The sequence below is a fragment of the Ovis aries genome, chromosome 25, assembly GCF_016772045.2.
Source record: "Ovis aries strain OAR_USU_Benz2616 breed Rambouillet chromosome 25, ARS-UI_Ramb_v3.0, whole genome shotgun sequence".
Classification (NCBI taxonomy): Eukaryota; Metazoa; Chordata; class Mammalia; order Artiodactyla; family Bovidae; genus Ovis; species Ovis aries.
Genome location: NC_056078.1, coordinates 34,444,252 through 34,588,430, shown reverse-complemented (window position 1 = coordinate 34,588,430; position 144,179 = coordinate 34,444,252). Strand labels below are relative to the sequence as shown.

At 43.3% G+C, this 144,179-nt stretch overlaps 3 protein-coding genes and 1 pseudogene across 11 annotated transcripts; 1 reads left to right on the top strand and 3 right to left on the bottom strand.

Annotated features, from left to right (window-relative positions):
* Window positions 1–10,128, bottom strand: part of LOC106990762 (collectin-43-like) — a 20,862-nt pseudogene extending 10,734 nt beyond the window's left edge.
* A 40,830-nt stretch (window positions 10,129–50,958) lies between these two features.
* On the bottom strand, window positions 50,959–62,432 carry LOC101108297 (collectin-46). 2 transcript variants are annotated; one of them, XM_060406578.1, is made up of 9 exons: window positions 62,312–62,432; window positions 61,449–61,519; window positions 60,828–61,054; window positions 55,865–55,981; window positions 55,478–55,585; window positions 55,071–55,169; window positions 54,595–54,711; window positions 53,897–53,980; window positions 50,959–51,528 (listed from the first exon to the last, which is right to left on the bottom strand). In XM_060406578.1, the coding sequence occupies exons 3-9, from the start codon at window positions 61,024–61,026 to the stop codon at window positions 51,146–51,148; spliced, it is 1,107 nt and encodes a 368-aa protein (XP_060262561.1). In that variant the 5' UTR covers window positions 61,027–61,054; window positions 61,449–61,519; window positions 62,312–62,432; the 3' UTR covers window positions 50,959–51,145. The 2 variants fall into 2 exon arrangements, with proteins under 2 accessions (XP_060262561.1, XP_027817954.1); XM_027962153.3 differs by having other exon boundaries at window positions 60,828–61,029; window positions 62,312–62,431.
* A 10,804-nt stretch (window positions 62,433–73,236) lies between these two features.
* Window positions 73,237–131,044, bottom strand: LOC101113398 (collectin-43). 7 transcript variants are annotated; one of them, XM_060406582.1, is made up of 10 exons: window positions 130,783–131,044; window positions 130,000–130,125; window positions 104,154–104,202; window positions 90,447–90,696; window positions 87,749–87,987; window positions 81,375–81,576; window positions 77,504–77,611; window positions 77,088–77,195; window positions 76,613–76,729; window positions 73,237–76,510 (listed from the first exon to the last, which is right to left on the bottom strand). In XM_060406582.1, exons 5-10 carry the CDS (start codon window positions 87,872–87,874, stop codon window positions 76,491–76,493), a joined length of 681 nt encoding a protein of 226 aa, XP_060262565.1. In that variant the 5' UTR covers window positions 87,875–87,987; window positions 90,447–90,696; window positions 104,154–104,202; window positions 130,000–130,125; window positions 130,783–131,044; the 3' UTR covers window positions 73,237–76,490. The 7 variants fall into 7 exon arrangements, with proteins under 7 accessions (XP_060262565.1, XP_060262564.1, XP_060262563.1 ...); XM_060406581.1 differs by lacking the exons at window positions 87,749–87,987; window positions 90,447–90,696; window positions 104,154–104,202; window positions 130,000–130,125; window positions 130,783–131,044 and adding an exon at window positions 82,870–82,946 and having other exon boundaries at window positions 73,237–76,005; window positions 76,346–76,429; window positions 81,375–82,484; XM_060406580.1 differs by lacking the exons at window positions 87,749–87,987; window positions 90,447–90,696; window positions 104,154–104,202; window positions 130,000–130,125; window positions 130,783–131,044 and adding an exon at window positions 82,870–82,946 and having other exon boundaries at window positions 73,237–76,005; window positions 76,346–76,429.
* Window positions 113,883–142,715, top strand: LOC105605755 (collectin-46). 2 transcript variants are annotated; one of them, XM_060406577.1, is made up of 9 exons: window positions 113,883–114,091; window positions 132,068–132,135; window positions 132,553–132,754; window positions 137,693–137,809; window positions 138,092–138,199; window positions 138,473–138,580; window positions 138,957–139,073; window positions 139,687–139,770; window positions 142,158–142,715. In XM_060406577.1, exons 3-9 carry the CDS (start codon window positions 132,556–132,558, stop codon window positions 142,538–142,540), a joined length of 1,116 nt encoding a protein of 371 aa, XP_060262560.1. In that variant the 5' UTR covers window positions 113,883–114,091; window positions 132,068–132,135; window positions 132,553–132,555; the 3' UTR covers window positions 142,541–142,715. The 2 variants fall into 2 exon arrangements, with proteins under 2 accessions (XP_060262560.1, XP_027817951.1); XM_027962150.3 differs by lacking the exon at window positions 113,883–114,091 and adding an exon at window positions 131,236–131,315.
* The last annotated feature ends 1,464 nt before the right edge of the window (window positions 142,716–144,179 follow it).

Genomic DNA, 144,179 nt, shown 5'->3' with positions numbered 1-144,179 from the left:
TCATGGCTGTGGTCACCACCTGCAGTGATTTTGGAGCCCAGAAAAATGAAGTCTCTCACTGTTTCTGTTGTTTCCCCATCTATTTGCCATGAAGTGATGGGACCAGATGCCATGATCTTAGTTTTCTGAATGTTGAGTTTTAAGCCAATTTTTTCACTCTCCTCTTTCACTTTCATCAAGAGGGTCTTTAGTTCCTCTACACTTTCTGCCATTAGGGTGGTATATCTGAGGTTGTTGCATATCTGAGGTTGTTGATATTTCTCCTGGCAATCATTTTCCTGCTTGTGCTTCATCCAGCCTAGATTTCACATGCTGTCCTCTGCATAAGTTAAATAAGCAGGGTGACAATATATAGCCCTGATGTACACTTTTCCTGATTTAGAACCAGACTGTCGTTCCATGTCTGGTTCTAGCTGTTGCTTCTTGACCTGCATACAGATTTCTCAGGAGGCAGGTCAGGTGGCCTGGTATTCCCACCTCTTTAAGAATTTTTCACAGTTGTTGTGATCCACAGAGTCAAAGGCTTTGTCATAATCAGTAAAGCAGAAGTAGATGCTTTTCTGGAACTTGTACTTTTTTGATGATCCAACAGATATTGGCAATTTGATCTCTGATTCCTCTGCCTTTTCTAAATCCAGCTTGGACATCTGGAAGTTCATGGTTCATGTACTGTTGAAGTCTGGCTTGGAAAATTTTGAGCATTACTTTACTAGCGTGTGAGATGAGTGCAATTGTGCGGTAGTTTGAGCTTTCTCTGGCATTGCCTTTCTTTGGGACTGGAATGAAAACTGACATTTTCCAGGCCTGTGGCCACTGCTGAGTTTTCTGAATTTGCTGGCATATTGAGTGCAACACTCTCACAGCATCATCTTTCAGGATTTGAAATAGCTCAACTGGAATTCCATCACTTCCATTAGCTTTATTCATAGTGATGCTTCCTAAGGCCTGCTTGACTTCACATTCCAGGATGTCTGGCTCTAGGTGGGTGATCACACCAAGGTGGTTATCTGGGTCATGGAGATCATTGTGTATCATTATTCTGTGTATTCTTGCCACCTCTTCTTGATATCTTCTGCTTCTGTTAGGTCCATACCATTTCTGTTGTTTATCATGCCCATCTTTGTGTGAAATGTTCCCTTGGTATCTCTAATTTTCTTGAAGAGATCTCTAGTCTTTCCCATACTACTGTTTTCCTCTATTTCTTTGCATTGATCACTGAGGAAGGCTTTCTTATCTCTCCTTGCTATTCTTTGGAACTCTGAATTCATATGCGTATATCTTTCCTTTTCTCCTTTGCCTTTTGCTTCTCTTCTTTTCTCCGCTATTTGTAAGGCCTTCTCAGACAACCATTTTGCCATTTTGCACTTATTTTTCTTGGGGATGGTCTTGATCACTGTCTCCTGTACAACGTCACGAACCTCCCTCCATAGTTCTTCAGGCACTCTATCAGATCTAATCCCTTGACTCTATTTGTCACTTCCACTATATGATCATAAGGTATTTGATTTAGGTCATACCTGAATTGTCTAGTGGTTTTCCCTACTTTCTTCAACTTCAGTCTAAGAGCTTAATTAAATATGAAAAATCTTTAACAACCTGCAGAGGTACCAGTTACTCTAAATGGACAACAGTTAAGTTCTGGAGCACAGAAGTCCAAGTTCCACTCTTTTACTCACTATTTGAGCATTTCTTGGGTAGTTGGAGTCAGAAGATTCTAGGGGAGAAATCGGGACAGCTGCTGATGGAGCCAGAGGCTTGGGACAGCCAATCTTCGCCAACCAATAAATCCGTGTTTTAGGTGGGCTCAAAATCTGGGTGAAACCCACCCATTTAGGAAGACCATCTATAAGGCTTCCACAGTAAAAGACTGAGAGTTTCTGGGTTGGTTACAACTCCAGTGCCCACCCCTTCCCACCAGGACAAGCCCATGGTCTCAGCTCTACCTGGATCCCCCTTCTTCCCCTGGGGGCCTGTTTTCCCATCTTGTCCATCACAACCACAAAAGCTATCCACTGTCAGGGGACACAGCCACGGTGCAGGGATCAGTCAGTACTTCTCAGAATAGACATCCATTTCTTCTCCCTGGGAATTCTGGGACTGTGTGAGCAGGAGCAGCATGCAGAGAGGGAGAAGAAGCCTGTCATAGACAGATGAACAGAAAGAGGGTGTGCTCTTGATCTGAGGATGTGGATTAAGGCTGGCCCAGCCTCTTGAGGTCAGGAGAAGCCCTTCCCCCATCTCTTCTCCCATCCTCTGGGGAAAAGAGCAGCAGGGCTCCAAACGCAGTTTAGAGAAAGATGGGATTCAGTCTGGCCAGGGAGGACATGAGCAGACCAGCTGGACCTCTGACCTGGTCTGCCAGCAGCATGAATCTACTCTCAGATGCTCTGTGTCATCCCTCTTTGGGCTGGTCATCCTTGCCAGGGGAAATGTGACCAAGATGTAGAATTCCTCACCAAGGCCAAATGTCACATCTGGAAGGACTCCCTGAGTGCCCTTGGGAGGGAACCTTCCCTCCGTGGACTTCCTTCTCCCTTTCTGTACCAGTAAGGTGATTGGCTTAGCTCTGACAATGCAGACTGGCTTCCTCTTACTTGCTGTTCCAGACTGACTAGTACTGGGCTCTGCAGTGCTGTCTGTCCAAAAGAAGCCCTGGTCCTGAATGTTTTGTGATGTCTGTCCTGAGCAAAGGATGGGGATATGACTATGTTTACCAGGATTTGTCATTCCTAGGCTCCATGAGGAAAGTCCCTGGCATACCTAGAGTCCTGTCCAAACCTCCTGTGAGGAGTTGGGACAGGGGCCTCTTGGAGGAAGGGACATGATAGATAGGTGCAGTTAGCAGAAGGCTGGTTTTAGGGAAGTAAAGAACAGATGTCCAATAGAGCTTCCGGTTACCATCAGAAAGGGACTCAAGAGATAAGTGAGATCAGGGGTGGGTATAGGACATAGGTCACTCCTACTGTTGGGATTTTTTTCTTCCCTCAGCTAGAAACTGTAAAGTTTTGACCATGGAAGGTGCTCATGGGCTTTGCAGAGGCTCTAAGAAAGCCTGAGGGACCTGTGCAGAGAATAGAGGGTCGCCAGGCAGGCTGAGGTAGTGGGGTGGAAAAGTTTAATAGGTCAGAGAAGTCTTCCTTCCAAGAGGACAATGAATTGCATTTTCCACAGGGACTTCTAGACAATGGCATCAGAGATCTGGTGGATGTCATATCCAACTCACCTCCCCCGCCTGCCCCACCCCCAGTCCAGGAAACACATCTTCCACCAAACAAAGGGAACAGAGTGAAGAGCATCCCCTATTACCCCATTTGCTCCCACCACTAGCATTGACCCTTCTAGACTGGAACAGCTACACAGACCCTGCTTTCCTCAACACCAGTAGGATAAACCAGCCACATAGGCAGGGAGATATTCACTGGATACTGGAAAACAAATTGAGAGGCAATAATAGAGACACTTACAGTTGCTCTCTCTAGGGCTCAGAAGGTCCAGGCAAATTAGAGTTCCTGGGCCACCATTGGTTCTTTATACCTGCCCTGTAACCTGAAGTCCTAGTGCCAGTTTCCAGAGAAAAGAAAGATAAATTTTTGCCCTGTGGACTCAGTCGATTTTACCTCCACCTGGGTTCTGGACACCTGCCACTGATGTTCATGGCAATAAACACACATTAGAGCACCCTCAGCCCAAGATCCTATCAGGACCTCACTGAAGCCCTGTGAGTAAAGTGGCAGCATCAGTGTCCGTGTTTCACAGATGTCCAGGAATCCAAGGTCCAGAGAAGACCAGCAAGTTGACAATGACCTATAGCTCTTGCAAAAGCAGACTGCCTCTTCTGAGTCCAAGAGCAAGCACCTGCTGTGCCCACTTCTCTTCCTCCTCATCTCAACATTAATGCTCGACACTAGGAAAGCTAGGAAAGAGCTGGGAGCTGCTTGGCAGATCTACAGTGCTTTGCAACAGGTGGAAGCTTATAGAGCAGGCCTATACAAATTGTTGAACAATGCAAAAAAACCCACTTGTGCAGTTATGAAGTTTAGGAATGGGCCAATAAAAATGCCACAGACTGGAGTTCCACCTGCCCTACAGCCCTGCTGCTGCCGGGCTAATAGAAGGATGAGTGGACTACTTAACTGAAACAAGAAACCCACTTTCTCAACCTGTGGACCAGGAGGCTAACTTGAGCCACATGAATTTGTAACTAAATATTCCAGGAGCAATCATCCCTGGCTTTTGCCAAGTTAACCAAGAGGCAAACTAGTTGACATCATCACAGCTCAACTGTTGACCACCCAAGGTCATTGCCAACTACTTGTCAGGAGAATAATTCATCTTGGCCTTGTCACAGGGTGTACCCCCAGGGGAACACATTGTAAATGGCTCTAGGACTGGCAGGGAAGTCCCCAGTGCTTTGGATTTGCAGCCCTATGGGGATTAAAACTAGAAAGGGACTTGCAAGTTTCATCTGGGCCTATGTAAGATGCCTACAAAATTAGTCTAGGCCTCTTACTAGAGAAAGGCACCATTATATTAACCCTGTGATCTGTTACACCCCCTCTCCAGTGTTTGACACTGGCTGTGTGGACTGAGGTTGGACAAGCTTAATGGTAATGTGGCCCAGAACAATAATCATAGTCAAGGGTGTTATTATGTCAGAATGATGTTACTATTTGTATTTTACTTAATGGTCATGATCTTCCCTGCATCGAGCCTGTTAGACATCTTATATTTCATGTCTAGTCTAAGTGGAGGGAGCCTGTTTGCAGATAGATAGGGCAACAATGGGCATGTGTGCAGATAGTGCAACATGAGTCTGATGCCTGTGTCTAGAGCGATATGCTGTTGTTGTCCTCAGGAATTCCATGAAAAATTGACCTGATAAATGCCTGTCTCCAAAGGTTACCTACCTTTTGGACTCTCAGTATTCACTAGCTGTGGTTGTCTGTGTTGCATTTGTGGTATCTGATTGTGGTGTACCCATATATACCTGAGGCCAGGAATACTGTGGAAGAGGGGTGGACCAAGAGAGTAAGGGTCATTCAGGCTGTGTAAGGATGGACTGTATAGTCAGCCCATTCAAGATGGCGGTTCTCTTGCTCTTTCTACCCCTCCTGCTCAACTAGTCCTTGCTCCACTCACAGGACTATCCAGTCCTCTTAAATATAAGGCTTAATTAGTAACCACCTACATGCTGGCTGCTGCCCTAGCTGCAGGTTTCTCTGGTAACAGATAAGCCCAACTGACATCAGATCCTCCTATAAATGGTAGGCTGATACTTTGACACTTCTCCCCCAAAGTCAAAAATTGCTGCCATTTCCTACCTGCTGTAAACGGTGGCAAATTGCTCTAGGACATTCTGTTTCGGACATGTAAGATGCCCTGTCCAATAACCATTGATGTCTTTGTTGCTGTCTTTCACTTTTTTTCCACTCTTAAAGCAGGTCATCTACAAGGCATGAAGGCCTGTGAAGTCCAGCACAACAGCAATAGGCAGGTTCCTTTGGTTTTGGTCTCAGGGAACTGTTAGTGGAGGTCTGGCATTGGGGCCTTCTGCCAGAGCATTGAGAGACCCACTCCTGCTCTGTTCTGGGTGTTGAGCTCTTTGCTTCCAAAACCATGACACAGGCAGGAAAAAGGAGAATGAACATCAGAAGAAGTAAGATTCCAGCTCTGTTTCCCGCCCTGACCTGTCAGGCACAGGACAATGTCTCTGAGGCCAAATCTTGGGGGTTCGATTTATACCTACCATCTGGTCCTTGCAAACTGGGTGCAAATTCAGAGCAACTGTCCACACGAGGCTAGGAGTGGCTTCTCCATTGGTCGGCTAGAATTTGAGTGCACCTCATATACATTTACTTTGCTTGCCCATTAGTTTCCTTAAAATTGACATCCTATTATCTCCCACTTTTCTGAGTCTTAGGGAAAATAGTGATTCGCCTCCTCTTCACTACCCAGAGTACTCAAGTCCTCAGGAATACAGGCATTCCTTGAAACTTTCCCCCTGTCTGCTGAGAGCTGAGATCCAAAGGAAAAATCACCTTCTCTGGCTCAGATGGATTTCCTGGTTTAGTCATTAATGCCTTCAGCGTATGTGCCACTTGATTTAACCAGAAGTGCATCTCTTATGGACAGATGCTCATACATCAGCAGCCACCAAGTCCAGATGAAAAGCACCCGAGCCTAGAATCAGAACTCTTCTTTCAGGCTGTATCAGGAAAGGTGCCCTTCTAATGAGGATGAATTTCCTTTCCCTTCATGCAGAAGAACGCAGGGTCTTGCAAGCCAGCTGAAGCAGAATCATAGTTTTTTGGATACAAATGACTCTTCCAGAGACTCAGATATACCCCCAAACCACTATCTTCCTATTTTTGGAAAACATCAGTTCTCTACCAGGTATAATTGTGTCTCAACTGCAACCAAGCAGAAGGTCAAAGACCTGAGATGATTAGGTTATCCCAAGGGGTAGGAGAGGGTGGATTTGGGGCAGGGTCTGTATGGGCCCGTAGACTCCTCAAGCCTAAGATCCTGGCAACCAATGTTACCTTGTTACCTCTGTTTCATAATCACATACTTCAGAACTCACCAGAGTGGTGGTCTTCAGCACAAGTATACCTTGGAGATAAGAAATAAAAGAATAAACCACATGCCCAACCAGCCTAATCCCTCATTATTTTATTCATTTTCCTTCTTGACCATCCATTCAAAAGAGCCTGTACCACTCCTCCACCTCTGGCCACATGTGTTCCCAAGGGATGAACATTAATTACAAGAATTTGAGTAAATGCTGTCTCAGACATCCTGAGGGCAAACAAGAGAAAAACATCTTTGGGGGAGTTCACTGGTAGCCCAGTGGTTAGGATTCCTGGGTTTCATAGCTGTGGCCTGGGTTCAATTCCTGATCAGGGAACTGAGATTCCATAAGCCACGTGGTATAGCTGAAAAAAAGAAAAATCTTCTCCTCACTGTATCCTCAGTTTGAAGTCCCCGTAACCTATAGCTTATTGGTTTCCTTCTTTTGTTTTTGGCCATGGAATGAGGTGTGGTAGGATCCTAGTTCCTAACCAAGAATGGAACCAGTATAGTATCTGTTGCATTGCAAGTGTGGAATCTTAACCACTGGACCACCAAGGAAGCTTCCCCATAGCTTACTGGGAACTATAACATTTGTAAAAAACTTGATCTCTAATAGGTTGCTTTAATTTAGTTGTTGGTATTTGGAATATGGCTTCTCCTAGATTAACCATTTTCTTTCTAGCTGTCTCTTTGATCATAGAGGCATTAAATTTTTTCCCCTTTTTTATAGTGAGTATTCCATTCAAAAATTATTCTAGCAGTCCGTAAGCTGTCCTGTATCACATCTATCAGAAACAGGAGTGCAAAAAAGGAATCCTGGTCTCAAAACTAGGAGCATGGGTATTATATTATCCAGAGTCCCCATAGTATATATTGTTCATTATTCTCTAGTGTTGACTATAGTCATCAAGGACAACATCCCATTATCAAATTCACCCTGTTGCTTACATTCTATACAATGTCCTCATGTGACTTCATTCTCTACTGTGAGATGAATATCCAGTCCAGGTCCCCATCAGGGAATGCACCAAACCAAGCTTTCCTCCACTGGTAGAAGATACAAACAAATTTATTTTTATTTAATCCCTCACATTGTGTGATATAACATGCAAAAAATGTTTAGCAAAATAACTGATATAACATATTGAGTCAGAATTGCTAGCCCAGATTGTCTCTTCACCTTGATCCTGAGAGATAATGAAAGAAATTCAAGCATACTTGGATTCTGGTTCCTGGAATGCAAACATTTCTTTTTTTTTAATTAAATAATACTTGACATACAGGATTGTATATATTTAAGATGTACAGCATATTGTGCTGTACTTAGTTGCTCAGTCATGTGTGATTCTTTGTGACTTCATGGACTGTAACCCGCCAGGCTCCTCTGTCCTTGTGGATTCTCCAGGCTTTTATACTGGTGTGGGTCGCCATGCCCTCCTACAGGGGGATTTCCCAGCCCAGGGACTGAACACTGGTATCCCACACTTCAGGCAGATTCTTTACCCTCTGAGTCACCAGGGAAGCCCAAGATGTGGCACCTATTAATTTGATGTATTTACAGATTGTAATATGACTAGAACCAGACATCTTGAATGTGAAGTCAAGAGGGCCTTAGAAAGCATCACTATGAACAAAGCTAGTGGAGGTGATGGAATTCCAGTTGAGCTGTTTCAGATCCTGAAAGATGATGCTGTGAAAGTGCTGCACTCAATATGCCAGCAAATTTGGAAAACTCAGCAGTGGCCACAGGACTGGAAGAGGTCAGTTTTCATTCCAATTCCAAAGAAAGGCAATGCAAAAGAATGCTCAAACTACCGCACAATTGCACTCATCTCACATGCTAGTTGAGTAATGCTCAAAATTCTCCAAGCCAGGTTTCAGCAATACGTGAACCATGAACTCCCTGATGTTCAAGCTGGTTTTAGAAAAGGCAGAGGAACTGGAGATCAAATTGCCAACATCCATTGGATCATGGTAAAAGCAAAAGAGTTCCAGGAAAACATCTATTTCTGCTTTATTGACTATGCCAAAGCCTTTGACTGTGTGGATCACAATAAACTGTGGAAAATTCTGAAAGAGATGGGAATACCAGACCACCTAACCTGCCTCTTGAGAAATCTGTATGCAGGTCAGGAAGCAACAGTTAGAACTGGACATGGAACAACAGACTGGTTCCCAATAGGAAAAGGAGTACGTCATGGCTGTATATTGTCACCCTGCTTATTTAACTTCTATGCAGAGTACATCAGGAGAAACGCTGGGCTGGAAGAAGCACAAGCTGGAATCAAGATTGCCAGGAGAAATATCAATCACCTCAGAAATGCAGATGACACCACCCTTATGGCAGAAAGTGAAGAGGAACTAAAAAGCCTCTTGATGAAAGTGAAAGTGGAGAGTGAAAAAGTTGGCTTAAAGCTCAACATTCAGAAAACGAAGATCATGGCATCCAGTCCCATCAGTTCATGGGAAATAGATGGGAAACAATAGAAACAGTGTCAGACTTTATTTTGGGGGGCTCCAAAATCACTGCAGATGGTGACTGCATCCATGAAATTAAAAGACGCTTACTCCTTGGAAGAAAAGTTATGACCAACCTAGATAGTATATTCAAAAGCAGAGACATTACTTTGCCAACTAAGGTCCGTCTCATCAAGGCTATGGTTTTTCCTGTGGTCATGTATGGATGTGAGAGTTGGACTGTGAAGAAGCCTGAGCGCCCAAGAATTGAACTGTGGCTTTTGAACTGTGGTGTTGGAGAAGACTCTTGAGAGTCCCTTGGACTGCAAAGAGATCCAACCAGTCCATTCTGAAGGAGATCAGCCCTGGGATTTCTTTGGAAGGAATGATGCTAAAGCTGAAGCTCCAGTACTTTGGCCACCTCATGCAAAGAGTTGACTCACTGGAAAAGACTGATGTTGGGAGGGATTGGGGGCAGGAGGAGAAGGGGACGACAGAGGAGGAGATGGCTGGATGGCATCACTGACTCGATGGACGTGAGTCTGAGTGAACTCTGGGAGTTGGTGATGGACAGGGAGGCCTGGCGTGCTGCGATTCATGGGGTCGCAAAGAGTTGGACACGACTGAGCGACTGAACTGAACTGATTTGACTTCTATTGTAGTGGTAATTAGCACCTCCATGATAAAACTTAATTATAATTTCTTTTAAACTGTAGAACAATTATACCAAGGAAGTTCTCACACTGTTGCCAAAGTTCTAGGCCCTACAACAGACTTCTAACCTAGGGATCTGGCAAAGCAACTGAGTATCCCCAGGGAATCTGACTTTGATAGTAAGCAGAATTTGATTACAGAACTTCTACAGGACTGGGAAACAGACTCTTGGAGGATACAAACAAAAGCATCTGCATACCAAGAATCAGGAGAAAGGAGCACTGACCGCATAAGAGACTGAGCCAGACTTGCCTGTGAGTGTTTGGGAATTCCTGGCAGAGGCATGGGTTGACAGAGGCCTTTCACGAGGTCAGGGGCACTTGTCTCCAACAGTGCTGGGAGGCACAGTGTGCTGGCATAAATCCTTTTGGAGGAGGTCACCATTACCCCTACCATAGAATGGCCTCAGACCAAACTACAGGGAGGGAACACAGTGACCCATCAGCAGAAAATTAGATTACAGACTTATTAAGCATGGCTTCTTACCCTACTGCTCTCCACCGGGTGCCCTTTGCCAATAAAATCTCTTGCTTTGTCAGCGCATGTGTCTCCTTGGACAATTCATTTCTGAGTGTTAGACAAGAGCCCAGTTTCAGGCCCTGGAAGGGGTCTGCCTTCCTGCAACAAATGGCGACCCTGGCAGAGACTCTTCTTCGCCGAGACTGACATCCTGACCACTTGGGGTACTCAGGGGCCAGCTTGCTTGCCAGTGGACCAGACCCAGCAGCCGCAACTGGGAACCTTTTGTCCCTGGTCTCCTCCTGACACGGACAACTGGCCAGAGTGCCCCGACCGGTAAGGAGCAAGAGACTGTATTTACCTCTCTCCCCTTCCCTCTCTCTTTCCTCTCCTTAACCCTTCCTATTCTTCCTTGTTTTTTTAGTCCCCCAGTCCTGGATGCAGGGATCTGGTCGAAAGGCCCTCAGTCTGAGCTGAGAATTGGAGATTGATCATCTCCTCTTGGCAGAGAACCTGAATTCTGGTTCTGGTCTGGTCTGATTTCTGGTAGAGCCGAGTTCCAGTCCTCCCTTCTCTGGAGGCCCAGGGAAAAGTCCCAGAACACCTGGGTATCTGTAGGTGGCAGAAGTCGTCTGAAGGCCACCCCTTTCACCCCTCCTCTCCCGCCTCCTCCCCCTTCTTCTTTCAACCTGGCTTCCTTTCCTCCCTTGAAATCTTTGATGTTAGTACTTGCATCTGAAGTTCTGTGTCTCTATAGGAGGTTTTGCTTCCCTGGTGGTGCAGAGATTAAAGCATCTGCCTGCAATGTGGGAGACCTGGGTTCGATCCCTGGGTCGGGAAGATCCCCTGGAGAAGGAAATGGCAACCCACTCCAGTATTCTTGCCTGGAGAATCCCATGGACAGAGGAGCTTGGTGGACTACAGTCCACGGGTCGCAAAGAGTCAGACACGATTGAACGACTTCACTTTCACTTTCACTTTGCCCACCAGAACAAGACTGAGTTTTCCCCATAGTCAGTCCCTCCCATCAAAAAGCTTGCACAAACCTCTTATACTCATTCATCAGAGGGCAGACAGAATGAAATCCACAGTCACAGAAAACTAACCAAACTGATCATATGGATCACAACCTCATCTAACTCAATGAAACTATAAGTCATGCCAGGTAGGGCCAACCAAGATGGACAGGTCATGGTGGAGAGTTTTGACTAAATGTGGTCCACTGGAGAAGGGAATGGCAAACCACTTTAGTATTTTTGCCTTGAGAACCCCATGAGCAGTGTCAAAAAGCAAAAACATTACATTGAAAGATGAACATCCTAGGTTGGTAGATGTCCAATATGCTACTGGAGAAGAGCAGATAAATAGCTTCAGAAGGAATGAAAAGGCTGAGCCAAAGCACAAACAGTGCCCAGTTGCGAATGTGTCTGCTGTTGAAAGTAAAGTCTGATGCTGTAAAAAACAGTATTGTATAGGAACCTGGAATGTTAGGTCCATGAATCAACATAAATTGGAAGTGGTCAAATAAGAGATGTTAAGAGTGAGGAAGCAGTAAACTAAAGTGGAAGGGAATGGTCAAATTTAATTCAGATGACCATTGTATCTACTACTGTGGGCAAGAATCCCTTATAGGAAATGGAGTATTCCTCATAGTCAACATGATTCCAAAATGCAGCACTTGGGTGCAGCCTCAAAAATGACAGAATGATTTTGGTTTCTTTCTAAGGCAAACCATTCAATATCACAGTAATTATGTCTATGCCCTAACCACTAATGCCAAAGAAGCTGAAGTTGAACAGTTCTATGAAGACCTACAAGACCTTGTAGAACTCACACCAAAAGAAGAAGAAGATTTCCTTTTCATCATAGGGACCTGGAATGCAAAAGTAGGAAGTCAAGAGATACCTGGAGTAACAGGCAGATTTGGCCGTGGAATGCAAACTGAAGCAGGGCAAAGGCTAACAGAGTTTTGCCAGGAGAACGCACTGGTCATAGCAAACACCCTCTTCCAACAACACAAGAGATGACTTTACTTATGGACATCACCAGATGGCCAATACCAAAATCAGGCTGATTATACTCTTTGCACCAAAAACAAGACCAGAAGCTGACTGTGGCTCAGATCATGAACCCCTTATTCAAAATTCAAACTTAAATTGAAGAAAGTAGGGAAAACCACTAGACCATTCAGGTATGACCTAAATCAAATCCCTAACGATTATACAGTGGTAATGACAAATAGCTTCAAGGGAATAGATATGATAGAGAGAATACCTGAAGAACTATGGAGGGAGGTTCGTAACATTGCACAGGAGGCAGTAATCAGAACCATCCCCAAGAAAAAGAAAATGCAAAAAGGCAAAATGGTTGTCTCAGAAGGACTTATATACTGCTCAGAGAAGAAGGAAAGCAAAGGGCGAAGGAGAAAAAGAAATATATACACATCTTTGAATGCAGAATTCCAAAGAATGGTGAGGAGAAATAAGGAAGCCTTCCTAAATGAACAATGCAAAGAAATAGAGGAAAACAATGGAATGGGAAAGACTAGAGATCTCTTCAAGAAAATTGGAGATACTAAGGGAACATTTCAAGCAAAGATGGGCACAATAAAGGACAGAAACAGTATGGACCTAACAGAAGCAGAAGAGATTAAGAAGAGATGGCAAGAATACACAGAAGAATTGTATGAAAAAATCTTTGTGACCCGGATAACCACGATGGTTTGATCACTCACCTAGAGCCAAACATCCTGGAGTGTGAATTCAAATGGGCATTAGGAAACATCACTATGAACAAAGCTAGTGGAGGTGATGGAATTCCAGCTGAGCTATTTCAAACCCTAAAAGATGATGCTGTGAAAGTGCTGCACTCAATATGCCAGCAAATTTGGAAAACTCAGCAATGGCCACAGGACTGGAAAAGGTTAACTTTCTTTCCAATTCCTTCAAGCTAGGTTTCAAGAGTATGCGAACCAAGAACTTCTAGATGTCCACGCTGGATTTAGAAAAGGCAGAGGAACCAGTGATTAAATTGCCAACATTTGTTGGATCATTGAAAAAGCATGAAAGTTCCAGAAAAATATCTACTTCTGCTTCATCGACTATGCTAAAGCCTTTGACTGTGTGGATCACAACAAACTATGGAACATTCTTAAAGAGATGGGAATACTGGATCACCTTACCTGCCTCCAGAGAAACTGTATGCAGGTCAAGAAGCAACAGTTAGAACCAGATGTGGAACAACAGACTGGTTCCAAATCAGGAAAGGAGTACATCAAGGCTATATATTGTCACACTCCTTATTTAACTTATATACAGAGTAGGTCATGTGAAATGCTGTGCTGGATGAAACACAAACTGAAATCAAGATTGCTGAGAGAAATATTAATAAACGCAGATATGCAGATGACACCACTCTTATGGCAGAAAGCGAAGAGAAACTAAAAAGCCTCTTAGAGAAGGTGAGAGAGGAGAGTGATAAAGCTGTTTAAAACTCAACATTAAAAAAACTAAGACCGTGGCATCTGGTCCCATCATTTCATGGCAAATAGATGGGGAAACAATGGAAACAGTAACAGACTTTTTTTCTTGGGCTCCAAAATCACTGTGGATGATTACTGCAGCCATGAAATTAAAAGACACTTGCTCCTTAGAAGAAAAGCTATGACACCCTGGACAGTGAATTAAAAGCAGAGACATTACTTTGCTGACAAAGGTCCACGTAGTCAAAGCTATGGTTTTCCCAGTAGTCATGTATGGATGTGATATTTGGACCATTAAAAAGATTGAGCACCAAATAACTGATACCTTTGAACTGTGATGCTGGAGAAGACTCTTGAGAGTTCCTTGGAAAGCAAGGAGAACAAACCAGTCAATCTTAAAGGAAATCAACCTTGAATTTTCACTGGAAGTACTGATGCTGAAGCTGAAGCTCCAATACTTTGGCCACCTGATGCAAAGAGCTGACTCTTTGGAGAGGACCCTGATGCTGGGAAAGATTGAAGGCTGGAGGAAAAGGAGAAGACAGAGGATGAGATGACTGCATGGTATAACTGCCTCAATGGAAATGAATTTGAGCATAAAGTGAAGTCACTCAGTCATGTCCGACTCTTTGCAATCTCATGGACTGTAGTTTACCAGGCTTCTCCGTCCATGGAATTTTCCAAGCAAGAGTATTGGAGTGGGTTGCCATTTCCTTCTCCAGGGGATCTTCCTGACCCAGGGATTGAACCCAGGTCTCCTGCATTGCAGGCAGATGCTTTACCCTCTGAGCCACCATGGGGTGGTCATACTTCGATTAATAGTGAAGGACAGGGAAGCCTGGCATGCTACAGTCCGTGGGCTCAAAGAGAGTCAGACATGACAGAGAGACTAAATAAAAACAACAGCAGCAACCCTTTGCCGCATCATCCCCTAGTAATCATTTACTCTGTTTTTATGAATTCAGCTTTTTCTAGATTCCATGGGTAAGTGATATCTTAGAGTATTTGTTTTTCTCAGTCTGACATCTCAATTAGCATAATGTCCTCAAGATCCATCCATGTTGTTGCAAATGGCAGGATATACTCTTTTATCATGGTTGAATAATATTTATTTGCATATTTGTGTATATCTCATCTTTTTATCCATTTGTTGATGGGCTCCTAGTTTGTTTCTATGTATGAGCTATTAAGAAAAATGCTGTAAAAAGACATGAGAGTGCATATATCTCTTTAAAAATCTGTTTTTATTTCCTTTTAGTGCATACCCAGAAATGGGATTGCTTCATCACTGGGTACATCTCTTTTTTTTTTTTTTTTTTTTGAGGAACCTCCATCAGGATTTCCATAGTAGTTGAACCGACTTGCATTCCCATGAATAGTTTACACAACAAGTTCACTTTTCTTTTCATCCTTGCCAAAACTTATCATAACTTTTCTTGGTGATAGCCATTCTTAAAGGTGTGAGGTGATAGCTTATTGTGGTTTTGATGTATATTTCTCTGGTTAAGTTTCTTGAACATCTTTTCATATATCTATATGCATTTCTGTGTTTCGTTTGGGAAAATGTCTGTTTCTTCCCTTTGCCTATTTTAAAATCAGATTATTAATGACTTGTATGAGTTCTTCATATGTTTTGTATGTTATCTGCTATTCATGATTTGCAAATTTTCTCCCAATGTATAGGCTGTCTTTTCATGTAATTGTTTCCTTTGCTGTGTAGAAACTTTTGAATTTTATATAGTCACCTCATTTTGTTTGTTTGTTTGTTTGTTTGTTTTTTGCCTTTGTTGTTTGTGCTTTTGGTGTCATATCTAAAATATGATTACCAAGACTTGATGTTGAGGACCTGCTACCCTATGCTTTCTTCCAGAAGTTTTATGGTATCAGGTCTAATGTCTATGATTGATGTCAGTTAATGCGTTGTGTGTGTGTTATAAGATAGTGGTCCAAGTTCATTGTCCTGCTTGTGCTGATCCAGTTTTCTCAATATCACTGTTTGAAAAGACCATCCTTTCCCCACTGGGTGTTCTTGGCTTTCTTGTCAAATATTTTGACCATATTTGGACAGTTTCTTTCTAGGCTCTCTATTCTGCTCTATTGGTCTGTGTCTATTTTTATTCTAGAACTATACTGTTTTTATTTCTATGCTTTTGGGTAGTGTATTTTGTATTGAGGAGGTGTGATACCTTCAACTTTGTTCTTCTTTATCAGGATTACTTTGGCTATTCAAGGTCCTTTGTGGTTCCATACAAATTTTGGGACTTTTCTCTATATCTATGAAGAATGCCATTAGAATTTTGATAGGGATAGAATTGAATCTATAGATGGCAACCTATATCTATAAATTTATTTATCTTTCTCTAAATCTATGAGCATTTTAACAATATTAATTCTTTCATTCCATGAACATCATAATCTTTCCTTTTGTTTGTGCTTTTGATTTCTTTCAACAAAGTTGTATGCTTTTCATTGTATAGATATTTAGATATTTCACTTAAGTGGTTAAATTTTTGTCTAGGCATTTTATTGTTTTAAACTATTAAAATGGGTTAATTTGCTTTATTTTTCAGATATTTCATTATTGTAGAAATGCTTATTTTGGTATCTTGGTATTTTTGATGGTTCAACGTTACTGACTTTGTTGTTTCCAACAGTTCTGGGTTTCCCTTTGGATTTTCTATATATAAAACTATTTGCAAATGGGGGCAATTTACTTCTTTTTGATTTGGATGACTTTCATGTCTTTGTCTTGCCTAATTACTCTAGCTAGGACTTCCAGTGCTATGTTGAATAAGAATGATGAGACTGGGTATCCTTCTCTTGACAATGATCTTAGAGAAAAATCTTTCACTTTTTCACCACTGAGTGGAATGTTAGCTGTGGGTTTGTCCTATGTGGACTTTGTTATGTTGAGATGTGTTTCTTCTATACACAATAGGTTGAGGTGTTTTATTAGGAAAGGTGGTATTCTGGCAAATGCTTTTCCTGCATCTATTGAGGTAATCATGTAACTTTTATCTTTCATTCTACTAACATGAAGTATCATACTTACTGATTGCATATGTTGAACCATCTTTGCATTCTAGGGATAAATCCAATTTGTCATTATGTATAATCCTTTTCATGTGTTCTTGAATTTGGCTTACTATGATTCTTTGCATCTGTATTCATCAGAGATATCGGTCCATAGCTTTCTTTCCTTGTACTATCCTTATCTGTCTTTGGTATCAGAGTAATGCTGATCTTCTAGAATGAGTTTGAAGGTATTCTCTTCTCTTTAATTGTTCAGATGTGTTTAAGAATTGGCATTAATACTTTAAATGTTTAGTGGAATTCACCAGTGAAGTCAACCACTTTTGGAGTTTTCTGTGTTGGGCTGTTTAAATTACCATTTCAATTTCTTTACTTGTTCTTGATCTATTAAATTTTATATTTCTTCCTGATTGAGGTTTTCAGGTTGTTGTTTCTAGGACTTATTCATTTCTTATAGGTTATCTAACTTTGTGGTATATAATTGTTCACATACTCTTATGATCGTAAGTATTTCTAGAGTATAAAGTTGTAATGTCTTCTCTTTCATTTAAAACTTCATTTATTTGTATTTTTTGTATAGCTAAATATTTATCAATTTTTGAAAATACTTTGAACAACCAAGTCTTTTTTTCACTGACCTTTTGTATTACTTTTCTTGTCTTTATTTTCTTTACTTCTGTTCTGATCTTTATTACTTCATTCCTTCTGCTAAATTTGAGCTTAATTTGTCTTTTTCTCATTCCTTGAGGTATAAAGTTAGGTTGTTTATTTGAGATCTTTTAATTTCTTAATATTTTAATTTATCTCTAAAACTTCCCTTTCAGAATTGATTTTGCAACAGCCTCTAGGATTCAAATGTGTGTTTCCATTTTCCTTTGTTTGGAGATAATTTTTTAAAATAAATTTATTTATTTTAATTGGAGGCTAATTAGTTTACAGTATTGTATTGTTTTGCCATACATTGACATGAATCCACCACGGGTGTACATATGTTCCCCATTCTGAATCCGCCTCTCACCTCCCTCCCAACCCCCTCCCTCTGGGTCATCCCAGTTCACCAGTCCCGAGCATCCTGTATTATGCATTGAACCTGGACTAGTGATTCATTTCACATATAATAATATACATGTTTCAATGCCATTCTCCCAAATCATCCCAGCTCGCCCTCTCCCACAGAGTCCAAAAGACTGTTCTACACATCTGTGTCTCTTTTGCTGTCTCACATACAGGGTTTACTGTTACCATCTTTGTAAATACCATATATATGCATTAGTATACTGTACTGGTGTTTTTCTTTCTGGCTTACTTCACTCTGTATAATAGGCTCCAGTTTCATCTACTTCATTAGAACTGACTCAAATGTTTTCTTTTTAATGGCTGAGTAATACTCCATTGTGTATATGTACCACTGCTTTCTTATCCATTCATCTGCTGATGGACATCTAGGTTGCTTCCATGTCCTGGCTGTTCTAAACAGTGCTGTGATGAACATTGGAGTACACGTGTCTCTTTCAATTCTGGTTTCCTCGGTGTGTATGCCCAGTAGTGGGATTGCTGGGTCACAGGGCAGCTCTATTTCCAGTTTTTTAAGTAATCTCCAGACTGTTCTCCATAGTGGCTGTACTAGTTTGCATTCCCACCAACAGTGTAAGAGGGTTCCCTTTTCTCCACACCCTCTCCAGCATTTATTGCTTATAGACTTTTGGATAGCAGCCATTCTGACTGGCATGAAATGGTGCCTTATTGTGGTTTTGATTTGCATTTCGCTGATAATGAGTGATGTTGAGCATCTTTTCATGTGTTTGTTAGCCATCTCTTTGTCTTCTTTGGAGAAATGTCTATTTACTTCTTTGGCCCAGTTTTTGATTGGGTCGTTTATTTTCCTGGAGTTGAGCTGCTGGAGTTGCTTTTGTATTTTTGAGATTAATTCTTAGTCAGTTGCTTCGTTTGCTATTCCCTTCTCCCATCCTGAAGGCTGTCTTTTCACCTTGCTTATAGTTTCCTTTGTTGTGCAGAAGCTTTCAGTTTTAGTTAGGTCCCATTTGTTTATTTTTCCTTTTATTTCCAATATTCTGGGAGGTGGGTCATAAAGGATCCTGCTGTGATTTATGTCAGAAAGTGTTTTGCCTATGTTCTCCTCTAGGAGTTTTATAGTTTCTGGTCTTACATTTAGATCTTGAATCCACTTTGGGTTCATTTTTGTGTATGGTGTTAGAAAGTGTTCGGTTCAGTTCAGTTCAGTGGCTCAGTTGTGTCCGACTCCTTGCGACCCCATGAATCACAACACACCAGGCCTCCCTGTCCATCACCATCTCCCGGAGTTCAGTCAGACTCACGTCCATCGAGTCCGTGATGCCATCCAGCCATCTCATCCTTGGTCGTCCCCTTCTCCTCCTGCCCCCAATATCTCCCAGCATCAGTCTTTTCCAATGAGTCAACTCTTGCATGAGGTGGCCAAAGTACTGGAGTTTCAGCTTTAGCATCATTCCTTCCAAAGAAATCCCAGGGTTAATCTCCTTCAGAATGGACTGGTTGGATCTCGTTGCAGTCAAAGGGACCCTCAAGAGTCTTCTCCAACACCACAGTTCAAACGCATCAGTTCTTTGGTGCTCAGCTTTCTTCAAAGTCCAACTCTCACATCCATACATGACCACAGGAAAAACCGTAGCCTTGACTAGACGGACATTAGTCGGTAAAGTAATGTCTCTGCTTTTGAATATGCTATCTAGGTTGGTCATAATTTTCTTCCAAGGAGTAAGCGTCTTTTAATTTCATGGTTGCAGTCACCATCTGCAGTGATTTTGGAGCCCCCCAAAATAAAGTCTGACACTGTTTCTACTGTTTCCGCATCTATTTCCCACGAACTGATGGGACCAGATGCTATGATCTTCGTTTTCTGAATGTTGAGCTTTAAGCCAACTTTTTCACTCTCCTCTTTCACTTTCATCAAGAGGCTTTTTAGCGCCTCTTCACTTTCTGCCATAAGGGTGGTGTCATCTGCATATGAGGTTATTGATATTTCTCCCCGAAATCATGATTCCAGCTTGTGTTTCTTCCAGTCCAGGTTTCTCACGATGTACACTGCACAGAAGTTAAATAAGTAGGGTGACAATATACAGCCATGACATACTCCTTTTCCTATTTGGAACCAGTCTGTTGTTCCATGTCCAGTTCTAACTGTTGCTTCCTGACCTGCATACAGATTTCTCAAGAGGCAGGTTAGGTGGTCTGGTATTCCCATCTCTTTCAGAATTTTCCACAGTTTATTGTGGTCCACACAGTCAAAGGCTTTGGCATAGTCAATAAAGCAGAAATAGATGTTTTTCTGGAACTCTCTTGCTTTTTCCATGATCCAGCAGATGTTGGCAATTTGATCTCGCGTTCCTCTGCCTTTTCTGAAACCAGCTTGAATATCAGGGAGTTCACAGTTCACGTATTGCTGAAGTCTGGCTTGGAGAATTTTGAGCATTACTTTACTAGTATGTGAGATGAGTGCAATTGTGCGGTAGTTTGAGCATTCTTTGGCATTGCCTTTCTTTGGGATTGGAATGAAAACTGACCTTTTCCAGTCCTGTGGCCACTGCTGAGTTTTCCACATTTGCTGGCATATTGAGTGCAGCACTTTCACAGCATCATCTTTCAGGATTTGAAACAGCCCAACTGGAATTCCATCACCTCCACTAGCTTTGTTCACAGTGATGCTTTCTAAGGCCCACTTGACTTCACATTCCAAGATGTCTGGCTCTAGATAAGTAATCACATCATCATGATTATCTGGGTCGTGAAGATCTTTTTTGTACAGTTCTTCCGTGTATTCTTGCCACCTCTTCTTAATATCTTCTGCTTCCGTTAGGTCCAGACCATTTCTGTCCTTTATCAAGCCCATCTTTGCATGAAATGTTCCCTTGGTATCTCTAATTTTCTTGAAGAGATCTCTAGTCTTTCCCATTCTGTTGTTTTCCTCTATTTCTTTGCATTGATCACTGAAGAAGGCTTTCTTATCTCTTCTTGCTATTCTTTGACACTCTGCATTCAGATGCTTATATCTTTCCTTTTCTCCTTTGTTTTTCACCTCTCTTCTTTTCAGAGCTATTTGTAAGGCCTCCCCAGACAGCCATTTTGCTTTTTTTCCTTTTTTTCCATGGGGATGGTCTTGATCCCTGTCTCCTGTACAATGTCATGAACCTCATTCCATAGTTCATCAGGCACTCTATCTATCAGATCTAGACCCTTAAATCTATTTCTCACTTCCACTGTATAATCATAAGTGATTTGGTTTAGGTAATACCTGAGTGGTCTAGCGGATTTCCCTACTTTCTTCAATTTAAGTCTGAATTTGGCAGTAAGGAGTTTATGATCTGAGCCACAGTCAGCTCCTGGTCTTGTTTTTCTTGACTGTATAGAGCTTCTCCCTCTTTGGCTGCAAAGAACATAATCAAACTGATTTCGGTGTTGACCATCTGGTGATGTCCATGTGTAGAGTTTTCTCTTGTGTGGGTTAGTTTCATTCTTTTACAAGTGGTTGGCTAGTTTTCCCAGCACCACTTTTTAAAGAGATTGTCTTTTCTCCATTGTATATTCTTGCCTCTTTTGTCAAAGATAAGGTGTCCATAGGTGTGTGGATTTATCTCTGGGCTTTCTATTTTGTTCCATTGATCTATATTTCTGTCTTTGTTCCAGTGCCATACTGCGAACTTGTAGTATGTAGTATGATGACTGCGGCTTTGTAGTAGAGCCTGAAGTCAGCAGGTAGATTCCTCCAGTTCCATTCTTCTTTCTCAATATTGCTTTGGCTATTCGAGGTTTTATGTATTTCCATACAAACTGTGAAAAAGTTTGTTCTAGCTCTGTGAAAAATACCATTGGTAGCTTGATAAGGATTGCATTGAATCTATAGATTGCTTTGGGAAGTATACTCATTTTCACTGTATTGATTCTTCCGATCCATGAACATGGTATATTTCTCCACCTATTAGTATCCACCTATTGGTGTCTTTCACCAGTATTTTATAGTTTTCTATATATAGGTCTTTTGTTTCTTTAGGTAGATATATTCCTAAGTATTTTATTCTTTTCATGGCAATGGTGAATGGAATTGTTTCCTTAATTTCTCTTTCTATTTTCTCATTATTAGTGTATAGGAATGCAAGGGAGTTCTGTGTATTGATTTTATAGCCTGCAACTTTGCTATATTCATTAATTAGCTCTAGTAATTTTCTGGTGGAGTCTTTAGGGTTTTCTATGTAAAGGATCATGCCATCTGAAAACAATGAGAGTTTTTACCTCTTCTTTTCCAATCTCTATTCCATTTATGTCTTTTTCTGCTCTGATTGCTGTGGCCCAAACGTCCAAAATTATGTTGAATAGTAGTGGTGAGAGTGGGCACCCTTGTCTGGTTCCTGACTTTAGGGGAAATGCTATCAATTTTTCACCATTGAGGATAATGTTTGCTGTGGGTTTGTCATATATAGCTTTTATTATGTTGAGGTATGTTCCTTCTATTCCTGCTTTCTCCAGAAAGCAGGTTTTTATCATAAATGGATGTTGAATTTTGTCTCTGCATCTATTGAGATAATCATATGGCCTTTATTTTTCAATTTGTTAATGTGGTGTATTACATTGATTGATTTGTGGATATTGAAGAATCCTTGCATCCCTGGGATAAAGCCCACTTGGTCATGACATATGATCTTTTTATTGTGTTATTGGATTCTGATTGCTAGAATTTTGTTAAGGATTTTTGCATCTATGTTCATCAGTGATATTGGCCTGTAGTTTTCTTTTTTGTGGCATCTTTGTCAGGTTTTGGTATTAGGCTGATGGTGGCCTCATAGAAGAAGTTTGAAAGTTTACCTTCCTCTGCAGTTTTCTGGAAGAGTTTGAGTAGGATAGGTGTTAGCTCTTCTCTAAATTTTTGGTAGAATTCAGCTATGAAGCCATCTGGACCTGCGCTTTTGTTTGCTGGAAGATTTCTGATTACAGTTTCAATTTCCGTGCTTGTGATGAGTCTGTTAAGATTTTCTATTTCTTCCTGGTTCAGTTTTGGAAAATTATACTTTTCTAAGAATTTGTCCATTTCTTCCAAGTTGTCCATTTTATTGGCATATAGTTACTGACAGTAGTCTCTTATGATCCTTTGTATTTCTGTGTTGTCTGCTGTGATCTCTCCATTTTCAATTCTAATTTTATTGATTTGATTTTTCTCCCTTTGTTTCTTGATGAGCCTGGCTAATGCTTTGTTGATTTTATTTATCCTCTCAAAGAACCAGCTTTTGGCTTTGTTGATTTTTGCTATGGTCTCTTTTGTTTCTTTTGCATTTATTTCTGCCCTAATTTTTAAGATTTCTTTCCTTCCACTAACCATGGGGTTCTTCATTTCTTCCTTTTCTAGTTGCTTTAGGTGTAGAGTTAGGTGATTTATTTGACTTTTGCCTTGTTTCTTGAGGTATGCTCTTATTGCTATGAACCTTCCCCTTAGCACTGCTTGTACAGTGTCCCACAGGCTTTGTGTTGTGGTGTGTTCATTTTCATTCATTTCTATGCATATTTTGATTTCTTTTTTGATTTCTTCTGTGATTTGTTGGTTATTCAGAAGCATGTTGTTCAGCCTCCATATGTTGGAATTTTTAATAGTTTTTCTCCTGTAATTGAGATCTAGTCTTACTGCATTGTGGTCAGAAAAGATGCTTGGAATGATTTCAAATTTTTTTGCATTTACCAAGGCTAGTTTCATGGCTCAGGATATGATCTAACCTGGAGAAGGTTCCCTGTGCGCTTGAGAAAAAGGTGAAATTCATTGTATTGGGGTGAAATGTCCTATAGATATCAGTTAGGTCTAACTGGTCTATTGTATCATTGTAAAGTTTGTTTTTCCTTGTTAATTTTATGTTTAGTTGATCTATCCATACGTGTGAGTGGGGTATTAAAGTCTCCCGCTATTATTGTGTTATTGTTAATTTCCCCTTTCATACTTGTTAGCATTTGTCTTACATATTGCGGTACTCCTATGTTGGGTGCATAGATATTTATAATTGTTATATCTTCTTCTTGGATTGATCCTTTGATCATTATGTAGTGTCCTTCTTTGTCTCTTTTCACAGCCTTTGTTTTAAAGTCTATTTTATCTGATATGAGTGTTGCTACTCCTGCTTTCTTTTGATCTCTATTTGCATGGAATATCTTTTTCCAGCCCTTCACTTTCAGCCTGTATGTGTCCCTTGCTTCCAGGTGGGTCTCTTGTAGACAACATATATAGGGGTCTTGTTTTTGTATCCATTCAGCCAGTCTTTGTCTTTTGGTTGGGGCATTCAACCCATTTACATTTAAGGTAATTATTGATAAGTATGATCCCGTTGCCATTTACTTTGTTGTTTTGGGTTCGAGTTTATACACCCTTTCTGTGTTTCCGGTCTAGAGAAGATCCTCTAGCATTTGTTGGAGAGCTGGTTTGGTGGTGCTGAATTCTCTCAGCTTTTGCTTGTCTGGAAAGCTTTTGATTTCTCCTTCATATTTGAATGAGATCCTTGCTGGGTACAGTAATCTGGGCTGTAGGTTATTTTCTTTCATCACTTTCAGTATGTCCTGCCATTCCCTCCTGGCCTGAAGAGTTTCTATTGAAAGATCAATTGTTATCCTTATGGGAATCCTTATTCTTGATCTCATTTATTGCATTATTCATTATATATTGACTCTTTTCTATTTCTTCTAGGTCCTTGTTAAACCTTTCTTGCATCTTCTCGATCCTTGTCTCCAGACTATTTATCTGTAACTCCATTTTGTTTTCAAGATTTTGGATCATTGTCAGGGTCATTATTCAGAATTCTTTATCAGGTAGCTTCCCTATCTCTTCTTCTTTTGTTTGGTTTGTTGGGCATTTATCCTGTTCCCTTACCTTCAGGGTACTTCTCTGCCTTTTCATCTCGTTTATATTGCTGTGTTTGGGGTGGCCTTTCCGTTTCCTGGCAGCTGTGTCACAGAACCTGGCAGCCCCTCGCTGTGGGTGGGGTTGGACAGGTGGCTTGTCAAGGTTTTCTGGTTAGGGAAGCTTGTGTCTGTGTTCTGGTGGGTGGATCTGGATTTCTTCTCTCTGGAGTGCAATGAAGTGTCCAGTAATGCGTTATGAGATGTCAATGGGTTTGGAGTGACTTTGGGCAGCCTGTATGTTGAAGCTCAGGGCTGTGTTCCTGTGTTGCTGGAGAATTTGCGTGGTATGTCTTGCTCTGAAACTTGTTGGCCCTTGAGCGGTGCTTGGTTTCAGTGTAGGTATGGAGGCGTTTGATGAGCTCCTATCGATTAATGTTCCCTGGAGTCAGGAGTTCTCTGGTGTTCTCAGGATTTGGACTTATGCCTCCTGCCAGTAGCCTCAAGACTTCTCCATCTATACAGCACCAATGATAAAACATCTAGGTTAAAGATTAAAACTTTCTCCAAGTGATGGACACCCAGTGAGGTATACAAAGTTACATGGAGAAACGAAGAGGGAGGAGGGAGACAGAGGTGACCAGGAGGAGAAGAGTGGGAGTCAAAAGAGGAGAGAGCAAGCCAGTAATCACTAGCCAGTAATCACTTCCCTATGTGCTCTCCACAATCTGGATCCCTCAGAGATGTTCACGAAGTTACACAGAGAAGAAGAGAGGGGGGAAGGGACAGAGGTGGCCAGGAGGATAAAAGGGGAATCAAAAGGAGCGAGACAGATCTAGCCAGTAATCAGTTCCCTAAGTGTTCTTCACAGCCCGGAACACACAAAGAGATTCACAGAGTTGGGTAGAGAAGAGAAGGAGAAGGAGGAGATAGAGATGACCTGGTAGAGAAAAAGTTGAGTCCAAAGTGGGAGAGAGCAGTCAAGCCAGTAATCTCGTTCCCAAGTAAAACTGGATACTGAAGATAGGGTTCTTAAAGGTACAAAATTGATAACAAATAGCAAAAAGCAAAGATCAAAAAATCTAGGGTAGAGGTTAGATTCTCAAAAATATAACATTAAAGAAAAAGACAAAATCATAAAAAAATATATATGAAGTTTGCTTTAAAAAATAGTGTCTTCTTTTTGCAAAGTAATAGTAGGTTATAAAAATGAAAATTAAAGGAGTAATAGAGGACTTAAAATTTTTAAAATAAATAAAATAAAATAAGAATATTTTTTAATTAAAAAAATGATAATAGTAAAAATATATCTAGGACTTTCTCTGATGTTGCTGTGGACAGTGTGGGGTCAGTTCATTTTCAGATAGTTCCTTCATCCAGCTTATACTTCTCAAGATCTATAGGCCCCTTGCTATGTAGTCGGTGCTAACTACAGGGTTTTAATCTATCGCACCTGTCACTTCCAAGGAGGTTCCCCGTTTTAGCTTCTGTTTGCTAGTCTCCTCAGCGTCTAATTTCTACCCAGACACAAGGGGGCGGTGGTGGACACTTTTTTAGGCTCACTTGCTCAGTCGTGCTGTTTGGAGGGAGGAATACTGCAAACAAGTATCACTGGCATGTGCTCACAGTGTCTTGGCCACACTGGCTGTGCCCCCACTCACGGTGTGTGTGCTTTTCCAGTCTGCACAGCTTAGGCTCTAGGTTGCTCTGCGGGGAACTGTCTGAGGCAAGCCCTGAGTTGTATGCACTTCCCAGGTCTAAGCCACTTAGGTTCAGGTTCTCAGGTACTCCACAGAGGCGCAGACTTGGTTGGGCCTGCGTTTTAAGCCCTTCCCAGGTCCAAGCAACTCAGGTGACCAGGTGCTTGGTGAGCTCAGTCGTCCCCAGGTGGAGGCTGAGACTTATTGCCTTCCTCATCCTTGCCACTCAGTTTTCTGAGTGTACAACCGGAGCACCTTCTCAGGTGTGCCGTGTGTCTCTTCTGGGGAGCTGACCTCTGGCTGAGAAGCACACCTTCTCAGTTGGATGTCAACCGTCCAGAATCCTAAGAAGTCTTGGTTAGCAATGAAGCCTTCTTGCAATTTGGTAGATGATACCTCTCTGGGTCCGCAATTGCCCCCTTCCAGCTCTGGCTGCCCCCACCTGCCTGTCTCCGGTGGGGGATGGGCCGGTCCACAGCCAGCTAGCTCTGTTCAGTCCTTTGTTCTGTGAGCAGGCCTGGTGGTGTCTTAGGTTAGGGCTTTTCACAGGATAGCTATCCCACAGCCTGGGTTGCTATCTCAAGCAGGTTCCCTTGGATTGTCCTTGGGGCATTCAGGTATGATCCTTATTCTAAGCAACGCAGCCCGTGCCTCCCTGTCTGGCCCCTGCTTGCTAGTGGTGGATGCAAGTGAATGCACTGCTTCTCTGCTAGGCACGTAATCTGTGGGCTTTAATTATTTATTTTTTTTCCTCCTAGTTATGTTGCCCTCTGAGGTTCCAGTGCTTGCCACAGACTCACCAGTGAGAGCGTTTCCTGGTGTTTGGAAACCTCTGTTTTTAAGACTCCCTTTCTTGGGATGGATCTCTGTCTCTCCCTCTTTTGTCTCTCTTTTTATCTTTTATATTTTTTCCTACCTCCTCTCGAAGACAATCGGCTGCCTTTCTGGGTGTCTGATGTCCTCTGCCAGCATTCAGAAGTTGTTTTGTGGAATTTACCCAGTGTTCAAATGTTCTTTCGATAATTTGTTGGGGAGAAAGTGGTCTCCCTGTCCTATCCCTCTGCCATCTTAGGACCTCCCTGGAGAAAATTTTTTTATTTCCTCTGTTTAGCTTCCATATTGTTGTGGTTGTTCTGTCACTAAGTTGTGACCAGCTCCTTGCAACCCCATGGACTGCAGCATGCCAGGCTTCCCTGTGTTCACTACCTCTCTGAGTGCATTCACACTTGTGTCCACTGAGTCGGTCATGCCATCCAACCATCTCATCCTCTGTCGCCCCCTTCTCCTCCTGCCTTCAATCTTTCCCAGCATCAGGGTCTTTTCTAATGAATTGGCTGTTTGCATTGGGTAGCCAAAGTATTGGAGCTTCAGCTTCAGCATCAGTCCTTCCAGGGAAAATTCAGGGTTGATTTCCCTTAGGATTGACTGATTTGATCTCCTTGCTATCCAAGGGACTCTCAAGAGTCTTATCCAGCACCACAATTCAAATGCATCAATTCTTCTGTGCTCAGCCTTGTTTATGGTCCAACTCTCACATCCATACATGGCTACTGGGAAAATCATAGCTTTGACAATATGGACCTTTGCAAAATGATGTCTCTGATTTTTTATGTGCTGCTTTCCAGGTTTGTCATAGCTTTTCTTCCAAAGAGCAAGTGGGTTTTTGTTTGTGTGTGTGTGTGTGTGTGTGTGTGTGTGTGTGTGTGTGTGTTTACCATGAGGGTTATTTACAACACCATGAGGATTAATTAAAGCATCTAGATAAAACAATATATATTATGCTGATAGCAATTTATCTTTATTCACCCACAAAGGCGCCATCCATTTACTCCTATCTATTATGTATTTAATGTCAAAATTTGCCTCTCTTTATGTTGTATATCTGTTATTTTACAGGAACTGGATTTGTTAATACTCTTTTTAAATTTTATATTATATACTTCAGATATCATTCTAATATGCAATGATAATTTTCCATTTCTGTTTATATTTTACCAATTCCATAAATTCTGTCTATATTTGACAAATTTTCCAATTCTGTCTATATTTTACTGTCTATATTAGAGTGTTGTGAGCTTTCATATGTTTTCATGTCATTAACTAGCATCTTTCTATTTCAGCTCAAAGAATTTTCAGTATTTCTTGCATGGCATATCTAAAGGTGAACTCCTTTAGCTATTGCTTCAGTTCAGTTCAGTTCAGTCGCTCAGTCATGACTCTTTGTGACCCCATGAACGGCAGCATGCCAGGTTTCCCAGTCCATCACCAACTCCCAGAGCCTGCTCAAACTCATGTCCATTGAATCGATGATGCCATCCAACCATCTTATCCTCTGTCGTCCCCTTCTCCTCCTGCTCTCATTCTTTCCCAGCATCAGGGTCTTTTCAAATGAGTCAGGTCTTTGCATCAGGTGGCCAAAATATTGGAGATTCATCTTCAGCATCAGTCCTTCCAATGAATATTCAGGGTTGATTTCCTTTAGGATTGACTGGTATAATCTCTTTGAAGTCCAAGGGCTCTCAAGTGTCTTCTCCAGCACCACAGTTCAAAAGCATCAATTCTTCGGCCTTCAGCCTTCTTTATGGTCCAACTCACATCCATACACGACTACTGGAAAAACCATAGCTTTGACTATATAGACCTTTGTTGGCAAGGAAATGTCTATGCTTTTTAACATGCTGTCTAGGTTGGTCATAGCTTTTCTTCCAAGAAGCAAGTGTCTTTTAATCTCATGGCTGCAGTCACCATCTGCACTGTTTCCATTGTTTCCCCATCTATTTGTCATGAAGTGAAGGGACCAGCTGCCAGGAAAGCCTTTATTTTTCCATATATTGAGACAAATTTTCCAGATAAAGTATTCTTGGCTGAAAATGCTCATTTTCAGCACCCTGAATATATTATTCCACTCTCCCCTGGTTTGTAGAATTTCTGCTGAGAAATCCACTGATAGTCTAGTGGAGTTTCCTTTGTAGGTTACATTCTTTTTTTTTTTTTTTTCTGGCTACTGGTGTGCAGGGGTAAGGCACGTTTGACAGCTCCTTTGGGTCCACAGCCCTCTCTGAAGTCTTATTTATTTTTCAATGCACAGGTAGAATAGAAACCCCCAGGATCCCTTGGTGTAATATGAAGAGGTATTTTTTTTTGATATGAATGTTTAATATTTTTTTTCTTTTGCTATTGTTAAAAAGGCAGAGAGAAAGCAGAAATCATTTATGCCACTTGATGCTGACCTTAGTCCTTTGGAATGCCAATTTCTTTGGCCAGCCATTCGTTGGTTGTTTGCCCAGGGTAGGGGTCCTGTGAAATAATGCTGCAGAGTGCACTTTGATTATGTTTCAGAACAGTCTTCCTTCATCAGGATCATCTCGGTGGTGAGGTTGACTTAGACACAAGGGTAAAAGTATTAGAAAGACTTCACTTGATCTTTATTCAAATTCTAGGTGTGAGCCCATACCTTCTGTTTATACTATGCAGAAACCTTCGAACTCTAATGGAATCTATTTTTACTTTATGGATACCCCTAATGTCATGCTGAATTGCACACAGGGTGCATATATGTATATTACAAAGGGTATCTATCAATGAACTAGATAATCATACCAACTACTAACAGACCATAGTGTAACATGGGAAGAAAAACAGAAGCAAAAAGAAAGCCATCAGAAAGGAAAATGTAACAAGTTTAAATTTTTAAGAAAATATAATATATGGGGCGGTCCTAAAATGGAGAGGGAATAGGATGGGGAGACCACTTTCTCCCCCACAAATTCATCAAAAGAATATCTGAACGCTGAGTAAATTCCACAAAACAACTTCTGAAGGCTGGCAGAAGACATCAGGCACCGAGAAAAGCAGCCATTGTCTTTGAAAGGAGGTAGGAAAAAAATATAAAAGATAAAAAGAAAGACAAAACAGGTAGGGACAGAGATCCATCACAGGAAGGGAATCTTAAAAGGAGAGAGAAGTTTTCAAACACCAGGAAACACTCTCACTGGCGAGTCTGTGGCGAGCCTTGGAACTTCAGAAGGCAACATAACTGGGAGGAAAAATAAATAAAAATTAAAACACACAGATTTACCACAATGGTAAATCCCAGCAGAGAAGCAGTGCAGATGCCTGCATCCGCCACTAACAAGCGAGGGCCGGACAAGGAGGCGCAGGCTGCATTTCTTAGAGTAAGGACCAGACCTGAATGCCCTGAGGAAAATTTGAGGGAACTAACTTGAGATAGCAAACCAGACTGTGGGATAGCTACCCCACAAAAAGCCCTAACCTAAGACACCACCAGGCCCGCTCACAGAACAAAGGACTGAGCAGAACCAGCTGGCAGTGGACTGGCCCATCCACGACAGGAGACAGGCAGGCAAGGGCAGCCAGAGCCAGAAGGGGGCATCGTGGCCCCAGAGAGGCATCATCTACCAACTTCAACCAGACTTCATTGCTAACCAAGACTTCTTGTTTTCTGGATGGTTGACATCCAACTGAGAAGGTGTGCTGGTTGTACACCCAACAAACTGAGCAGCAGGTATGGGGAGGTGATAGGTCACAGCTACTGTGCTCACCAAACACCTGGTCACCTGAGCTGCTCGGACCTGGGAAGGGCACAAAATGCAGGCCCAACCAAGTCTGTGCCTTTGTGGAGTACCCCAGTACCTGAACCTGAACGGTTTAGACCTGGGAAGTGCATACAACCCACGGCTGGCCTCAGACAGTTCCCGGCAGAGCAACCTAGAGTCTAAGCAGTGTAAACAGGAAAAGCACACACGCCGTGATTGGGGGCAAACCCAGGGTGGCCGAGTCACTGCAAGGACTCCCCACAGATGCCAGTGATATCTATTTAGAGCGTTCCTCCATCCCCACAGCACAACTGAACACGGGAGTCTAAAAAAGTGTCCACCACCACCCACTTGTGTCAGGGCAGAAATTAGACACCAAAGAAACCAGCAAACAGAAGTGAAAACAGAGGGAACCTCCTTGGAAGTGAGAGGCGCAATAGACTAAAACCCTGTCGTTAGTACCGACTACATAGGAAGGGGCCTATAGATCTTGAGAAGTGTAAGCCGATCAGGGAACTACCTGAAAGTGAAGTATAGATGGATAAGACTTGAGGCTACTGTAAGAATAAGACTGAAAACCAGAGGCAGGAGGCATAAGTCCGAATCCTGAGAACACCAGAGAACTCCTGACTCCAGGGAACATTAATCGATAGGAGCTCATCAAACGCCTCCATACCTACACTGAAACCAAGCACCACTCAAGGGCCAACAAGTTCCAGAGCCAGACGTACCATGCAAATTCTCCAGCAACACAGGGACACAGCCCTGAGCTTCAACATACAGGCTGCCCAAAGTCACTCCAACCCACTGACATCTCATAACGCATTACTGAACACTTCATTGCACTCCAGAGAGAAGAAATCCAGATCCACCCACCAGAACACAGACACAAGCATCCCTAACCAGAAAACCTTGACAAGCCACCTGTCCAACCCCACCCACAGCGAGGAAACTCCACAATAAAGAGAACTCCACAACCGCCAGGAAACGGAAAGGCCACCCCAAACACAGCAATATAAACGAGATGAAAAGGCAGAGAAGTACCCTGAAGGTAAGGGAACAGGATAAATGCCCAACAAACCAAACAAAAGAAGAAGAGATAGGGAAGCTACCTGATAAAGAATTCTGAATAATGACCCTGACAATGATCCAAAATCTTGAAAACAAAATGGAGTTACAGATAAATAGTCTGGAGACAAGGATCGAGAAGATGCAAGAAAGGTTTAACAAGGACCTAGAAGAAATAGAAAAGAGTCAATATATAATGAATAATGCAATAAATGAGATCAAGAATAAGGATTCCCATAAGGATAACAACTGATCTTTCAATAGAAACTCTTCAGGCCAGGAGGGAATGGCAGGACATACTGAAAGTGATGAAAGAAAATAACCTACAGCCCAGATTACTGTACCCAGCAAGGATCTCATTCAAATATGAAGGAGAAATCAAAAGCTTTCCAGACAAGCAAAAGCTGAGAGAATTCAGCACCACCAAACCAGCTCTCCAACAAATGCTAGAGGATCTTCTCTAGACCGGAAACACAGAAAGGGTGTATAAACTCGAACCCAAAACAACAAAGTAAATGGCAACGGGATCATACTTATCAATAATTACCTTAAATGTAAATGGGTTGAGTGCCCCAACCAAAAGACAAAGACTGGCTGAATGGATACAAAACAAGACCCCTACATATGTGGCCTACAAGAGACCCACCTGGAAGCAAGGGACACATACAGGCTGAAAGTGAAGGGCTGGAAAAAGATATTCCATGCAAATAGAGATCAAAAGAAAGCAGGAGTAGCAATGCTCATATCAGATAAAATAGACTTTCAAGCACCGCAATATGTAAGACAAATGCTAACAAGTATGAAAGGGGAAATTAACAATAACACAATAATAGTGGGAGACTTCAATACCCCACTCACACCTATGGATAGATCAACTAAACAGAAAATTAACAAGGAAAAAAAGAACTTTAAATGATACAATAGACCGGTTAGACCTAATTGATATCTATAGGACATTTCACCCCAATACAATGAATTTCACCTTTTTCTCAAGCGCACAGGGAACCTTCTCCAGGTTAGATCACATCCTGAGCCATAAATCTAGCCTTGGTAAGTTAAAAAAAAAACTGAAATCATTCCAAGCATCTTTTCTGACCACAATGCAGTAAGATTAGATCTCAATTACAGGAGAAAAACTATTAAAAATTCCAACATATGGAGGTTGAACAACACGCTTCTGAATAACCAACAAATCACAGAAGAAATTAAAAAGAAATCAAAATATGCATAGAAATGAATGAAAATGAACACACCACAACACAAAGCCTGTGGGACACTGTACAAGCAGTACTAAGGGGAAGGTTCATAGCAATAAGAGCATACCTCAAGAAACAAGGCAAAAGTCAAATAAATAACCTAACTCTACACCTAAAGTGACTAGAAAAGGAAGAAATGAAGAACCCCACGGTTAGTAGAAGGAAAGAAATCTTTAAAATCAGGGCAGAAATAAATGCAAACGAAACAAAAGAGACCATAGCAAAAATCAACAAAACCAAAAGCTGGTTCTTTGAGAGGATAAATAAAATTGACAAACCATTAGCCAGATTCATCAAGAAACAAAGGGAGAAAAATCAAATCAATAAAATTAGAATTGAAAATGGAGAGATCACAGCAGACAATACAGAAATACAAAGGATCATAAGAGACAGCTATCAGTAACTATATGCCAATAAAATGGACAACTTGGAAGAAATGGACAAATTCTTAGAAAAGTACAACTTTCCAAAACTGACCCAGGAAGAAATAGAAAATCTTTTTTTTTTTTTTTTTTTTTTTTTATTTTTTTTTTATTTTTAAATTTTAAAATCTTTAATCTTTACGCATTCCCAAACATGAACCCCTCCCACCTCCCTCCCCATAACATCTTTCTGGGTCATCCCCATGCACCATGCTGCATCAGACATAGACTGGCGATTCAATTCACATGATAGTATACATGTTAGAATGTCATTCTCCCAAATCATCCCACCTCTCCCTCTCCTCTGAGTCCAAAAGTCCGTTATACACACATCTTCCTAAATTCCATATATATGTGTTAGTATACTGTATTGGTGTTTTTCTTTCTGGCTTACTTCACTCTGTATAATCGGCTCCAGTTTCATCCATCTCATCAGAACTGATTCAAATGAATTCTTTTAACGGCTGAGTAATACAGACCCATCACAGGCACAGAAATTGAAACTGTAATCAGAAATCTTCCAGCAAACAAAAGCCCAGGTCCAGACGGCTTCACAGCTGAATTCTACCAAAAATTTAGAGAAGAGCTAACACCTATCCTACTCAAACTCTTCCAGGAAACTGCAGAGGAAGGTAAACTTTCAAACTTCTTCTATGAGGCCACCATCACCCTAATACCACAACCTGACAAAGATGCCACAGAAAAAGAAAACTACAGGCCAATATCACTGATGAACATAGATGCAAAAATCCTTAACAAAATTCTAGCAATCAGAATCCAACAACACATTAAAAAGATCTTATGTCATGACCAAGTGGGCTTTATCCCAGGGATGTAAGGATTGTTCAATATCCACAAATCAATCAATGTAATACACCACACTAACAAATTGAAAAATAAAAGCCATATCATTATCTCAATAGATGCAGAGAAACCCTTTGACAAAATTCAACATCCATTTATGATAAAAACCCTCCAGAAAGCAGTCATAGAAGGAACATACCTCAACATAATAAAAGCTATATATGACAAACCCACAGCAAACATTATCCTCAATGGTGACAAATTGAAAGCATTTCCCCTAAAGTCAGGAATAAGACAAGGGTGCCCACTCTCACCACTACTATTCAACATAGTTTTGGAAGTTTTGGCCACAGCAATCAGAGCAGAAAAAGACATAAATGGAATAGAGATTGGAAAAGAAGAGGTAAAAACTCTCACTGTTTTCAGATGACATGATCCTTTATATACAAAACCCTAAAGACTCCACCAGAAAATTACTAGAGCTAATCAATGAATATAGCAAAGTTGCAGGCTATAAAATCAATACACAGAAATCCCTTGCATTCCTATACACTAATAATGAGAAAAAAGAAAGAGAAATTAAGGAAACAATTCCATTCACCATTGCAATGAAAAGAATAAAATACTTAGGAATATATCTACCTAAAGAAACAAAAGACCTATATATAGGAAACTATAAAACACTGGTGAAAGAAATCAAACAGGACACTAATAGATGGAGAAATATACCATGTTCATGAATCAGAAGAATCAGTACAGTGAAAATGAGTATACTTCCCACAGCAATCTATAGATTCAATGCAATCCTTATCAAGCTACCAACGGTATTTTTCACAGAGCTAGAACAAACTTTTTCACAGTTTGTATGGAAATACAAAAAACCTAGAATAGCCAAAGCAATATTGAGAAAGAAGAATGGAACTGGAGGAACCTACCTGCCTGACTTCAGGCTCTACTACAAAGCCGCACTCATCATACTACATACTACAATTTCGCAGTATGGTACTGGAACAAAGACAGAAATATAGATCGATGGAACAAAATAGAAAGCCCAGAGATAAATCCACGCACCTATGGACACCTTATGTTTGACAAAGGAGGCAAGAATATACAATGGAGTAAAGACAATCTCTTTAACAAGTGGTGCTGGGAAAACTGGCCAACCACTTGTAAAAGAATGAAACTAGATCACTTCTTAACACCATACACAAAATAAACCCAAAGTGGATTCAAGATCTAAATGTAAGACCAAAAACTACAAAACTCCTAGAGGAGAACAAAGGCAAAACACTCTCTGACATAAATCACAGCAGGATCCTCTGTGACCCACCGCCCAGAATATTGGAAATAAAAGCAAAAATAAACAAATGGGACCTAATTAAAATTGAAAACTTCTGCACAACAAAGGAAACTCTAAGCAAGGTGAAAAGACAGCCTTCAGGATGGGAGAAAGTAATAACAAACGAAGCAACTGACAAAGAATTAATCTCAAAAATACAAAAGCAACACCTGCAGCTCAATTCTGGAAAAATAAACGACCCAGTCGATAAATGGGCCAAAGAACTAAATAGACATTTCTCCTAAGAAGACATACAGATGGCTAACAAACACATGAAAAGATTCTCAACATCACTCATTATCAGAGAAATGCAAATCAAAACCACAATGAGGTACCATTTCACGCCAGTCAGAATGGCTGCGATCCAAAAGTCTACAGGCAATAAATGCTGGAGAGGGTGTGGAGAAAAGGGAACCCTCTTACACTGTTGGTGGGAATGCAAACTAGTACAGCCACTATGGAGAACAGTGTGGAGATTTCTTTAAAAACTGGAAATAGAACTGCCATATGACCCAGCAATCCCATTGCTGGGCCTAAACACTGAGGAAACCAGAACTGAAGGAGACACGTGTACCCCAATGTTCATCACAGCACTTTAGAACAGCCAGGACATGGAAGCAACCTAGATGTCCATCAGCAGGTGAATGGATAAGAAAGCAGTGGTACATATACACAAGGGAGTATTCAGTTCAGTTCAGTTCATCTGCTCACTCGTGTCCGACTCTTTGTGACCCCATGAATCGCAGCACACCAGGCCTCCCTGTCCATCACCAACTCCCAGAGTTCACTCAGACCTACATCCATCGAGTCAGTGATGCCATCCAGCCATCTCATTCTCGGTTGTCCCCTTGTCCTCCTGCCTTCAATCCCTCCCAGCATCAGGGTCTTTCCCAATGAGTCAGCTCTTTGCATGAGGTGGCCAAGGTACTGGAGTTTCAGCTTCAGCATCATTCCTTCCAAAGAAATCCCAGGGTTGATCTCCTTCAGAATGGACTGGTTGGATCTCCTTGCAGTCCAGGGGACTCTCAAGAGTCTTTTCCAACAACACAGTTCAAAAGCATGAATTCTTTGGCACTCACTATTCTTCACAGTCCAACTCTCGCATCCATATAATGGAGTATTACTCAGCCACTAAAAAGAATACATTTGAATCAGTTCTAATGAGGTGGATCAAACTGGAGCCTATTATACAGAGTGAAGTAAGCCAGAAAGAAGAACACCAGTACAGTATACTAATGCATATATATGGAATTTATAAAGATGGTAATGATAACCCTGTATGCGAGACAGCAAAAGAGACACAGATATATAGAACCGTCTTTTGGACTCTGTGAGGGCAAGAGTGGGATGATTTGGGAGAATGGCATTGAAACATGTATATTATCATATGTGAAACGAATCACTAGTCCAGGTTCGATGCATGATACAAGATGCTCGGGACTGGCGAACTGGGATGACCCAGAGGGAGGGGATGGGGAGGGAGGTGAGAGGGGGGATTCAGGATGGGGAACATATGTACACCCGTGGCAGATTCATGTCAATGTATGGCAAAACGATACAATATTGTAAAGTAATTAGCCTCTAATTAAAATAAATAAATATATTTTTAAAAAATTTCCAAACAAAGGAAAATGGAAACAGACATTTGAATCCTAGGGGCTGTTGCAAAATCAATTCTGAAAGGGAAGTTTTGGAGAGAAATTAAAATATTAAGAAATTAAAAGATCTCAAATAAACAACCTAAATTTACACATCAAGGAATGAGAAAAATACAAATTAAGCTCAAATTTAGCAGAAGGAATGAAGTAATAAAGATCAGAGTAGAAGTAAAGAAAATAAAGACAAGAACAATAATACAGAAGGTCAGTGAAAAAAAAGACCTGGTGTTTCAAAGTATTTTCAAAAATTGATAAATGTTTAGCTATACGAAAAATACAAACAAATGAAGTTTTAAATGAAAGAGAAGACATTACAACTTTATACTCTAGAAATAGTTATGATCATAAGAGGATCTGAACAATTATATACCACAAAGTTAGATAACCTATAAGAAATGAGTAAGTGCCTAGAAGCACAACCTGAAAACCTCAATCAGGAAGAAATATAAAATTTAGATAGATCAAGAACAAGTAAAGAAATTGAAACAGTAATTTTAAACAGCCCAACACAGAAAACTCCAAAAGTGGAAGGCCTCACTGGTGAATTCCACCAAACATTTAAAGTATTAATGCGAATTCTTCTTAAACACTTCTGAACAATTAAAGAGAAGAGAATACCTTCGAACTCATTCTACAGGGCCAACAATACTCTGATACCAAAGACAGATAAGGATAGTACAAGGAAAGAAAACTATGGACCGATATCCCTGATGAATACAGATGCAAATAATCATAGTAAGTCAAATTCAAGGACACATTAAAAGAATTATACATAATGACAAATTGGATTTATCCCTAGAATGCAAAGATGGGACTCAGCAATCCCACTTCTGGACATACACACTGAGGAAACCAGAATCAAAAAAGACATGTGTAACCCAATGTTCATAGCAGTTCTGTTTACAATAGTCAAGACATGGAAGCAACATAGATGTCCATCAGCAGATGAATGGATAAGAAAGCAGTGGTACATATATGCGATGGAGTATTACTCAGCCATTAAAAAGAAAACATTTGAATCAGTTCTAATGAGGTGGATGAAACTGGAGCCGATTATACAGAGTGAAGTAAGCCAGAAAGAAAAACAACAATATAGTATAATAGCGTATATATATGGAATTTAGAAGGATGGTAATGATAACCCTGTATGTGAGACAGCAAAAGAGACACAGAGGTATAGAACAGTGTTTTGGAGTGTCTGGGAGAGGGCGAGGGTGGGATGATTTGGGAGAATGGTATTGAAACATGTATATTATCACATGTGAAACAAATTGCCAGTCCAGGTTCGATGCATGATACAGGATGCTTGGGGCTGGTGCACTGGGATGACCCAGAGGGATGGGATGGGGAGGGAGGTGGGAGTAGGTTTCAGGATGGGAAACACATGTACACCCATGGCGGATTCATGTCAATGTATGGGAAAACCAATACAATATTATAAAGTAATTAGCCTCCAATTAAAATAAATAAATTTATATTTTAAAAAAGAAAATGTAATATATGGCTTATTGAAATTGAACTTATATTTTTACACTTTTTAAAATATTGATGGGCTTCCCTGACAGCTCAGTTGGTAGAGAATCTGCCTACAATGCAAGAGACTCCAGTTCAATTCCTGGGTCAGGAAGATCCACTGGAGAAGGGATAGGCAACCCACTCCAGCATTCTTGGGCTTCCCTTGTGGCTCAGCTGGTAAAGAATCCGCTTGCAATGTGGGAGACCTGGGTTTGATCCCTGGGTTGGGAAGATCCCCTGGAGAAGGGAAAGGCTACCTACTCCAGTATTCTGGCCTGGAGAATTCCAAGGACTGTATAGTCCATGGGTCGCAAGGAGTCAAATATGACTGAGGGACTTTCACTTTCACTTTAAAATGTTGATAACCATGCACTGTTCTCTGTACCTAGAATACCAACTTTAAGACTTGGCATCCATGATTCCCATTAGTGAGAAAGCTAAACTTCATTTTTCATCCACGTGTTCAATGTCAAAGCTTCCCTCAATTTTATGACCAAACATCACTGAAAACAGCCCTGTAACAATCTGTCCTTGCAATCACAATTATAATTTAAACTTTCATAGGCCCAGGAAAAGATGATCACAGATATATATTACAGCTTCATAAGCCCAGGAAAAGAAATGACATTTGGATTCTGAAAGAAAAAGGCACAGAATTTGATGGGAAATCACCACTTGAAATGCTGATCAAATCCATATTGGGAGAGTTGCCTGGATTCCAGAGACTGCTGACCTACTGGACAGCTCCCAGAAGCAAAGAACTCATCAAGGCCCAAGATGGCCCACCCATTTCTTAAGTCTTTCCTATTTAAACCCTTTATTGACTATAGGTAAGACTTTGAAAAAATAAAGTGACACAAGTGGAAGCAGAATTTGAAGTGTTAGTAGGGTCGCCACCAGGTACTTTTGCAACTGTTGTACTTCTTTTCCTAGCATGACTTTGATTCAGGGCTCCCAATAGAGCTGGGCCGTAAAGAAGGTGGAGCACCGAAGAATTGATGCCTTCAAACTGTGGTGCTGGAGAAGACTTCTGAGAGTTCCTTGGACAGCAAGGAGCCCAAACCAGTCAATCTTAAGGGAAATCAACCTTAAATATTCATTTGAAGGACTGATGCTGAAGCTGAAACTCCAGTATTTTGATCATCTGATGTGAACTGCTGACTTACTGGAAAATTCTCTGCTGCTGGGAAAGATTGAGGGCAGAAGGAGAAGAAAGCATCAGAAGATGAGATGGCTGGATGGCATCACCAGCACAATGGACATGAACTTGGGCCATCTTTGGGAAATGGAGAGGGACAGAGAGGCCTGGCGTGCTGCAGTCCGTGGGGTCACAAAGAGTCACACACAACTGGACAACTGAACAAGAACAGTTTTCACATACAGAATACTGTGCTCTCTATTATGTTCCATTACTGTGGATTCATCATTATAGATGGTCGTATTATTTATAATTTCAAATATAAAAAGCCTTAAGTTGCTTGTATGCGTTGCACGTGTCTCTGGCATCTCCTGGAATACACTGATTCCATCCACAAATCAAATTGTTTATTTTAGGATGATGACAAGACCAAAACATTTCTGTAGATGGATTTTTATTGGGTGTCTAGCCATGGGTGATACCAAACTGCATGGATTCTGGGTCTGGTGTAACCTGTCATGCCAATAAAAACTATGGTACATCTTTGCACCCTGACAAACCCAGGAGGCAAGAACCATATAATCCTTTTTTTTTTTTAATTTTTGAAAAGGAGAAATGGACATTTGTAGCTGGGTTCTCCTTTTTTGACTTATACAAGAAATAGGAGTTAAGAACACTTGTGCTAAGAAAAAGCTTGAGCTGATTAACAAGATGGTGGAAGAGGAAGACAATTACCTGTGGGATGTATAATGTAAGTTGCACATCATTAAATTTTTTTTTTCATACGAAGTGAAAATAAAACAGAAGCCTGAAGTGTCACTTAATTTGCCTACCATCTGAGCTACGAGGGAAGCCCCTTGGCATTTTTTAAAAGGTATTTAAAAATCTGCTTAGATGCAGCAGTAAATGATTTCAATTGAGAATGGACTTCAGACAATTAGAAAAATCGCATTATGTGTACTTTTGCTCCAGAGAGCTGAGAAACTCAGGTTATTTATGTGTATAAGAGGAATACAGGAAACATAACTGGAATCAATGGGGGATGGAACTAATTACACCAGGTACTAAATGTAATCAATTAGATTAAAATAATGCTAGGGGTGTGTCTCTGTGTGTGTAAGTTCCAGAATTAGCCTGTGCTTTATCGAAAGGAAACATTCAGTTCAGTTCAGTTCTGTTCAGTTCAGTCACTCAGTCGCGTCCCACTCTTTGTGACCCCATGGAAAGGAAACATCATGGGTTTAAATAAAAACAATGTCCTTTGAAACCAGTAGGTCGTGCTCCAAACTTCGTTTCCAGCTGGGGCTTGTTTAAATGATGCTTTACAGTGCAGCAAGTCCCGTGAGTGGGAGGCCTCTGAGCGGGTTGTAATAAGTGAAAATTTGAGGCTCCTGTATTAAGATAAGAGAGATTGTGTAGTGGAGTACGTTGAAGAGCTGCATGATGGAACATTTTGTCATTGTTCACTTTCTGCCAGCGTTTTTTGGTCAATTGTAAGTTTATTGAGCTTTGTTTACCAACTAAAATGTGTGGGTTTATATATTTAATGTATTTAGCGCAATAAGATTGGTGATAAGTATACAGCCATGAAACTGTCACCACCACCAAGTACATCAACACCCATCACCTCCCAAAGTTTCCTCCCCACCCTTTTTTTTAGAGTAAGAACACTTCATAAACTCTACTTTTCAGTAAGTTTGAAGTATGCAATACAGTATTGTTAGCTTAAACACTGTTGTGTAATAGATGTTCAGAACTTACATTAGTGAAACTTTATACCTTTTAACCATCATGTTACCTCCTCATTTCTCACTACCACTACCCTGGCAACTACCATTCAAGTCTGTTTCTTTTGAGTTTGACTATTTTAGATTCCACTTACACTAAGATCATGCAGCATTTGTCTTCCTGTGTTTGGCTCATTTTCACCTAACATCATGCCCTACGGATCCATTCAATTTGTTGCAAAAGGCAAGATTCTCTTGTTTTTTAAGACTTGATAAGCTATTTTATGTATATACCACTTTCTTTTATCCACTTATTGATCAGGATTTAGGTGGTTTCTATCTTGGCTATTGTGAACAATGCTGCAATGAACATATGTCTTCAGATCCTGACTTCTTTTAAATACCCAAAAGTGATATTGATACATATTTTTTCTATGATTTGAATGAATTGTTTCTTCCTAAAGCTCTCAGTAATTTACATTTCCACAAACAGTATACAAAGTTTCCCTGTCCCCCATCATCATTATCTTTTGTAGTTTTGGTAATAGCTATTTTAACATGTGTGAGTTTTTCTGTGTGTGTATTCCTGTTGAGTAGCGATGTTTGGTATCTTTTCATAGATCAGTTATCCACTTATATGTCTCCTTTGAGAAATACCTATTCAGATCTTTTACCCATTTTTAAACATGGTTAAATGTTTTATTTCTTTTTGCTGTTGAATTGTATAACACAGGTAATCCAAAAAGGTCCAGCACACCATTAAACTTGAATTAAGGACATCTGGAAGGTTAGAGTGATTGCAAATGCTCTGAAAGTAAGCAACTCAAATGCCAATGTTGTACATCAGGAGAATTCAGAAGCTAGGGTCCTAGGTAAGGGAACATCAAAGGGTTTCCCATAGGCTGTTCTGTATAGGGTGTGGGCTGGTCTGGTGACAGAAAGGTTGAGAGCCAGGAGGCAACTAGAGAATATCCTATAAAACAGGGCCTTCCTTTGTTGCCGACAAAGGTCTGTATAGTGAAAGCTGTGGTTTTTCAGTAGTCATGTATGGATGTGAGAGTTGGACTATAAAGAAGGCTGAGTGCCAGAGAACTGATGCTTTCAACCTGTGGTATTGGAGGTGACTCTCGAGAGTCCCTTGGACTCCAAGGAGATCAAACCAGTCAATTCTAAAGGAAATAAATCCTGAATATACATTGGAAGAATTGATGCTGAAGCTGAAGCTCCAATACTTTGGTCACCTGCTGTGAAGAACCAACTCATTGGAAAAGTCCCTGATGCTGGGAGAGATTGAGGGCAGGAAGAGAAGGGGACGACAGAGGATGCCATCATTGACTCATGGACATGAGTTTGAGCAGGCTCTGAGAGATAGTGAAGGACAGGGAAGCCTGGATGCTGCAGTCCATGGGGTCACAAAGAGGCAGACATGGCTGAGCAACTAAACAACAACCAGACTTTCAGACATGGAAGGATCCCAATTGATCCCATGACATCAGCTGGCATTGTGAGTGTCATAACATCTCTTGACAATAAGAGGCCCACAGCTCTGGCTTCACTCAGCACCTAGGCTACTAAACTAGGGTCATGCCTAGTGTGTTTGGGGTGGGGCTGATGTGATTGGAAATCCATGTTCACATTTGCTCCTGACTGACAGTGTAGGAGGGAGAGACCTCTGTGATCCACAATGGTTAAAAACCTGCATTTTCTGAAATACATGCCTCATTCCTCAGCTTTAATCAGACTGTGTCTGCAAAGCCCAAATGACTCTCTTTACTTATTCTCTGTGCTGGAGAGAGGCAAACCAGACTCCTGTGGCCCATGGTACAGGTTGATCTGAAGCTTCTTCCTAGGCTTTGGGGTCTCAGCATTTGCAGACTTCAGCAACACAGGAGTATTTTTGCTTCCTATAGAGTCACAAAGTTCCCCCTTGTCAAGAATTAGGCATGGCTTACATATTGGGAGGAGTAGTGATCACCCACAGAGCACCTTTCCAGACCAGAATGACCTCCCATGCATCCCATGGCCATGTTGGACTATGCTGTTCCAGAGTGAGTTGACTGGATGAGCGGTGGGCGTCTGAGATAGATAGATGCATTTCCACAGGTGTGAGATTCATGTCAGCAAGAGAGCAAGAGTTTCTGATCTCTCTCATCTTGAGACCTGGATGCAGAGGAAGTTGGTGTGTAAAGAAGGGACAGAGGTGAGGATGGGCAGAGAGAGGCAGAAGCCAGAGAGGTAGCACAGGGTTGCCTGTGCCCGCCAGTCCTTCTAAAGGCAATTCAGAATTCTCTGTTCTCAGAAAAAAATGCCTCCCTTGGGCTGAACTAGATCCAGTTGTTTGTCTTCAGTTCAGTTCATTTCAGTTGCTCAGTCGTGTCCGACTCTTTGCGACCCCATGAACCACAGCACGCCAGGCCTCCCTGTCCATCAGCAACTCCCGGAGTTCACCCAAACCCATGTCCATCGAGGCGGTGATGCCATCCAACCCTCTCATCCTCTGTCGTCCCCTGTTCTCTTGCCCGCAATCTTTCCCAGCATCAGGGTCTTTTCAAATGAGTCAGCTCTTCACATCAGGTGGCCAAAGTATTGGAGTTTCGGCTTCAACATCATTCCGTCCAAAGAAATCCCAGGGTTGATCTCCTTCAGAATGGACTGGTTGGATCTCCTTGCAGTCCAAGGGACTCTCAAGAGTCTTCTCCAACACCACAGTTCAAAAGCATCAATTCTTCAGCACTCACCTTTCTTCACAGTCCAACTCTCACATCCATACATGACCACTGGAAAAACCTTAGCCTTGACTATACGGGCCTTTAGTTGGCAAAATAATCTCTCTGCTTTTTAATATGCTGTCTAATTTGGTCATAACTTTCCTTCCAAGGAGTAAGCATCTTTCATGGCTGCAATCACCATCTGCAGTGAATTTGGAGCCCAGAAAAATAAAGTCTGACACTGTTTCCACTGTTTCCCCATCTATTTCCCATGAAGTGATGGGACCAGATGTCATGATCTTCGTTTTCTGAATGTTGAGCTTTAAGCCAACTTTTTCACTCTCCTCTTTCACTTTCATCAAGAGGCTCGTTCTTCTTCGCTTTCTGCCATAAGGGTGGTGTCATCTGCATATCTGAGGTTATTGATATTTCTCCTAGCAATCTTGATTCCAGCTTGTGCTTCCTCCAGCCCAGCTTTTCTCATGATGTACTCTGCATATAAGTTAATATGCGATAAAAACAGGCTACTCTAAACTCCCTTGATGAGAATAACCAGGCATGGCCTTGGTGTGAAGAGCTGTTACTGAAGAGCTGTTTGCTCATTACTATTCATATTCCAAATACCATCAGGAATTGAGGATGTTTTCAGTAACAGGAGAAAGATCTTAGCAGAAGACTGAGCTGCATGCATGCTGTTGAGAGGTGTGGCTTTTTTTCAGACGTGCTGTCCCATATACATAGTGTGGCTGCAAGTGTGTTGGAAGGGCGGGTGGGGCTTGGGGGTTCTATTCCGAAAGGACCAGAGAGGTCAGTCCTCCTGGTCCCTGGGAACAAAGGAAAGAGTGGCTGGTTTTCTGTCTGGAGGAGGGGTATTCACCACCGCTTTCCATGAACCTGTGGTTCCTTCAGGCCTCACTCCAATTTCTGAAGTACAGATGTCATTTTAATTTTTCTTTGCAGTGTGTTCAGTCACCCACTTGGGTCTGACTCTTTGCAACCCCATGACCTGCAGCACACCAGGCCTCCCTGTCCCTCACTATCTCCCAAAATTTGTCCAAGTTCAAGTCCATTGCATTGGTGATGCCATCACATCCTCTGAAGCCCTTGTCTCCTTCTGCCCTCAATCTTTGCCAGCATCAGGGACTTTTCCATAGAGTTGGCCATTTTTATCAGATGACCAAAGTACTGGGGATTCATCATCAGTCCCTCCAATGAGTATTTAGAGTTGATTTCCCTTAAGATTGACTGGTTTGATTTCCTTGCTGTCCAAGGGACTTTCAGAAGTCTTCTCTAGCACCGCAGTTTGAAGGCATCAGTTCTTGGCATTCTGCTTCTTTCTGGTCCAGCTTTCACAACTGTTCATGATCACTGGGACAACCATAGCCTTGACTATATGGACCTTGTTGGCAGAGTAATGTCTCTGCTTTTCAGCACACCATCTAGGTTTGTCATAGCTTTCCTGCTAAGAAGAAAACGTTTTCTGATTTCATGGTTGCAGTCATCATCTGCAGTGATCTTAGAGCCCCAGAAGAGGAAATATGTTACTACTTCCACCTTTTCCCCTTATTTGCCATGAAGAAAGTGCTGCACTCAATATGCCAGCAAATGTGGAAAACTCAGCAGTGGCCACAGGACTGGAAAAGGTCAGTTTTCATTCCAATCCCAAAGAAAGGCAATGCCAAAGAACGCTCAAACTACCACACAATTGCACTCATCTCACATGCTAGTAAAGTAATGCTCAAAATTCTCCAAGCTAGGCTTCAGCAATACGTGAACTGTGAACTTCCTGATGTTCAAGCTGGTTTTAGAAAAGGCAGAGGAACCAGAGATCAAATTGCCAACATCTGCTAGATCATGGAAAAAGCGAGAGAGCGCCAGAAAAACATCTATTTCTGCTTTATTGACTATGCTAAAGCCTTTGACTGTGTGGATCACAATAAACTGTGGAAGATTCTGAAAGAGATGGAATACTAGACCACCTGACCTGCCTCCTGAGAAACCTATATGCAGGTCGGGAAGCAACAGTTAGAACTGGACATGGAACAACAGACTGGTTCCAAATAGGAAAAGGAGTACGTCAAGGTCTATATTGTCACCCTGCTTATTTAACTTCTATGCAGAGTACATCATGAGAAACGCTGGAATGGAAGAAACACAAGCTGGAATCAAGATTGCCGGGAGAAATATCAAGAATCTCAGATATGCAGATGACACCACCCTTATGGCAGAAAGTGAAGAGGAGCTAAAAAGCCTCTTTGCCAGGGTCCAGCCTCAGCAGAGTCCAGGGATATCCTCAGGATGGACTACGTCGGTGAATGAAGAAAGATAGAGAAAGAGATAAGGAAAGAATGACACGGGGTGACCAAGCTTCAGTGAGCAAGGCCCATTTTACTTTATTTTCCTCGGGGCTCTTATACCCTGAGTTGTACATACAGCAAGGTGAAAAATGCAGAGTCAACTCGACATTCTATTAGTAATAACTTTTATCGATAGCAGGTTCCTTCTTGTAAGAGTCTTATTTTTTGTATATCATCTTCTGTCCTGGAGGCCTGTTGATATTCCATGACCTCTTTTTGATAAATGTTGGTCAGCCAGAACAATAATCTTCCCTTAAAGTGTTTCTTCTTAAATTCTTAGCCTGCATCACCCTTAAGTACAGAGTTACATTTTTATGGAGCAAAGATTCAGTGGGTTACAGCAAAGAAAGAACTTATTAACTCAACGTCTAATGTTGCTAATGCTAAAGCTACTGCTTGTTATTTCTATATCTTAACTATATGCAGTCCCAGGAACACAAGGATAAGGGATGTGAGAATTTGGCAGCAAGCATAGGCTCAACAATGTTGCAAGAGTCTGGATAAACCTGCTAGAATGCTAACAGAGGGTTTGAAACACTCCTTTCATGCCCAGGAGATTTATTAACTAAAGCCCTAAGTTAACTCTTACCAGAGAAAGGTGGTCGGGGGACAGCCCCCTGCTAATGTCAGAAGAGCTGGTGAAAGACATAAAATAGTAAGACAGACAGATTTTGTTTGGGGGTAGATGCTCAAGCAGGTCCAGGGGATCTGTCGAGTCCTGAGGCCTTGCTTATCAGGACTCATCCACATGAGCTTGTCATGGGTAGTATGGCCCAGGGAGTCCCTTGAGTCCTGCATGACCTTGTCATGGGTGGGATCTCCCGTGCTGGCTCCCAGCACCTCTTGATGAAAGTGAAAGTGGAGAGTGAAAAAGTTGGCTTAAAGCTCAGCATTCAGAAAACGAAGATCATGGCATCTGGTCTCATCACCTCATGGGAAATAGATGGGGAAACAGTGTCAGACTTCATTTTTTTGGGCTCCAAAATCACTGCAGATGGTGACTGTAGCCATGAAATTAAAAGACGCTTACTCCTTGGAAGAAAAGTTATGACCAACCTAGATAGTATATTCAAAAGCAGAGACAAACTTTGCCGACTAAGGTCCATCTAGTCAAGGCTATGGTTTTTCCTGTGGTCACGTATGGATGTGAGAGTTGGACTGTGAAGAAGCCTGAGCGCCCAAGAATTGATGTTTTTGAACTGTGGTGTTGGAGAAGGCTCCTGAGAGTCCCTTGGACTGCAAGGAGATCCAACCAGTCCATTCTGAAGGAGATCAGCCCTGGGATTTCCTTGGAAGGAATGATGCTAAAGTTGAAACTCCAATACTTTGGCCACCTCATGCGAAGAGTTGACTCATTGGAAAAGATTCTGATGCTGGGAGGGATTGGGGGCAGGAGGAGAAGGGGATGACAGAGGATGAGATGGCTAGATGGCATCACCAACTCGATGGACGTGAGTTTGAGTGAACTACAAGAGCTGGTGATGGGCAGGGAGGCCTGGCGTGCTGCAATTCATGGGGTCGCAAAGAGTCGGACACGACTGAGCGACTGAACTGAACTGAACTGAATGGGGTTGAATGCCATGATTTTAGTTTTAGGTTTTTTTTTAACATTTAGTTTTAAGCTGGCTCTTTCACTCTCTTCCTTCACTCTCATCAAGAAACTCTTTAGTTCCTCTTTGCTTTCTGCCAATAGAGTGGTATCATCCGCATATCTGATGTAGCGATGTTTCTCCCACCTATCTTGAATCCGGCTAGTAACTCATCCAGCCCAGTATTTCTCATGGAGTGGTCAGTGTGCAGGTTAAACAAACAAGGGAACAGCAGTTCTCCCTGTTGTATACCTTTTTCAATCTTGAACCAATCAGTTGTTCCACACAGGGTTCTGACTTGCTTCTTGACCAACATACAGGTTTCTCACAAGACAGGTAAGATGATCTGGTATGCTCCTCTCTCTAAGAGCTTTGCATCATTTGTTATGATCCACATAGTCAGAGGCTTTAGCATAGTCAATGAAATAGAGGTAGATGTCTTTCTGGAATTCCCTTGCTTTATGTATGATCCACCAAAAGTTGGCAATGTGATCTCTGGTTCCTCTTCCTTTTCTAAACTCTGCTTGGGCATCTGGAGTCTCTCGGTTCACACAGTGCTAAAGACTGGCATGCAAAATTTTAACCATGATCTTACTAGCATGGGAGATGAGTGCAATTGTCCAACAGTTAGTACATTCTTTACTACTAGTTTTCATGGGTATTCGGCTGAGGATTGACTTTTTCCAGTTCTGTGGCTATTGCTGGGTCTTCTGGATTTGCTAACATGTTGAATGCAGCACCTTGAAGGCATGATCCTTAATGGTTTTGAATAGCTCTACTGGAATTCTTTGCAGTAATGTGTCAATAAAATCAAGTAAATATACAGAGACCTATGGTCAAAAACTTACAAGCCAAAAGGGTAAGTTCTGGGATCTGATGGCCTTTCACAAGATGGAGTTGTAGCAACAATGCTCCTGATCTCAGAGGGAGAGCAGTGAGTGCTCCTGAAGAGATATCTTAGTTCTCTGCCCAAGGATGGAACCTGGGTAGATTGGATGAAACCCCAGGAATCCTAGTCAACACACCACCAGGAACTAGAGGCTAGAAGCAAAGTGATTCTGGCTCTATCCCCCATTTGAAAGCAAGAATGTCTCAAGGAGGCAAAAACTATAATGAGGTACAAAGTTTATTGTTAGAGACACAGCACAATGCATGGCAGAGCACACAGAGAAGCAGGTTGTTTATTTAAGACAGAAGGAAGGCAGAAATACGCGCCCAGAGAGAAAGGGTATGGGCATCCTCTCTGAGGAGGAGGAGGAGTGCAGTAGGCAGAGCTAAGCAGAGACACACACCCGTGGTGGAGTGAAGGCATCCTGGATGAGAGGGAGCCCAGTCAAGATGTGACATAAATTAACTGATATAGGACAGTCCTTCCAGATCATTGTTTACCTTTGGCCAATTACCTTGTTAATTTCTTCACACCTGACTGGCCCATAGACCCTCAAAAGGTGCATGTGAAACTCTTTTGTAAGATAGATGCACCCACAGAGACCTATGGGTGCGTGTCCACTCATTATGGGGTGGGGCCTCTCCCTTTTCGACCCCCAAGAACTCTTCCTGTGCACGTGTAAACAGGGAAGTCTTTGTTGAACTCAGCAGTGGGCTCCATATCTCTTTGCTTGTGCATAGCTCAGCTTTTGCCACTAGCTTTGTCCTTGGAGTGTCTGGGTGTGAACAAAGCTTGATTTTACTCGACTTTACAAACACCAGCGGTTCAACCAGGGGCACCCTGTCTCCTATATTACTACCCATGCAAGTTCCCTTCCTCTCGGTGTCTTGGATTGCATGTCTGTAAAATGAGAAGGGGTTGCCTAGACTATCTCTGAGGCAGAGAGGAGACAAACATTCCTTGAACTTCAAGGCAGGAAGAGGTTGAGGGATGAATCTGAACATGGCTGGACACCCTCTCTGCTTGAAACTTTAGAAGGGATTAGGACTGTGCAGATGGTACATTCTCTGATGAGGCATCCATAGTCACACTGTCATGGGAAGAAAGAAATCCTGGATGGTCAAGGGTGAGGGGAGTCTACTGGATATAAGCCCACTCAACCTGGCCAGAGAAATTGGTGCTTCACAGTCAGCCAGAGGCAGCCACGATGACCTCCAAGCCCCAAGGCTACAGCTTGCCTTGATGAGAGGAGTCTGGGGTTTGAGGAGAGGTCTGAACAGGGCTCTACCTGGGGGAGGCATCAGTAGAAAGAATTTGAAACCATGGGAGAAAATGAGGCCAACTCTAGAGTGAATACAAGGAGAGAAGAGAGCCAGAGCTGAGGCGCTGGTCCTCTCTGTGGATGTCCAGGAGAGGAGAGACGAGTGAAAGAGACTGAAGGATAAAAAGATTGAAGGCCACAGAGCAAAGGGAAGGAGGTAACAGTGACCAGTGGGGTCAAATGCAGCCCATGTTTGGCAGAGGTGGAGGGCTAGACACCTGTCTTGTTGAAAAGGAGACACTGGATTTTGCACAGGGGCATCTTGGAGACCTCCTTTTAGCCCTTGCCCTGAGTCACAGGCTGCCCCCCTTTTTTGTGACAAATCTTCCAGATGTGAAGCCAGTTTCAACCTTTATTCTGAGGGAGGAGTTACATAGGAGGCCTGCCTTGTGGCCTTATCCCGTGGCTCAGTGAGGAAGCCGTGAGCAGCAGACGGTCACCTTTTTGTTGGGATGTTGGCAGCTCACAGCTCTGGGCATTGCCACCTTCCCTGGGGCGGGGGGGGGGGGGGGGGGCGGAGCTCAAAACTCGCAGATCACGAGGCGTTGCTCACTGCAGGGTATGTCATTCCACTTGCCCTCAGGATAGATTTCCACACAGTGCTCTGGTTGTCCATCATTGCTGTTGTTGGGCTCCCCACTGGCCCAGTTGGAATAGACCAGTATTTCCCCAGTGGGGTAGGTGAACCTCCCCTCCGTGGAGATGTCATTCATGCTCAGGTAAGCATTCTCTTTGTGGGCTCTGGCCAGCTGTGTCACGGCCTCATTCTCGGCTGCAGAGCGTGGGGAGGCCAGCTGTCCCTTAGCCTCTGTGCAGAGCTGCTGGGCATCTGAATATGATTTGACCACACCTGCCATCTTGAAAATCTTCTCCCCGACAGCCTGGCCATCAGGGAAGAGCACCACTAGGGGAAGAGGAGAGTCAGGCTGGGGATGTGGCAGCACCTAGACCTATGCTTCAGCTGGAGTCCCCAGCACCCACGAGGGCACCAGGGCACCAGATAGAACAAAAGCAAGGCACTTGGCCCCCAAGCATCCATCATGCAAGAGGTGAGGACCCTGGAACTCAGGAGCTTATGCAGAAGCCCAAAGTCGCCCAACTGTCAAATGTAGATGAGAATCAGACCTTGTTGGAGGTGACACTAAAGCTCCCACACGCACTTTCTGTTCTTCCCCATGCTGTTCACAAGAATCCAGCATTTCAATTACTGTGTAAATAGGAAGGACTTTGGCAGGGAAATGACAGTGTAGAGTCCAGGGCCGTTCCTAAGAGTGTGGAAATCACCAACCAAGTGGCTCACTCTCACCCTTGCATGATGACTAGGCATGTGGAGTTTTCAGAGCATTCTGTGCTGTGTGAAGGGGTGAGGAGAAAGGGGAGGACAGGGATGCATCTGAGAGCAGCCAAGTGCTAGCCTCTGCACCAGGGCAGTCCAGTGTTGGCTTCTGTATGCTCACAGGTGATCCTATGGCCAGTCAGCCTCCCTGGACCACTGAGCAGGGGATGACGGCATCTGAGAGCTCTATGTGGGGGCGGGAGGGCAGGGTGGGATCAGCTTTGAAGAGAGCCCTGTCTGGGCTTCAGAAAGTCATGTGTTCAGCCCTACCCTGGCAATGACAGCCCAGGTGACAAGGGAAAGTCACTTCTCTTTTCAGAGTCTAATCTCATATTTCTAAGGAAAAGGTACACTGAAAAACAGTATCCCCTATGTGACGTGTTAAGTATCTCTTCTTATTCCATCCCATCCACACCGCTCTGACTCCAGGGTCTGCATGGAAATCTTCAGGGCTCCTAAGAGGGCTCACTGGACTGGTTCTGAACCCAGGCTTCACCCTGACCCACTGCCCTTTTCCTCTGATTATCTTCAACAAGCAATCAGAGACCAGATTTTCCACGTAGTCAGGATGGCACCCAGACAGCCCTGGACAAGGTCAGTGCAAGCTTGTGTGCCATGATTGGTTTACATCCCATGCATCTGGGTGGGTATGTGTGTGCATGCGTGAATACATCCATGTGTCCATCTGCAGGTACATGGGCTGACTCAAGGTCCATCAGGATGGGTGTGCCTATGTCTGCATGTGTGTTCATGTATGTAGGTGGTGTGGACTGAGTGATGGTGTTTAGGTACACACATGTGGCCAGCACATATGCCCAAGTTCACCTTTGTTTATAGCAGTCTGCGTGAAGGGTTAGTTTTTAAGTTGTGCTCAACTCTTTTTGACCCCCATTGACTGAAGCCCACCAGGGACTTCTGTTCATGACATTTTCCAGGCAAGGATATTTGAGTGGTTTGCCATTTTCATTCCAGGGGATCTTCCTGACCCAGAGATCAAACCCCGGTCTCCTGCAATGCAGGCCTATTCTTTACCAGCTGAGTTACCAGGGAATGAAATAGTAAGTAGATATGTAAATATGATTGTGCACGAAGGAAGATATAAACTTCTGAGAATTCTCATCCAACTACTTCAGTACTTAGTTGGCTTGAGTTCCTAGGAGCCAACCCTATATCTCACCCAATCAGGTCCCTTTATGCTCTGCTCCTTCAGAAACTGCTGAGAAGTCTCATCCCACTACTTTAGTACTTAGTTGGCTTGAGTTCTTAGGAGCCAACCCTATGTCTCACCCAATCAGGCCCTTTATGTATGCTCCAAGAGGCCTCTGCCTACTTAGGATCCAGGCTTAGGGAAGAATCTCTGCTTTAAACTCCACAAGAGGTACAGGGGAGTCCAGCACAGGCCAGAGACTGGAGGTAGCCTATTCCTTCCAGACCCAGGGACATCTTTAGAGTAAGATACTTGGTGGCCACACACCAAGGATAGGTCCCCAGCAGCCTTAAACCACACAAGCAGCATCCCACCCCGGCTCTCAGGATCATGTCTGGATTCTCTGCTGCTATGGACTGTGCAGCTTCTTCTCTGGGCATTTGCACACCTGGCCCCACAGAGGGAAGAAATGCATCATGGGTTGGGTGACCCCTCATCTGTCATAGGAACCTGCCCAGGGTAGGCTGTGGTGAAGGTCTGCTGAACTGGTGACATGGACCGCATCCTCCTCCTTGTCTAGTGCGTCTACTTGAGCTTCTGGAGCATGTGGGACATGGCTCTGTCCCAGCCCTGTCCTTAGCCCCGCTCCTGCCCCAGGTCTAGGTCCAGTCCCAGTCATGGTCCCAGCAAGTCCAATTTAGACCCAGCCAAGTGAACTACAAGCCAAGCCTAGACTAAGTCTGGGGCTCATGATCAGGGGCAGGCTCAGGGTCAGGTCCAGGAACTCACCTTTCTTATACTGAGAGAAAGCATTCTGGAAGCGTCGCAGATGTCCCTCTAAGATTGTCACCCGCTGCCTGAGAGCATTGACCTCTGCAGGAGAGAGAGGCCAAGTGAAGACAGATCCAGAACAGCCTGGGGTCACTCAGAGCCCAGGTCTCAAGGTAAGAGTGTCCAGGTGGAGACACAAGTTGAGGGTGGGATAAGAAGTTGGAACAGAGGCCTAGAAAGCCCACCTCTGCTGACCTAGCTGGCCTCTGCATCCACGGGATTTCCTGTGGTTCTCTTCTGAACAGTATCCCATGAATAGGTCCCTGTGCCTCACTGACAGTCAACCAGATGTCATTTTAATTCCAAATTCTAGGAATCTGATAGCACTTCCTTTTGCATTGCAGGGGGTGATATGGTTGTAGGAGAGGAATACACAGAGCTTGAGTATTTCCCATCCATTGAGTTATTTGATGTTCAAGGTTATCTGATGAACTGGAGAGGGAGGTTGTCTTGTCATAAAGATCAGATAGAAAATCTGCTCAGGTTGTCCTCCAGCAAGTCATAGAGGCTAAGCCCAGAGTCCACCTCGCCATACACCCTGTCAACTTTTCCTGCTTGGACCCCCACCTGTAAATGGGTTACCTGAGAGGAGAGCTGAGCTGAATAAGGCCTCCTCCCTGCCCCACACCCTAATGGGGCCCCCAGGGCTTCCTTACCTGCAAGCCCACTCTCACCCTTTGCTCCTTTTTCTCCAGGACTACCTCTATCCCCCTTCAGTCCTGGGGGGCCCCTGGCACCTGAAGGCCCCTGTGGACCTATGGCTCCAGCAGGCCCTGGGATAAGAGAAGTAGAAATGGGTGAGTGCTGAACGTATATTCTAGCATTTTCGCGCTCCCCTCCCCAACCTCCACACATGGAGTGTCATATCCCCAGCCATACACCCTCCAACATGCAAATGTCGCTCTGTGCCTAGATCCTCCTCTTGCATCCTCTCTGTACACCAACTGTCCCATAGCCTAACAACCAGCCTTCTCTGAATACAGACAGTCCCTGCTGCTCACAACACCCTCTCCCTGGAGACAAACAGTTCCCAAAACCCAACACTGGCTCTCCCTGGAATGCTAGCTCTGACCTAGTGGCTGGTGGTGGTGGCACATGGGAATATGAGCCCAGCCCCATATCCATTGCTTACCTGCTGCCCCAGCACGTCCAGGGGCTCCAATCTCCCCGGGTGCACCTCTCTCTCCTTTGAGACCTGGGGAGCCCTGCATGCCTGGGGCACCCACTCCTCCTGAGGAAGGAACACATTAGAGAAACATGGCTCAGAGTGTGCTCAGCAGGTACCATTTCCTCAGCAGTGCAGCTTGTCACCCACAGGTCCAGGTGAGAGAGTGACCCGGGAGACTGCTCCTGCCCGCTTAGTCTCCTCTAGGAAATTCAGTCAGTGTGGGAATGTGGGGGGAGAGGCCCAGGCCAGGCCTACCAGGCACGAAGGTTCCAGGCTTTCCAGGCACTGTGCACATACCCTGGTCCCCACCAGGGCTGCCAGTGTCACCCCTCCCTTCTCCCTCCCTCACCCACCACATACCACCCTCCTACCTTTGGGCCCAGGTTCTCCTTTGGGGCCTGGTGTGCCTGGAGGTCCCGTGCTCCCCTGCCTCCCTGAGGGGCCCTCTCTTCCAGCTGGACCAGGCTTACCTGGAGTCCCTGGGAAAAAGGACCAGCCCGGTTAGTGACACCGAATCACCCTGGGAGTGGGAGTGCATAAAAGATGGGGCTGTATGAAGTCAGACAGGCAGCCTCCTCCCAAAGATGTTGCCCTCACTCTCCGCCCTCCCCAGGAGCTCCAGTCTTCCCTGAAATAACCCCGAGCCACCTTGAGAATGACCTTCCTCTTCCTGGGGCAGAATCTGTGCATGCCTACTGCCGTGGCCTAGCGGCAGCACGCCATCTGCAAACACCTGCATTCCATGCCCAGCTGCTCACCAGGTGGTCCAGCGTCTCCCTTTGGTCCAGGTTCCCCAGCAGAGCCACTGTCTCCTTTCGGCCCAGCGGGACCAGCTGGTCCAGGCCTCCCTGCTCGTCCTGCAGGTCCTGGTGAACCTGTGGCAGCAGAAGAGATGGACATAAAGCTGATCCCGGCCCAGGAGGAGCCACCTGCCTGCAGAGTCAGGGCCCTGGCATTCCTTCAGGGTTCTTAGGGTGTAGGCACTCCCCCTCCAGGTGACTGGTCCAGTGGCGATGTAGGAAATGCGTGTTCACATCTCCATTTTACAAGGGAAGAAATAGACTTGCTGAATTGGAAGCAGATCCAAACAAGATTCAGATGGCTTTGCATACAATGCACCTGCCCCTGCCCCAAGGCCACAGTATTTGTGGCAGGTAAGTCTGTCAGCTTTACCCTTGACCGTGGACTCCCTACCGTCCCCCTTCCCAGAACCAAAGTTTATATCAGAAATGACACCTGACACTTACCACCAGAGAAATAGAAATCAAAAGCACAAAGAGCTATCACTTCACACCTGTCAGAATGGCTATTATCAGACAGCAAATAGAAGTGCTGGAGAAGTAGAGAAAAGGAAAACTGTGCAGTAGGGATGCAAACTGGAACAGCCACTATGGAGACTGTATGGAGGTTTCTCAGACAGTTAAAACTAGAGCTACCGTATAATTCATCAATTCCACTTCTGAGCATTCTACTAAAGAAAATGAAATGAAAACACTAACCTGGAAAGATAACACTAACCTGAAGCCCCAAGTTGGGCTTCCCTGGCGGCTTAGATGGTAAAGCATCTGCCTGCAATGCAGGAGACCCGGGTTCAATCTTAGAGTTGGAAAGATCCCCTGGAGAAGGCAATGGCACCCCACTCCAGTACTCTTGCCTGGAAAATCCCATGGATGGAAAAGCCTGGTAGGCTACAGTCCATGGGGTTTCAGAAAGTCGGACATGACTGAGCAGCTTCACTGTCACCACCAAGTTAATTGCAGCGTCATTCATGGTGGCCCAGACATGGATGCAGCCTAGAGCCCAAGTATCTGTGGATGGATGAACAGGTGTAGAAAGTGCAGGGTGCACATACAATGGAACACTATTTAGGCATAAAAGGGAACGAAATCCTGCTATTTACAGCAACACTGGTGAACCTTGAAGGCACTATGTTTAGTGGAATAAGTCACAGAGAAGGGCACTACTATAGGATCTCACTTATATGTGAAATCTAAGAAAACAAATGAACAAAAATGACATACTCACAGATACAGAGAACAGATTTGTGTTTGCTAGAGGTGGGGTTGAGAAGTGGGCAGAATGGATAGAAATCTTCAAAAGGTACAAGGGTCCAGTTAAAAAACAATTGAGTCCCAGGAATACAATGTACAGTGAAGTTACTATAGTTAGTAATCCTGGGTTGCATGCTTGAACATTGCTGAGCAAGCAGATCTTAAAAGTTCTCATCACACACAAATCGTAACTATATGTGTTGATGATTTATTGTGACAATCATTTCACAATATATGCAAATATGAATTCATTATGATGTACTGCTGCTGCTGCTAAGTCGCTTCAGTCATGTCCGACTCTGTGCGACCTCATAGACGGCAGCCCACCAGGCTCCCCGATCCCTGGGATTCTCCAGGCAAGAACACTGGAGTGGGTTGCCATTTCCCTCTCCAATGCATGAAAGTGAAAAGTGAAAGTGAAGTCGCTCAGTCATGTCCGACTCCTAGAGACCCCATGGACTGCAGCCTACCAGGCTCCTCCGCCCATGGGATTTGCCAGGCAAGAGTACTGGAGTGGGGTGCCATTGCCTTCTCCATCTGAATCTAATATATTATAGATCAATTCTATTTTAATATAAAGAAGAGAAAAAACCAACATGCTTTTAAAATTATGGAAGATAAAATAAAAATAAAAAATAAAATAAAATTATGGAAGATAGATGAAATTATTGTGCATTATTTAAGTGATAAAAGTAAGTTATAAATACTCTATTTAATATGATTCGGTTTCTTCAACATGTCCACGTCTGTGTCAGGCGTGTGCACATGTAACACACATTGAAAAAGCCACAAGAAGAGCACACACACGTGTTAACAGTTGTTCTTTCTAAGGGGCACAATTCAGGCAATTTTAATTTTCTTCTTTTTGTATTTAGTGACCACATACTAATTTGCTTTGGAAAAATGACCAAACATTTTAAAAAATCACATTACCTTAAGAAGGCTGCCTAAGTCTGAAATTATAAGAGATTTGCATTCAAAGACTAAAGGGAGAAATGCCTGTTGATTCAAGAATTATACACTCAATTCTGTGAGTTTGGTTATACTTTTTTTCATTGAGATGAAATTCACATAATATAAAAATAACCTTTTTTTTTTTTTACTGTGATGTGTAGCTTACAGGATCTAGGTACCCCAATCAGGGATTGAACCTGAGGCCTGACAGTGAGAACACCAAATCTTAACCACTGGACCTCCAGGAATTACCTGTAATTAATCATTTAAAGTATACAATTCAGTGGCATTTAGAACATTGACATAATTGTACAACTACCGCTACTCTTTAGTTCAAGACTATTTCATTAATCCCAAAGTAAACCTCATACCCATTTATCATTCCATCCCTGCTTCCTCCCAGGCCCTGGCTACCTCTAGGCAGCTGCCTGTCTCTGTTACCTATTCTGGATATTTTATATAAATACATACAATGTATGACCCTTTGTGTCTGCCTTTTTAAACTAGGAGTGACATTCTTGAGGCTCATCCAATTTGCAGCACATCTCAGTACTTCATTCCTCTCTATGGCTGAGAAATGTTCTATAGTATGAGTACAATACATTTTCTTTATTCATTCACCATGGATAAATCTTGATAGACACTTGGGTTGTTTCCATCTTTTGACTGTTGTGAGCAAAGCATTCACGTGCAAAAAGACAACAAAAGAAATCTGTCAGTTACTACTAACTTGTTCAATCACTTATTTGTTCATTTCCTCATTTCATCTCTCTGTGCACTGAGAATCTCTCTGTGGAACATGGCTTTCTGCCTAGCACTGAGCAGGAAGTAAATGTCAGCACCAGGTCTTGGTCTGCAAGGAAGTTGTCACTGAGTTTTAAACTGTGAGGTACAGGTAATAAGTGAAGAAAACAGCTTATGAGATGTCCCTCATCCCATCCCAGCACCCACAACCCTTGGACACACATGTACTCATAAGAAACAGGACTTCATTGCTGAAGAGGATTCAGAGACCTGGAGAGGAGAGATGACATTTCAGATCTGGAAACCATTCCCCCAGGGTAAGAAGGCCCAGGCTTGCCTGGGCCAAGACTGTGCAGGTGGTGGGAGACTGGGGTATTTGATGGGTGGTGAGTGCCTCTGTGCTGGACATTGTGTCTTGCTCTTAGTTCCAATTCTCACTAGGCAATCAATGGGAGCGGGAGGATGGATCCCACATCCCAGACCCTCTGGTGCACTGTACTGTGTCAGAGACACCTGGCCCCTGCCTGAGCCCCTCCAGGGCTTCTCCCTGGCTGGGGAGGGCAGCAGGAACCTTGGAAGCAAGTCACTCCTTAGAAGGGAGCATGAGAGGTTGCCCATCCTTTGCACAACCATGGAGGCCGTGAGAGCAGGGAGGGAGAAGAAGGGATACTTTTCATTTCAGGGCCTCTGGGGGAGCTAGAGAGAGCTGGCACCCTGAATATCACCCCTCCTCTGAGATCACTTCTAGAGGCCTTCTCTAGCCCCAGCCCATTCATGTTGGGAGCTAATTTCTTTCTGAAAGACAGACAGATACTTGCCTCTTACCCTACAAAACCTGGGGATGTTATGTATTCTTTTCAGCTTTAATGCCGTTCATTTCTTTCCTCTCCAATCAAAACACAAACTCCAGAAAGATAAAAGACCTCATTGATCCCCCATAGCCCTGGCCTAGGGCCATGGTGGTCCCCTCATCCTTGTCACTGGTTCATCAAATTCTCACTTCTTGCCAGTAAAAACCAGGTCTTCTCCTGTGAGGCAGCGTTTCCAGAAAATACCCTAATAATCAATACATTTGGAAACCTCAGGAGAATTTGGTGGAAGACCCACCAAAAAATGAAGCCTTGGCTCAATTCTTTGTCACTGTGTGGTCGATATTATTCTCATCTACAGATGATTAAACTGAAACTTACAACACTGTCATCAGTTTAAAAATATTTAACATTCTTCAGAGGCAACATTTAATACGAATGAAGAACAGTTAAGTTTTGGAGTGTGCGTACTCAGTCGCATCTGACTCTGTGTGTTGTAACCTGACAGATTGTGGCCTGTGGATTGCAGCTGTCCATGATATTCTCCAGGCAATAACAGAGTGAGTTGCCATTTTCTATTCAAGCGATTGTCCCAACCGTGGGATCAAACCCATATCTCCTAAGTCTCCTACATGAGTGTACTAAGTCACTTCAGACGTGTGCAACCCAGTGGCCCAAAGCCTGCCAGATTCCTCTGTCTGTGGGATTCTCCAAGCAAGAATACAGGGGAGGGTTGCTATGCCCTCCTCCAGGGGACCTTTCTGACCCAGGGATCGAACCTGCATCTCTTACATCCCCTTCACTGGCAGTCAGGTTTTTTTTTTTTTTGCCACTAGCACCACTTGGTAAGCCCAGTGAGTTCTGGAGCAGGGAACTCCAAATACTAGTCATTCGCTCATTGTTTGTACATTCTTGGGGTGGTTGGGGTCAGAAAATCCTAGGGAAGGAATCAGCACAGGTGGTTATGGAGCTGGGAACTTGGGCAAGCCAGTCTTTGCCAATCAGTAAAGCCATGTTTTAGGTGGACTGAAGATCTGGGGGAAACCTCCCCTCTTGGGAAGACCATCTTCAAGGTTTCCACAAAAGATTCAGAGTTTTGGGGTTGGTTACAATTCCAGTGCCCACCCCTTCCCACCAGGACAAGTCCATGGTCCCAGCTCTACCTGGATCCCCCTTCTCTCCCCGGGGGCCTTCTCTCCCATCTTTTCCATCACGACCAGGCAAGCCATTCTCCGGAGGGCTACACACAACCAGGGTACAGCCGTTGGCCAGTGTTTTCTGGGAATGGATCGTCATTTCTGCTCCCAGGGATCTCCAGGGCTGTGTGAGCAGGAGCAGCACGGAGAGAGGGAGGAGAAGCATGTCCTAGGCAGAGGAACAGAGAGAGGGGCTGCTCTTGGTCTAAGGACAAGGATTAGGGCTGGCCCAGCTCCTGGAGGGCAGGAAAAGCCCTTCCCCGATCTCCTCTCCCATCCTTTGGGGCCAAGAGTAGTAGGGCTCCGAAAGCAGTTTAGGGAAAGTTAGGATAAGGTCTGGCCAGGGAGGACATGAGCGGACCAGCCGGGCCTCTGACCTGGTCTGCCAGCACATGAATCTACTCTCAGACACTCTGTGTCATCCCTCTTTGGGCTTGTCATCCCTGCCAGGGGCACTGTGACCAGGATGTAGAATTTCTCACTGAGGCCATTGTCACCCCAGGAGGGACTCACTGAGGGCCCTCGGGTGGGACCCTTCCCTCTCTGGACCTCTTATCCCTTTTTATACCAGTAAGTCCATTGCTTTACCTCTTACAATGCTGGCTTGTTTCCTCTCACTTGCTGCTCTGGACACGCTAGGCCTGAGTCTGCAGTGCGATCTGAAAAAAAAGCCAGAGTGCTAATGCTTGGTAAGGTCTGTCCCGAGCACAGAATGGGGCATGGCTGCTTATTTTCCAGGATTTGTCATTCCTGGGCTCCGCCAGGAAAGTTCCTGGCACACCTCGAGTCCTGCCCAGGCCTCCTGAGAGGACTTGGGACAGGGGCCTCTTGGTAGAGAGGACGTGTAAGATGGGCGCCATCATGGGGAGGCTGGCTTCAGAGGAGGATAGCCCATGTCCAATAGAGCTTCTGGTTACCATCAGAAGGGGACTCAGGAGCTAAGTGAGATCAGGGTGCAGGACATGGGTCACTGCCAGCGTTGGGCTTCTTTCCTCTCTCAGAGAGAAAGTGTAATGTTTAGAGCATGGAAAAGAATCGTGGGAGTTGCAGAGACCTGGAAGAAAGCCCAAGGGACCTGTGCAAAGGACCGAGCATTGCCAAGCAGGCTGAGGTAGTGGGAGGGAAGGGGTTTCCTGGCCAGAGAAGTGCCTCCTTTCAAGAGGATGATGAATTGCATTTGCCCTGGGAACTTCCAGACAATGGCATCAGAGATCTGGTTGTATGTCACATCCAACTCTCCCCCTCTCCCTGTCCTAGAAACATCTCCCAACAAACAGAGGGAGCAGAGTGAAGAGCACCCCTTATTGCCTCATTTGCTCCCACCACCAGCACTGAACCACCTAGAGTGGAAGATCTACACACACCCTGCCTTCTTCAACCACCCACATAGGCAGGGAGATACTCACTGGATATCGGAAAACAAAGTAAGACGCAAGGACAGAGATACTCACAATTGCTTCCTGTAAGGGTCCAGAATGTCCAGGCAAGTTAAGAGGTCCTGGGTAAGCACTGGCTTTTTATATCTGCCTTGTAACTTGACCCTCAGCCCCAGTTTCCTGAGAATTCACTTCAGGAAGTAGGGTGATTTCCTTATTATTGACTCACTCAATTTCATCCCCACCTGAACCCAGGTGTCCACCTGGCTTCTGGACATCTGCCACTAATGTTGATAGGACTACACACACCTTAGAGTTCAAAGAGCACCCTCAGCTCAGGACCTCACCAGGGCCTCACTGCAGCCCTGTGAGCAAAGTGGCAGCATCTGTGTCTGTGTTTCGCGGATGTCCAGGGATCCAAGGTTCAGAGAAGACCAGCAAGCTGCACAATGGCCCAGAGCTCTTGTGAGTGCAGCCTGCCTCTGCAGAGTCCAAGATACAGCACCTGCTGCGCCCACTTCTCTTCCACCTTCATCTCAACATTACCGCTCAGACGCTAGGAAAGAGCTGGGAGCTGCTTGGCCAACCTGAGCAAAGTGGGGCAGGTGAAGGGCTGCTGAGGCAACAGCCTGTGGGAGACAGCGTCTGGGGGAGCTGCCATCTGGCAGGGGTCACTCTTCTGCTTTCTGCTGAAGATCTAGGACCACGCTCCACTTGCCTCAAGATGGCTTTCCATGCTCTCTGTTCATCCCCTGCCCAGCCCTCCTTCTCTCACCTGACTATCCAATTCTCTTAATTACAGGGTTTAACGGTAATCGCCTGCATACTTGCTGCCCCAGACACTGCATTCCCTGGTACCTGATAAACAAACTGATGTCAACTCTCTGTTAGACTGGGGGGTTCCTCCCTCAAGCGGTGAAGATTGCCTCCATGTCCTTCCTGCTCTCTGCTGAACATGGTATGCTGTTGCGCTAGGATCCTTCTTTTCACGACACATAAGATTCCTTATCTAGTAAGCCATGGACGTCTTTGTCCCTGTCTCCCAGCTCTTGCTTCGGTCTCAAGGCTGGGCATCAACAAGCATGCATACCTGCAGGGTGAAGCCCAACAATTGGTGAGTCAGCCAGAAAGTTACAGAAAACCGCATGAGTGCCGAGATGTTGGAGAATGAGGACAGGGAAGGGAAAGTTGTGGGGATAATCCCAGGGTGTCATTCCCCTAGCACGTGGGTTCCTGGGAGAGATGTCTTTCTCTTCCATTAAACTGATGACATCCTATTAACCTCAGTTTCTTTCCAGTTTAAAAGTAGCAGCCTGGGCTTGTGCTTCACCTGACTGCCTGGGAGGGCTTGTGATACTGGAAAAACACAAGAGCCTTTCTGGTTTTATTGTTTTCTACAAAGTACAAACGTACTGCTGACTCACCACCCCTAAACAATTACAGGCTTTAGGGACACTAACTGGGGCAGGCTTGTCAATTGGCCATGGTCGGTTACCCTGAAGGGTTTGGTTGGGACCTGTGGCAATGGTGAAATAAAGAGAGTACCCTCTGGGCTTCTGGTCCCAGGTGTAGGAGGGGGCAGAGTAGGGATATGGTGTCAAGGAACAAAGCTCTATGCAGCCTACATGCTTTACTGGAAGCTGTTACAGTGGGCCTACTCAAGTTGCTGAGCAATGCAGAAAAACACCACTTAGTGGCCATGAGATTCAGGAATGGGCTGATTAAAATGCCGTAACCTGGCATTTCCGCCTGTCCTACAGCCCTACTGCTGCCGGGCTAATAGAAGGATGAGTGGACTGAGTAAGCAACAACTGATACAGGAAACCCAATGTCTCAACCTGTGAACCAAGAGGCTAGCTTAAGTCACAGAGCTTGTCATTAAATATTCCAGGAGCAGTCACCAATGGGTGTACCTACATCGTGTTAACCCACAGCAAACTATTCAACATCATTGGAGTTCAACTGTTGACCACCCAAGTATCATTGCCAGCTAATGATCAGGAGAATAACTAACTTTTGCCCTTGCCACAGGTTTTACCTCCAAGGGAACATATTGTAAGTGGCCCTGGGACTGAAACTGGTATGGATGTCCCAGGTGTTTTGGGTTTGCAGCCCTGTGGGGATTAGGAATAAGGGACTTAAAGATTTCATCTGGGCACACATAAAATAACTAAGAGATTAATCTCGGGCCCCTACTAGAGAAAGGCACCATTATATTAACCTGGTGTTCTGTTATGCCCCGTCCAGTGTTTGTTGACATTGGCTGAAGTGGACTGAGGTTGGACAGAGTAATGGTACTGCAGCCAGGACAAAAAACGTAGTCAAGGGTGTTATTATGTTGGAATGCTGTGACTGCTTGTACTTTGCTTAATGGTCATGATCTTCCCTGCATTGAGTCTGTTAGACATCTTCATTTCATGTCTAGTCTGAGCGGTAAGGAATCTATTTGCAGACAGGGCAACAATGGTGACCTCACTCCAGAATGAATCTGATGGTGGGTCTACAGTGATGCTGTTGTTGCCCTCAGGAATTCCATGAAAAATTGACCTGATAAATGCCTGTCCCCAAAGACTGCCTGCTCTTTGCACTCTCAATATTCACAGCTGTGGTTGTCTGTATTGCATTTGTGGTATCTGACTGCAGTGCATCTTTATATACCTGAAGCTGGGAATACTGTGGAAGAGGGGTGGACCTAGATAGTAAGGGTCATAGGTCATACAGGTTATGTAGGGATGGAGTGTATGGTCAGCCCATTTGAGATGGCTGTTCTCTTGCTTTTTCTACACCTCCTTGCTCGACCAGTCCCTGCTCCACTCACAGGACTACTCAATCCTATTTTATGCATTGCTTAGTTAGTAACCACCTACATGCTGGCTGCTGCCCTAGCTGCTGGTTTCCCTGGTAACAGATAAGCTCTACTCACATCAATTCCCCCTGTAAACGGTAGGGGGACACTTTGACACTTCTCCCCAGTGCCAAAAATTGCTGCCATTTCCTAGCTGCTATAAACATTGGCACATCACTCTAGGATAATGTGTTCTGAACATGTAAGATGCCCTGTCCAATAACCATTGATGTCTTTGATGCTGTCTCTCCCTCTTGCTTCAGTCTTAAGGCAGGGCATCTGCAAGGCACGAAGGCCTGTGAGGTCCAGCCCAACAGCAGTGGGCAGGTTGGTTTGGTTTTGGTCTCTGGGAACTGTCAGGGGAGGTCTGGCAGTGGTGCCTTCCACCAGAGCATTTACAGACCCAGCATTCTGTCCTGGGTGCTGAGCTCTTTGCTTCTGAAACCATAACCAGGGCAGGAAAAAGGAGACATGGCCATCAGAAGTAAGATTCCAGCTCTGTTTCCCCCCTGACCCATCAGGCAGAGGGCAACGTCTTTGAGGTCAAATCTTGGGGGTTCGATTTATACCTTTCATCTGATCATTGTATACTAGGTGCAAATTCAGAGCAACTGTCCACACCTGGCTAGGAGTGGCTTCTCCATTGGTTGGCTGGAATGGAGGGCTCTTCATGCACTATTGGCTTTATTGTCCTTTCATTTCCTTAAAGTTGACGTCTTAGTAGTTGCCATTTGTTGATTCTTAGGTCAAATAGTGATCTGCCTTCCATGCACTTCCCAGAGTGCTCAAGTCCTCAGGTATACAGGCATTCCTTAAAACATTTACCCCTCTGCTAAGAGCTGGGACCCAAATGAAAAATCAGCTTCTATGGCTCAGATGCCTTTCTTGGTTTAGGCATGGATTGAAATTCATGCCTTCAGTGCATGTGCCCACTTATATGACTATAAGCTCATCTCTTACGGACAGATGTTCAGACATAAGCAGCCACCAAGTCCAGATGAAAAGCACCTGAGTTAGACTCAACACTCTTCCTGCAGGCTATATCAGGAGAAACACTTTTCTGGTGAGACTGAATTTCCTTTCCCTCCATGCAGAGCAGAAGGGTCTTGCAAGCCAGCTGAAGCAGGATCATAGGTTTCTGGATACAAAATGACTCTCATTTGTATCCAAAGAGACTAACTGCTAAGTCTGCTAAGTCGCTTCAGTCGTGTCTGACTCTGCAACCCCATAGATGGCAGCCCTGGAGAATCCCTGGGATTCTCCAGGCAAGAAAACGGGAGTGGGTTGCCATTTCCTTCTCCAATGAATAAAAGAGAAAAGTGAAAGTGAAGTTGCTCAGTAATGTCTGACTCTTAGTGACTCCATGGACTAGCCTATCAGGCTCCTCCATCCATGGGATTTTCCAGGCACGACTACTGGAGTGGGTTGCCATTGCCTTCTCCAAAAGAGACTAAGATATATCCCCAAATCACTATCTTCCTACCTTTTGGAGAAGAGTTCTCATCTAGGTATAATTGTGACTCAATCCCCACCAAGGATAAGGTCAAACACCTGAGATGATTAGGTTATCCCAAGGGGTAGGAGAGGGTGGATTTGGGGCCCTAGGGCCCTCAAGCACAAGATCCTGGTTACCTCTGTTTCATAATCACTTACTTCAGAACTTACGAGAGAGGTGGTTCGGCATAGGTGTATCTTGGAGATAAGGAATAAAGGAATAAATCACATGCCCACCCAGCCCAATCCCTAATTATTTTACGGACTTTCCTTCTTGACCATCCATTCAAACGAGCCTGTACCATTCAACCACTTAAGGCCACATGTATTCCCAAGGGATGATAATTAACTACTAGGATGTGAGTAAATGCTGTCTCGTACATCCCAAAGGGAAGCAGGAGAATCATGTCTTCTTGAGAGTTTAAGAAGGGGTTGGTATAAAGGTACAAAGAACCCCCAACAACTGGTGGCCCAGTGGTTAGGATTCCTAGGTTTCACAGTTGTGGCCTGGGTTCAATTCCTGGTCAGGGAACTGAGATCCCATAAGCAACATGGTAAAGCCAAAAGAAGAAAAACAAGTTTTCTCCCCAGTGTACCCTCAGTTTGAAGTCCCTGTAACCCATGGCTTATTGGTTTCTTTCTTTTGTTTTTGGCCATGGAGCAAGGTATGGGGGATCCTAGATCCTGACCAGCAATGGAACTCATATCTCCTGCATTGCAAGCAGGAAGTCTTAACCACTGGACCACCAGGGAAGCTCCCCCAAAGCTTATTGGGTACTATCTGTTCAGTTCAGTTGTCACTCAGTTGTGTCTGACTCTTCAAGACCCCTTGGACTGCAGCACTCCAGGCTGCCCTGTCCCTCACCAACTCCCAGAGTCTACTCAACCTCATGCCCATTGATTTTGTGATGCCATCCAACCATCTCATCTCTGTCATTCCCTTCTCAACCAGCCTTCAGTCTTTCCCAACATCAGGGTCTTTTCTAATGAGTCAGTTCTTCACATCAGGTGGCCTAAGTATTAGAGTTTCAGCTTCAGCATCAGTCCTTCCAAAGAACACCCAGGACTGATCTCCTTTAGGATGGACTGGTTGGATCTCCTTGCAGTCCAAGGGACTCTCAAGAATCTTCTCCAACACCACAGTTCAAAAGCATCAATTCTTCAGCGCTCAGATTTCTTTATAGTCCAACTCTTGCATCCATCATGACTACTGGAAAAACCACAGCTTTGACTAGATGGACCTTTGTTGGCAAAGCTATGTCTCTGCTTTTTAATATGCTGTCTAGGTGGGTCATAACTTTTCTTCCAAGCAGCAAGCATCTTTTAATTTCATAGCTGCAGTCACCATCTGCAGTGGTTTTGGAGCCCATAAATATAAAGTCATCTATTTGCCATGAAGTGATGGGGCCACATCTTAGTTTTCTGAATGTTGAGTTTTAAGCCAAATTTTTCACTCTCTTCTTTCACTTTCATCAAGAGGCTTTTAACTTCTTTGCTTTCAGCCATAAGGGTGGTGTCATCTGCATACCTGAGGTTATTGATATTTCTCCTGGCAGTCTTGATCCAGCTTGTGCTTCTTCCAGCCTAGTGTTTCTCATGAGGTACTCTGCATATAATTTAAGTAAGCAGGGTAACAATATACAGCCTTGACAAAATCCCTTCCCAATCTGGAACCAGTCTGTTTTTCCATGTCCAGTTCTAACTGTTGTTTCTTGACTTACATACCGATTTCTCAGGAGGCAGGTCAGGTGGTCTGGGATTCCCATCTCTTTTAGAATTGGGTACTATAACATTTGTTAAAAACCTGATCTCTAATATGTTGCTTTACTTTATTTGTTAGTAGTCTGAATATGGCTTCCTCTAGATTAACTATTTTCTTTCTAGCTGTCTCTTTGATCACTAGATACATTATTTTTTCCCTTTTTTATATGAAGCATTCCATTCAAAATTATTCTTCTAGTCTGTAAGCTGTCCTGTGTCAAAGCCACCTGAAACAATAGTGCAGAAAAGGAATCCTGGTCTGAAACTGGCAATTTGGATATTACTTTATCCAGAGTCCACATAGTATATACTGTTCATTATTCTCTAGTGTTGACTATAATCATCAAGGACAACACCCATAATCAAATTGACCCTGTTGCTTACATTCTCTGCAATGTCCTCATGTGACTTCATTTTCTACTCTGAGATGAATATACAGTACACATCCTTTTCCCATCAGTGAATGCACCAAATCAAGTTTCCCTCCATTGGTAGAAGATATAAACATATTTATTTTTATTTAATCTTTCACATTGTATTAACATGCAAAAATTGTTTGGCAAAATATTTGATATAAAATATTGATTCAAAATTGCTAGCCCAGATTATCTCTTCACCTTGATCCTGAGAGATAATGAAAGAGAAATTGAAGCATACTTGGATTCTAGTTTCTGGAATGCAAAAATTTCTTTTTTTGTTTTCTAAACTGAAGTATACTTGACATACAGTATCCTGTATATTTCAAATGTACAACATATTAGTTTGATATATTTATATATTGTAATATGATTGCCATTGTAGTGATAATTAGCACCTCTGTCCTAAAACAGTTCTAATTTCTTTTTAGTGGATGGAATATTAGGTTCTAGTCTCTCAGTTTCATTACAATAGGATATTGTCTATACTCACTAGCTATTTGATCTCTAGGACACATTTACTACCTGTTGCAAGTTTGTACACTTAAAAACCATATTCTAACCCTTCTCCCTGTCATCCCCTAGTAACCATTTACTCTGTTTTTTGAGTTTGTTCTTGTCTAGTTTCCATGTATAAGTGATATCTTAGAGTATTTGTCTTTCTAGGTCTGACTTATTTCAGGTAGCCTAATGTCCTCAAGATCCATCCATGTTATTGCAAATGGCAGGATATACTTCTTTTGCATGGCTGAATAACATTCCGTTGAGCATATGTGTATACCTCATCTTTTTATTGATTCATTTGTTGATGGGTTCCTAGTTTGTTTCTATATCTGAGCTATCAAGAAAAATGCGGTTAAACAAATGAGATTGCATATATCTCTTTGAAAATCTGTTTTTATTTCCTTTCGGTGTATACCCAGAAATGGGATTGCTAGATCATAGGGTAGATCTCTTTATTTATTTATGTTTAGGATCCTCCATATTGATTTCCATAGTAGCTGAACCAACTTGCATTCTCACAAATAGTGTACACAACAAGTTAACTTTTCTTTTGATCCTTGCCAAAACCTATCATACCTTGTCTTCTTGGTGATAGCCATTCTTAAAAGTACGAGGTGATAGCTTATTGTGGTTTTGATCTATATTTCTCTGGTTAAGTATCTTGAACATCTTTTCATATATCTGTATCCATTTCTGTGTTTCCTTTGGGAAAATGTCTGTTTCTTCCTTTTGCCTATTTTAAAATCAGATTATTAATGACTTGTATGAGTTCTTCATATGTTTTGTAACTGCTATTCATGGTTTGCAAATTTTCTCCCAATTTATAGTCTGTCTTTTCATTTAACTGTTTCCTTTGCTGTGCAGAAACTTTTGAATTTGATGGAGAAGGAAATGGCAACCCACTCCAGTACTCTTGCCTGGAAAATCCCATGGACGGAGGAGCTTGGTGCAGGCTACTGTCCATGGGGTCGTAAAGAGTCGGACACGATTGAGCGACTTCACTTCATGGTCACCTCAGTTGTTGGGGTTTGTTTTTTTTTTTTTGCCTTTGTTGTTTGTGCTTTTAGTGTCATATCTAAAATATGATTACCAAGACTTGATGTTGAGGATCTGCTACCCTATGCTTTCTTCCAGAAGTTTTATGGTATCAGGTCTAATGTCTATGATTGATGTCAGTTAATGCGTTGTGTGTGTGTTATAAGATAGTGGTCCAACTTCATTGTCCTGCTTGTGCTGATCCAGTTTTCTCAACACCACTTGTTGAATAGACCATCCTTTTCCCACTGGGTGGTCTTGGCTTCCTTGTCAAGTATTTTGACCATATTTTGACAATTTCTTTCTAGGCTCTCTATTCTGCTCTATTGGTCTGTGTCTATTTTTATTCTAGAACTATACCATTTTTATTTCTATGGCTTTGGGTAGTGTATTTTGTATTGAGGAGGTGTGATACCTCCAACTTGTTTCTTCTTTATCAGTCTTCTTTATCAGGATTGCTTTGGCCATTCAAGATCCTTTGTGGTTCCATACAAATATTGGGATTTTTCTTTATATCTGTGAAGAATTTCATTAGAATTTTGATAGGGATAGAATTGAATCTATAGATGATGACCTATGTCTATAAATGTCTTATCTATCTCTAACTGTATGACCATTTTAACAATACTAATTCTTTCAATCCATGAACATCATAATCTTTCCTTTTGTTTGTGCTTTTGATTTCTTTCAACAAAGTTGTAAACTTTTCATTGTACAGCTATTTCACTTAAGGGGTTAAATTTTTGTCTAGGCATTTTATTGTTTTAAACTATTCAACATAGTTCTGGAAGTTTTGGCCACAGCAATCAGAGCAGAAAAAGAAATAAAAGGAATCCAAAGTGGAAAAGAAGAAGGAAAACTCTCACTGTTTGCAGATGACATGATCCTCTACATAGAAAACCCTAAAGACCCCACCAGAAAATTACTAGAGCTAATCAATGAATATAGTAAAGTTGTAGGATATAAAATCAACACACAGAAATCCCTTGCATTCCTATACACTAATAATGAGAAAGTAGAAAAAGAAATTAAGGAAACAATTCCATTCACCATTGCAACGAAAAGAATAAAATACTTAGGAATATATCTACCTAAAGAAACTAAAGACCTATATATAGAAAACTATAAAACGCTGGTGAAAGGAATAAAATAGGACAATAATGGATGGAGAAATATACCATGTTCATGGATCAGAGAATCAATACAGTGAAAATGAGTATACTACCCAAAGCAATCTACAGATTCAATGCAATCCCTATCAAGCTACCAGCGGTAATTTTCACAGAGCTAGAACAAATAATTTCACAATTTGTATGGAAATACAAGAAACCTCGAATAGCCAAAGCAATCTTGAGAAAGAAGAATGGAACTGGAGGAATCAACTTGCCTGACTTCAGGCTCTACTACAAAGCCACAGTCATCAAGACAGTATGGTACTGGCACAAAGACAGATATATAGATCAATGGAACAAAATAGAAAGCCCAGAGATAAATCCACACACCTATGGACACCTTATCTTTGACAAAGGAGGCAAAAACATACAATGGAGAAAAGACAACTTCTTTAACAAGTGGTGCTGGGAAAACTGGTCAACCACTTGTAAAAGAATGAAACTAGAACACTTTCTAACACCATACATAAGAATAAACTCAAAATGGATTAAAGATCTAAACATAATATCAGAAACTATAAAACTCCTAGAGGAGAAGATAGGCAAAACACTCTCCAACATAAATCACAGCAGGATCCTCTATGACCCACCTCCCAGAATACTGGAAATAAAAGCAAAAATAAACAAATAGGATCTAATTAAAATTAAAAGCTTCTGCACAACAAAGGAAACTATAAGCAAGGTGAAAAGACAGCCATAGGAATGGGAGAAAATAATAGCAAATGAAGCAACTGACAAACAACTAATCTCAAAAATATACAAGCAACTCCTGCAGCTCAATTCCAGAAAAATAAACGACCCAATCAAAAACTGGGCCAAAGAACTAAATAGACATTTCTCCAAAGAAGACATACAGATGGCTAACAAACACATGAAAAGATACTCAACATCACTCATTATCAGAGAAATACAAATCAAAACCACCATGAGGTACCATTTCATGCCAGTCAGAATGGCTGCTATCCAAAAGTCTACAAGCAATAAATGCTGGAGAGGGTGTGGAGAAAAGGGAACCCTCTTACACTGTTGGTGGGAATGCAAACTAGTACAGACACTATGGAGAACAGTGTGGAGATTCTTTAAAAAACTGGCAATAGAACTGACTTATGCCCCAGCAATCCCACTGCTGGTCATACACACTGAGGAAACCAGAATCGAAAGAGACACATGTACCCCAATGTTCATCACAGCACTGTTTATAATAGCCAGGACATGAAAGCAACCTAGATGTCCATCAGCAGATGAATGGATAAGAAAGCTGTGGTACCTATATACAATGGAGTATTACTCAGCCATTAAAAAGAATACATTTGAATCAGTTCTAATGTGGTGGATGAAACTGGAGCCGATTATACAGAGTGAAGCCAGAAAGAAAACACCAATACAGTGTACTAACACATATATATGGAAGAAAGATGGTAACAATAACCCTGTATGCGAGACAGCAAAAGAGACACAGATGTATAGAACAGTCTTTTGGACTCTGTGGGAGAGGGAGAGGGTGGGATGATTTGGGAGAATGGCATTGAAACATGTATAATATCATGTAAGAAATGAATCGCCAGTCTAGGTTCGATGCAGGATACAGGATGCTCAGGGCTGGTGCACTGGGATGACCCAGAGAGATGGTACAGGTAGGGAGGTGGGAGAGGGTTTCAGGATGGGGAACACGTGTACACCCGTGCTGGATTCATGCTGATGTATGTCAAAACCAATACAGTATTGTAAAGTAAAATAAAAATAAATAAATAAATAAAAATTTAAAAAATAAAATGGGTTAATTTTCTTTATTTTTTCAGATATTTCATTATCTTAGAAATGCTTATTTCGGTACCTTGATGGTGTTGGGAAGAGGGGTGGGGCTTGGGGGTCCTATTCAGAAAAGGCCAGAGAGGGCAGTCCCTCTGATTCCTGGGATCAAAGGAAAGAGTGGCTGGTTTCCTGTCTGGAGGAGGGGTATTCACCACCCTCTCCCATGAGCTTGTGTTTCATTCAGGCCTCATTCCAATTTCTGCACTACAGATGTCGTTTTAAATTTTTCTTTGCAGTACATTGTCAGTATAATCAGCTAAGTATACAGAAGCATTGATCTAAAAATTTACAAGCGAAAAGTGTAAGTTTTGGGGTCAGATGGCCTTTTTCATGACTGAGTTGCAGCACCAGTCCTCCTGATCTTGGAGGGAGAGCAGTGAGCGCTCTTGAAGGGATATCTTAGTTCCCTGCCCATGGATGGAACCTGGGTACCCTGGATGAAACCCCAGGAATCCTAGCCAACACACCACCAGGGACTAAAGGCTAGAAGCAAAGTGACTCTGGCTCTTTCCCCCATTTGAAAGCAAGAATGTTTCAAGGAGGCAAAAACTGTAAATAGGTAAAAAGTTTACTATTGAGACACAGCACAATGTATGGCAGAGCACACAGAGAAACAGGTTGTTTATTTAAGACAGAAGCAAGGCAGAAGTACGCCCCCAGAAAGAAAGGGTATGAGCATCCTCTCTAATGAGGAGGAGTGTGGTAAGCCAGAGCTAAGCAGAGACACACACCCGTGGTGGAGTGTGGGAGTCCTGGATGAGGGGGAGAGCAGTAAAGATGTGACATAAATTAACTTATACGGGACGGTCCTTCAGGGTCTTTGCTTACCTTTGGATAATTATCCTGTTAATTTCTTCACAACTGACTGGTCCATGGACCCTCCCCCAGGTGCGTGTGAAACTGTTTTCTAAGATACATCCCTTCTCAGGGGCTTATGGGTGCATGTCCACACTTATTATGGGGTGGGGCCCCTCTCTTTTCCACCCCCAAGAAGCCTTCATGAGCATGTGTAGACAGGGAAGTCTTTGTTGAACTCAGGAGTGGGCACCTTATCTCTTTGCTTTAGCAGAGCTCAGCTTTTGCCGCTAGCTTTGTTCTTAGATATCTAGGTGAGAATAAAGCTTGAATTTTACTCGACTTGACAAACACCATGGGTCTGGTCCAGAGGCACATTATCTCCTACCTTACTAAGTGCAGATTCCCTTCCTCTCTGTGTCTTGGTTTCCAGACACAGAGAAGGTTTTGACTAGGTTATCCCTGAGGCAGAGTGAAGATGAACATCCCTTGTACTTCAAGGCAGGAAGAGGTTGGGGGAAGAATCTGAACATGGTTGGACAGCCACTCTGCCTGAAATGTCAGAAGGGATTAGAATTGTGCACGGTACATTCTCTGATGAGCCATCCACAGTCACATTGTCATGGGAAGAAAGAGATCCTGGGCGGTCAAGGTCAAGGGTGAGGAGAGACTACTGGGTGTAAGGCCACTCAATCTGGCCAGAGAAGCTGGTGCTTCCCTCCACTGTGACCGCCAAGGTTGCCTTGGTGAGAGGAGTCTTGGGTTTGGAAAGAGGTCCAAACAGGGCTCTACCTGGAGGAGGCATCAATAGAAGGAATTTGAAACCATGGGAGAGAATGAGCCCAAGCCTAGAGTGAATGCAAGGAGAGAAAGGAGCCAGAGCTGAGGCACCTGCTCCCCTCTGTGGATGTCCAGGAGAGGAAAGGGAAGGAGGAGGCAGTGACCAGTGGGGTCATATGTGGCCGATGGTTGGTGGATATGGAGGGCTAGACATCTATTTTGGTGAGTCAGGGGCACTGAAGTTTTCAACAGGGGAGACTTGGAGACCTCCTTTTAGCCCCTGCCCCTGGAAAAGTAGGCTGTCCCCTCTCTTTTCTGTGTCAAGACTTCCAATGTGAAGACAGTTCAGAACTTTATTCTGAGGAAGGAGTTCCATAAGTGGCCTGCCTTGTGGCCTCATTCCGTGGCTCAGTAGGGAAGCTGTGAGCAGCAGAGGGTCACCTTTTTACATCCCATTCATCTGGGTGATAGGTGTGCATATGTGTGCCTGTGTGTTCATGTATGTAGATGGTGTGGCCTGAGTGGTGTTTAAGTACACAGGTGTGGCCAGTGCATATGCCCAAGTTCTCATTTGTTTGTATCAGTCTCCATATGAGGGAGTAAATAGGTGTGCAGATATGCTTGTGCAAGGAGGAAGACATGAACTGCTGGAAATGCTCATCCCACTACTTCAGTACTTAGTTGGCTTGAGTCCATAGGAGCCAACCCTATGTCTCACCAGATCAGGCCTCTATACACTCTGCACCTTCTCTTTTTTCAATCCCTGAGGTTTGATGAATAATGTGGATTCAAAGCTGACTTCAGAGAAAGCAGAGAAGGAGAAGGTGCAGTTGGTGGAGAGTCCCAGGGCACAGAGCACTCAGGTGTGTGCTCCAGGAGGACTCAGCCTGATTAGGATCCAGGCTTAGGGAAGAATCTCTGCTTTAAATACCTAAGCAGATGCAGGGAGAGTGCAGAACTGGCCAGACACTGGAGGCAGCCTGCCCCTGCCAGACTCAGAACATCTTTAGGGTGAGATTCTCGGTGGCCACACACCAAGGTCAGGTCCCCAGCAGCCTTGAACCAACAGGCAGCATCCCACCGCCTCTCTCAGGGTCAGTCCTGGATTCTCTGCTGCTCTGGGCTGTGCAGCTGCTTCTCTGTGCACTTGTACACCTGGCCTCACAGAGGGAAGAAATGCATCATGGGTTGGGTGACCCCTTGTCTGTCATAGGAATCTGCCCAGAGTAGGCTGGAGTGAAGTTCTGCTGAACTGGTGACATGGACCGCATCCTCCTCCTTGTCTAGTGCATCTACTTGAGCTCCTGGAGCACGTGGGGGCCGCTCTGTCCCAGCCCTGTCCTTAGCCCCGCTCCTGCCCCAGGTCTAGGTCTAGTCCCAGTCATGGTCCCAGCAAGTCCAATTTAGACCCAAGCCCAGAGAACTCCAAGCCCAGCCCAGCCTCAGTCTGAGGTCCGCCTTTGGTGGCAGCTCAGGGTCGGGTCCAGGAGCTCACCTTTCCTGTACTGAGACACTGTATTCGGGAGGCGTTGTACTACTCCCTCTAAGTTTGTCATCCGCTGCCTCAGAGTAGCAACTTCTGCAGGAGAGAGAGGCCAAGTAAACACAGATCCAGCCTGGGGTCACTCAGAGCCCAGGGCTCAGGGAAGGGTGACGCATCCTGGGGATGGGATAAGGACATGGGAGGCATGAGAGGAGGTGCTGAACTGAAGAGGGCCTGCTGGCCCCTCTGCACCCACTAGAGCCCCCAGAACTTTCTTACCTGGGACTGAAGTCTCCCCCTTTGCTCCTTTTTCTCCAGGAGTACCTCTGTCTCCCTTCAGTCCTGGGGGGCCCCTGGCTCCTGAAGGCCCCTGTGGACCGATGGCCCCAGCAGGTCCTGGGATCAGAGAAGTAGAAATGGATGAGTGCTGAACATACATTTCAGCATTTTCATACCCACTCCCCACCCTCAAACATGGACTTCCTATCCCCCAGCCATACACCCTCCACCTTTACAAATATCCCTCAGTGCCTGGATCCTCTGCTTGCATCCTCTCTGCACACTGACTGTCCCTTAACCCAACAACCAGCCTTCCCTGAATACACAGTCCCTGCTGCTCATAGCACCCTCTCCCTGGAGACAGACATTTCCCAGAGCCCAACGCTGGCTCTCTCCCTGGAATGCCAGCTCTGACCTTGAGGGTGGTGGGGTGGGCACAGGAGAACATGAGCCCAGCCCCACATCCATTGCTCACCTGCTGCCCCAGCACTTCCAGGGGCTCCGGGCTCACCAGGGGCACCTCTCTCTTCTTTGAGGCCTGTGGGGCCTGGGGAGCCCTGCATGCCTGGGGCACCCACTCCTCCTGAAGAAGGAACACATTAGAGAAACATGGCTGAGAGTGTGCTCAGCAGGTACCATTTCCTCAGCAGTGCAGCTTGTCACCAACAGGTCCAGGTGAGAGCGTGACCCGGGAGACTGTTCCTGACCACTTGGTCTCCTCTAGGATATCCAGTCAGTGTGGGAATGTTGGGGGAGAGGCCCAGGCCAGGCCTACCAGGCAGGGAGGTCCCAGGCTTTCCAGGCAGTGTGCACATACCCTGGTCCCCACCAGGGCGGCCAACATCACCCCTCCCTTCTCCCTCCCTCACCCGCCACATATCACCCTCCTACCTTTGGGCCCAGGTTCTCCTTTGGGGCCTGGTGTGCCTGGAGGTCCCATGCTCCCCTGCCTCCCTGAGGGGCCCTCTCTTCCAGCTGGACCAGGCATACCTGGAGGCCCTGGGAAAAAAGACCAGCCTGGTTAGTGGCACTGAATCTCCTTGGGAGTGGGAGTGCATAAAAGATGAGGCTACAAGATCTTTAGCCTCCTCCTAAAGATGTTGCCCCCCGAGAAGCTCCAGTCTTCCCTGAAATAACCCAGTGCAAATTGAAGGCAGGAGGAGAAGGTGATGACAGAGAAGGGGATGGTTTGATGGCATCACCACCTCAAGGGACATGAGTTTGAGCAAACTCCAGGAAATAATGTAGAACAGGGAATCCTGGCATGCTGCAGTCCATGGGGTTACAAAGAGTCAGACGGGGACCTAGTGACTGAAATACAAAACAAGTGTACTTCAGTGCCTTATCTCTTGGCCGTTTCCATTCATTTATTCTACAAGTATTCACTGAGATTCTACTACATACAAGGTGCTGTCCTAAATGCTGGGATTACTAGTGAAAAAAAAAACTGATAAAACAAAACCCCTTCCTCATGGAGCTTAAACTCAACTATGTAGAAATACTTAACCAAAAGGAAAAAGTTTAACACATGATAATCAGATCAGAATAAGTGCTACAGAGGTAAATTAAAGCATAGAGAATTGGTGGAGGTGTCTTCTAAATAGGATGGCCAGAGAGGGAGTCTATGAGTGAAGCTGTGAAGGGGGTGAGGAGTGAGCCATGGGGATGTGCATGCTCAGAGCAAGGACAGGGCCCTGGGGAGGCAGGGGGATGTGCGTGCTCAGGGACCAACAAGGAGCCAGTATGGTCAGAGTCCAGGGAGTGTGGGAGGGGGGAAGGAAATGAGCTCAGAGAGATCAGCAGAGCTGGGTGGTGGGGATGCTGTGGCCTGTGAGGTTTTACTCCCAGGGGAGAATTGCCGCCCTGGATGGACTCTCACTGAATCCCTCTGGGCAGGAATCTCAGAGGCGCTGAGGAAAGAAGGAATTGTCCCTGGAAATACAGCCCCCCAAGCAGGGTCCAGGTGTTACTGGCCCTGCACGACATGTCTGGAGCATCACCAAGTGACCCAGCACCCCCCTCTACCTCTGCTCAAGGGTCTCTCCTCTCAGGCTCATCTTGTCCTTTACATCAGGTTCTTGGGAACATGTGTGTCAGAATCTGTGGGGGGGGGCTCATCCCCAGTGCAGACTCTGGCCCCACCCAGCCCTGCTGGTCAGGATCTGAGGATGCTCGGATCTCCAGGAAATTCCCAACCTGTCACCGTTGAAGGAACCAGTGCCTGGATCTGGGGAGCCAGTGTGGAGCCTGGTCTTGGCCCGACTGTGCACTGTTCTCTCTCCAAGCACCAACCCAAGGCCAGGCTTGGAAAGCACAAGAAAGAGAACAGGTACATCATGCAGCTGAGGGCCACTGTAGGGAAAGTCCCCACCCCTCCCCTGCCCTAGTATTCAATTCAGGACCCTCTGGGAGGTAGAGAATGCTAGTACCTTGAATCAGTTCAGTTCGTTCAGTTGCTCAGTCGTTTCCGACACTTTGCAACCCCGTGAATCGCAGCACGCCAGGCCTCCCTGTCCATCACCAACTCCCAGAGTTCACTCAAACTCGCGTCCATCGAGTCAGTGATGCCATCCAGCCATCTCATCCTCTGTCGTCCCCTTCTCTTCCTGCCCCCAGTCCCTCCCAGCATCAAAGTTTTTTCCAATGAGTCAACTCCTCGCATGGGGTGGCCAAAGTACTGGAGTTTCAGCTTCAGCATCATTCCCTCCAAAGAAATCCCAGGGCTGATCTCCTTCATAATGGACTGGTTGGATCTCCTTGCAGTCCAAGGGACTCTCAAGAGTCTTCTCCAACACCACAGTTCAAAAGCATCAATTCTTGGGCGCTCAGCTTTCTTCACAGTCCAACTCTCACATCCATACATGACCACTGGAAAAACCATAGCCTTGACTAGACGGATCTTAGTCAGCAAAGTAATGTCTCTGCTTTTGAATATACTATCTAGGTTGGTCATAACTTTTCCTCCAAGGAGTAAGTGGCTTTTAATTTCATGGCTGCAATCACATCTGCAGTGATTTTGGAGACCCCCAAAATAAAGTCTGACACTGTTTCCACTGCTTCCCCATGTATTTCCATGAAGTGATGGGACCAGATGACATGATCTTCGTTTTCTGAATGTTGAGCTTTAAGCCAAATTTCTCTCTCCACTTCCACTTTCATCAAGACGCTTTTAGTTTCTCTTCACTTTCTGCCATAAGGGTGGTGTCATCTGCATATCTGAGGTTCTTGATATTTCTCCCGGCAATCTTGATTCCAGCTTGTGCTTCTTCCAGCCCAGCGTTTCTCATGATGTACTCTGCATAGAAGTTAAATAAGCAGGGTGACAATATACAGCCTTGACGTACTCCTTTTCCTATTTGGAACCAGTCTGTTGTTCCATGTCCAGTTCTAACTGTTGCTTCCTTACCTGCATATAGGTTTCTCAAGAGGCAGGTCAGGTGGTCTGGTATTCCAATCTCTTCCAGAATTTCCCACAGTTTATTGTAATCCTTGAATACCACCCAACTATTGAATATACTTCTAGGCAGCCTTATTAAGGTCCAGTTCTTTCATGCTGGAAGCTACTTTCTGTCTGTAAAGGACAGTCAGATACTTACAAAGACTGGGGTGTGTAGGAACCAGCAAGAAGGATCCTGCAAATGTTACTCATTTCCTTCTTCCCCAACCAAAATACAAACTAGAGAAAGTTCAAAGATCTCAATTGATTCCTCCCACAGCCCTGGTTCAGTGCCATGGTGATGCCCTTGTCCTGTTGCTGGTTCATTGAACTCTCACTTCTTGCCAGTAACACCCAGATCTTCTCCTGTGGGGCAGTGTTTCTCAGACACTTCCCTTAATAAGCAGTATCTTGGGAAACCTCAGGAGAATCCACCTGATTGCTGATTGCCGATTACAGCAAGAGGATGCAACATTATCCTAAAGCCTCACCAAAGAGGAAAAAAAGGGTGGTCGGGGGCGGGGGGGGGGGGGAAGCTTGGCTCAACTATTTGTCACTGTGTGGTCATATTATTCCCATCCAAAGATGAGCAAATTAAGGCTCAGAAACACTGAGTGACTTTTCCCTAGGGGACTCTGTTGTTGAAACAGAGCTAGTAGACAAGCACAGCTGTGCCTGAAAAAGAAACTCATGTCCTTTTCAACTTCCAGGTTGGGTTTCACTTAGTATCTTTGTGTCACACTTGTCTTCCCTATCAAATGAGATTCATGCGTCACTTGTTAGACTTTTGGTGGGATTAAATAAACTACTCAAGAGAACTCCTAAGCACAGGGCTGGACAAAGAAATATAAGCTTCCTTTCTTTCCCTCTGTAATGTATTGAGGGAAAATCCTTTCATTCAGGCTTGAGTTTGGGGCCACACTGCCTCATCCTTTCTCACTCATCATGGAGTAGAACTCAATTAAATATTAAAAATCTTTAACTTGGAGAGGAACCATTTAATTCAAATGGACAGTAGTTAAGTTCTAGAGCAGATGACTCTAAATACCAGTCATTTATTCTTTGTGCATTTTGGGTTGGTGGGAGTCAGAAGATTCTAGGGGAGGAATCAGGACAGCTGGTGATGAAGCTGGAGGCTCAGGGCAGTCAGTCTTAGCGAACCAGTAAAGCTGTGTTTTAGGTGGGCTCAAAATCTGGGTGAAACCCACCCATTTAGGAAGAAGATCATCTATAAGGCTTCCCCAGCAGAAGACCCAGTTTCTGGCTTGGTTACAATCCCAGTGCCCACCCCTTCCCACCAGGACAGGCCCATGGTCCCAGCTCTACCTTGATCCCCCTTCTCCCCCCGGGGGCCTTCTCTCCCATCTCGTCCGTCATGACCACGAAGGCTATCCGCTGGTGGGGCACACACAACCAGGGTGCAGGGATCGGTGAGTGTTTTCTCAGAATAGACATCCATTTCTTCGCCCAAGGAACTCTGGGACTGTGTGAGCAGGAGCAACATGGAGAGAGGGAGGAGAAGCATGTCCTAGGCAGAGGAACAGAGAGGGGGCTGCTCTTGGTCCAAGGACGAGGATTAGGGCTGGCCCAGCTCCTGGAGGGCAGGAGAAGCCCTTCCCCAGTCTCCTCTCCCATCCTCTGGGGCCCAGAGCAGTGGGCTCTGAAAGCAGTTTAGGGAAAGTTAGGATAAGGTCTGGCCAGGGAGGACAGGAGCGGACCAGCCGGGCCTCCGTCCTGCTCTGCCAGCACATGGATCTATTCTCAGATGCTCTGTGTCATCCCTCTTTGGGCTTGTCATCCCTGCCAGGGGCACTGTGACCAGGATGTAGAATTCCTCACTGAGGCCATTGTCACCCCAGGAGGGACTCACTGAGGGCCCTCGGGTGGGACCCTTCCCTCTCTGGACCTGCTTATTCTTTTCTGTATCAGTAAGGTGGCTGACTTAGCTGTGACAATACAGACTCATTTCCTCTCACTTGCTGTTCTGGAGAGACTAGTATTGGAGGTCTGCAGTGCTGTCTGAAGAAACCCAGAGTCCTAAACTGGGTGAGATCTGTCCTGAGCACAGGATGGGTGCATGACTGTGTGTTTACCAGGGTTTGTCATTCCTGAGCTCCACGAGAAAAGTCCCTGGCATACCTAGAGTCTGTCCAGACTTCCAAGAGGAGGTGGGCCAGCGGCCTCATGGAGGAAGGGACATGTGAAACGCACAGTTAGGGGAAGGCTGGCTTCAGGGGAGGAAAGAGCAGATGTCCAATAGAGCTTCCAGTTACCATCAGAAAGGGACTGAGGAGCTAAGTGAGATCAGGGGTGGGTACAGGACATGGGTCAGTCCCACTGTTGGGCTTCTTTCTTCTCTGAGGCAGAAACTGTAAAGCTTTGACCATGGAAAGGGCTCAAGGGCATTGGAAAGACTTGAATGAAAGCCTGAGTAACCTGTGCAAACAAAGGACAGAGGGTCACTGGAAGGCTGAGGTAGTGGGAGGGAAGGGGGTTTCTGGCCAGAGAAGGGCCTCCTTCCAAGAGGATGATGAATTGCATTTTCCACGGGGACAATGGCATCAGAGATCTGGTTGGATGTCACATCCAACTCTCCCCTTCTCCCAGCCCAGGAAACACATCTGCCACCAAACAAAAGGAACACGGTGCTCAGCATCCATTATTACCTTGTGCCCCTCCTCCAACACTCACCCTCCTAGACTGGAACAGCTATATAGACCCTGCCTTCCTCAGCACCAGTAGGATAAAGCACCCATTCAGGCAGGAAGATACTCACTGGACCCAGGAAAGCAAATTGAGAGGCTAGGACAGAAACACTCACAGTTGCTTCCTCTAGGGTTTCAGAACCTCCACGCAAATTGAAGTTCCTCAGCCACTATTGACTATTTATACCTGCGCAGTAACTGAGGTTCCAGTGCCAGTTTCCAGAGAAAAGAGGAACAAATTTTGGCTTGTTGACTCAGTCAATTTCGCCCCCACCTGGGTTCTGGACACATTGCTGTTCATGGCACTAAACACACACGAGAGTTCAAAGAGCACCCTCAGCCCAGGATCGCATCGGTTCCTCACTGCAGCTGAGAGTTTGGTGGCAGCGTCCGTGTCTGTGTTTCGCGGATGTCCAGGAATCCAAGCTCCAGGGAAGACCAGCAAGCTGCACAATAATCTGGAGCTCTTGCAAAAGCAGCCTGCCTCTGCAGAGACCAAGAAACAGCACCCGCTGTGCCCGTTTCTCTTCCTTCTCATCTCGTTACTGCTCAGACACTAGGAAAGAGCTGGGAGCTGCCTGGCAGATCTGAGCAGGAGTGGGGCAGGTAGAGGGGCTGCTGAGGCAACAGCCTGTAGGGGGCAGTGTCTGGGGGAGCTGCCACCCAACAGGGGTCACTCTTTTGCTTTCTGCTGTATCTAGGACAGCCCTCCACTTGCCTTTTATGGGATTGTTGTTGTTCAGTGGTTAAGTTGTGTCTGACTCTTTGTGACCCCATGGACTTCAGCATGCCAGGTGTCCCTCAGTTCAGTTCAGTTGCTCAAATCGTGTCCAACTCTTGGACCCCATGGACTGCAGCAAGCCAGGCTTCCTTGTCCATCACCAATTCCCAGAGCTTACTCAAACTCATTTTCATCGAGTCGGTGATGCATTCAACCATCTCATCCTCTGTCGTCCCATTTTCCTCCCACCTTCAATCTTTTCCAGCATCAGGGTCTTTTCAAATGAGTTAGTTTTTCCCATCAGGTGGCCAAAGTATTGGAGCCATCCTCCCTTAACTTGACTACCCTAATCTCTCCACTGTTTTAGCCGGTGTTTCTCCATTATGTGGCCGTAGTGGCCAGTTTGGATCCCCAAGCTGCTGATACACTGTTGTAACCATCAGAGGGAAACTCCCATTCCCAGTGACTGTGGGCTAGTTGTTAGCGTCTCTGCTTGTCTGTAGTTCCCTGTGACTTATTTCTTCCATCAACCCTTCCCTTAGGTCTCCACATCAGCAACCCCAGGTCTCCAGCCTCCCTTTTGGCCACCTCATTGGATGTGCTGACCTGCTCCTGGACTTTGATGCTCCTTGTATGTTATGGAATCTATGATGTCAGCTTTCCTCAAAGGTAGAGAAAGGTCTTCTCTTTTCTATATTGCAGATTTTGGAAGCAAGATCCTGTAGCTCAGGACCTGGGCCCCTAAAGCTTGAGCTCTTCCCTATTCTATAAATAACACCCAGCCCCCTCTATTCTAGGATGTTCACACACCACCAAGAGATCTAATCAGCATGGAGGTTTAACTGAACCTTTGCTCTCCTCTCCCCACAAAGCCTAATTGTCAAGTCTTATCCTGGTGACTAGACAAACTCTCCTTATATATGGTGGATTTCATTTCAGCAGTCCTGTACTTCATCTCCAGAGAAGGCAATGGCAATCCGCTCCAGTACTCTTGCCTGGAAAATCCCATGGATGGAGAAGCTTGGTAGGCTGCAGTCCATGAGGTTGCTAGGAGTTGGACATGACTGAAGTAACGTAGCAGCAGCAGCAGCAGCATACTTCATCTCTTCCTGCAAGTTGGCTTCTATTAACTCCTGCCTCTTAGACTGTCAAATACATCCTTCATGCCCTTGGACCCCAGTATAGCACAGAATATGGTGTTTCCTTTGTGTGACTTCACATTCCAAGGGAGGCCAGTTCTATTTGTGATCAAACCCAGACACTCCTGTGTCAGTGATACCCTTTGCTTTTCTCAGTCCCACCGACACAGGTGAGAAGAATCAGATTTTAAATGGTGATCACAATGGCTTTCACACAGAGGCTCACTGGACCACCCTCTCTTCCCAGACAGAATCCTGAATGACTGCACAGTTTCTCTAGGGGCTGATCACTGGTGCCGTACTGCAGTCCTAGCAACATCCGCTGTCCCTGGTGGACATCATTAGCTGCACTTTCCTCAGAGCTAAGCTGTGTAGCCTCCGGTACTTTTCCAGATGCTTGTGCACATTACTGGTGAAGCTCCCAGGTCAGTGGGCCCATGCAGGGTCAGGCCACTCAAGATGGCTTCCTCTTGTTCTCTGTTCATCCCCCTGCTTCACCAGTCCCTGCTTCACTCGCATGACCATCCAATCCTCTTAATTACAGGGCTTAATAGTAACTGCCTCCATGCTTGCTGCCCCGGCTGCTGGTTTTCCGGGTAACTGATGAGCCAACCTGATGTCAATACCCCTATAAATGGTAGGCTCCTCCCTCAAAGAGTGGAGATTGCCTCAGCGTGCTTCCTGCTGCCTGCTAAGCATGGCATGTTGTTGCTCGAGGACCCTTCCTCTTGGATGTTTGTCCGATGAGCTGTGGACTTCTTCCCCACTGTCTCTCAGCTCTTTCTTCAGTCTCAAGGCTGGACACCTACAAGGGTGCAGGCCTGTGTGTTGCAGCCCAACAATTGGTGAGTCAGCCAGGAGACTGCTGAAACCCCCTATAAGGGCCAAAATTTTGATGAATACGGATGGGACAGGAAAAATTATGGGGTTAATCTGGGGTGGGCGTCCACTAGCATGTGGGTTCCTGTGGAATCTGACTACTGTAAGAGATATTTTCTCTTCCATTATACTGATGACATCCTGCTAACCTCAGTCTCTTTCCCATTTAAAAGTAGCAGCCTGGTGCTTTGGGTTGACCTGACTGCATGGGGAGGGCTTGTGATACAGGCAAAACACAAGAGTCTGATTTTATTGCTTTTTACAAAGTACAAACATACCTCTGACCCACCACCTCTAAAAACTGACAGACACATGCTCTAGGGACATAAACTTAGGGACAGGATTGGGAATTGGATGGGGCCAGTCACCCTGAACCATTCATTTCGAACCTGTGGAAATGGTGAAATAATAAGAGTAGCTTTGGGCTACACACACACACACAACACCCCCGACTTAAGCAGCCATGAAGTTCAGAAATGGACTGATAAATATGTCATACCCTGGAGATTCCACCTGCCCTACAGCCATACCACTGCCAGGCTAATTGAAGGATGAGTGGACTACTTAAAAAACAACTTATACAGGAAACCCACTGTCTCAACCTGTGAACCAGTAGCCTAACTTCAGTCCCACAAACTTGTAACTAAATATTTCAGGAGCAATCACTCCAGGGCCTACGTCATGTTAACCAAAGGCAACAAGTCATCACCATCTGAGTTGAATGATTAACCACCCAAGGTCATTGCCAGCTAATGGTCGGGAAAAAAACTCACTTTTGTCCTTGCCACAGGATCTACCCCACAGGGAACATATTGTAAATGGCCCTGGGACTGGTAGGGAAGTCCCCCATGTTTTAGGTTTGCAGCCCCGTGGGGGTTAGTATTAGTACCAGAAGGGGACTTACAGATTTCAGCTCGCCCCACTTAAGATAATGAAGCCAGGCCTCTTAATGGAGAAAGGCACCATTATATTAACACTGTGGTCTGTCACACCCTCTCCACTATTCGATACCGGCTATGGGAAATAGATGGGGAAGCAGTGGAAACAGTGTCAGACTTCTTGTGGGGGGTGGGGAGGAGGCTCCAAAATCACTGCAGATGGTGACTGCAGCCATGAAATTAAAAGACGCTTACTCCTTGGAAGAAAAGTTATGACCAACCTAGATAGCATATTCAAAAGCAGAGACATTACTTTGCCAACAAAGGTCCATCTAGTCAAGGTTATGGTTTTCCCAGTGGTCATGTATGGATGTGAGAATTGGACTGTGAAGAAAGCTGAGCACCGAAGAATTGATGCTTTTGAACTGTGGTGTTGCAGAAGACTCTTGAGAGTCCCTTGGACTGCAAGGAGATCCAACCACTCCATTCTGAAGGAGATCAGCCCTGGGATTTCTTTGGAGGGAATGATGCTGAGGCTGAAACTCCAATATTTTGGCCACCTCATGCAAAGAGTTGACTCATTGGAAAAGATTCTGATGCTGGGAGGGATTGGGGGCAGGAGGAAAAGGAGATGACAGAGGATTTGATGGCTGGATGGCATCACCGACTCAATGGATGTGAGATTGAGTGAACCTCGGGAGTTGGTGATGGACAAGGAGACCTGGCGTGCTGAGATTCATGGGGTCGCAAAGAGTCGGACACAACTGAGTGGCTGAACTGAACTGATGCGGACTGAGGTTGCATAATGGTACTGCAGCCCAAGACCAAAACTGTAGACAGGGGTGGGATTATGTCAGAATGGTGCTGCTGCTTGGATTTTCTTAATGGTCATGATTTTCCCTGCAGTGAGCCTGTTAAACATCTTATATTTCACCTCTAGTCCAAGCAGAGGGAATCTGTTTGCAGACAGGGCAACAACAGTAGCCTCACTACTGAATGAGTCTGATTGTTGGGTCCACAGCGAGATGCCTTTGTTGTCTTCCTCTGGAATTCCATGAAAAATTGACCCAATTAGTGCCTGACTCCAAAGTTAGCCCATCTTTTGGACTCTCAGCACTAGCTGCTGTGGTGTGTATTGTATCTATGGGATCTGTTTGCAGTGCACCTTGATATACCTGACCCCAGGGATATTAAGGAAGGAAGGGGTCCAGATATTGTGGGGGTCGGGCAGGTTACGTAGGGGATTAGCAGGCCATTCAAGATAGCTTTTCCCTTGTTCTCTCTACATCCCCTGCTCGACCAGTCCCTGCTTCACATGACTATCCAATCCTCTTAACCATAGGGCTTAACTAGAAACTGCCTACATGCTTGCTCCTACCTTAGCTTCTGGTTTCCGTGGTAACTGATAAGCCAACCTGATGTCAATTCCCCCTGTAGATGGCAGCCTCTCTTCCTCCAGTGTCACAGATTGCTGGCCTCTCCTGCCTGCCATCCATGGTGGCATGTTGCTCCAGGACCCTCCACTTCAGACATGCGGGATCCCCTGTTGAATGATCACTGATATCTTTTTCACTCTGTCTTCAGTCTCAAGGCAGGGCATCTATAAGGCTCGCAGGCCTGTGAGGTACACACAACAGCAGTGAACACGGGGCTTGGGTCCCAGGGAAGAGGCAGGGAGGCAGCACTGGGGCCTTCTGCCAGGGCATTCACAGACTACTTCTGCTCTGTTCTGTGTGCTGAGTTCTTTGATTCTAAAGCCATGTCTAGGGCAGAAAAAAATGGTGACACGGACATCAGAAGAAGTAAGAATCCAGTTTGGTTTCCCACCAATCTGTCAGGAAGAGGGCAATATCTCTTGGGCCTAATCTTGGGGTTGTATTTATACCCTTCATCTGGTCCTTGCAAACTAGGTGTAAATTCAGGGCAAGCGTCTAACCTGGCTAGCTGTGGCTCCTCCATTGGTTGGTTAAAATGGTGGACTTCTCATACACTATTACCTCTCTTTCGCTTCTGTTTCCTAAAAGTTGATGTCTTAATATCTCCCATTTTTTGAGTCCTAGGGTAAATAGTGATCTGCCTCTCAGAGGCAGACCACCCATTTGAATGGATGGTCAAGAAAGAAAGTCCATGAAACGATGAAGGATTATCCTTGGTCTGTGTGTGCGTGGCAGGGGGAGCTGAAGTGGGTGGGGAGGGTGGGGGAGGTGGATTATCCTTGTTTCCACCCCAATTGCCTCTGGTTGAAAAAGGTTATCTAAGTTATGAAGATAGTGGTTTGCGGTATATCAGAGTCTAAGGCCTCAGGTATATAGGTGTCCCTTAAAGCCTTTCCCCTATCTGCTAAGAGCTGTGATCCAAATGAAAAGCCACCTTCTGTGGCTCAGATGCCTCCATGATACAGACATGGATTGAAATTCATGCCTTCAGTGCCTGTGCCCACTTGATGTGACTACAAGTGGACATATGTTCAGACATAGGCTCCCACCAAGTCCAGATCAAAAACACCTGAGACTTTGATCAACACACATCTTACAAGGCTGTACCAGGAGAGGCACTCTCCTGATGAGGCTGAATCTCCTTTCCTTCCACGAGGAACAGAAGAACACAAGGTCTGGCAAGCCAGTTGAAGGAGGATTATAAGTTCTTGGATACAAATGAATCTTTCAGAGACTCTGATATACCCCAAGCCACTATCTTCATAACTTAGATAACATTTTTCAACTAGAGGCAATTGTGTTTCCACCCCAACCAAGGATAAAGGGACTGACCCTAGATGATGAGATTATCCTGAGGGGTAGAGGAGGGTGGATTTGGGGGCAGGGTCTGTATGGGCTCCCAGGGTTCTCTGGCCCAAGACTCTGATAAACAAATATTACCTTTGTTTCCATATTTACTTCAGGACTCCTCAGCACAGATGTACCTTCCAGATAATGGATAAAGTAATAAAGAATGTGCCCTACAATCCTTCATTGTTTCATGGACTTTCTTTCTTGACCATCCATTCAAATGCTCCTGGAACCACTCAGCCACATACGGCCACATGTGTTCCCAAGGGATGCACTTTAACTCCTAGGATTTGAGTTAATGCTGTCTTGGGCACCCAAAAGGTATCAAGATAAATATGTCTTCCTGGGAGTTCCCTGGTAGCCTTGTGGTTAGGATTCTCAGCTTTCACTTCTGTGACCCAGGTGCAGTTCCTGGTCAGGGAACTGAAATCCCATAAGCTACACGGTGTGGCCAAAACAAAAACCAGAAAAGGAAAAAAGTCTTCTTCCCCACGTGCTCTCAGATTGGAGTCCCTGTAACCCATACCTTACTGGTTTTGCTTGCTTTTGGTTGCAGCATGGGAGACCCTAGTTCCTGGACTAGGTATGGAACCCATGCCTCCCGTGTTGGAAGCACAGAGTTTTAACCCCTGGACCTCCAGGGAATTCCCCCATAGCCTTCGGGAACTCGAACATTTGCAAAAATCTTACCTCTAAGTTGCTTTACTTTATTTGTTGGTAGTCCAAATATGGCTTCTCCTAGAATAGTTTTCTTTCTAGCTCTCCTTGATGGCTAAATACATTAAGTTTTCTTTCCTTTTTATGTGGACTATTCCATTCAAAATTATTCTACAAGTCTGGTCTTTAACTGTCCTGTGTCAAACCCATCTGAAACATTACAAAAAAGAGATCCTGCTCTGAAAACTGGGAAAATGGATTTGATTTTAATCTGGAGATCTCATGCTATTTATTGTTGATTATTCCGTAGTACTGATTCAGTGATCAAGGACAATGTACCATCAAGTTGACCCTGTTGCTTGCATTCTCGACAGTGTTCACATGTGACTTCATTTTCTACTTTGAGGTGAATAAGCAGGACAGTTTCCTTCCCCATCAATGAATGGACCAAACCAAGTTGTCCTCCATTGGTAGAAGATACAGAAAAATTCATATGTAATCCTTCATATTCTATGATATAACATGCAAAAATTTCTTAGCAAAATACTTTATATACACTATTGATTCATCATGCGAGCCCAGGTTGTCTCTACCCTGACCCTGAGAGATAATGAAAGAGAAATTCAAGCATACCTGGATTCTAGTTCCTGGAATGCCAATTTCTTTTTTGATTGAAACACACTTGACACACAGCACTGTATAAATTCAAAGTGTTGTTGTTCAGTCTCTCAGTCATGTCCGACTCCTTGTGACCCCATGGACGGCAGCATGCCAGGCTTCCCTGTCCTTCACCATCTCCCGGAGCCTGCACACACTCATGTCTATTGTGTCAGAGACGCCATCCAACCATCTCATCCTCTGCTGTCCCCGTCTCCTGTCAAACCTAAAGTGTACAACATATTAATTTGATGCATATGTATATTGTAATACGATTTCCATTGTAGTGATAATTAGCACCTCTATCATAAAACTTAATTTCTTTTTGGTGAATGAAATATTACATTCTAGTATCTTAACATACAATAGAATATTGTTGTCTGTATTCACTATGTGATGTATTTGATCTCTGGGACATATTTATTACTTGTTGCAAGTTTGTACACGACAAAATATGTTCTAACTCCTCCCACCGCCTGCTGATTCCCCTAGAAACCGTATACTCTGTTTTTATGAATTTGGCTGTTTTTCATTTCCAAGTGTAAGTGATATCTTAAGTATTTGTCTTTCTCTGCCCGACTTATGTCACTTAGTCTAATGTCCTCAAGATCCATCCATGTTGTTGCAAATGTCAGGATATACTTCTTTCTTATGGCTGAATAATATTCCATTGTGCAAATGTCTATATCTCATGTTCTTTATCCATTTATTTGTTGATGGGCACCTAGTTATTTTTATATCTGAGCTATTAAGAATAATGCTATAAAAAACATAGGAGTGCATATTATCCCTTTAAAAACCTGTTTTCATTTCCTTAGGTAGATCTGTTTAATTTTTTGAGGAATCTCTGTGTTGTTTTCCATAGTAGCTGAACCGACTTGCATTCCCACGGAGAGTGTACACAACAAGTTCACTTTTCTTTTCCTTCTTGTCAAAACTTGCCATCCCTTGTCCTCCTGGTGATAGGCATTCTGAAAGGTGTGAGGTGATAGTTTATTGTGGTTTTGAGGCATATTTCTCTGATTAGTTACCTTGAGCATCTTTTCATGTACCTGTTAACCATTTATGTGTTTTCTTTGGGAAAATGTTTGTTTCATCCCTTTGCCTATTTTAAAATCAGATTGCTGTTGAGTTCTATGAGTTCTTCACATGTTTTGGATATTAACCACTGTACTTGGTTTGCAAAAATTTTCTCCCGTTGCTTGTCATTTCAGTTAATTGTTTCTTTTGATGTGCAGAGGCTTCTAAATTTGATGTAGTCACATTGGTTTTTCGTTTTTGTTGTGTGTGCCTTTGGTGTCATATCTAAAAACTCATTACCAAGACCGATGTTGAAGAACTTCCACCCTGTCTTCTTCCTGGAGTATTATGGTATCATGTCCTATATCTATGATTGATCTTGAGTTAATATTTGTGACTGTTTTCTGATAGTGGTCCAGTTTGATTATTCTGCAGCTTGATCCACTGACTGAAGAGACTGTCCTTTCCCCACTAGGTGTTCCTGGCTCTCTTCTCAAATATTTTAAAAATATTTATATGGTTCATTCTGGATTCTTTGTTCTGTTCTATGGGTCTGTGTGTTTATTTTTATTCTAGAACCATATTATTACTCTTGATTGTGGTATATTTTTAAATCAGGAGGTGTGAATCTCCAACTTTGTTCTTCCTCAGAATTACTTTGGCTAGTCAGGGTCTTTTGTGATCCTACAAATTTGGGACTTTTGTTTCTATTTCTAAGAAGAATTCCATTAGAATTTGAAAGGGATGGAATTGAAACTCTAAGTGTTGACCTATATCTATAAATCTATTTTCTATATTTAAATCTATGACCATTTTAACAATATTAATTCTTTCAATCCATAAACATTGAATGTCTTTGCTTTTGTTTTTGCCTCTGACTTCTTTCAACAAAACTGTGTACTTTTCATTGAACAGATATTTCACTTAAGTGATTAAAATTTTTCTAGGCATTTTATTGTTTAAAGCTATTGAAATGTGCTAGTTTATTTCTTTTCCAGATATTTCATTTTTGTTATATACTAATACTGATTTCTGTATGTTGATTTTTTTTTTTCAGTTTTACTGACTTTGTTTCCAACAGTTTTGGTTTGTCTTTGGGATTTTCTGTATGTAAAGTTATATGCAAGGGATGACAATTTACTTCTTTTTTATTTAGATGCATTTCATTTCTTTGTGTTGCCTAAATATTCTGGCTGGGACTTCCAGTGCTATGTTGAATAAGAGTGATAAGAGAGTATCTTTCTGGCTCAGCTGGTAAAGAATCTGCCTGCAATTCAGGAGACCTGGGTTTGATTCCTGGGTTGGGAAGATCCCCTGGAGAAGGGAAAGGCTACCCAATCCAGTATTCTGGCCCGGAGAATTCCACGGACTGATTAGTCCATGGGGTCACAAAGAGTCAGACACGACTGAGAGACTTTCACTTTCACTTTCCTTGTCTTGACAATGATCTTGGAGAAAAATCTTTCAATTTTTCACCATTGTGTAGAGTGTTAGCTGTGAGTTTGTCATAGATGGCCTTTATCATGTTGAACTGCATTTCTTCTATACACAATAGGTTGAGGATTTTTATCATGAAATGATGTATTGTGGCAAATAGTTTTCCTGCATCTATTGAGGTGATCACATAATTTTTATCTTTCATTCTATTAATGTGATGTGTCACAGTTATTAAGTTGTATATGTTGAACCATCCCTGCATCCCAGGGATAAATCCCAATTGGTCATTTTATAAAATCCTTTTAATGTGTTCTTGAATTTGGTTTACTAATATTCTTTGCATCTATATTCATCAGGGATATTGGTCTATATAGTTTTCTTTCCTTATACTGTCCTTATTCGGCTTTGGTATAAATGTAATTCAGGCCTTGCCGAATACATTTGGAAGTACTCCCTTCACTTCAATTGTCTGCAAGAGTTTTAGAAGAAGAATTGGGATTAATTCTTTAAATTATTGGGAGAAGTTGCTAGTAAAGCAATCTGGCCATGAATTTTCTGTATTGAAAGTGAAAGTCACTCAGTCGTGTCCGACTCTTTGTGACCCCTGTGGACTACAGTCCATGGAATTCTCCAAGCTAGAATACTTGCATGGGTAGCCTTTCCCTTCTCCAGGGAACCTTCCCAACCCAAGGATCAAACTCAAGTCTCCGGCTTTGCAGGCGAATTCTTTACCAGCTGAGCCAAAATTACTGTATCAAGTTTTTTGCTTGTTTTTGGTCTACTTAAATTTTCTATTCCTGATTCAGTCTTGGTAGGTCATGTGTTTCTAGGGGCTTACTCATTTCTTCTAGGTTATCTAATTCATTGGCATATAATTATTCATATGCTCTTGTGATCCTAAGTATTTCTATAGTATCAATTGTAATACCTTCTCTTTCATTTATAATTTTAGTCATTTGCTCCTTTAGCTAAAGTCTTGTCAATTATTTAAAATGTTTCAGAAAAACAAGTTCTTTGTTTAATTAACCCTTTCTACTGTTTTTCTGGTTGCTATTTCATTTGCTTCTGCTCAGATCCTATTTCCCACCATCTGTTAACATTGTGTTTAATTTGTTCTCCTTTTTCTAGTTTCATGAAGTATAGATTTAGGTTGTTTATTTGTTATTAGCCATGTCTGACTCTTTGCGACCTTATGGGCTGCTGCACACCAGGCTTCCCTATCCTTCAATATCTCCTGGAGCTTGCTCAAACTCATGTCCATTGAGTTGATGATGTCATCCAACCATCTCATCCCCTTCTCTTCCTGCCTTCAGTCCTTCCCAGCATCAAGGTCGTTTCCAATGAGTTGGCTCTTAGAATCAGATGGCCAAAGTATTGGAGGTTCACATCAGTCCTTCCAATGAATATTCAGAGTTGATTTCCTTTAGGATTGACTGATTGGATGTCCTTGCAGTTCAAGGGACTCTCAAGAGTCTTCTCTAGCACCACAGTTCAAAAGCATGAATTCTTCAGCAATCAGCCTTCTTTATGGTCCAACTCTCACAACCAAATATGACTATTAGAAAAACCATAGTGCCGGGAGCCAGCGTGAGGAATTCCACCCGTGACAAGGTCATGTGGCAAGAGCTCTGATGGCAAGGCTAATCAGACCTCAGGTTTTCCCCCTGGAATTTCCTGAGCATCCACCCTCCAAAAAATAAGAATCTGCCTGCTTTTCCACTCTTCTGATATTCTCTGGGAAAAAGTCAATTCAGGGTTTTAGCCTTCTGCATTTGAAAGGGATGTTTCAGTTAAACCCCCTCTGGTAGCTCTCTAGCTTGCCTAACAGGTTCCCCAGACTTCTTACAGCCTGTGAATTGCTTACAGCCCCCGCAACCGCGAGAGGCACAAAGCTTGAAAGCATCTTAAAGATACAGAGCCTTTTCTAAAGAGTTAAAAATCATATTGGTGACGGGTTTTCACTGTTGACTCAAGGATTGCTGCCAGACCTCCATATTCTTTATCTTTTAGGCACCTGGAAGGATGTTACTCAATGTAAGCAGGATGTAGAAAAAGATACATAGTAGTTTTGATGTTAGCAACACTAGAATTTTGAGTTAATTGCTTCTCTTTTGCTGTAAATCACTGTACTCCCTCTACTTGTTATAAGTTGTTATATCTTTGCTGTATAAGAATGTAACTTTATTTAGTGCTTTATGAGAGTGGCACCAGACCTTGGGAAGATCAACACAAATAAGTCTTCTGGTTGACAAACCCTTATCAGAAAAAAGGCTGTAAAATGTTAATTGGCCCTTTTGGATGGAAGATGATGTAAATTACCTAAGACTTGTGTATACAATTAGGTATGCAGAGAGAAAAGCCTGGTTTTGATAAGAGTCTGGACTGCTAACGCTGCATTACTTTGTGTTACCCATTGATCTCCATGTTTTATCAAAAGTATAAAAGGCCTTCTGAACAATAGAGGATGGAGCCAGTCACTGGACTGGATTCCCCCATGTCTCTCTCTCTTCTTCTTTACTTTAACTTCAGGCTGAATTTCCATCTGGGGCGTGGAGGCTCGCCAAGTCTACTTACTTGCCCTGGCTGTTAAGACCCGCGCAAAAGGGAGCCTAAGGTGAGGCAACCTTAGATATTCAAGCGAGCGCCAGTGGCCCAACGTAGATGGTGCAAATTCCTTGTCTGGAATTTTATTGGTCTTCCGCGTAATCCAAGCTATTCAGCCCTCTTTCTCCATTTAATTTTCCTACTACACTATTGTTTCTTAATCTAATCTTATATCAATCAATAAATAAGTTTTTCTCACGCCAACGCCGTTCACCCTTCGAATTCCCTGGATCCACCAGGGCTGGACCCCAGCACCATAGCTTTGACTCTACAAACCTTTGCTTGCAAAGTTAAGTCTCTGATTTTTAATATACTGTCGAGGTTTGTCACTGCTTTTCTTCCAAGGAGCAAGAGTCTTTTAATTTCCACATTGATTTTGGAGCCAAAGAAAATACAGTCTCTCACTGTTTCCATGTTACGTGCCATGAAGCCGTGGGACTGGATGCCATGATCTTCATTTTTTGAATGTTGAGTTTTAAGCCAGCTTTTTCACTCTCCTCTTTCACTTTCATCAAGAGAATATGTAGTTCCTCTTTGCTTTCTCCCATAAGGGTGGTGTTATCTGCATTTCTGAGGTTATTGACACTTCTCCCAGCAATCTTGATTCTAGGCTGAGCTTCATCCAGCCTGGCATTTCACATGATGTACTCTGTGTGTAAGTTAAATAAGCAGGGTGACAATACACAGTCTTGACATACTCCTTTCCCAATTTGGAAGCAGTCTATTGTTCCATATCCAGTTCTGTTGCTCCTTGACCTCCATACAAGTTTCTCAGGAGGCAGGTAAGGTAGTCTGGTATACCTTTCTATTTAAGAGCTTTCCACAGTTTGTTGTGATCCACAGTCAAAGGCTTTGGCATGGTCAATAAAGCAGAAGTAGATGTTTTCCTGGAACTCTTGTTTTTTCGATGATCCAGCGGATGTTGGCAATTTGATCTCTGGTTCCTCTGCCTTTTCTAAACCTAGCTTGAACATCTGGAAGTTTTTGGTTCATGTCCTGTTGAAGCCTTGCTTGAAGGATTTTGAGCATCGCCTTGCTAGTATGTGAAATTAGTGTGATTATGCAGTAGTTTGAACTATCTTTGGTGTTGCCCTTCTTTGAGATTGGAATGAAAACTGACCTTTTCCAGTCCTGTGGCCACTACTGAGTTTTCCAAATTTGCTGGCATATTGAGTGCATCACTTTCACAGCATCATCTTTTAGGATTTGAAATAGCTCAGCTGGAATTCCATCACCTCCATTAGTCTTGTTCATTGTGATGTTTCCTAAGGCCCATTTGACTTCACACTCTGAGTCTTTGGCTCTAGATGAGTGATCACATCATTGTGGTTATCCGGGTCATTAAGACCTTTTTTATACAGTTCTCCTGTGTATTCTTGCCACCTCTTCTTAATATCTTCTGCTTCTGTTAGGTCCATACCATTTCTGTCGTTTATCATGCCCATCTTTGCGTGAAATGTTCCCTTAGTATCTCTAAATTTCTTGAAGAGATATCTAGTCTTTCCCATTCTATAGTTTTTCTCTATTTCTTTGCATTGTTTATTTAAGAAGGTTTTCTTATGTCTCCTTGCTATTCTTTGGAACTCTGCATTCAGATGGGTATATCTTTCCTTTCCTCCTTTGCCTTTTGCTTCTCTTCTTTACTCAGATATTTGTAAGGCCTCCTCAGACAACCACTTTGCCTTTTGCATTTCTTTTTCTTGGGGATAGTTTTGATCACCAGCTCCTGTACAGTGTTACAAATCTCTGTCCATAATTCTGTTTATTTGAGTTTTCTAATTTCTTATTACTTGCAGTTATCTCTAAATCTTTCCTTTCAGAACTAATTTCACAACATCCCCTAGGATTCAATATGTGTATTTCCGTTTTCATTTAGTGATCATTTTTTACTTTTTTGGTTCCTTCTTTGGCCCAGTGATTGTTTAGAAAGGTGGTGTTTAGTTTCCACATATCTGTAGATTTTCCAGCTTTCCTCTTGTTGATTTCTAGTTTCAAAGCATTGTGATCAGAAAAGATAGCTGGTATGTTTTAGATCTTCTTAAATTTGCTAGGATTTGTGTTCTGTCATATGATCTACCTCAAAAAATGTTCCATGTACTATTGAAAAGACTATGAATTTTGCTATTGTTGGATGGAATGTTTTATATATATCTGTTACATGCACTTAGTCTAAAGTACGTTTCAACTCCAACATTTTTTTGTTAATTTTCTGTCTGGATTATCTATCCATTGCTAACAGTAGAGTACAGATGTTCCCTACTACAGTGGTTTGTTGTTGTTTTTGTTCTTGCCACAGTATGCAACTTGTGGGACCTTGGTTCCCTGATCAGGGATCAAACCCATCCTCCCTGCAATGGAAGCACAGACCGAACCACTGGACATCCAGGGAATTTCCTCCCTTGTTATATAGTGTTCTGTTTCTCCTGTTTTTATCCAGCCAGTCAATCTGTGTCTTTTGGTTGATGAATTGAGTCCATTTATCCTTAGAGTCCATTTATATTTATATCACCAACTCAATGGACATGAGTTTGACCAAGCTCCAGGAGTTGGTGATGGATAAGGAAGCCTGATGTGCCACAGTCCATGGGGTCACAAAGAGTCAGACATGACTGAGTGACTGGGTTGACTGATATTTAGAGTGATTTTTATATGTAAGTACTAGCTACTGCCATCTTATTGTTTGTCTTCTGGTTTTTCATATGCCTTATTATCCCCTCTGTTTCTGCCTACATTTATACAGTGGTGGTTTCCCCTTGTTGTATGCTCATTTTTTGTGCTTCACGAATATATTCTAAATTTTTGCTTTTGGTTACCAGGAAAACTAAAAGTTTTAGTCACTCAGTTGTGTGTGACTCTTTGCAATCCCAAGGGGTTATATAAATATAAAACAGCTCCTAGATAAAACAGTACATTTTATGCTGATAGCCTTTTATCATTAATTGCTTATGAAGTCACCATCCTTATACTCTTTTTTATTTATATATTTCATGTCAAAATTTGTTACTCTTTATGTTGTGTATTTGTTAACAAATTATAGTGACTATCAGTTCAGGTCAGTCGCTCAGTCATGTCCAACTCTTTGCAACCCCATGAATTGCAGCACGCCAGGCCCCCCTGTCCATCACCAACACCTGGAGTTCACTCAAAATCACGTCCATTAAGTCAGTGATGCCATTCAGCCATCTCATCCTCTGTCGTCCCCTTCTCCTTCTGCCCCCAATCCCTCCCAGCATCAGAATCTTTTCCAATGAGTCAACTCTTCACATGAGGTGGCCAAAGTATTGGAGTTTCAGCTTCAGTATCATTTCTTCCAATGAACACCCAGGACTGATCTCCTTTAGGATGGACTGGCTGGATCTCCTTGCAGTCCAAGGGACTCTCAAGAGTCTTCTCCAACACCACAGTTCAAAAGTATCAATTCTTCAGTGCTCAGCTTTCTTCATGTCCAACTCTCACATCCATACATGTCTACTGGAAAAACCATAGCCTTGACTAGGTGGACTTTTATTGGCAAAGTAATGTCTCTGCTTTTTAATATGCTATCTAGGTCGGTCATAGCCTTTCTTCCGAGGAGTAAGCGTCTTTTAATTTCATGGCTGCAATCACCATCTGCCGTGAATTTGGAGCCCAAAAAATAAACTCTGACACTGTTTCCACTGTTTCCCCATCTATTTCCATGAAATGATGGGACCAGATGCCATGATCTTAGTTTTCTGAATGTTGAGCTTTAAACCAACTTTTTCACTCTCCTCTTTCACTTTCATCAAGAGACTTTTTAGTTCTCTTACTTTCTGCCATAAGGATGGTGTCATCTGCATATATGAGGTTCTTGATATTTCTCCCAGCAATCTTGATTCCAGCTTGTGCTTCTTCCGGCCCAGCGTTTCTCATGATGTACACTGCACATAAGTTAAATAAGCAGGGTGACAATATACAGCCTTGACATACTCCTTTTCCTATTTGGAACCAGTCTGTTGTTCCATGTCCAGTTCTAATTGTTGCTTCCTGACCTGCATATAGGTTTCTCAAGAGGCAGGTCATGTGGTCTGGTATTTCCATCTCTCTCAGAATTTTCCACAGTTTACTGTGATCCACACAGTCAAAGGCTTTGGCATAGTCAATAAAGCAGAAATAGATGTTTTCTGGAACTCTCTTGCTTTTTCCATGATCCAGCTGATGCTGGCAATTTTATCTCTGGTTCCTCTGCCTTTTCTAAAACCAGCTTGAACATCTGGAAGTTCACAGTTCACATATTGCTGAAGCCTGGCTTGGGAATTTTGAACATTACTTTACTAGCATGTGAAATGAGTGCAATTGTGTGGTAGTTTGAGCATTCTTTGGCATTGCCTTTCTTTGGGATTGGAATGAAAACTGACCTTTTCCAGTCCTGTGGCCACTGCTGAGTTTTCCAAATTAGCTGACATATTGAGTGCAGCACTTTCACAGCATCATCTTTCAGGATTTGAAATAGCTCCACTGGAATTCCATCACCTCCACTAGCTTTGTTCATAGTGATGCTTTCTAAGGCCCACTTGACTTCACATTCCAGGATGTCTGGCTCTAGATGATTGACCACACCATCATGATTATCTGTGTCCTGAAGTTCTTTTTTGTACAGTTCTTCTATGTATTCTTGCCCCCTCTTCTTAATATCTTCTGCTTCTGTTAGGTCCATACCATTTCTGTGCTTTATCAAGCCCATCTTTGCATGAAATGTTCCCTTGGTATCTCTAATTTTCTTGAAGAGATCGCTAGTCTTTCCCATTCTGTTGTTTTGCTCTATTTCTTTGCTTTCACTATTGTGATTATGTGACTATTATTCAGTTAATATCATTTTATCATAATTGGTCAACAGAAAATAATAAAATTCTATACCACCAAAACTATCATTTAATAGAAAAACCTGTAACCACTTTTTAAAATCTAGATGCATATTAGAATTATCTTGGAATATTTTGAAAAAGAAAAAAAAATAATACTACTGTCCTTTTTAGAAATATGTCCTGTTTTGTTGTATGGTCTGTAGTCTGTTTTCATAAATTTTCTATGTAGGCTAGACAAAACAAATGTATAACTTGCCATTTTGTGGTTCAGTGTTTTTTCAGTTCAGTCAGTTCAGTCACCTAGTCATGTCCAACTCTTTGCAACCCCATGAATCGCAGCATGTCAGGTCTCCCTGTCCATCACCAACTCCTGGAGTTCACCCAAACTCATGTGCATCGAGTTGGTGATGCCATCCAGCCATCTCATCCTCTGTTGTCCCCTTCTTCTTCTGCCCTCAATCTTTCCTAGCATCAGGATCTTTTCCAATGAGCCAACTCTTCACATCAGGTGGCCAAAGTATTGGAGTTTCAGCCTCAGCATCAGTTGTTCCAATGAACATCCAGGACTGATCTCCTTTTGGATAGACTGGTTGGATCTCCTTGCAGTCCAAGGGATTCTCAAAGAGTCTTCTCCAACACCACAGTTCAAAAGCATCAATTCTTTGGCACTCAGCTTTCTTCAAAGTCCAACTCTCACATCCATACATGACCACTGGAAAAACCATAGCCTTGACTAGACGGACTTTCGTTGGCAAAGTAATCTCTCTGCTTTTTAATGTGCTATCTAGGTGGTTCATAACTTTTCTTCCAAGGAGTAAGCGTCTTTTAATTTCATGGCTGCGATCACCATCTGCAGTGATTTTGGAGCCCAAAAAAATGAAGTCTGACAGTGTTCCCAATGTTTCCCCATCTATGTGCTATGTGATTTTTAGGCACATATAAATTATATCCTCAATACATACAGAGCAAAAAACTCATAGATCAAGGGAAATTGTGTAAAATCCTGAAAAAAAAAAAAAGAATACTGGAATGGGTAGCCATTTCCTTCCCCAAGGGCTCCTCCCAACCCAGGGATTGAACCTGTGTCTCCTGCATTGCAGGCAGATTCTTTACCATCTCAGCCACCAGAGAACTTTGCCCATAGTGTAAACCTGGTCTTGTTGACACAAGATTTGTCTGATCTCTAGGCATCCTGGAATCACATCTGTCTTCAGACCTAAAGAAGGCACATCTCATAAGTCTAATACATCTTCTAAGGAAATCAATATTTAGATGGTTATTTCGATGGGCAATACAACCCAGTTATCTTCTAATAATTTTAATACTCCTTGTTTTAGGTGTGATGTTGGCATTATATAAGAAACAAAATTTAAATCTTCATAATCTGTATACTCATAACTTCAATATTTGGTGTCCCACAGTCTTGACAGTAAGAGAAGGATTATTGATTTTGTCTATAATGTACAGAATTTGTAATGATGGTAGGGCAATTAGAATAATGGCTGGGAGAATTGTTCAGATGGTCTCCACTTCTTGCACATCTATTGTACTTGTATGTGTAAGCTTGGTTGTTAGTACTGGTGAGATAATAATGGCACTAAAGAGCTAATTCAAAAGACAGTTATTAATGTATGATCATGAAGATGTACGAATTCTATAATAGGTAATGTTACATCTTGAAAGCTTAGTTGGAGGGGATATGCCATGGAGATTTATAGGATTTTCACCTATAATTTAACTTTGACAAAGTTATGTAAAATTTTACCAATATCTTATTTATTGATTAATATATAATGGCTACGATGTTTGCTTGAAACCAGTAAATGAGGATTGGATTCCTTCCTCTCTTAGCTATCTTAATTTAACATTAAGTGGGCTCTTCTTCAAATGTGTGATATAGTGGAGACATCTGTTTAGTCACTTTAGATTTGTAGTAGTTAGATCTACTGTTAGGACGTCTCATTTTGATGCAAGTGCTTCTCAAATAATGAAAATTATTAATATAACTGCTGTTAATGAAATGAATGAATCTATTGATTAAATAGTATTTCACATCGCCTCTTCATCTGGGTTGTCAGAATATTGCCATGGTGTTCCAGATAAACACAAGAAGTGTTGTGGAAAGAAACATATTTATATCTACAATTATAATTATGAAATGAATTTTTGCTCTTGTAGAGTTGAGAATATAGCCTGAGAATAATGGAAACAAGCACACAAAGCTTCCTATAGTGGCAAACATGGCTCCTACTGAAAGTATGTAGTGGAAATGTGCAACTACATAATATGTATCATGAAGGACAGTGTCTAATGATGAATTAGTCAGGACAATTCCTGTTAATCCTCCTACTGGTAAAAAGGAAGATGAAGAAGCAGGGCTCATATTAGGATGAGATTATTTGATACTACCTGCATGAAGTATTGCTAATCAGCTAAAAAATTTTACCCCTGTTGGAATAGCAATAATTATAGTGGTTAATGTATTCGCATGTTTCAATATCTATGCCTACTGTAAACATGTGGTTTCCATTGTTTCCCCATCTATTTGCCATGAAGTGATGGGATAGGATGCCATATCTTAGTTTTCTGAATGTTGAGTTTTAAGCCAACTTTTCAACTCTCCTCTTTCATTTTCATCAAAAGGCTCTTTAGTTCTTTGCTTTCTTCCATAAGGGTGATGTGAGCTGCATATCTGAGGTTATTGATATTTCTCCCAGCAATCTTGATTCCAGCTTGTGCTTCATCCAGCCTGGCATTTTGCATGATGTACTCTGCATATAAGTTAAATAAGCTTGTTCCTTGGAAGAAGCTATGACCAACCTAGACAGCATATAAAAAGCAGAGACATTACTGACAAAGGTCCATCTAGTCAAAGTTAGGATTTTTCCAGTGGTCACGTATGGATGTGAGAGTTGGACTATAAAGAAAGCTGAGAGCCAAAGAATTGATGCTTTTGAACTGAGGTGTTGGAGAAGACTCTTGAGAGTCTCCTGGACTGCAAGGAGATCCAACCAGTCAATCCTAAGGGAAATCAGTCCTGAATATTCATTGGAAGGACTGATGTTGAAGCTGAAATTCCAATACTTTGGCCACCTGATGCGAAGAACTGACTCTTTGGTAAAGACTTTGATGCTGGGAAAGATTGAGGGCAGGAGGAGAAGGGGATAACAGAGGATGAGATGGTTGGATGGCATCACTGATGCAATAGACATGAGTTTGAGTTCAGTTCAGCTCAGTTCAGTCACTCAGTTGTGTCCAACTCTTTGCAACCCCATGGACTGCAGCAAGCCAGGCGTCCCTGTCCATCCCCAACTCCCAGAGTTTACTCAAACTCATGTCCATTGAGTTGGTGATGCCATCCAACCATCTCATCCTCTGTCGTCCCCTTTTCCTCCTGCCCTCAATCTTTCCCAGCATCAGAGTCTTTTCAAATGAGTCAGTTCTTCATATCAGGTGGCCAAAGTATTGGAGTTTCAGCTTCAACATCAGTCCTTCTAATGAACATTCAGGACTGATTCCTTTAGGAACTCATTTCCTTTAGGATGAATTTGAGTAGGCTCCAGGAATTGATGATGGACAGGGAAGCCTGGCATGCTGCAGTCCATGGGGTTGTAAAGAGTCAGACATGACTGAGCAACTGAACTGAAACATGTGGTGGGCTCATACAATGAAATCTAAAAATCTAACTGATATTATAGTTCACATTATACATATATACAAAAAAGGCTGTCTTTCCCCTAAATAATAGGTTACAATGCATGAAATTTCAAATTCAATTACAATTAAAATATGGACTTACGAATGTCTGACAAATCAAAGCAGATATTGGTAGAGGATCGGATCTCCTCCTGTGGGACAAAAAAAAAAAGGTTGTATTTAGGTTTCAGTCTGTTAACAGCATAGTAATTCCAGCTTCTAGTACAGGTAATGATAATAGTAATAGCACAACTGTAATTAAAACTAATCATACAAATAGTGGTATTTAGTATTGGGATATAGCAGGTGGTTTTATATTAATAACTGTGATACTAAAGTTAATAGTACCTAAACACACCTGCAACATGTAGAGAAAAAAATAATAAGACCTACTGATGCTCCAGCATGGGCCAAGTTTCTGGCTAGACATGAAGAGACAGTTCAACCTGTACCGTCACTGGCCTCAACTGTTGATAGTGCTAGTAGTAATAAGAAAGAGGGTGGAAGTAATCAGAAGTTTATTTATATGGGGAAAGGCTATGTCAGGGGCTCCAATCATCAGAGGAACTAAACAGTTCCCAAAGCCACCAATTATAATGGGCATGACTAAAAAGAAAACTATCACAAATGTGTGAGCAGTTACAACTATGTTATAGATTTGGTTATCTCCAAGTAGTGTTCCAGATCAATCTAATTCAGCATGAAACAGGAGACTTAGGGCTGTACCTACTATTTCAGCTCAGAACAACTGATATAAAGTATCGGCACTTTATATATTTATGATTAGTTGAGAATAATCAGCTATTTATGGACATAGGTAGAATGCCTGAGTAAACATTAGACTCTAAATGTAAAAACAGGAATCCGAACACCCTTTTTACAAAGTCTTGTGGTGAATTTTACATATTGAAAATTCAAAGAAGCATCTTCAATTCTGTCAAGACTTCTCCAACCTTTCTTTCCCACCCCCTGAGAGAAGCAGATTGAAACCAGCTGACTAGGGCATTTAGCTGTTTACTAAAAATTTGTGAAAAGTGTATCTCACCAATCTACTGAGGATTTAATTAGATTAACTGTTTGATTTGCATTCAATTTATGTAGGATATAGTTTTGCAAACCTCATTGAACAGGAATTAAGTAAATTTTACTTGCTTAGGGTTTTGAAGACTCTTGGTCTGTCTAACCTAAATTCCTATTCCAGTACTGAGAGGACTGGTATAAAGGGTAAAGAGTTTTGTAGATATTAAAATTATTTTTGGTAGAAAAATTATTTGTTTTGTGGAATCAAATTATCATTTAATGTTATTTATGGAGGGAAATATGGTTAGTGCTGTGGAGTATGTGAGTTGTATATAGAAATATAGATTAAGTACTGCTGTGATAGCTATTTGGAGAAGGCAATGGCACCCCACTCCAGTACTCTTGCCTGGAAAAGATGGAGGAGCCTGGTAGGCTGCAGTCCATGGGGTCGCTAGAAGTCGGACCCAACTGAGCGACTTTCCTTTCACTTTTCACTTTCATGCATTGGAGGAGGAAATGGCAACCCACTCCAGTGTTCTTGCCTGGAGAATCCCAGGGATGGGGAGCCTGGTGGGCTTCCGTGTGTGGGGTCGCACAGAGTCGGACACGACTGAAGCAACTTAGCAGCAGCAGCAGTGATAGCTATTAGTGTGGATAGAATAATATTGTTATTTTTGTTATTTCTTGAATTATTATTCATTTGGATATGAACTCTGCTAGTGGTGAGAGACCCCCTATTGCTAATAAAGAGATGAGAATGAGGTTTGTAATGATGAGTATTTTGTTTCATGTAAGTGATAGTGATAGTGATAGCGTAGTGGTGGTTGAATTATAAATAGGTGTTATGACTTTAGTGAGTCATAAATTATGAATTTTAGGATTGTTATAGTTGGGTTTTATAATAACTGTTATTCATTCCCTGTGAGCAATTGATAAATAGTTTATAATTTTTCATAGCTGTCTTTGGTTTAACCCCCCTCAGCTTCTGATTAAGATGGATAATATGGATACAGTTAGTATAAGATTTTGGAGAAGGAAATAGAAACTCATCCCAGTATTCTTGCCTGGAAAATCACATGGACAGAGGAGCCTAGCGGGCAATACCCAATGGGGTCACAAAGAGTTGGACACGACTGTGCAACTAACACATACACACAGTATTAGATTTAGGTTAAGTGATAGTAGAGGTTTAATATAGTATGGATGTAAGTGCAAATTTTTGTCATGTTAATAAAATTAGGCCTGTTTTTAATGTGACTTTGGGTACTCAGAAATGGAATGGGGATAGTCCTAGTTTCATGACAAGGGCTATTGTTACTATTTTTGATGCTGTCGGGTTAAATATTTTTATAGTTCATTGGCCAGAGAATAATAACGACAACTATTATAAGTAGTATTGATGTGGTAGTTTGCATTAGAAAATATTTAGTAGATGCTTCTATGGCTCATGGATTGAAATTTTTTATTATAATAGAAATAATGACTAGCATATTTATTTCAAAGCCAGTTCAGACTTACAGTGAGAGCTGATCAGTACAATTATGGTTCCTGAAATGATGGTTGACAGGATAATAATAAAGTTGATGGGATCTATTAGTACAAGAAAGATATAAACCAACATTTTCAAGGTATGGGTGCAATAGCTTATTTAGCTGGCCTTACTATGTAGAATGTGATGTATTGTGATAGCATGAAGAATTTTGGATTTTTAAGCGTGGGTTCAATAATTCTAGATATAAAGAGGATTTAAACCTCTGCTATTTACTCTATCAAGGTAACTCTTTTATGAGACATATTTCTTTTGTGGGGGAATATTTGATATTATAATAGGTAATGAAACGTATCATATGCATTAAACTAGTGTTAGCAATAGGAGGCTTTTCCAGAGTATATGTATTAATCAATTATATCAGAATCTGGGATGCATGCCTATGTGTGTGCATGCTTTGTTGCTCAGTCGTGTCTGACTATTTGTGACCCCCATGAACCATAGCCTGCCAGGCTCCTCTGTCCATTCTCCAGGCAAGAACACTGGAGTGAGTAGCCATTTCCATCTCCAGGGGATCTTCCTGACCCAGGGATTGAACCCAGGTCTCAGGCATATTCTTTACCACCTGAGCCACCAGGGAAGCCCTCAGTTCAGTTTAGTTCAGTCGTTCAGTCGTGTCTGACTCTTTGCGACCCCATGAATTGCAGCACCCCAGGCCTCCCTGTCCATCACCAACTCCCGGAGTTCACTCAGACTCACGTCCATCGAGTCAGTGATGCCATCCAGCCATCTCATCCTCTGTCATCCCCTTCTCCTTCTACCCCCAATCCCTCCCAGCATCAGAGTCTTTTCCAATGAGTCAACTCTTTGCATGAGGTGGCCAAAGTACTGGAGTTTCAGCTTTAGCATCATTCCTTCCAAAGAAATCCCAGGGCTGATCTCCTTCAGAATGGAGTAGTTGGATTTCCTTGCAGTCTAAGGGACTCTCAAGAGTCTTCTCCAACACCACAGTTCAAAAGCATCAGTTCTTCAGCCCTCAGCCTTCTTCACAGTCCAACTCTCACATCATACATGACCACTGGAAAGACCATAGCCTTAGGATGCTCAAATTCATAGGAAGGAGATTACTACTAATAGTGTTTTAATAATAAAGTTGATTGTGTATAGCTCTGGTGTATGTGGGTCATAGAATGCTCCTAGGAATAAAGTGTTGTGAAAGTATATATTATAATAATGTTGACACATTCTGCTATGGAAAATAGGGAAAATGGGACTGCTCCATATTCTGAATTGAAGCCTGATATAAGTTTGGATTCTCCTTCTGTTAAGTCAAAAGGGGCTCTATTGTTTTCTGCTAGGGTGGAAATAAATCACATTATGCCTAGGAGTCAAGATAGGAAGAGTAATCATAATTGTTCCTGAAATGAGGATCAAGAGAGTGAACGATCTATTTATTAGGAGAACTGATAGAATAATTGCTAGTGCTACTTCATATGAAATTGTGTGTGCTACTGCTCATAGAGCTCCAGTCAGTGCTTATTTTGAATTGAAAGCCCATCCAGTTCATAGGAGCAAGTATATGGCTAGATTTAATAAAGTGAAAGTCGCTCAGTCATGACCGACTCTTTGCAACCACATGGCTGATATAGTCCATGGAATTCTCCGGGCCAGAATACTGGAGTAGGTAGATGTTACCTTCTCCAGGGGATCTTCCCAACCCAGGTCTCCTGCACTGCAGGTGGATTCTTTACCAACTGAGCCATCAGGGAAGCCCAGACTTGATATGGCTAATATAAATAAACTCCTAGATTTACATTAATGAGGAAGTCAGGTATGGGTAGGGAAATTCATATAGTTAGGAATAAGGTTAGGGCTAGCATTGGTGTGATGATAAGTAGGGAGATGGAGGATGTAGCCAGTTGCAGTAGTTTTTTTTTTTTTTTTAATGAATAATTTGACTGCAACAGCAATGGGTTGTATAGGCCACATGGTCCTATGACATTTGGCCCTTTTCAGACTGTATATAACCTAAAATTTTTTGTTCAACTATTGTCGAGAACGCTATGGCTTGAAGAATAGGGATAATAAGTATTAGAACGTTAATTATGAACATTGTGTTAGGCAGAGGATTTGAACCTCTGTTTATAAAGGATTAAGTTCTAGACAGTTACCAGGTTCTGCCATCTTAACTAAACCCTGATCTTGGGTAGAACTTTGCACTTGTTAATTAAAGTACAAATTAATATCAGTGGTCATGTATGGATGTGAGAGTTGGACTGTGAATAAAGCTGAGCACTGAAGAATTGATGCTTTTGAACTGTGGTGTCGGAGAAGACTCTTTTTAAAAATAATATAAATTTATTTATTTTAACTGGAGGTTAATTACTTTACAATATTGTATTGGTTTTGCCATACATCAACATGAATCCACCACAGGTATACACGTGTTCCCCATCCTGAACACCCCTCCCTCCTCAATCGCCATACCATCCCTCTGGGTCATCCCAGTGCACCAGCCCCGAACATCCAGTATCATGCATCAAACCTGGACTGGCGATTTATTTCATATATGATATTATACATGTTTCAATGCCATTCTCCCAAATCATCCCACCCTCACCCTCTCCCACAGAGTCCAAAAGACTGTTCTATACATCTGTGACTCTTTCACTATCTCGCATACAGGGTTACTGTTACCATCTTTCTAAATTCCATATATATGCATTAGTATACTGTATTGGTGTTTTTCTTTCTGGCTTACTTCACTCTGTATAATCGATTCCAGTTTCATCCACCTCATTAGAACTGATTCAAATGTATTCTTTTTAATGGCTGAGTAATACTCCATTGTGTATATGTACCACTGCTTTCTTGTCCATTCATCTGCTGATGGACATCTAGGTTGCTTCTATGTCCTGGCTATTATAAACAGTGCTGCAATGAACACTGGGGTACACGTGTCTCTTTCGATTCTGGTTTCCTCAGTGTGTATGCCCAGCAGTGGGATTGCTGGGTCATAAGGCTGTTCTATTTCCAGCTTTTTAAGGAATCTCCAGACTGTTCTCCATAGTGGCTGTACTAGTTTGCATTCCCACCAACAGTGTAAGAGGGTTCCCTTTTCTCGAAACACCCTCTCCAGCATTTATTGCTTGTAGACTTTTGGATGGCAGCCATTCTGACTGGCATGAAATGGTACCTCATTGTGGTTTTGATTTGCATTTCGCTGATAATGAGTGATGTTGAGCATCTTTTCATGTGTTTGTTAGCCATCTGTATGTCTTCTTTGGAGAAATGTCTATTTAGTTCTTTGGCCCAGTTTTTGATTGGGTCGTTTATTTTTCTGGAATTGAGCTGCAGGAGTTGCTTGTATATTTTTGAGATTAGTTGTTTGTCAGTTGCTTCATTTGCTATTATTTTCTCCTATTCTGAAGGCTGCTTCCACCTGGCTTATAGTTTCCTTTGTTGTGCAGAAGCTTTTAAGTTTAATTAGGTCCCATTTGTTTATTTTTGCGTTTATTTCCAATATTCTGGGAGATGGGTCATAGAGGATCCTGCTGCAATTTATGTCAGAGAGTGTTTTGCCTATGTTCTCCTCTAGGAGTTTTATAGTTTCTGGTTTTATGTTTAGATCTTTAATCCATTTTGAGTTTATTTTTATGTATGGTGTTAGAAAGCATTCTAGTTTCATTCTTTTACAAGTGGTTGACCAGTTTTCCCAGCACCACTTGTTAAAGAGATTGTCTTTAATCCATTGTATATTCTTGCTTCCTTTGTCAAAGATAAGTTGTCCATAGGTGCATGGATTTATCTTTGGGCTTTCTATTTTGTTCCATTGATCTCTCAAATGCACACAGAACCTTCTCCAGGATAGATCACATCCTGGGCCATAAATCTAGCATTGGTAAATTCAAAAAAACTGAAATCATTCCAAGCATCTTTTCTGACCACAATGCAGTAAGATTAGATCTCAATTACAGGAGAAAAACTATTAAAAATTCCAACATATGGAGGCTGAACAACACGCTTCTGAATAACCAACAAATCACAGAAGAAATTAAACAAGAAATCAAAATATGCATAGAAACAAATGAAAATGAAAACACAACAACCCAAAACCTGTCAGTTCAGTTCAGTTCAGTCGCTCAGTCATGTCCGACTCTTTGCGACCCCATGAATCGCAGCACGCTAGGCCTCCTTGTTCATCACCATCTCCCGGAATTCACTCAGACTGTGGGACACTGTAAAAGCAGTGCTAAGGGGAAAGTTCATAGCAATACAGGCATACCTCAAGAAACAAGAAAAAAGTCAAATAAATAACTGAACTCTACACCTAAAGAAACTAGAAAAGGAAGAAATGAAGAACCCCAGGGTTAGTAGAAGGAAAGGAATCTTAAAAATTAGGGCAGAAATAAATGCAAAAGAAACAAAAGGGACCATAGCAAAAATCAACAAAGCCAAAAGCTGGTTCTTTGAAAGGATAAATAAAATTGACAAACCATTAGCCAGACTCATCAAGAAACAAAGGGAGAAAAATCAATAAAATTAGAAATGAAAATGGAGAGATCACGGCAGACAACACAGAAATACAAAGGATCATAAAAGACTACTATCAGCAATTATATGCCAATAAAATGGACAAAGTGGAAGAAATGGACAAATTCTTAGAAAAGTACAACCTTCCAAAACTGAACCAGGAAGAAATAGAAAATCTTAAGAAACCCATCATAAGCACAGAAATTGAAGCTGTAATCAGAAATCTTCCAGCAAACAAAAGCCCAGGTCCGGACGGCTTCACAGCTGAATTCTACCAAAACTTTAGAGAGGAGCTAACACCTATTCTACTCAAACTCTTCCAGAAACTTGCAGAGGAAGGTAAACTTCCAAACTCATTCTATGAGGCCACCATCACCCCAATACCAAAACATGACAAAGATGCCACACAAAAAGAAAACTACAGACCAATATCACTGAGGAACATAGATGCAAAAATCCTTAACAAAATTCTAGCAATCAGAATCCAACAACACATTAAAAGAAGATCATACACCATGACCAAGTGGGGTTTATCCCAGGAATGCAAGGATTCTTCAATATCCACAAATCAATCAATGTAATTCAGCACATTAACAAACTGAAAAATAAAAGCCATATGATTATCTCAATAGCTGCAGAAAAAGCCTTTGACAAAATTCAGCATCCATTTATGATAAAAAAAAAAACCCTCCAGAAAGCAGGAATAGAAGGAACATGCCTCAACATAATAAAAGCTATATATGACAAACTCACAGCAAACATTATCCTCAATGGTGAAAAATTGAAAGCATTTCCCCCAAAGTCAGGAACAAGACAGGGTGCCCACTTTCACTGCTACTATTCAACATAGTTCTGGAAGTTTTGGCCACAGCAATCAGAGCAGAAAAAGAAATAAAAGGATGTTTATTATAGGTTATGTATACAACTTAGGAGCAGGGTGTCTACCTAGACCCTGGGGGGATAAATTGTAAGTGCTATTTCACTGCATTTCCAATTGTACCATAATTATTGTGGATTTATTAAACGTTGCCTTGAGTCTTAAAATAAATAAATAAATAAATAAAAGGAATCCAAATTGAAAAAGAAGAAATAAAACTCTCACTGTTTGCAGATGACATGATCCTCTACATAGAAAACCCTAAATACTCCACCAGAAGATTACTGGAGCTAATCAATGAATATAGTAAGTTGCAGGATATAAAATCAACACACAGAAATCCCTTGCATTCCTATACACTAATAATGAGAAAATAGAAAAAGAAATTAAGGAAACAATTCCATTCACCATTGCAATGAAAAGAATAAAATACTTAGGAATCTATCTACCTAAATAAACTAAAGACCTATACATAGAAAATTATAAAACACTGGTGAAAGAAATCAAAGAGGACACTAATAGATTGAGAAATATACCATGTTCATGGATCAGAAGAATCAATATAGTGAAAATGAGTATACTACCCAAAGCAATTTACAGATTCAATGCAATTCCTAACAGTGTCTTTAATAAATAGTTTGATATTGAGTTAATTATCAGTATTTTAGGCTTCCCTGGTGGCTCAGATGGTAAAGAAATCTACCTTCAGTGCAGGAGACCTGGGTTCAACCCCTGGTTCTGGAAGATCCCCTGGGAGAAGAGAATGGCAATCCACTCCAGTATTCTTGCCTAGGAAATCCCATGGACAGAGGAGCCTGGCAGGCTATAGTCCATGGGTCACAAAGAGTTGGACACAACTTTCATTTTCATTAGTGTACTGTTAGTTACTGATGTAAACTTGTGCAAGGAGAAATATTTCTTGTAACTCATATTAACATTATTGCTTCTGTTATTTAATAGATTAGGTTGGGAAGATCCCCTGGAGAAGGAAACAGCAACCCACTCCAGTATCCTTGCTTGGAAAATCTCATGGATGAGGAACCTGGTGGACTGCACTCCATGGGGTCGCAAAGAGCTGGGCACAACTGAGCGACTAACACACACATACCGTCCAGTAATAAATCTAGGAGTTGATTTAATTATTGGTATTAAGGAAGGATTATTGTTGAGATTGAATGCTTTCTTAATTGATGGCTGCTTTTAAGCCAAGCATGGTGCTATTTATAGTTACTCTCTAGTCAATGTTGTGCTCATTTCTAAAAAGCTGCACCATCTTGCTGCTGCTGCTAAGTCACTTCAGTTGTGTCCGACTCTGTGTGACCCCATAGATGGCAGCCCACCAGCCTCCCCCATCCCTGGGATTCTCCCAGCAAGGACACTAGAGTGGGTTGCCATTTCCTTCTCCAGTGCATGAAAGTGAAAAGTGAAAGTGAAGCTGCTTAGTTGTGCCAACTCTTAGTGACCCTATGGACTGCAGCCCACCAGGCTCCTCCATCCACAGGGTTTTCCAGGCAAGAGTACTGGAGTGGGTTGCCATTGCCTTCTCCTGTAGCATCTTAGGCTAACATTTAAAAATACAAAGATACTATGGACAGAGGAGCCTGGCAGGCTACAATTCATGGGGTCACAAAAGAGTTGGACACAACTAAGTGACTGAACACACACTATAAAGGGGTTTCTGGTATTTTTAAAGTTGAATTTAAATTCATTTTCTGGACAACCTGCTGTCACCAGGCTCATTAGGCTTGTCACCTCCACTTATAAATCTCATTTTGCTACATAGATGAGTTTGTTGTAAAACTGTTCATAAGTACCTCATTTGGATTTTGTACCTCATTTTATTTAACTAAAGTTCGCTTTGTTAAAGTTTTGCTAGTAAAATCATTATGTAAAAGGTACAAGGAGTAATCTTTGTTTTTTGTTACTTTTAACACTTTTTTTCATTGTTACCTTGTGGTACTTTCTCTATAGCACCAAAGATATTTAAATTTTCTATCTCCTATGCTTTGAATATTTGAGTGAATATTTAATTTACTTATACTAGTACCATGAGGAAAGGAGTGGGCTAGATTTTGTTCAAGAAATTCTCCCTGGTGTAAAGATGATATCTCCCAGGTATAAGGTAGGTGCTTTATTTAACCTATCTTTTAATTTATCCAAGCACATTTTCCAGTATGCTCCCCTTATTACAACTTGTCTCCTCTAGTATGATTAGTATTTGCTAATAGATTGTAGATAATTTATTATATTATTTGAGAGAGACAGGCAGTGTGCATTTCATGGTTTTATTCAATTGAGCATGCTATTCTTAATTTACTACTAAATCCTCCTTTGGTCCTTAGGTTTCATGAATCTTTTGTGTATGGAAATATGTTCTTTTTAAAATAAAATGTAACATCTTGTTAACATATGTACCAAAATATTAACATACGTGGGCTTCTCTGATGGTAGAAATATATTCTTGAAATAGAAAACGTAGCCCATTCCTTTCTATCTTATAGGTTACACCTTGACCTAACTTTTTTTTTTAATGCACAGCCTTCAATTGCAGCGGCTTCTCTTTCTGTGGAGCACAGGCTCTAGATTGCGAGGCATCAGTAGTTGCAGCACATGGGCTCGGTAGTTCCAGCTCACCATTTCTAGAGCAAGGGCTCAGTAGTTGTGGAGCACAGGCTTAGTTGCTCCACGGCATGTGGAATCTTCCAGGATGAGGGATCAAAGCAGTGTCCCTTGCATCAGCAAGTGCATTCTTATTCACTGTACCACCACAGAAGTCTGACCTAGTGTTTTTATGTATAATAATTATACGTACTTTTCTCCTTTTCGGGGTTTACTGAAGACTGAATTAGCAAGGGCTGGTGAGGTTTATCAGGGTTTATCAATTGTAAATAGGCTCCTCTAGAGTGGTGTGAAGCACTGCCAAATCCTTTGAATTTTAAGCTGCTGCTGGTAGTACTCAGGCAACTAATCTTGTTCTAGTAATTATTTGGGTTTAGGGCTAATCCCAGTTTGAGTCTTAACTGTTGTGTAATCAGGGATACTAAAGTCACTTTCATGGTTGATTTTTAATTACGGCTTTTTATGGCTTGAAATTTAACTTTATTTTATATTCTTTAGCATGCTTTATACCATGTTTCTATTCATTTGGGTTAGTCATATCATATGGTGGCTGGCACAAAATTTACCAACCCTAATTAGATAACTTAGTCAAACTTCTCTCTGGGGTTAATTTTATCACTGTTGTTTCCCGTAGGGGTGTGGCAAAGCAAGGCATTATGCGCTACTATTTTTAGTGTGCTTGATGCCTGCTCCTTTTCATCGTAATGATTTAGAGAACATTCTCACCAGGGCACAGATGCTTGCATGTGTAATATTATTAAAAACTAATAGAAAGGCTGGGATCAAACATGTATGTTTATGGAGTTAATATACTCACATAGGCATTTTCAGTGCCTTGATTTAGGTTTTTAAGCTACATTAAGTTTATATGTGGAAATAATATTTGTATAGGAGATCCAACCAGTCCATCCTAAAGGAAATCAGTCCTGGGTGTTCATTGGAAGGACTGATGTTGAAGCTGAAACTCCAATATTTTGGCCACCTGATGTGAACAGCTGACTCATTTGAAAAGACCCTGGTGCTGGAAAAGATTGAGGGCAGGAGGAGAAGGGGACAACAGGATGAGATGGTTGGATGGCATCACCGACTCAATGGACCTGAGTTTGGGTAAACTCTGGGAGTTGGTGATGGACAGGGAGGTCTGGCGTGCTGCGATTCATGGGGTCACAAAGAGTCGGACACCATTAAGCGACTGAACTGATCTGACTAAACTTATTTATATTATATTTATTGTTAAAATTTTGATAAAATGATTGGTAAATCTGGGGAGATGTTTGTCTATGTAAATGGAGAATATCTAAGTAGTTTATTGGTGTAAGTAAGTAAGTAAGTAAAGTCACTTAGTCACTCAGTTGTGACCCCATGGACTGCAACCCACCAGGCTCCTCAGTCCATGGGATTTTCCATGCAAGAATACTGGAGTGGGTTGCCATTTCCTTCTCCAGGGGATCTTCCCGACCCAGGGATCGAACCCGGGTCTCCCGTATTGGAGGCAGACGCTTTAACCTCTAAGCCACCAGGGAAGCAGTTAGAATTTATTTTCTAGGTCTGCTTGAAGCAGGGAAAAGTAGTAAATTTAGTTACTTATTCAATATATGTACTTATAATTTCTCTATGTCCTGTAACCGTTGACTGAATAACATTTTATGATTAATGTCGGTAAACAATATTCAATTAAAGTCCAGCTACAATTTATTTGAATTAAATTTAATTAAATTTGAATTGATTGACTGGATTAATTAATTAAATTTAATTGAATTAAATTGAAGGGAAAAGGAGAAGAAGGTGGCAGAAGATAAGATGATTAGATAGAATCACCAACTCAATGGACATGAATCTGCGCAAACTCCAGGAGAAAGTGAAGGACAAGGACGCCTGCTGTGCTGCAGTCCATTGGGGTCACAAAGAGTCAGACACAATTTAGTGACTGAACAACAACTGTTTATGTGACTGTGTTAGACCTCCGTCACCATGGCTGAGTCCAAGCATCCCCTCAAAATTAAAAAAATACCAAATGCATGAAATCAGTTACGTGTAAGCATGGGCTGATTAGTCATTAGTTCATCTAGATGTCTTACTTAAGAGGAAATAGTGGGTGGTTTTAGATGAGAAGGCCCTGAAGTAAGAACCAGATGCCTGAAAGTTCATCCAATAGAAACCCCCACAACCGATGGGCCTGGAATGAGAAGAAGCACATTTGCCAAGAGAGTTGATGGTTTCATCCAGCCTGCTGATGATATTTATGATTTTTGGATATCATATGCATGTTGACTAGAATTGATTTCACTTAATGAACTATGTACAATCAATAATATTTATGTACTCTGCAATATTATTTAATGTACATGCTTATTTGCATGGGGTGGATAATGTACAAATATACATATTATGCATGCTATGATATATATGTACACATTAGTGCGGAGGTGTAAATATCCACGAAGTACATAGGGATTTATGACAAATTGAGTAATTTTAATTTCTAACATAGTACTTAAAAATCTTGTAAATGCCCCATAACAAAAATTTCAGGGAATAGTTTAAGTAGAATTTCAGCCTTGGGTGCTGATGGTGGAGCTGGAGCTTCTTCCTAGAGCTTTAGGGAGATGAATTGTTCTCCTTTTCTGGTTTACAAGACAGGGTAATGAGTATACTACAAACACTCTCCATTTTAGGAGACTATTTTCAACAATGCTAGTTATTGGAATAGAATTAATAAGAAATATAAAATAGATGTTCAGTTCAGTCACTCAGTCGTGTCCGACTCTTTGCGACCCCATGAATCGCAGCACGCCAGGCCTCCCTGTCCATCACCATCTCCCGGAATTCACTCAGACTCACATCCTTCAAGTCCGTGATGCCATCCAGCCATCTCATCCTCGGTCGTCCCCTTCTTCTCCTGCCCCCAATCCCTCCCAGCATCAGAGGCTTTTCCAATGAGTCAACTCTTCGCATGAGGTGGCCAAAGTACTGGAGTTTCAGCTTTAGCATCATTCCTTCCAAAGAAATCCCAGGGTTGATCTCTTTCAGAATGGACTGGTTGGATCTCCTTGCAGTCCAAGGGACTCTCAAGACTCTTCTCCAACACCACAGTTCAAAAAGCATCAATTTTGGGGCGCTCAGCCTTCTTCACAGTCCACCTCTCACATCCATACATGACCACGGGAAAAACCATGGCTTTGACTAGATGGACCTTAGTCAGCAAAGTAATGTCTCTGCTTTTGAATATACTATCTAGGTTGGTCATAACTTTTCCTCCAAGGAGAAAGCGTCTTTTAATTTCATGGCTGCAGTCACCATCTGCAGTGATTTTGGAGCCCAAAAAAATAAAGTCTGACTCTGTTTCCACTGTTTCCCCATCTATTTCCATGAAGTGATGGGGCCGGATGCCACGATCTTCGTTTTCTGAGTGTTGAGCCAACTTTTTGGCTCTCCTCCTTCACTTTCATCAAGAGGCTTTTTAGCTCCTCTTCATTTTCTGCCATAAGGGTGGTGTCATCTGCATATCTGAGGTTATTGATAATTTCTCCTGGCAATCTTGATTCAAGCTTGTGCTACTTCCAGCCCAGCGTTTCTCATGATGTACTCTGCATATAAGTTAAATAAGCAGGGTGACAATACACAGCCTTGATGTACTCCTCTTCCTATTTGGAACCAGTCTGTTGTTCCATGTCCAGTTCTAACTGTTGCTTCCTGACCTGCATACAGATTCCTCAAGAGGCAGTTCAGGTGGTCTGGTATTCCCATCTCTTTAAGAATTCTCCACAGTTTATTGTGATCCACACAGTCAAAGGTTTTGGCATGGTCAATAAAGCAGAAATAGATGTTTTCTGGAACTCTCTTGCTTTTTCCATGATCCAGCTGATGTTGGCAATTTGATCTCTGGTTCCTCTGCCTTTTCTAAAACCAGCTTGAACATCAGGAAGTTCACGGTTCACATATTGCTGAAGCCTGGCTTGGAGAATTTTGAGCATTACTTTATTAGCATGTGAGATGAGTGCAATTGTGCGGTAGTGTGAGCATTCTTTTGTATTGCCTTTCTTTGGAATTGGAATGAAAACTGACCTTTTCCAGTCCTGTGGCCACTGCTGAGTTTTCCAAATTAGCTGACATATTGAGTGCAGCACTTTCACAGCATCATCTTTCAGGATTTGAAACAGCTCCACTGGAATTCCATCACCTCCACTAGCTTTGTTTGTAGTGATGCTTTCTAAGGCCCATTTCACTTCACATTCCAAGATGTCTGGCTCTAGATTAGTGATCACATCATCATGATTATCTGGGTCATGAAGATCTTTTTTGTACAGTTCTTCCGTATAGTCTTGCCACCTCTTCTTAACATCTTCTGCTTCTGTTAGGTCCATACCATTTCTGTCCTTTATCGAGCCCATCTTTGCATGAAATATTCCCTTGGTATCTCTAATATTCTTGAAGAGATCTCTAGTCTTTCCCATTCTGTTGTTTTCCTCTATTTCTTTGCATTGATCACTGAAGAAGGCTTTTTTATCTCTTCTTGCTATTCTCTGGAACTCTGCATTCAGATGCTTATATCTTTCCTTTTCTCCTTTGCTTTTCAATTCTCTTCTTTTCACAGCTATTTGTAAGGCCTCCCCAGACAGCCATTTTGCTTTTTTGCATTTCTTTTCCATGGGAATGGTCTTGATCTCTGTCTCCTGTACAATGTCACGAACCTCATTCCATAGTTCATAGGCACTCTATCAGATCGAGGCCCTTAAATCTATTTCTCACTTCCACTGTACAATCATAAGGGATATGATTTAGGTCATACCTGAACAGTCTAGCGGTTTTCCCTATTTTCTTCAATTTAAGTCTGAATTTGGTAATAAGGAGTTCATGATCTGAGCCACAGTGAGCTCCTGGTCTTGTTTTTGTTGACTGTATAGAGCTTCTCCATCTTTGGCTGTAAAGAATATAATCACTTTGATTTCGGTGTTGACCATCTGCTGATGTCCATGTGTAGAGTCTTCTCTTGTGTTGTTGGAAGAGGGTGTTTTCTATGACCAGTGCATTTTCTTGGCAAAACTCTATTAGTCTTTGCCCTGCTTCATTCCGCATTCCAAGGCCAAATTTGCCTGTTACTCCAGGTGTTTCCTGACTTCCTACTTGTTCAATAAAAATGAAGAGATCTTCTACATATTATCTTCCAATTAACACTAACACAAATGTTAGCGTGAATAGATCTACCCAGAATAAACATTGGCTAGAGGTCAGAATGCAGATGACACCACCCTTATGGCAGAAAGTGAAGAGGAACTAAAAAGCCTCTTGCTGAAAGTGAAAGAGGAGAGTGAAAAACTTGGCTTAAAGCTCAACATTTAGAAAACAAAGATCATGGCACCTGGTCCCATCACTTCATGGGAAATAGATGGGAAACAGTGGAAACAGTGTCCGACTTCATTTTTGGGGCTCCCAAATCACTGCAGATAGTGATTGCAGCCATGAAATTAAAAGATGCTTACTCCTTGGAAGAAAAGTTATGACCAACCTAGATCGCATGTTGAAAAGCAGAAAGGTTACTTTGCCAACAAAGGTCCGTCTAGTCAAGGCTATGGTTTTTCCCGTGGTCATGTATGGATGTGAGAGGTGGACTATGAAGAAAGCTGAGCGCCGAAGGGATGCTTTTGAACTGTGGTGTTGGAGAAGAGTCTTGAGAGTCCCTTGGACTGCAAGGAGATCCAACCAGTCCATTCTGAAGGAGATCAGCCCTGGGATTTCTTTGGAAGGAACGATGCTAAAGCTGAAACTCCAGTACTTTGGCCACCTCATGTGAAGAGTTGACTCATTGAAAAAACCTCTGATGCTGGGAGGGATTGGGGGCAGGAGAAGAAGGGGACGATAGAGGATGAGATGGCTGGATGGCATCACTGACTCGATGGTTGTGAGTCTGAGTGAACTCTGGAGTTGGTGATGGACAGGGAGGCCTGGCATGCTGCGATTCACAGGGTCGCAAAGAGTCAGACATGACTGAGTGACTGAACTGAAACTGGAGAGGTCCGAATGTGAGTCACTGTGTTGTTGGATGTGTGAAGGAATGGTATTATTAATAGTACTAGGACTAGGATCAAAACAACTAAGGCTAGTACCCCTCCTATTTTATTGGGGATTGTACTATTGTACATGCAGATAAGAAGTACCATTCTGGTTCAGTGTGAGGTGGTGTACTGAGAGGGTTTGCTGGGTGTAATTGTCAGGATCTCCTAATAAATCAGATGAAAATAGGACTAATATTATTAATGCTAGAACTGGTAATAAGGTACTTAAGATGTCTTTAATTATATACTAGTTGAAATGGAATTTTTTCTATATCAGATGAGATTCTTATGGGAATATTAGATTCTGTTTCATCAAGGAATAGTAAGTGGACAGCAGTTAGTGTCGTGATGATAAACGCAAGAATAAAGTGGAAAGCAAAGAATCATGAAAGAGTTGCTTTGTCTACCAAAAAACCACTTCAGATCCATTCAACAAGGTTTGTACCAAAGTATGACATTGCTGAGAGAAGATTGGTAATGACTGTTGCTCCTCAAAATGATATTTGTCCTCAGGGTAATACATAACCTATAAATGCTGTAGATGTAACTATGAATAATAGAATAACTCTGGTGTTTCATGTTTCTAGAAAAACATAGGATCTGTAATATAGTCTGCGTCCTACATAGATAAATAGACAAAGGATATAAAAGCTCTGTTTGCATGCATATAACAAATAATTCATCCATAATTTACATCTTGGCAGATACGTGTAACTGATGAGAAGGCAGTTATTGTACCTAATGTGTAGTGCATTGCCAGGGACAAGCCTGTTAAGATTTGTAAAACTGAACAAATACCCAGTAAGGAGCCAAAATTTCATCCTAATGAAATGTTTGTGGGGCCTGGGAGATCAATGAATGTATTGTTAATAATTTTTATTAAGAGGTGTGATTTTCAGATGTTGGCCATTAGTGTTCTTGTAGCTAAATAACAACAATGATTTTTTCATGCCATTAGATTTCATGTAAGAATAATGATAACATAAATTATATTTAGGTACTATTTTTATTGGGCTTCCCTGATAGCTCAGTTGGTAAAGAGTGAGTAAGTGAAGTCGCTCAGTCGTGTCCGACGCTTTGTGACCCCATGGACTGTAGCCTACCAGGATTCCCCATCCATGGGATTTTCCAGGCAAGAGTGTAGAGTGGGTTGCCATTTCCTTCTCTAGGGGGTCTTTCCGACCCAGGGATGGAACCTGGGTCTCCCACAGGTTGTAGGCAGACACTTTACCAACTGGGCTTCCCTTGTGGCTCAGATGGTAAAGAATTTACCTGCAATGCAGGAGACCCCAGTTCAATTCCTGAGTTGGGAAGATCTCCTGGACAAGGGATAGGCTACCCACTCCAGTATTTTGGCCTGGAGAGTATTTATGATTCGTTTTGTGGGTTTTTCTTTAAAAGTTTCACCTATTCATGGTGGACTTGGGTTGATTGTAGGTGGTGGTGTTGGCTGTGGAATTGTGTCAAATTTTGGTGGATCATTTTTAGGTTTAATCATGTTTTTTTATTTATTTAGGGGGGATATCAGTGGTTTTGGTTATCTGATAGCTCTGGCTACTGAGCAGTTTCCTGAAGTTTGGATTTCCAATAAGACTGTATTAGGAGCCTTTCTTTCAGGTTTTAATAATAGAGTTTTTTTCAATGGTATTCTATGTTTTAAAAGGTGAGGAGGTGGTGATTACGTTTAAGTTGAATGGTTTGGGAGTTTGGGTAATTTATGGTATCAGTGATTCTATTTTTTCTAGTGAAGAGACTATGGGGATCGCAGCACTATATACTTATGGTACTTGATTAGTAATTGCTACTGGTTGATCATTGCTTATTGGTGTTATGGTTATTATGGAGATTACTCATGGTAATTAAATAGAATTATGCTTAGGATCTGCTGGATCATCAAAAAAGCAAGAGAGCTCCAGAAACACATCTATTTCTGCTTTATTGACTATGCCAAAACCTTTGACTGTGTGGATCACAATAAACTGGAAAATTCTGAAAGAGATGGGAATACCAGACCACCTGACCTGCATCTTGAGAAACCTATATGCAGGTCAGGAAGCAACAATTAGAACTGGACATGGAACAACAGACTGGTTCCAAATAGGAAAAGGAGTATGTCAAGGCTGTATATTGTCACCCTGCTTATTTAACTTCTATGCAGAGTACATCATGAGAAACGCTAGGCTGGAAGAAGCACAAGCTTGAATCAAGACTGCCGGGAGAAATATCAATAACCTCAGATATGCAGATGACACCACCCTTATGGCAGAACGTGAAGAGGAACTAAAAAGCCTCTTGATGAAAGTGAAAGAGGAGGGTGAAAAAGTTGGCTTAAAGCTCAACACTCAGAAAACAAAGATCTTGGCATCTGGTCCCATCACTTCATGGCAAATAGATGGGGAAACAGTGGAAGCAATGGCTGACTTTATTTGAGGGGCTCGAAAATCACTGCAGATGGTGATTGCAGCCATGAAATTAAAAGACGCTTACTCCTTGGAAGAAAAGTTATGACCAACCTAGATAGTATATTCAAAAGCAGAGACATTACTTTGCCAACAAAGGTCCGTCTAGTCAAGGCTATGGTTTTTCCAGTAGATATGTATGGATGTGAGAGTTGGACTGTGAAGAAAGCTGAGTGCCGAAGAATTGATGTGTTTGAACTGTGGTGTTGGAGAAGACTCTTGAGAGTCTCTTGGACTGCAAGGAGCTCCAACCAGTCCCTCTTAAAGGACATCAGCCCTGGGTGTTCATTGGAAGGACTGATGCTAAAGCTGAAACTCTGATACTTTGGCCACCTCATGCAAAGAGTTGACTCATTGGAAAAGACCCTGATGCTCGGAGGGATTGTGGGGAGGACGAGAAGGGGACCACAGAGGATGAGATGGCTGGATGGCATCACTGACTCGATGGACATGAGTTTGAGTGAACTCTGGGAGTTGGTGATAGACAGGGAAGCCTGGCTTGCTGTGATTCATGGGGTCACAAAGAGTTGGACACGACTGAGCGACTGAACTGAACTGATGCTTAGGAAGAGAGTAATGAGGAATGAGAGGAAATATAATTCGATTAAACCTTTTTGGTCTGATACTAATGTAGAGGTTTTTATTTGAATGAGAGTAGTTTTTGACAGAATATTTTCTAGTCAAGTTAAGTCTAAGAGGGAAGATGATGATATTTGGCTTTCGAATAGATCTCAGTAGGGTGACGAACACTGTATGATAATGGGGAAATACCCTAAGTGACTGCAAACTTTGAATGTATTTGAAGAGTAATTAAACTTTAAATTTTCTGTGGTAGCATTAATTTTGAACGCCAGAGTAAAACCTAGAACAGTTACGGCAAGGGCAGTTAGTTTTAAGTATTAATAATAATGTACAATTATTTGGGGGGATTGCTGGTGGGGGAATACTATTGGAAATAATAATCCAGCAAAGATGTTTCCAATTAACAGATATTTATGCAACTGACTAAAAGAGGGTTATTTTCATTAAAGTTAAGGTGGAAAAGTCAGGTTGTTCCAGTAGTGCAAAGATGATGATATAAATGCTACAGATAGCTGTGAGGGATATGGCAATTAGAGTTATTAGAGGAACTTAGGCTTTGGCATAGGATGTGTTAGCATGTTCAACAATTAGATCTTAAGAGTAAAATCCAGTAAAGAAAGGCATTCCTGTTAGTGCTGAGCTGCCAATATAAGGGCTGTGGTAGTAAAGGATATTGCTTTAAATAGGTCTCCTGTTTATCAAATCTCTTGCTTAAAGTTTAGGGTATGAACAATAGACTCAGAGTATATAAATAATATGGCTTTAAATAAGGTTAAGTGTGAAGAAATGCTAGGTAGGGTTGGTTAATGCCATTTGTTACTGTTATAAGTCGGATTGAAGTGGAAAAAGCAACTATTTTTTTAATGTCATTTTTGGTAAGAGTGTATATTGCCGTAAACAATGTAGTAATGGCTCCTAAATACAGTGTTAGTGTTTTGATAAGTTTATTACTTTCTGCCAAGTGATAAAAGAAGATGAGCAAAAAAATACCTGCTGCCACTACTGTGCTTGAGTGGAGTGGGGCTGAGACATGGGCAGGGCCATCTAATGCTGAGGGAGGTCATGGGTGCAGGCCAAACTGGGAGGATTTTCCAGTGACAGCCAGTACGAGTGCTATTAGGGGTAGATCCGAGGGATTTAGGTCAAATATCAAGACTTCTTGTACATCTCATGCATTAAGTTAAACAGAAATCATGCTATTGCTACAAGTCAAGTATCTCCAATGCGGTTGTAAATAGAATTGCTTATAGAGCAGCTGTATTTGCATCTTCTTGTCTGTACCATTCAATAAGCAGGAAAGATATAATCTTTCGACTTGCTCTCACCCAATGAAAAGTTGGAAAGGGTTATTAGTAGTAACAAGAATCAGTCCTGTGATAAGAAAGAGGAGTAAATATTTGAAAAAGCAATTGATATTATTAGGATCTGAGTGTATGTATCATACTGAGAACCCTATAATGGATCTTGTGACAATGCTACTGGTACAAATATTACTAAAAATGGTCTATATTGAAGCTGAGTGATAATTTGAGGGTTTGGATGGTGATTCAGTGTCAGTGTGAGATAATTATTTTTTGGTCTACATGGATAAATATTATTATTGGGATTAAACTGATAACAAAAGCATGTGAGATAGTGGTTTTTACATATGTTGGCAACTTTTCACTCTTATGATGTTGATACCCATTATTATAATTGGTATTTTAATATAAATAGTGAACTATTGTGAAAGAGGAAAATAAGTTTATTTTTATTTGGAGTTGCACCAACTTTTTGGTTCCTACGACCAATGGATAACTGCTATCCTTAAAAGTTTGAAAAAACTATGTTGTTTAGGCATGGAGGCATGAGTCAGCAGTTCTCATATGCTTTTTCAGTAAATAAGAAGGCTAAGTCTTTTGTTACTAGATTCACAGTCTACTGTTTTTCTTAAACTACATTTACAGTACAATGACTTAGGGATTTAGTAACAGAGGTAGAAAAGGTAAAATATGAAGTATTATGAGGGCATTTTCTCATGTAAAAAGTGGCAAGATATTAACATGATGTGTGTGTGTGCCTTGTTGCGTTATGAATAGTATACGTAGAGAATATAGGGCTTTCCTGGTGGCTCAGTCAGTAAAGAAGCCACCTGCAATGTGGGACACCTGTGTTCTATCCCTGGGTTGGGAAGATCCCCTGGAGGAGGGCATGGCAACCCACTCCAGTATTCTTGCCTGGGGAATCCCCATGGACAGAGGAAAAGGGTGGGTTGCAGTCCATGGGGTCACAAAGAGTCAGACATGACTAAGCGCTAAGCCCAGCACAGAGAATATACAGCAATGATTGGGCTTTTCTGGTGACTCATTGGGAAAGAATCTGCCTGCCACTGCTGGGGACGCAGGTTCAATCCTTGGGTCAGGAAGATCTCCTGGAGAAAGATATGGCAACCCACTCCAGCATTTTTCCCTAGAAGTCCCGTGGTCAGAGGAGCCTGGTGGGCTACAGTTCACCGACTAAAAAGGTGGGCATGACTTAGCTACTAAACAACAACAACACGGCAGTGGTTACTATATTAATCCCTATTAGGATAATTGCAATAATTGATCATGAGAAGGATGATATGACTACAAATAGGTCAGTCAGACGGATGGTTGGGGGTAGAGCTAAATTCTTCAAACTTGCTAGTAACTATCAGGTTGCCGTTAGTGGGAGGAAGGCTTGTAGGTCTCAGGCTAAGATTATTGTTTGGCTATGAATTCACTCATAATTTGAATTTGCTAAACAGAAGGCTATGAGCAATTATTAGAGTGGAGGCTCCTATATAACCTCAAGGTGTTTGAATAAGAATAACTATGTGGCTATGTGACTGATACAGGAATATGTGATAAATAATTTTAGGTCTGTTTGACATACAAATTGAACTGGTTATAATTATACCTCATAGGGATAATGTGAGAAAAGGATATGCTATAAAATCTACTAGGGGAATTAGTAGTATTGTAATTCGTAATATGCCGTAACTTCCTGGCTGCAAATGTTATGGAACCTGCAATGGGGGCCTCTACATGTGCTCTGGGTAATCAAAGATGCAGGCTGTCCAGTGGCATTTTTACCATAAAGGCTACTATGCATGCTAGTCATATGAAAACATTAGATCAGGAATCAGATATTGCTTGGATTCAACACTGAAGTATTAAGAAATTTAGAGAGCCTGTAATATTTTGAATATAAACGAGTGCTACTAAAAGTGGGAGAGATCCTACTAGGGTATAGAATAAAAATTAAAGAGCTGCGTTAAGGTGTTCTGTTTGATTCCTTCATCAGGTGATGATGATGAGAAGTGTTAGGACTAGTGCTGCTTCAAACAGTATATAGAATAAGATTAATTCTAGACAGAGGATGAGAAGGTTGGAAGGTATCATTGACTCAATGGATGTTGAGTTTGAGCAAACTCTGGGAGATAGTGAAGGACAGGGAAGCCTGGTGTGCTGCAGTTCATGGGGTTGCAAAGAGTTGGACACAACTCAGCAACTGAACAACAACAAAAATAGCAGTAAATGTTATGATTAGGAATATTTGTAATATAATTAGCAAGGTAACATCTAGCTTTTTTCAGGTTGATTTTTTGGGTAGGTGACATTGCCTAGTTATTAGTATTAGGGGCAAGAGTCATGCCGTTAAAATTAGAAATGGTGTTAAATATTAATGAGAAGTTAAGGCCATCATCATTCAACTGGCTGAGGAGCAGTAGACATGTGAGGCTCACTAATAGGCTGTAGGTGGTAGTGTTGATTCCGATTGTTATTTTTGGATCAAGTTAGGGGTATTAATATCATTGTGGGAAGTATTTTTTAGCACTGGAGCAAGTTGAGATTTTATATATAATCAGCACCATACATGCATATGCACCATACCGCTTCAGTCGTGTCCAACTCTGCAACCCTATGGACTGCAGCCCGCCAGGCTCCTCTCTCCATGGGATTCTCTAGGCAAGAATACTGCAGTGGGTTGCTATGCCCTCCTCCAGGGGATCTGCCTGACCCAGGGATCAAACTGGTGGCTCCTTCGGCTCCTGCACTGAGGGTAGATTCTTTCCCACTGAGACACCAGGGGAGTCCCATACATATCTAATACTATTACTATAGGGATAATCTGAGTGCATCCTCACAGCCTGCAAATACTAATGGGGCAATTGATAGTATATTGGTTAGGTAAAATGTTTTTAAGATTATCAGGCTTGCTATAATGAATATTGATAACACCGTGCCCTCTAAGCATAATAGTGATGATATCATATGAGACTGATACATTCATAGTCCTATAAGAGATACTGTAAATGCTATGATTATGTTTATACTAGAAACACTTGGTAATTATGAATTTAATCATAGTCTAATGAGTCAAAATAATTTATTTCACTTTAAATTACCATATTCCGGTTCATTCCAGTCCTTTTGGAATTCATTCATAAGCCAGGTTTATTGCTAATAAAAGGATTAGAAATAAGGCTACAGTGAGCATAGTTTTTAGACAGTTTGTGTGGGATGCTCTGGGGAGGGGTAAGAGGAGTGCAGTTTCTAAGTCAAAGAGGAATGTAATGGCTACCAGAAAAACTATATAGAAAAAGGAAGACATGTTGATTCTATAGGATCAAAACCACGTTCATAAGGACTTGGGGTTTTTTGTATAAATATTTAGTTTGGGGACCAAAGCAATAATTATAAGCAATGAGGTTAATATTTGTTAATAATGTTATTATTAGATTTACTATGCTTTTTCAGGTTGCACCAAAACGAATTGATTGGAAGTCAATTGTACTATTTAATAATAAAAAAAATATGAATCTCATCAATAAATAGATACATAAAAGAATAGTCATATTACATCAGCAAAGTGCCAGTTTCAGATAGCAGCTTTGAAGTTGAAGTGGTGATTAAATGTAAAGTAATACTTTAACTGACTTATGAAGCACATAATAAGGAAACAGATCCAATGATTACATGAAGTCTGTGAAATCCTGTGACTCTAAAGAAATTGAGCCATATACCCCATCTGAATTGTAAAGGATGTTTCATAATATTCTGAGGCCTGTAAGAGAGTGATCTATACCCCTAAGGAAACTGAAGTATTTCATTCCACTCTCCCGTGGACTATAAAATTTCTGCTGAGAAATCCATTGATACCCTAGTGGAGGATCCCTTGCAGGGACTGGTGAAGCAGGGGGATGAACAGAGAACAAGAGGAAGCCATCTTGAGTGGTCTGACCCTGCATGGGCCCACTGATCTGGGAGCTAACCCAGTAATATGCACAAGCATCTGGAAAAGTACCGGAGGCTACACAGCTTAGCTCTGAGGAAAGTGCAGCTAATGATGTCCACCAGGGACAGCGGATGTTGCTAGGACTGCAGTACGGCACCAGTGATCAGCCCCTAGAGAAACTGTGCAGTCATTCAGGATTCTGTCTGGGAAGCGAGGGTGGTCCAGTGATCCTCTGTGTGAAAGCCATTGTGATCACCATTTAAAATCTGACCATTTTAAATCTGACCATTTAAATCTTTCTCACCTATGTCGATGGGATTGTGAAAAGCAAAGGGTATCACTGACACAGGAGTGTCTGGGTTTGATCATAAATAGAACTGGTCTCCCTTGGAATGTGAAGTCACACAAAGGAAACATCATATTCTGTGCTACACTGGGGTCCAAGGGCATGAAGGATGTATTTGACAGTCTAGGAAGCAGGAGTTAATAGAAGCCAACTTGCAGGAAGAGATGAAGTATGCTGCTGCTAAGTCACTTCAGTCGTGTCCGACTCTGTGCGACCCTAGAGACAGCAGCCCTCCAGGCTCCCCCACCCCTGGGATTCTCCAGGCAAGAACACTGGAGTGGGTTGCCATTTCCTTCTCCAGTGCAAGAAAGTGAAAAGTGACAGTGAAGTCGCTCAGTCATGTCCGACTCCTAGCAACCCCATGGACTGCAGCCCACCAGGCTCCTCCATCCATGGGATTTTCCAGGCAAGAGTACTGGAGTGGGTTGCCATTGCCTTCTCCTGAGATGAAGTATAGGACTCCTGAAATGAAAGCCACCATATATAAGGAGAGTTTGTCTAGTCACCAGGATAAGACTTGACAATTAGGCTTTGTGGGGAAAAGAGAGCAGGGTTCAGTTCAACCTCCATGCTGATTAGATCTCTCGGTGGTATTTGAACATCCTAGAATAGAGGGGGCTGGTGTTATTTATAGAATAGAGAAGAGCTCAAGCTTTAGGGGCCCAGGTCCTGAGCTACAGGATCTTGCTTCAAAAAATTGCAATATAGAAAAGAGAAGACCTTTCCTTACCTTTGAGGAAAGCTGACATCATAGGTTCCATAACATACTAGTAACATCAAAGCCCAGGAGCAGGTCAGCACATCGAATGAGGTGGCCAAAGGGAGGCTGGAGACCTCGGGTTGCTGATGTGGAGACCTAAGGGAAGGGGTGATGGAAGAAATAAGTCACAGGGAACTACAAGCAGGCAGAGATGCTAACAACCAGCCCACAGTCCCTGGGAATGGGAGTTTCCCTCTGATGGTTACAACAGTGTATCAGCAGCTTGGGGATCCAAACTGGCCACTAGGGCCACATAATGGAGAAACACCGGCTAAAACAGTGGAGAGATTAGGGCAGTCAAGTTAAGGGAGGATGGCTCCAATACTCTGGCCACCTGATGCAAAGAACTAACTCATTTGAAAAGACCCTGATGCTGGAAAAGATTGAAGGTGGGAGGAAAATGGGACGACAGAGGATGAGATGGTTGAATGCATCACCGACTCAATGAAAATGAGTTTGAGTAAGCTCTGGGAATTGGTGATGGACAAGGAAGCCTGGCTTGCTGCAGTCCATGGGGTCTAAGAGTTGGACATAACTTGAGCAACTGAACTGAACTGAGGGACACCTGGCATGCTGAAGTCCATGGGGTCACAAAGAGTCAGACACAACTTAACCACTGAACAACAACAATCCCATAAAAGGCAAGTGGAGGGCTGTCCTAGATACAGCAGAAAGCAAAAGAGTGACCCCTGTTGGGTGGCAGCTCCCCCAGACACTGCCCCCTACAGGCTGTTGCCTCAGCAGCCCCTCTACCTGCCCCACTCCTGCTCAGATCTGCCAGGCAGCTCCCAGCTCTTTCCTAGTGTCTGAGCAGTAACGAGATGAGAAGGAAGAAAACGGGCACAGCGGGTGCTGTTTCTTGGTCTCTGCAGAGGCAGGCTGCTTTTGCAAGAGCTCCAGATTATTGTGCAGCTTGCTGGTCTTCCCTGGAGCTTGGATTCCTGGACATCCGCGAAACACAGACACGGACGCTGCCACCAAACTCTCAGCTGCAGTGAGGAACCGATGCGATCCTGGGCTGAGGGTGCTCTTTGAACTCTCGTGTGTGTTTAGTGCCATGAACAGCAGCATGTGTCCAGAACCCAGGTGGGGGCGAAATTGACTGAGTCAACAAGCCAAAATTTGTTCTTCTTTTTTCTGGAAACTGGCGCTGGAACCTCAGGTTACTGCGCAGGTATAAATAGTCAATAGTGGCTGAGGAACTTCACTTTGTGTGGAGGTTCTGAAACCCTAGAGGAAGCAACTGTGTTTCTGTCCTAGCCTCTCAATTTGCTTTCCTGGGTCCAGTGAGTATCTTCCTGCCTGAATGGGTGCTTTATCCTACTGGTGCTGAGGAAGGCAGGGTCTATATAGCTGTTCCAGTCTAGGAGGGTGAGTGTTGGAGGAGGGGCACAAGGTAATAATGGATGCTCAGCACTGTGTTCCTTTTGTTTGGTGACAGATGTGTTTCCTGGGCTGGGAGAAGGGGAGAGTTGGATGTGACATCCAACCAGATCTCTGATGCCATTGTCCCCGTGGAAAATGCAATTCATCGTCCTCTTGGAAGGAGGCCCTTCTCTGGCCAGAAAGCCCCTTCCCTCCCACTACCTCAGCCTGCTTGGCAATGCTCGGTCCTTTGCACAGGTCCCTCGGGCTTTCCTCCAGGTCTCTGCAACTTCCATGATTCTTTTCCATGCTCTAAACATTACAGTTTCTCTCTGAGAGAGGAAAGAAGCCCAACACTGGCAGTGACCCACGTCCTGCACCCTGATCTCACTTAGCCCCTGAGTCCTTTCTGATGGTAACCAGAAGCTCTGTTGGACATGGGCTTTCCTCCTCTGAAGCCAGCTTCCCCCTGATGGCACCCATCTTACACATCCTCTCTACCAAGAGGCCCCTGTCCCAAGTCCTCTCAGGAGGCCTGGGCAGGACTCTAGGTGTGCCAGGAACTTTCCTGGTGGAGCCCAGGAATGACAAATCCTGGAAAATAAGCAGTCACGCCCCATTCTGTGCTCGGGACAGACCTTACCAAGCATTATCACTCTGGCTTTTTTTTTAGATAGCACTACAGACTCCAGTCCTAGCCTGTCCAGAGCAGCGAGAGGAAACAAGCCAGCATTGTAAGAGGTAAAGCATCGGACTTACTGATATAAAAAGGGATGAGGCCCAGAGAGGGAAGGGTCCCACCCGAGGGCCCTCAGTGAGTCCCTCCTGGGGTGACAATGGCCTCAGTGAGGAATTCTATATCCTGATCACAGTGCCCCTGGCAGGGATGACAAGCCTAAAGAGGGATGACACAGAGCGTCTGAGAGTAGATTCATGTGCTGGCAGGCCAGGTCAGAGGCCTGGCTGGTCCGCTCATGTCCTCCCTGGCCAGACCTTATCCTAACTTTCCCTAAACTGCTTTCGGAGCCCTGCTTCTCCTGGCCCCAGAGGATGGGAGAGGAGATGAGGGAAGGGCTTCTCCTGCCCTCCAGGAGCTGGGCCAGCCCTAATCCTCGTCCTTGGACCAAGAGCAGCCCCTCTCTCTGTTCCTCTGCCTAGGACATGCTTCTCCTCCCTCTCTCCGCACTGCTCCTGCTCACACAACCCTGGAGATCCCTGGGAGCAGAAATGACTTTCTATTCCCAGAAAATACTGCCCAACGCCTGTACTCTGGTTATGTGTAGCCCCCCGGAGAATGGCTTGCCTGGTCGTGATGGACAAGATGGGAAAGAAGGTCCCCGGGGAGAGAAGGGGGATCCAGGTAGAGCTGGGACCATGGGCTTGCCCTGATGGGAAGGGGTGGGCACTGGAATTGTAACCAACCCCAAAACTCTGAACCTTCTGCTGTGGAAATCTTGAAGATGGTCTTTCCAGGAGGGTGGGTTCCCCCCAGATCTTCAGTCCACCTGAGACATGGCTTTACTGGTTGGCAAAGACTGGCTTGCCCAAGTCCCCAGCTCCATAACCACCTGTGCTGATTCCTCCCCTAGGATCTTCTGACCCCAACCACCCCAAAATTGTACAAACAATGAGCAGATGACTGGTATTTGGAGTCCCCTGCTGCAGAACTCATTGGGCTTACCAAGTGGTGCTAGTGGTAAAAAAAAAAAAAAAAAAAAAAAACACCTGACTGCCAGTGAAGGAGATGTAAGAGATGCAGGTTCGATCCCTGGGTCAGAAAGGTCCCCTGGAGGAGGGCATGGCAACCCTCTCCTGTATTCTTGCTTGGAGAATCCCACAGACAGAGGAGCCTGGTGGGCTTTGGGCCACTGGGTTGCACACGTCTGAAGTGCCTTAGTACACTCATGTAGGAGACATAGGTGATATGGGTTTGATCCCACGGTTGGGACAATCCCCTGGATAGAAAATGGCAACTCACTCTGTTATTGCCTGGAGAATATCATGGACAGAGAAATCTGTGCGACTACAACCCACAAAGAGTCAGATGCGACTGAGTACACACACTCCAAAACTTAACCATTCTTCATTCGTATTAAATGTTGCCTCTGCAGAATGTTAAATATTTTTAAACTGATGACAGTGTTGTAAGTTTCAGTTTAATCATCTGTAGATGAGAATAATATCGGCCACACAGTGACAAAGAATTGAGCCAAGGCTTCATTTTTTGGTGGGTCTTCCAGATAAAGTTTTATCCTTCTGCTGTCCCAACCAGCTGAATTCTCCTGAGGTTTCCAAATGTATTGATTATTAAGGGAATTTTCTGGAAACACTGCCCCACAGAAGATCTGGTTTTTACGGGCAAGAAGTGAGAATTTGATGAACCAGTGACAAGGACAAGGGGACCACCACGGCCCTGGGCCAGGGTGATGGGGGACCAACTGAGGTCTTTTTTCTTTCTGGATTTTGTGTTTTGATTGGAGAGGAAAGAAATGAACAACATTAAAGCTGAAAAGAATACATAACATGCCCAGGATTTGTAGGGTAAGAGACAAGTATCTGTCTGTCTTTTAGAAAGAAAGTAGCTTCCAACATAAACAGGTTAGGGCTTGAGAAGGCCACCAAGAAGTGATCTCAGAGGAGGGGTGGTATTCAAAGTGCCAGGTCTCTCTAGCTCCCCGAGAGGCCCTGAATTGAAAAGTATCCCTTCTTCTCCCTCCCTGCTCTCACGGCCTCCATGGTTGTGCAAAGGATAGTGAAGTCGCTCAGTTGTGTCTGACTCTTTGCAACGCCGTGGACTGTAGCCCACCAGGCTCCTCTGTCCATGGGATTCTCCAGGCAAGAATACTGAAGTGGGTTGCCATTTCCTTCTCCAGGAGATCTTCCCAACCCAAGGATTGAACCCAGGTCTCCTGCATTGCAGGCAGATGCTTTAACCTCTGAGCCACCAGGGAAGCCGGTCCAAAGGATTCAGATCAGTTCAGTTCAGTTCAGTCGCTCAGTCGTGTCCGACTCTTTGCGACCCCATGAATCGCAGCACGCCAGGCCTCCCTGTCCATCACCATCTCCCGGAGTTCACTCAGACTCATGTCCATCGAGTCCGTGATTCCATCCAGCCATCTCATCCTCGGTTGTCCCCTTCTCCTCCTGCCCCCAATCCCTCCCAGCATCAGAGTCTTTTCCAATGAGTCAACTCTTCGCATGAGGTGGCCAAAGTATTGGAGTTTCAGCTTTAGCATCATTCCTTCCAAAGAAATCCCTGGGCTGATCTCCTTCAGAATGGACTGGTTGGATCTCCTTTCAGTCCAAGGGACTCTCAAGAGTCTTCTCCAACACCACAGTTCCAAAGGATGGGCAACCTCTAATGCTCCCTTCTAAGGAGTGACTTGCTTCCAAGATACCTGCTGCCCTCCCCAGCCAGGGAAAAGCCCAGGAGAGGCTCAGCCAGGGACCAGGTGTCTCTGCCTGAGCACACTGCACCAGGGGGTCTGGGATGCGGGGTCCATCCTCCAGGCTCCCATTGATTGCCTAGTGAGAATTGGAACTAAGAGCAAGACACAATGTCCAGCACAGAGGCTCTCACCACCCATCAAATACCCCAGTCTCCCACCACCTGCACAGTCTCTCCCAGGCTAGCCTGGCCCTTCTTACCCTGGGGGAGTGGTTTCCAGATCTGAAATGTCATCTCTCCTCTCCAGGTCTCTGAATCCTCTTCAGCCTTGAAGTCCTGTTTCCTATGAGTACGTGTGTGTCCATGGGTTGCAGGTGCTCGGATGGGACGAGGGACATCTCATAAGCTGTTTTCTTCACTCATAACCTGTACCTCACAGTTTAAAATTCAGTGACAACTTCCTTGCAGACCGGGACCTGGTGCTGACATTTACTTCCTGCTCAGTGCTAGGCAGAAAGCCATGTTCCACAGAGAGATTCTCAATGCACAGAGAGATGAAATGAGGAAATGAACAAATAAGTGATTGAACAAGTTAGTAGTAACTGACAGATTTCTTTTGTTGTCTTTTTGCACGTGAATGCTTTGCTCACAACAGTCAAAAGATGGAAACAACCCAAGTGTCTATCAAGATTTATCCATGGTGAATGAATAAAGAAAATGTATTGTACTCATACTATAGAACATTTCTCAGCCATAGAAAGGAATGAAGTACTGAGATGTTTTGCAAATTGGATGAGCCTCAAGAATGTCACTCCTAGTTTAAAAAGGCAGACACAAAGGGTCATACATTGCATGTATTTATATAAAATATCCAGAATAGGTAACAGAGACAGGCAGCTGCCTAGAGGTAGCCAGGGCCTGGGAGGAAGCAGGGATGGAGTGATAAATGGGTATGAGGTTTACTTTTGGATTAATGAAATAGTCTTGAACTAAAGAGTAGTGGTAGTTGTACAATTATGTCAATGTTCTAAATGCCACTGAATTGTATACTTTAAATGACTAATTACAGGTAATTCCTGGTGGTCCAGAGGTTAGGATTCGGTGTTCTCACAGCCAGGCCTCAGGTTCAATCCCTGATTGAGGAACTGAGATCCTGCAAGCTACACATCACAGTAAAAAAAAAAAAAAAAAAAAAAAAGGTTATTTTTATATTATGTGAATTTTATCTCAATGAAAACAAGTATAACCAAACTCAAAGAATTGAGTGTATAATTCTTGAATCAACAGGCATTTCTCCCTTTAGTCTTTGAATGCAAATCTCTTATAATTTCAGACTTAGGCAGCCTTCTTAAGGTAATGTGATTTTTTAAAATGTTTGGTCATTTTTCCAAAGCAAATTAGTATGTGGTCACTAAATACAAAAAGAAGAAAATTAAAATTGCCTGAATTGTGCCCCTTAGAAAGAACAACTGTTAACATGTGCGTGTGCTCTTCTTGTGGCTTTTTCAATGTGTGTTACATGTGCACATGCCTGACACAGGCGTGGACATGTTGAAGAAACCAAATCATATTAAATAGTGTTTATAACTTACTTTTATCACTTAAATAATGCACAATAATGTCATCTATCTTCCATAATTCTAAAAGCATGTTAGTTTTTTCTCTTCTTTATATTAGAATTGATCTATATTAGAATCATACGTACATCATAATAATTCATATTTGCATATATTGTGAAATGATTGTCACAATAAGTCATCAACACACATAGTTACGATTTGTGTGTGATGAGAACTTTTAAGATCTGCTTGCTCAGCAATGTTCAAGCATGCAACCCAGGATTACTAACTATAGTAACTTCACTGTACATTGTATTCCTGGGAATCAACTGTTTTTTAACTGGACACTTGTAACTTTTGAAGATTTCTATCCATTCTGCCCACTTCTCAACCCCACCTCTAGCAACCACAAATCTGTTCTCTGTATCTGTGAGTATGTCGTTTTTCTTCATTTGTTTTCTTATATTTCACATATGAGTGAGATCGTATAGTGCCACCTTCTCTGTGACTTATTCCACTAAGCACAGTGCCTTCAGGGTTCACCAGTGTTGCTGCAAATAGCAGGATTTCATTCCCTTTATGCCTGAATGATGTTCCATTGTATGTGCGCCCTGCATTTTCTACACCCGTTCATCCATCCACAGATACTTGGGCTCTAGGCTGCATCCATGTCTGGGCCACCATGAATGACGCTGTAATTAACTTGGGGGTGCATATATCTTTTCAGGTTAGTGTTTCCATTTTCTTTAGTTGAATGCTCAGAAGTGGAATTGACGGATTATACGGTAGCTCTAGTTTTAACTTTCTGAGAAACCTCCATACTGTCTCCATAGTGGCTGTTCCAGTTTGCATCCCTACTGCACAAAGCTTTCCTTTTCTCTACTTCTCCAGTACTTCCTATTTGCTGTCTGATAATAGCCATTCTGAGAGGTGTGAGGTGACAGCTCATTGTGCTTTTGATTTCTATCTCTCTGGTGTTAAGTGTCAGGTGTCATTTCTGACATAAACCTTTGGTTCCAGGAAGGGGGAGGGGAGGGAGTCCATGGTCCAGGGTATAAGCTGACAGACTTACCTGCCATAAATACCGTGGCCTTGGGGCAGGGGCAGGTGCATTGTATGCAAAGTCAGGTGGGTCTAGGTTTGGATCTGCCTCCAGTTCTGCAAGCCTGTTCCTTCTCCTGTAAAATGGAGATGTGAACACGCATTTCCTACATCGCCACTGGATCAGACACCTGGAGGGGGAGTGTCCACACCCTACGGAAACCTGAAAGAATGCAAGGGTCCTGACCCTGAAGGCAGCTGGCTCCTCCTGGGCCGGGATCAGCTTTATGTCCATCTCTTCTTGACACAGGTTCACCAGGACCTGCAGGACGAGCAGGAATGCCAGGACCAGCTGGCCCCACTGGGCCGAAAGGAGACAATGGCTCTGCTGGGGAACCTGGACCAAAGGGAGACGCTGGACCGCCTGGTGAGCAGCTGGGCATGGAATGCAGGTGTTTGCAGAGGGCGTGCTGCCGCTAGGCCACGGCAGTAGGCGCGCACAGATTCTGCCCCAGGAGGAGGAAGGTCATTCTCAAGGGGGCTCGGGGTTATTTCAGGGAAGGCTGGAGCTCCTGGGGAGGGCGGAGAGTGAGGGCAACATCTTTGGGAGGAGGCTGCCTGTCTGACTTCTATTACAGCCCCATCTTTTATGCATTCCCACTTCCAAGGAGATTCAGTGTCAATGACTGGGCTGGTCCTTTTTCCCCAGGGCCTCCAGGTAAGCCTGGTCCAGCTGGAAAAGAGGGCCCCTCAGGGAGGCAGGGGAGCATGGGACCTCCAGGCACACCAGGCCCCAAAGGAGAACCTGGGCCCAAAGGTAGGAGGGTGGTATGTGGTGGGTGAGGGAGGGAGAAGGGAGGGGTGACGTTGGCAGCCTTGGTGGGGACCTCCACGCCTGGTAGGCCTGGCCTGGGCCTCTCCCCCCACATTCCCACACTGACTGAATTTCCTAGAGAAGACCAAGCGGGCAGGAGCAGTCTCCCGGGTCACTCTCTCACCTGAACCTGTGGGTGACAAGCCACACTGCTGAGGAAATGGTACCTGCTGAGCACACTCTGAGCCATGTTCCTCCAATGTGTTCCTTCCTCAGGAGGACTGGGTACCCCAGGTATGCAGGGCTCCCCAGGCCCCACAGGCCTCAAAGGAGAGAGAGGTGCCCCTGGTGAGCCTGGAGGCCCTGGACCTGCTGGGGCGGCAGGTGAGCAATGACGTGGGGCTGGGCTCATAATCCCCTGTCCTCACCACCACCAGTCACCAGGTCAGAGCTGGAATTCTAGGGAGAGAGCCAGTGTTGGGTTTTGGGAACTGTCTGTCTCCAGGGAGAGGGTGGTGTGAACAGCAGGGACTGTCTGTATTCAGGGAAGGCTGGTTGTTAGGTTATGGGACAGTCAGTGTACAGAGAGGATGCAAGGAGAGGATCCAGGCACTGAGGGACATTTGTATGTGGGAAGGCGTACTGCTGGGGGATAGGAAGCCCATGTGTGGAGGTTGGGGCGGGGGTGGGGGGGGGGGGAGGGCATGAAAATGCTGAAATATATGTTCAGCACTTACCCATTTCTACTTCTCTTATCCAGGGCCTGCTGGAGCCATAGGTCCACAGGGGCCTTCAGGTGCCAGGGGCCCCCCAGGACTGAAGGGGGACAGAGGTACTCCTGGACAAAGAGGCGAAAAGGGTGAGAGTGGGCTTGCAGGTAAGGAAACCTTGGGGACCCCATTAGGGTGTGGGGCAGGGAGGAGGCCTTATTCAGCTCAGCTCTCCTCTCAGGTAACCCATTTACAGGCGGGGGTCCAAGCAGGAAAAGCTGACAGGGTGTATGGCGAGGTGGACTCCGGGCTTAGCCTCTATGACTCGCTGGAGGACAACCTGAGCAGATTCTCTATCTGATCTTTATGACAAGACAACCTCCCTCTCCAATTCATCAGATAACCGTGAACATCAAATAACTCAATGGATGGGAAATACTCAAGCTATGTGTATCCTCTCCTACAACCATATCACCCCCTACAATGCAAAAGGAAGTGCTATCAGATTCCTAGAATTTGGAATTAAAATGACATCTGGTTGACTGTCAGTGAGGCACAGGGATCTGTTCAGGGGCTACTGTTCAGAAGAGAACCACAGGAAATCCCATGGATGGAGAGGCCAGCTAGGTCAGCAGAGGTGGGCTTCCGAAGACTCTGTTCCACCTCCTTACCCTACCCCTAACTTGCAGCTCCACCTGGATACTCTTCACTTGAGGCCTGGGCTCTGAGTGACCCCAGGCTGTTCTGGATCTGTCTTCACTTGGCCTCTCTCTCCTGCAGAGGTCAATGCTCTCAAGCAGCAGGTGACAATCTTAGAGGGACATCTGCGACGCTTCCAGAATGCCTTCTCTCAGTATAAGAACGGTGAGTTCCTGGACCTGACCCTGAGCCAGCCACTGATCATGGGCCTCAGACTTAGTCTAGGCTTGGCTTGTTGTTCACTTGGCTGGGTCTAAATTGGACTTGCTGGGACCATGACTGGGACTGGACCTAGACCTGGGGCAGGAGTGGGGCTAAGGACAGGGCTGGGACAGAGCCATGTCCCACGTGCTCCAGAAGCTCAAGCAGACGCACGGGACAAGGAGGAGGATGCGGTCCATGTCACCAGTTCAGCAGACCTTCAGCACAGCCTACCCTGGGCAGGTTCCTATGACAGACAAAGGGACACCCAACCCAGGATGCATTTCTTCCCTCTGTGGGGCCAGGTGTGCAAATGCCAGAGAAGAAGCTGCACAGTCCATAGCAGCAGAGAATCCAGACATGATCCTGAGAGCGGGGGTGGGAAGATCCCTGTGGGGTTTAAGTCTGCTGAGGACCTATCCTTGGTGTGTGGCCACCAACTATCTTGCCCTAAAGATGTCCCTGGGTCTGGAAGGAATAGGCTGCCTCCAGTCTCTGGCCCATGCTGGATTCCCCTGCACCTCTTGTGGAGTTTAAAGCAGAGATTCTTCCCTAAGCCTGGATCCTAAGCAGGCAGAGGCCTCTTGGGGCACACACCTCAGTGCCCTGTGCCTTTGGGACACTGCATCAACTGCCCCTCCTCCTTCTCTGCTCTCCCTGATGACAGTTTTGAATGCACATCACTTATCAAACCTCACTGATCCAAAAAAAGTAGGGTTTTCTGAAGGAGCAGAGCATAAAGGGGCCTGATTGGGTGAGACACAGGGTTGGCTCCTAAGAACTCAAGCCAACTAAGTACTCAAGTAGTTGGATGAGAATTCTCAGCAGTTTATGTCTTCCTTCTTGCGCAATCATATTTACATATCTACTTACTATCTCATTCCCTGGTAGCTCAGCTGGTAAAGAATAGGCCTGCATTGCAGGAGACCTGGGTTTGATCTCTGGGTCAGGAAGATCCCCTGGAATGAAAATGGCAAACCACTCCAATATCCTAGCCTGGAAAATGTCATGAACAGAAGTCCCTGGTGGGCTTCAGTCCATGGGGTTAAAAAGAGTTGAGCACAACTTAAAAACTAACCCTTCATGCAGACTGCTATAAACACAGGTGAACTTGGGCATATGTGCTGGCCACATGTACGTACCTAAACACCATCACTCAGTCCACACCACCTACATACATGAACACACATGCAGACACAGGCACACCCATCCTGATGGACCTTGAGTCAGCCCATGTACCTGCAGATGGACACATGGATGTATTCACGCATGCACACACATACCCACCCAGACGCATGGGATGTAACCAATCATGGCACACAAGCTTGCACTGACCTTGTCCAGGGCTGTCTGCGTGCCATCCTGACTACATGGAAAATCCAATTGCTTGTTGAAGCTAATCAGAGGAAAGGGCAGTGGGTCAGGGTGAAGCCTGGGTTCAGAACCAGTCCAGTGAGCCCTCTTAGGAGCCCTGAAGATTTCCATGCAGACCCTGGAGTCAGAGTGGTGTGGATGGGATCGAATAAAAAGAGATACTTAACACGTCACATACGGGATACTGTTTTTCAGTGTACCTTTTCCTTAGAAATATGAGATTAGACTCTGAAAGGCGAAGTGACTTTCCGTTACACCTGGGCTGTCATTGCCAGGGTAGGGCTGAACACATGACTTTCTGAAGCCAGACACGGCTCTCTCCAAAGCTGATCCCACCCTGCCCTCCCGCCCCCACATAGAGCTCTCAGATGCCGTCATCCCCTGCTCAGTGGTCCAGGGAGGCTGACTGGCCATAGGATCACCTGTGAGCATACGGAAGCCAACACTGGACTGCCCTGGTGCAGAGGCTAGCACTTGGCTGCTCTCAGATGCATCCCTGTCCTCCCCTTTCTCCTCACCCCTTCACACAGCACAGAATGCTCTGAAAACTCCACATGCCTAGTCATCATGCAAGGGTGAGAGTGAGCCACCGGGTTGGTGTTTTCCACACTCTCAGGAACGGCCCTGGACTCTACACTGTCATTTCCCTGCCAAAGTCCTTCCTATTTACACAGTAATTGAAATGCTGGATTCTCGTTAACAGCACGGGGAAGAACAGAAAGTGCATGTGGGAGCTTTAGTGTCACCTCCAACAAGGTCTGATCCTCATCTACATTTGACAGTTGGGCGACTTTGGGCTTCTGCATAAGCTCCTGAGTTCCAGGGTCCTCACCTCTTGCATGATGGATGCTTGGGGGCCAAGTGCCTTGCTTTTGTTCTATCTGGTGCCCTGGTGCCCTCGTGGGTGCTGGGGACTCCAGCTGAAGCACAGGTCTAGGTGCTGCCACATCCCCAGCCTGACTCTCCTCTTCCCCTAGCGGTGCTCTTCCCTGATGGCCAGGCTGTCGGGGAGAAGATCTTCAAGACGGCAGGTGTGGTCAAATCATATTCAGATGCCCAGCAGCTCTGCACAGAGGCTAAGGGACAGCTGGCCTCCCCACGCTCTGCAGCCGAGAACAAGGCCGTGACACAGTTGGTCAGAGCCCACAAAGAGAATGCTTACCTGAGCATGAATGACATCTCCACGGAGGGGAGGTTCACCTACCCCACTGGGGAAATACTGGTCTATTCCTACTGGGCCACTGGGGAGCCCAACAACAGCGATGATGGACAACCAGAGAACTGTGTGGAAATCTCTCCTGAGGGCCAGTGGAATGACATACCCTGCAGTAAGCAACTCCTCGTGATCTGCGAGTTTTGAGCTCCCCCACCCGCCCTAGGGAAGGTGGCAATGCCCAGAGCTGTGAGCTGCCAACATCCCAATAAAAAGATGACCCTCTGCTGCTCACGGCTTCCCCGCTAAGCCACGGGATGAGGCCACAAGGCAGGCCTCCTATGTAACTCCACCCGCAGAATAAAGATTGAAACTGGCTTCACATCTGGAAGATTTGTCACAAAAAAGGGGGGCAGCCTGCGACTCAGGGGCAAGGGCTAAAAGGAGGTCTCCAAGATGCCCCTGTGCAAAATCAAGGGTCTCCTTCTCAACAAGACAGGTGTCTAGCCCTCCACCTCTGCCAAACATGGGCTGCATTTGACCCCACTGGTCACTGCTACCTCCTTCCCTTTGCTCTCCTGCCTTCACTATTTTTATCCTTCAGCCTCTTTCACTCGTCTCTCCTCCTCTCCTGGACATCCACAAGGAGGAGAAGGCGCCTCAGCTCTGGCTCCCTTCTCTCCTTGCATTCACTCTAGGCTTGGGCTCATTTTCTCCCATGGTTTCAAATTCTTTCTACTGATGCCTCCCTCAGGTAGAGCCCTGTTCAGACCTCTCCTCAAACCCCAGACTCCTAGCATCAATGCAAGCTGTAGCCTTGGGGCTTGGAGGTCATCGTGGCTACCTCTGGCTGACTGTGAAGCACCAACTTCTCTGGCCAGGTTGAGTGGGCTTATACCCAGTAGACTCCCCTCACCCTCGACCATCCAGGATTTCTTTCTTCCCATGACAGTGTGACTATGGATGCCTCATCAGAGAATGTACCATCTGTACAGTCCTAATCCCTTCTAAAGTTTCAAGCAGAGAGGGTGTCCAGCCATGTTCAGATTCATCCCTCAACCTCTTCCTGCCTTGAAGTTCAAGGGATGTTTGTCTCCTCTCTGCTTCAGAGATAGTCTAAGCAACCCCTTCTCATTTTACAGACATGCAATCCAAGACACCGAGAGGAAGGGAACTTGCATGGGTAGTAAGGTAGGAGACAGGGTGCCTCTGGGTTGGACCCCTGGTGTTTGTCAAGTCGAGTAAAATCAAGCTTTGTTCACACCCAGACACTCCAAGGACAAAGCTAGTGGCAAAAGCTGCACAAGCAAAGAGATTCGGAGCCCACTGCTGAGTTCAACAAAGACTTCCCTGTCTACATGTGTGCAGGAAGAGTTCTTGGGGGTCGAAAAGGGAGAGGCCCCACCCCATAATAAGTGGACATGCACCCATAGGTCTCTGTGGGTGCATCTATCTTACAAAAGAGTTTCACATTCACCTTTTGAGGGTCTATGGGCCAGTCAGGTGTGAAGAAATTAACAAGGTAATTGGCCAAAGGTAAACAATGATCTGGAAGGACTGTCCTATATCAGTTACTTTATGTCACATCTTTACCGGGCTCCTTCTCATCCAGGAGGCCTTCACTCCACCACGGGTGTGTGTCTCTGCTTAGCTCTGCCTTACTGCACTCCTCCTCCTCCTCAGAGAGGATGCCCATACCCTTTCCCTCTGGGGGCGCATTTCTGCCTTCCTTCTGTCTTAAATAAACAACCTGCTTCTCTGTGTGCTCTGCCATGCATTGTGCTGTGTCTCTAACAATAAACTTTGTACCTCATTATAGTTTTTGCCTCCTTGAGACATTCTTGCT

Bases quoted from the DNA above. Each gene is read 5' to 3' on its own strand.
- LOC105605755 (XM_060406577.1), top strand. From the start codon at position 132,556: ATGCTTCTCCTCCCTCTCTCCGCACTGCTCCTGCTCACACAACCCTGG. The intron at 138,581-138,956 runs GTGAGCAATGAC...TCTCTTATCCAG, and splicing joins TGGACCTGCTGGGGCGGCAG to GGCCTGCTGGAGCCATAGGT. The intron at 139,771-142,157 runs GTGAGTTCCTGG...CTCTTCCCCTAG, and splicing joins CTTCTCTCAGTATAAGAACG to CGGTGCTCTTCCCTGATGGC.
- LOC101113398 (XM_060406579.1), bottom strand. From the start codon at position 83,291: ATGAGAAGGAAGAGAAACGGGCACAGCGGGTGCTGTTTCTTGGTCTCT. The intron at 77,196-77,503 runs GTAGGAGGGTGA...TTCCTTCTTCAG, and splicing joins AGGAGAACCTGGGCCCAAAG to GAGGAGTGGGTGCCCCAGGC. The intron at 76,430-76,612 runs GTAAGAAAGTTC...TCTCTCCTGCAG, and splicing joins GGGGGAGACTTCAGTCCCAG to AAGTTGCTACTCTGAGGCAG.
- LOC101108297 (XM_060406578.1), bottom strand. From the start codon at position 61,026: ATGCTTCTCCTCCCTCTCTCCGTGCTGCTCCTGCTCACACAGCCCTGG. The intron at 55,982-60,827 runs GTAGAGCTGGGA...CTGCTGCCACAG, and splicing joins GGGAGAGAAGGGGGATCCAG to GTTCACCAGGACCTGCAGGA. The intron at 51,529-53,896 runs GTGAGTTCCTGG...CTCTTCCCCTAG, and splicing joins TTTCTCTCAGTATAAGAAAG to TGGTGCTCTTCCCTGATGGC.